This window comes from Antechinus flavipes, chromosome 6 (assembly GCF_016432865.1).
Source record: "Antechinus flavipes isolate AdamAnt ecotype Samford, QLD, Australia chromosome 6, AdamAnt_v2, whole genome shotgun sequence".
NCBI lineage: Eukaryota > Metazoa > Chordata > Mammalia > Dasyuromorphia > Dasyuridae > Antechinus > Antechinus flavipes.
In genome coordinates this window covers 238095744-238239922 of record NC_067403.1, presented here as the reverse complement: position 1 = coordinate 238239922, position 144179 = coordinate 238095744, and the positions used below count along the sequence as shown (strand labels likewise).

The following is a 144179-nucleotide window of genomic DNA, read 5'->3' as shown; positions in this document are numbered from 1 at the left end:
ATGTTTATAGTCACATACACATAATAATATATGAATAATAACTATAATAAAAAACAAGACATAAGCAGATTATTCAATTTGCAAACAAACAAGATAAAAGAAACAACACAGGTAAATAAATTTAGTAATCAAGGAAAATACAAGTAACAAAATGAATTACCTAATCTCTATAGACTATTAAAAGTTCATTAAAAGGGGGTAAAAATTAGAAAGAGAAACATACAGGAATTTTTAAAAATACAACAAACAGATGAACCATTAAGATGCTTGGTTATTGAAAAAATTGAATTTAATTTTTAAAAATCTTATCAAACCCTCTCATTCCTATCCTCCCATATGAGATATGTTTCTCATATCCCCTTCTCTCTGCCCACATATCCACCATCTTAGTACGCATCCTAAACAAGTAGCTCATATTTAGAGTGGCAACATGTATACAAATAAGACAATATGAAGTAATTTCAGAAAAAGGAAAAACTAACACCTGAAGGGATAAAAAAATAATTGGCATTGGATGCAGCACTTTAATTGAACTTAAAACTAAGAATTTTAAGAGATGGAAATGGAGAGGAAGTGGGTTTTAACCTGTGCAAAAACACAAAGATGGAGATGAATGAATATTGTTGGTTGAAAGAATGAAATGAGCAGCAAATATCTTAGTCTTCCCAAGTTTCTCTAGAATTGGGTCTGACTCTCCATCTGAAGCACTAAAAGTTGATAAGAAGCTACCATGAACCATTCAAGGAGGTGGATGGAGTAGACATTTTCAAATGCCTGGGAAAAAAGGCTGGAAAGCAATGTCAGTTTTCCAGGGATGTGGGGGATTGCAGTGCAGAGGGGGTTCTCCAAGTCTTGCCCTGACATCCAGGTGAACCTTGAACTATAAAATTAAGTGAGATGGGGCAGGGCCAAAGGTGAGGGGTGACCCTCTCAAGTCCCCCACATGGTATGGGAAATTACCTAATTAGGACCTTTCAACAGTGAAGTCCACAGGAGCCCCAGCTGTGCAGCTGGCCCTGGGCTGGCAAAGGCTCTTTTAGACTTAAGAGGTCTAAAAGGTCAGTCCTTCCCTGAAAGCAGGTCTGTTCTGTCCCTCCTTCACAATCTCTCCTCCCATCCTTCTCAGCCTGGGGGCCCCCAGAATACCAAGGAAAACAAAATGTGCACGTGAATATAAACATACACACACATAAAAATAGACATATACTAATTTAAGCCATTTTCTTAAGGTTTTTGGCTTGGTATAGGGTAAAAGGCATTGGATTTGCAGTCAGAGAGTCAGAAGAACTAGATTAAAATCCTGCTTTTGGCATTTTCTACCTGTGTGATCTTGGACCTCAATATCTTCAACTTTGAAAAGAAACAGATATAGATCTTCTACCTCTAAATCTGAGACCCTAATTCTGACACTCTTGTGTAACTTTTTACAAAGGATTTTGTCTCAGTTTCCTCATCTAAAAAGTGGGGGTAATAGTATTTCTGCAATCTATTTCTATGAGCCACACATAGGCCCTAGATAGAAGGCTATGATGAAAATCAAATGGGGTATAATATTACAGAGATAGAGCTTTCTGTAACCAACCCATGAAATGGAGTAGAAATGTCAGACAGTCATCGTAGTAGTTTATAGTAATTATCATCATGGTGGTAGCAAGAGTAGTAAAAATAATATTTATGTGGTCAACATGAGAGGACTGTCATCAGGTCCCATCACCAGAATTGACAAGTAAAAGAAAGGAAAAAATGAAGGAAAACCAAAGCTGCCTTCCTGAATCATGAATTTCCATTAGTGGTATCATTAATTGACTGGTTCTTGCTTTTGCTAGGTTATTGGGTTTTCTGAGATAATGATCCTGGGCATAGTGTCAACAGGCTTTCTCTACTCCAAGGCTAGTGGTTTCCTGAGGTCCTTGAAAGAGGTTGGAGCAGAGCTCAGTTTGAATTAAATCACACCAATTTCCATAATTCTTTTCCTCTCTCTTTTAATTCAACTAGCTAACAGTTAATTTAATAGTTTCTCTTGGTTTAAAAAAGAAGTACAAAATAGTTCCTAATTTTTCTTATCAATTTAACAGGGTCTTTTTGCTTATAATCTTGTTACTCTCTTCCTTGATTTTCAAAATTTCTACTTTGGTTTTAAAGTGGGCCATTTTGATTTATTGTTTTTCTACTTTTGTTGGATTTTGGTTTGGGGTTTGTTTGGTAACATTTTCTCAATAATACTTTAAGATTTACCAAGAAAGTTCTGCCCCATTTTACTTTCAGAATACCTCCTTTGGTCCTTTCCTATATTATAGATTTAGACCTGAATAGCATTGTAGAGTGCAAGTGCCTCATTTTATAGATGAGGAAACTGAGATAAGACATGAGAAATAACTTTTCCCCAAACCATAGAAGTAATAAGTAGTAGAACCAGGCAGGTGTCAAACTATGATTTCAAATCTTAAATTTCCCCCCACTTTAAACTTTCTTCCTTCCTAAAAGATCTTCCATTTTCTTACAATAAATCCTTTCTCTGACCCTTGGCACCCTCCACTTCCTATTCCTGGGAGAACATATTCTCCCTGAGGACAGGGACAATCTTATATTTTGATCTTTCTTTCCCCAATGTCTGGCAAAGGATGGAGTACTTCTTTTTTTGGAGGGGGCAGCAGAAGGGAAGTGGTCTGGGTCTATGGTTTCTCATGAGAAGACTCCTTTTACCAGAGCAAACTGACTGACTGATATCTATTCTATAATTTATAGTCTTGGAAATTTTTCTGGAGCATTGAGCAATTAATTGGCTTGTCCATGGCCATACAATTGACATATCTAAACTCAAGCCTTCTTGACTCTCAGCTTGGCTCTCTATTCACTTTTCCTGGTGCTGTGTATATATATTTTAGGTGTTTAATAAATGCTTGCTGAATGGAGTTGAATGAATACATTAAGACTCATGATTTTGTTGCTAATCAGTAATTGTTAGAATTAGGACTGAAACATAGATCTTGCCTTTTAAAAAAAATTTTTTGAGACAATCAGGATTAAGTGACTTGTCCAAGTTCACACAGCTAGTAAGTGTCTGAGGTCACATTTGAACTCAAGATCTCCTGACTTCTGCACCTATTGCACCATCTAGCTGCCCCTTCTGACTTCTTGAAAGATTAACTTTCCACCACAGCATATGTCTTTTCTAGCACTTGGGGTGATAAAAATATGGGGAAAAGGATAGGAAAACTGTAGATTTAAAAAAAGTTTGAAGTTTTCTTGGTCATAACTTAGATCAGGAACCTTCTTCATGCCATGGATTTCTTTAGCAGTGTAGTACAGTCTTGGGACCTTTTCTCAGAATCATGTTTGAAAATGTTTAAAATAAAATACATAAAATTATAATGTGAATCCATTTTGTTTAAATGAAGTTATCAAAATATTTTTAAAATCAAGTTTACAGAATAAGAACCCTTGACTTAGAGCCATGGAAAAAAAGTAGTTCTTAGCCAGAGCCAAGGAAAGTAGGGAAGGAAGGCGATAGAGGGACAAAGAGAAAGACAGATATGTGAGAGAAAGAAAGGAAGGAAGGAAGGAAGGAAGGAAGGAAGGAAGGAAGGAAGAAAGAAAAAAAGAAAGAAAGAAAGAAAGAAAGAAAGAAAGAAAGAAAGAAAGAAAGAAAGAAAGAAAGAAAGAAAGAAAGAAAGAAAGAAAGAAAGAAAGAAGAGGCTGAAGTCCTTCCTAAAATGGCAGCTGGGGCACCAATCAGTAGAGCTGAACCTCGGACAAAGGTCTCTCTGGGATGGCGAGGTGACAGGAAGAAGGAGGACCTCGGAGAAGAAGATCAAATACCTTCAGCCCAGATCCAATGCTAAAGCACAGAGAGAGCTTGCCCCATGGTCACCCAGCTAGTAACAAGAGGCAGGCTTCCACCTAGGTCATACTTACCACACATCCCATAATCTTGCCATCCTACCAGCCTGTTAACCAAACTACCATCTGATTGACGCTAACGATGGAGAATGCTTATGCTGGATTCCAAACTGCTCATTTAGAGTCTTGGGGAGCCTAATCTGGTTGGGAATAATGGGGAATTGGATTCTCACCCCCCAGGGTCAAATATTCCCCATATAAACCTGGGCTCACTTTCCCATGCTATTTGTGGGAAGAACAATCAACACATGGCGTACCCAAGAGAAGAATAGCTTACAGGGAATGTGCATGGCCAAGGTAACCTCTACATTGAGTGACTTCGGGCTTGTCCCCCTCAGCCCAGCTCACCTGCTGCCCCCCCCTAACTTCTCTTCTCAGCAGTGGGACTCTCTGGGCCCATTAGTAAATGCCCACTGCAAAATTGCTCGAGTACAAGATACCATTGCAGGAGAGCTAACCCCTCTCCCTCTCCATGCCCTCTAGGAAAGCCACAAGGGAAAAGGCAAAGAGGGAATTCTTTTTCAAGACCTGAGTTCTTCCTCAGTAACTATCTTCAATCTATTTAACCCTTTGAGGAGGGAGAGAAAGGTGATCTTTCTCTCGTGAAGTGACAACTTAACCTTGATGGACACCCAAGTTTTAAAGAACAGTTGTAAGGAGGGAGAGAAGAACAGGTGAGAGGGGACTTGAGACTTCCAATGTAAGCCCCTTAATCCTTGAGGTTATAACAGGTGATAACACTGAGAGGCAAAATTTGAAGGAAGATCCTCTGACTCCAAATTAACTGTCCCTCAAACTACTGCAAGCTGCCTTCTTATTTTCTAAGGATGAGTCCCTGCCATATGCTGACTCTAAGCATCCTATACTTATCCTTACATTTTTTTGAGCTACTCTTCAAGACTTGTCTCAATTCCATCCCCTTCTCCAGGAAGTCCTCCCAAACTAACCTCATGGGTGTCCAGTCCTCTCCAGCTCAGCACTCTTTGCACAAAGGCAAAGCTCCAGCAAGTAGTCCTGAACTCTGAGGTAGCTTCTGGACTTTATTCCTGCTACAGAATACTAATCAACCTGGATGAAGGAAGAGAGCAGCTGCATAATGGCCTTTATATACTCATGGGGCCAAGAGATAAGCCAGAAGCAGAGCTGCTCCCTCCCTTCTTCCCAATGGCCCCGCAGTCCCAAGCCACCAGCCTTCATGTTCCAGGTGCAAGCTACAATTCTCTCTGTTTATTTCCTCCAATCCCTCCTCCACTAAGGAACACTTTAACAGCTTGGGAGGGAGGGGCAGGTTTCCATGACTAATAGGATCATTGAATATGAAGTGGAAAATCTAAGCCAATCCCTTCATTTTACAGGGAAGGAAACTGAGGACTCCCTTTAAGAGATAGCTCAAGAACCATCTTCTGCCTGAAGTCTTTACTAAGCCTCCAACTGTCAGGATCTTCCCTCTCAAACTACTTGGAATTTAACTACTTAGCCAAGTAGTTAAGGAATTCAGTAAATCAGCAAAAGCTAAAGGTCTAAAGAGATAAAGAGAAGGAGGCATTGAAAAGTAATGGAGAAACCTTCCAGATGAAAAGTACACACTCCCCACCATAGAAAAGACGAGTCTTGAATATCATAATTACATATAAAAGAGTCCAGCTAAACAATGGATGCGGCTTCAGGGCATAGACTGTAGTCCCAGTCATCCCTAGCTTGTCATAAACACAAGATTCCCAAAGGAGTATGGAAGGTGAAAAAAGACTGATCATCCTAAAGGAATATGGAGTGGTTTATGGAGGGAAGGAGAAAGAATATGTTAAAAGAAGAGATGTCTTCTCCTTCTCTTGTCCAAATGGAACAGAGAGCTGAGACTCTGCAAAAAGCAAAAGGAAGAAGCTTTTGTTACTCTTAGTCAATAGTTGATAAACATGTATTAGAGACCTAATGTGTACCAGCATTGTACTAAGTCTCTCATGATATCATTCACCCTCTTACTAGAAGTAAGCTGGTCCTCTTGTCCTCCATTTTAGATTTGGGAAAACTGAGGGCATAAGATTAAGGTGTAGTTCCTCAATAAATTTGAAACCAGGAATAAAGGAATAAATCAATTAATTATGAATCAATGAAATTAAAATGACTCCCCATAAAAAGCAGTTTGCTATATGAAAAAAATTGTGGTAAGTACCCAGTTAAATGATTAGACAGAAATTCCCCTTTCCCTTCTGGGAGTCTTTTGTGAAGCAGATCTACAGAAATTGAAAGACCTCATCTCGTCCCTTCACATCTTCTCTCTGGAGACTCAGTCAGAGTAATACTGTATGTGTCTCCATTTCATAATTTTATAAATCAATTATCAATTCAATATGTCATGGCATCTGCCTTTGGGTTTGCCTCTTGATACAAGTGACCCTTTACTTTTAAAGTGCTGAAATGTGAGTCGCTTTTATGTCCATTAATATATAAATAAAAAACTTGTGTGTTAAGCCTTGTGATGCTAAGTATCTATAAGGGGAGCTGGTGGCTACCCTTGGGGAAAAAAATCACATAATGGCATTCACAGCTCATCTGGATGAAGGCAGTAAGTAAGCAAAAGGAGGAGAGGTCATAAAGCACAAACAAAGCCAATATCAGGAGAGAGTCTGTGACACAAAGATTATGGAACACTACAACTGAGTGGAACTTTGGGAAACAAAATATAGAATTTTGGAGCTGAAAAGGACCTTACAACATTAAATACAAAATGTTAGAAGGGCTATTCTAATCCTATTCCAATTATGTACTCTGGTGTTCTCACTTTACAGATTCAGAGAGAAAAAAGCTGAGGGTCAGAGGAAACATCATTATTATCATCCTATTTATATACCATTTTATTATTTGGAAAGATGGATTTGATGGATTTGACCGATGAAGAAATGGAGTCAGACAGAGGGTAAATGACTTGCTTAAAGTCACACAATCAGTGTCTGAGGTCAGATTTGAACTGATGACATTCTAGAAACTTCAGACAGTTATCAGATTAACATTCTAGCTAGCTTCTTAGGGACATAATGACCAGCTTTTATATGGCTGTACCAATGGGGGAAGGCTGTGGCAGTTTCTATCAGGCTGCACAAGTTTTGATTAGGATCCCAACAAAAAGGGATATATCTTCCTTCCTTGGACCAGTTCACCTAAGTTCAGAAAAGTTAGGTTGGCCCCGTGATGATGAGTTCTTTGGCGAAGATAACTCAAGAAATAAAGAAAATTTTAAAATAATCTTCAATCCTGTGTGACCCCCTATCAATAACAGTTGCAGATTGGGAAGAAAGATGCAGAGGAAACCCATAACCACAATTTTTAACTTACCTAAAAAACATTGTCTTAACTGTTGGTACTCTAAATGCCCAATATCCATTGCATTGACATTGTTACTAGAGGAACTGAATTGTATCAATCTGGATAGACACATTATAAATGAAACCAGATGACTAAAGGAAGTTACAGCTAAGAGGGCTCACAGGTTCTCCTTGGAGAAGTAAATAAGGGAGTTGTCGGTGTTGGTTTTATGATATGTCCAAAGGCAACAAAAAACATCATCGCATGGGATGCTTGGTGATCTCATATTGCAAAGCTCATGATGAATATTTGCAGGGGGACCACCATGAAGATAATTGCTGTGCTCATGTACCACCATCTGTCACAGAAGATGAGAAGGTAGAGAAATTCTATAAGAACCTGATAAGACCTTCCAAGTTAAATCAACATACACTTTAATACTTGGTGGCTTCAATGCAAATATGGGCATTGTGGAAGAGAATGAAAAAGACCTGTTGAAAAATATGATTCAGAACTAAGAAATGAGAGAGGTCAAAGGTTTGAGGATTCTTGAGAAGCCTCCTGCCTGGAGATAATGAATATTTTATCTGAGAAGAAAGTCAGGAATCACTTGGGCATGATGAATACCAAATCACATCACTATAAAATGAGATTGATTATATCCTAACAAATAGGAAATGAGTGGTTACCGATTAGGGATTCAGCAGTCTGTATGTAATCGGATCACGAACTTATTAGTGGAAAAATCAAAGTCAATATCAAACCAGAAGAAAATCAAATGAAATGAGGCATACAATTAAAACAGTTCCAAAGTGACCTATTTTTGGTGCCAAAATTTAGAGAATGGATGAAAGAACAGATATTGACACATAACATGCTTTCAACCACCAAAATAAGGAGACCCAAAGAGCCCAAAAAATGCTTGATTTCTTTGGCAAGCAGAAAATTATAGCAGCCAATGGCAGCACCACCAACTTTTTTTTTTAATCTTGTGAAGGAAGTTGGTAAAAATTTCAAATTTGAACAATTTCACCTCATGAAATAACAGTGGAGACAAAGAAAAAAAGTTTTAATCCTTGATGAAAGACTCAACTAAGCATACTCATTTTAAGAGTATTAAGAATGAAAAGGAAAGGAAGATAACAAATGAAAAACAGAAAAAATCTGGAAAGATTCTTATAAGAAATTGTTTTCAACATTAATGACTGTCAAGCAACTAAATTCAGAATTTAATGGCAGGAATTAAATACTTGAAGATTATCTCAGCTGGATCAAGTATACCACAGGCCATTTACATTGGTAGTGACACAATTTAAATAACAAATATCTCAGAAGAAAACATTCAATGCTCAGGATGGGGATGAAGAATCTCCAATCTTATTACTACCAAAAAAAAAAAAAAAAAAGGGCTACTGAAAAAATATTTATGTCTATTGACCCACCTATCTACTTTTCCAGATAGACCAAAATTTTATGAAAATAAACACATATTGAAAGCATTCTTGAAGAAGATATGAAAAAAGAGAGGCAGATTTTTTACAAACAATACTCTGCAGCAGACTACATCCTTACAGTCATACAATTCACTGAATTATCTAAAGCAAAGATGTCAAAAACATGCATCCTAAAGTCCACATCAAGGTTTCAAGTATTCCTAACTACAGGACCAGATTAAAATGTAATTTGAGAACATTTAACAAAATAAATAAAAAGATAAGAACACAAAAATAATATTAGTCTCAATTAGTAAACATTTATTATTAGCCAGTGCTAAACATTGAAGATATAAAAAAAATCTCATCATTGAAATGCCTAAGTGAAAAAGAAAGTAGCTTTCTTGTGGAGAGCAAGGGAAAACAGATGGACATTCTATATGTTCCACAATTACCCATATAGAGTCAAGGTACCTAGAGGAAGTTCTTAAAATCACGAATGGAGGGTTTACCGGAGAACATGGATGATAGTAAGGATGGATAGGTATAGATCTGCATCATTGCAGAGTGTCCACATCTCTGGGCATCAGCTTGGGATTTTTAATCTCCTCCCTTCTTCATCTCTCCAAAGTATGTTGATTTTTTGTAATGCAATATGCCTCTGAACAAGACTGAAATAAAGTGAGAAGGCTTTCCTTGCCAGATCTCTTGCCAAGGTTCATTAAAATTGCCCCAAACAGAAAATAAAACATTACTGCCTTTAATGCAAACAAGCTTCTGAATTTGCAAAGACTGGTGGGGAACAAAGATGTAACTAACTTCTCTAGTTTATTTGTGGACTTGATCTTCTCCCACTTCTTCAGAAGCTTGACCTGTTATTCAATCTCTTTTTGTCTCTATCTCTCTCTGCCATTGTCTCCTTGTCTGTCTCTGTTTCTGTCTCTCTCTCCCTCCCAATCACTCGATCTCTCCCACTCTCTAGCTAACTCTTAATTTTGGCTTCCACTTAAGTAAATACATCACTTCTTATATATTTCTTCACATTTCCCCAATTCTGAAAAAAATTGTCCCTTGATCCTACTATACCCTCAAGTAGTCATATTATATATTCCTTCCATTTCATGGCTAAAGAATTAGAAAAGAATTATTATTTTTCACTAGAAAAGTGAATTTCTAGAATTATTTTTATTCCTTTACCCAAGAGTCACATCTAGATACCCTGAAATTAGGTTTCTATCACTATTACTAGGCTGAAATGGGTTTTTCCAATGTTCAACACTCATTGTAGACCTTCTACTCTTCTCTCTATATATCCTCTTTAACGTGGTAACCTTGTCAACTCTTATGGGTTAAATGATCATCTTTTTGCAGAAGACTAGAAAATCTATTTTTCCAGGATTAGTCTTTTTCTTGAACTCTAGTTTACATCATTGACTTGTTAAACTGAATGTCTCAGTATTCAACATGTCACTTTTTCAATGCCATGCCAGTGAAACTACTAAGATATTACTTTATAGATGCAGAAAGAATAACGAAATTAATTTCAAAATTAAATTTCAAAAGAAATAAGAGCAAAAATGAAAAAGGATCTTAGCAGCACAATATTTCAAACTTTACTACAAAGTAGTAATCATCAAGAGATAAGTATTAATTAAGAAATCAAGAGGTAGATTAGTGATAGAGAATGGGTACATAATACATAGAAACCAAGTAACCTAGTAAGTAAGCTTACAAACTTAGTAATAACCTAGTTTGCTAACCCTACAGATCCAGCTTTTAATACTATTTAGCAAAAACTACCAGGAAAACTGGAAAGCATTCTGGCAGAAATTAGATCAACATCTCACAACGTATACTAAGATAAACTTCAAATGAATACATGACTTAAATATTAAAGATGACTTCATAAATTAGTGAAACGTAGGAAATTATCTTTCATATCTATAGATAATGGAAAAGTTCATGTCTAATAAGACATAAGATCACAGAAGGCAAAAAAGACAATTTTAATTATATTAAAATTTAAAAGTTTTTAACCTATCTAAAACCACAATCCAATGCAGCTAAAACTAGGGGGGAAATGGATAATATTCGGAAAGAGGGGAATCTTTGTAGCAAATTTTATGGATAAGGGTTTCATTTCCAAGATATAAAAGAAACTGATTTCCATCTGTAAGATAAAATCCATTCCCTAAATGAACAGACAGTATTCAAAGTGAGAGATACAAACCACCAATAACCATATTGGAAAAAATGCTCCAAACAACTAAAAATTAGAGAAATATAAATCAACATAACTCTGCTATATAACAGTAACTCTGATATAAGATTAATGAAGTTGAACAAAAGAAAAATGACAAATATTGGAGGATCTATAAGGGAAAAGTCATTAATATACTGTTGTTGGAATTGTGATTTGCCCTATCCATTATGAAAAGCAATTTGGAACTATGCTCTCCAAATTACTAAAACTATTCATACTTTTTAACTCAGTGAAAGCAGGCTTATATGCCAAAGAAATCAAAGAAAGAGGCAAAGGACTGATGTATACAAAAATAAAGCAGATTCCAAAAGTCTTAATACAATTTTAGATACTAATAGCTGCACTAAGATTTTTAGGATATCCATATCTATAGCAAGTGCTTTTGTGGTCACAATGATATAAAAAATTCCACCAATTGGGAAATAACTGAACAAATTATGGTATATGAATAACATAAAATACTGTTGTGCCATAAGAAAGGAACACAATACTTTTAGAAAAACTGAGAAGACTTGTAGAAAGTGATGAAGAATAAAGTAAGCAGAACCAAAACAATTAACACAATAAGAACAACCTTTTAAAAAATAACTTTGAAAGTTAGAAGAACTCTGATCAACGTAATAGTTTATTAATTCCAAAGGACTAATGATAAAACATGTTACCTATATCTTAAACAGAAAAATAATAGGCTCAAGTTGTAGAATATTATTTATGTTTATGTTTAGACACCTCCATTGTAGGAATTTGTTTTGCTTGACTACACATATTTGTTTCAAGATTTTTTTCCTTGAGAAGGCAGAATAATCAATTTTTGTTCATTGAAAAAAAATTTAGCTTCAAAAAATTTGAGTGGGAAAAAAACACTTAAAATGTTCAAAAGAGAATATATTATATTTCCCCAAAAAATGAACCCTTTTCTAAATTTTCCTATTTCTAATATAAAATCAAGATCCTAGGCCTATCTTGGGTGTGTGTGTGTGTGTGTGTGTGTGTGTGTGTGTGTCTAGAGAACTTTAAATTACTGACAATGCCTGTGGGTAGACAAGCCATTGCTAACCTGAAGAATCTGTGGGTGGGAGAAATTTTTCCTTTCCATGAGAAAATATGCTGTCTCCAGGCAGAACAATAAAAGGCATCTCTTTAACTTACAGGACTAGGTCCCAGAATATCTCAGTCCCAATTTGGTTACTGTGCCATTTGTACTTCTCTCTCCCATTGCATTTAACTCCCATTTTTCTTTCTGTACAACTTTCAACTTTGCCTTTTTCTATTCAATGTAATTACAAAACTATAACTTAGCTTGGGTGAAAAACATAGCTGTGAAGCATATTTTATGAACATAGTCCAGTTATCCCCTTGTGGTCACAAACAATAATACAATTTTGTTGTCTAAGGAAGAAAATGGATCAATTTTTTCAAAACTACTGAGAGTTCCATAATTCTTCCAATCATCCAGTTTTATAGCCATGATTATCCTTATCATTTTCCCTCACCCTGTGTAGCCAATCAGTTCCCAAGTTTTGTCAATCCCACCTTCAAAACATCATTCAAATCTGTCTACTGCATGAGTAGAAAGGGTCAATGTAGAAGGTTCAGCAGGAAGTGGGTCATGCTGAACTAGAACTCCAAAAAAAAAGGAGAATGGATATTTAGATATAGTGATGATAGTGGAACTCATTGTAGCTGATGAAGTCACCAGTTGAGAAAGAGAAGAAAGAATAGAAGAGGGTGGGTAAAATTGTGTGTGAAGTTTGCCACAGGGCATCCACTCAGCAGATTGCAGCCTCCCTTACTTCTTCCTTCCATTCAAGGATACCAGAGGAGCACTCAAGTCAACTATCTGTCATCACTACCATTTGATAAGCCATTTTCTCTTTCCACTAAACATTATTTTAATAATATATTTTTTCTCCAAAGTCCCCTTTGCTACTGTTGCTGATATGCTACAGTCTGCCATGTACCACATCATTACTTTCTGCATGATGCTCATTTTCAATTCTTCATATTAACATTTTCCATACCTCACAGACAACAATGCCAGAAGATTGGTGTTAAAAAAAGATGGATTTATGTGGCAACAAACAATTTAAATTGACAAACTTTCTCTCTCTCTCTCTCTCTCTCTCTCTCTCTCTCTCTCTCTCTCTCTCTCTCTCTGTCTCTCTCTCTCTTTCTTTCTCTCTCTCTCTCTCTCTCTCTCTCTCTCTCTCTCTCTCTCTCTCTCTCTCTCTCTCTCTCTGTATATCCATAATAAAAGGACTCTTGAAGGCCCTGTCCTTAGAGAATATTCAATGTTCTCTGACCACTACATATACACATATAGAATTTGTGATCCTGTTTTTGAAAATGTATACTTCAAAACAGGTGCAGATATTCTATGACTGATTCCTATTGTATTAATATATGCTGAAGAAAAGCCTTTTAATTGATTGCTGAGCAGGAATTTAGTATTTATAAAAAAGTGTCAGAGACACCTTTTTGTCTTCCATTATAGGGGGATGGGTAAGAAGAGTGTTAATCAATTTATACTGGGGAACATGTCACTTTAGCGGATGATATTAAGGGGAATATATTAAATGGAGGCTCAGGAATAATAGAAGATTCCTCAAACTCATTTTGATCTGTAATGAAAGAAAAACCAGCCAAGCTCTAGGGAACTGACCTTCTAGTTGAGTGTAAGTTGGGAGAATGCGCGTCCTATTCTAACCTAAATAAAAAATTGTTGGTTATATCCTCAATCAGTTGCCGCAGAAGTAGTAAACATAGTAAGTTCTTAAGGCTACAGGAGTGAGAGTTGTCTATAGGCTGCGATGATTAGGGTTTTCAGTAGAGGAAAACATCCAGGTAGTTCTTAAAGGATAGACTGAATTTAGATAAGTAGGACAAGAAGGAAGGAGAAATGGGACATTTCAACCCAGGATCAAACCTTCTATGTCTAAAGCAGAGGAAAATCAGAGTACTTAGAAAGAGTGAACTATCAAAACCAGCCTCCCAGGGGTAACTGGGAAGGATAGAAAGGGGAACTCATTTGCCTTGTCCAACAGAGTTTGGATTTTCCAGCCAGACAGCAAAACTCATTATTCAATAAGAAAGTGAAACTGAGTAGTCAGTTTTCTAATAGGAAAGCTGTTCAACAGCAAGATGTGTAAAAAGTCCCTTGACTAAGAAGGCTAGTTCTTTCCATGTTCTTATTGATCTCTAGAAGGTCTGGTCACATGGGAGAAGAAACACTGAAATATGCAGCATGGAAAATGGGAGCTTGATGCTCTGAAACACAAGAATGTTCTCCATCACAGATGCATAGAACAAAACTGAAAGAGACCTCAGTGCAATTCCTTCATTGTTACAGATGAAGAAACTAAAATGGAAAGAACCTGAGTGATTCATCCAAATTGGCAATGAGAGCAGGATTTGAACCCATCAACCCAATGGCCCTCCTAGAACAAGTGCCCGAAACTGTATCTCCTTCTACAGACTCTTAATATCATCTTGCTATTATTGAAAACCAAGAATGCAAGAAATGTGTCTGTATCTGTGTGTGTGTGTGTGTGTGTGTGTGTGTGTGTGTGTGTGTGTGTGGAGAGGGAAAGGAGGGAGAGAAAGGGAGGAAGGGAGAGAAACAGAGAGAGACAGAGACACACACAAAGAGAGACAGAGAGAGACAAAGAGACAGAGAGAGACAGAGACAGAGAGAGACAGAGACATACACAAAGAGAGAGAGACAGAGAGAGACAGAGACAGAGACAGAGAAAGACAGAGGACAGCCAGAATCTAAAGCTGGCCAAGCGAGCCAGTATATGGAAAGGAATAATCATTATTCCTATCTGTTAGACAGATAGGAAGTGATCAGACTAACAAGGGTTTTAAAAATCAAACAGGATTTTCTATTTGATCCTAGAGGGAATAGAGAAGGAAACAAGCACTTAGGAAACGCCTACATATGCCAAGTACTACGCTAAGCACTTTTCAGTTGTTATCCCATTTGATCCTCACAATAACCCTGGGAGGTACTATTGTGATCTCTATTTTACAGAGAGAGGTTTAATGATTTGTGCAGCTTCACACAGGTACTAAGTGCCTGAGGCCAAATTTGAACTCGAGTCTTCCTGACCCCAGACCCAGCAGTCTACCCACTATACTACTTATTTGCCTACAACTGAAGGTTGTTGCTGATTTTCTTACTATGCCATTTGGAAAAGTAGCAATAACTTTACTTTTTACATTAAACTAATTGTATCTTCTGCCTGACTCATCAAAATGAACCCACTGATGGGGGCTCATGCCCTCTAGTTTTAAAAGTGTGGACCCAGAGTCTGTTGAAACTGAGATGGACATCCTCTGAGGGACCAGTGCAGAGAATAAGATGAATGACCACAGACATTATCTCATTTAAGCCCTCCAACCATCCTATGGAGCAGAACTATTATTATATTTTATATCATATTAGGCTGGCACAGTTAGTAACCCAACTCTTCCCATCTCCAAGTCCAAGAAATCTACCCATTGCTCCAAGAGCCCTAGCCTTGTGGCTCCTAGTCCTGAGTAAGAGACAGGTATGAGAGAAGAGCATCTAGGGAGTGCCATGGTGCACAGAGCTCCAGGCTTAGAGTCAGGAAGACTCACTTTCCTGAGTTCAAATCCAGCCTCAGACACTTGTAGCTGTATGTGACTCTGAGCTAGTCACTCAAATCTATTTGCCTCAGTTTCCTCATCTGTAAAATGAGCTGGAGAAGCAAATGGCAAACCACTCCAATATCAATGTCTAGAAAACCCCCAAACTGATCCAAATGAAGGATCAGACGTGGCTAAAAAAAAACCCTCAACAACAAATAAGAGAAAGGCTTTGAAGGTATAAGGCTCGAGTTTAAATCCTTGTGTAACATCAGCTAAATCACTAGCCCTCAGTTTCCTTACATATAAAATAAGAAGATAGAGTGGAAAGCTTTCAAGTTCCATTCTATGAATCCATGAATGTTCACTACAAGCTCCTCTATTTCTGACCTTCTGCTCAGAGAACAGGGGATTTGAGCAGAGAAAGGAAGAGTCCATCTCTACCATTACCTTCTCTAGAGCCAGCGATGGCCAACCCATTGGATGTGGAGAGCACAATTGAGGTCAGTCCTGCCCCACCCCCCAGCACCATATCAGCTCTGATTTTTTCTTAGCCCTTTTTCGGCTGGATTTCAAAAGACAGCATCGCTAATGAGAAACATACAAGTTTCTGAAAGAAAGTTAACTGGGGGGGCAGCAGAGGGAGGGGTGCCCTTCCTTCGGCTCCGTCATTCTTTATTAGAACCACATTGTCCAGAAAGGGGAAAAGCCGTTCTGCTTCTGAACAGAAATCCAGGAGTTCTTTTTCACCCAGAGATCCCTCCAGTACTGTTGCCTGGAACCCCATGAGTAGGAAACTTGGATTTAAATTATAAAAACAAAAATTAAAAAGAAGCTTCTTCAGGTGAAGAGAATTCAGAATGTAAGGTAAAGCAAGGATCATGCAGTCTCCTTCCCTAAGTTACGTTATGATCATTCAAAGAACCTACTGGAAAACAAAGATGAATGTTGCAAAATCCCCCCAAAAAAGTTTGGCCCCAAAGAAGATATATGAGACTTCTCCCCACTTCTTTTCAGAGGTGGGGAGTGGGACGAGTCAAGGGACAAATGGGACGAGTATGGCTATGGAACGTTATATATCAAGTACAATTTTTTCAGTTTATAGATTGGTTTTTCCTGGTTCTTATTTCTCTTTTTTTCTTTTTCTAGCAAAAAAAAAGAAAAAAAGTGTTATAAAAGATGGCTTTCTGGGAGGAAAAGAGATGCAGGGAGGAATTTAGGCAATGTAAGAACAAAAGAAATCAATAACAATCTACTTTTAAAAAGAAGCACCCCCAAGAGACCAGAGTGATTTTTTTTCTAACCTAATATGAAAAATGATTCTAATGCCTGAGCAAGCTTTTCACCTGAACTCAGCAACTTTTTAGGAAACTTTTTGAAGAATCTTGATCACAGAAGAAGGATGCTGGGAAGAATAGCAATTTCAGGCCTGTTCTGGAGCTCAAACACAGGAAAATCTAAGCCCTGAGAAATTAGTTTAAAATCATAGATTTAAAACTGGAACTCATCATAAAGGCCGTCTAGTACAACAGATCTCAAACTTTTTTTGGTCTCAGCACTTCTGTACTTCTTAAAACTTATTGAAGACCTCAAAAGTTCTTGTTTATATGGATTATATCTTCTAATAGTAACTATTTTCAAATTTCAAATTAGAAATTAAAATGTTTTAGTATTTAGTATTGAAACCAATCTCCACAAAAATATATCTGTAAAAAGAGACAAAGAAACTGAGGCAAACAGAAATTAATTAAGAATCATACAACTATTAATGATTGGTGTCATCACATAAATTGAAATCTCTCTGATACCAAGCCCAATTCTATGTTCATTGGGCCACATGGCCCAAATTATTATTATTATTTTAAATAGTAGCATCCTTCAACCAGAAGACTACTATCTCCATATGTTCTAATGATCATTTTCTGTCCTGATTCTCCACCAAAATCCAGATTTGTTAACTTCTCTGTGATCTCCATGTTGTCTTCTTTAGTTATCATTTTGAGCAGCAAGAGCATCTTGGAAAGATCACTGGGCTGACCACCAAGAGACCCGGATTTGAGTCCTCTCTCTGACACTAATCTTCTATATGGACTTCCTTTCTAAAGGGTGGTCCAGATGGTCTCTTATATTCAACCCAGCTCTAACATTTCTTCGAGCTTTAATTTTCTATTCTGAGATCTCTTCCAGTTCTAATACTCTATATTCTAAGGTCCCTTCTCGAACGAACAATTTTAATTTAGGTTGTCTTAAAGTTCCTTCTATTTTTGATATTCTGTTTCCTGAGGTCTTTCAAAGCCACCATTACAACTGCCATATTTTAAAGACTTCCAGTTTGAAATTTCTGACTCCATTTGAAGGGAATAAGCATTTATACATAACCTACTACATGTCCCGCACTGTCTTAGCAATTTTACAAAGATTATCTCTTTCGATCCTTACAACAATGCTGGAAGGTAGGTACTATCATTATCCCCATTTTACAAATAAGGAAACTTAAACAGAAATTAAGTGACTTGGTCAGGATCTCACTATTTGTAAGTATCTGAGGCTGGATTAGAATTCAAGCCTTCTTAATTCAGTCCCAAAGCTCTAAGCACTGTACACGTATCTATCTCATATCTGCCCTACCCCTCCCTTAGAACAGCAAGAATCTCTCATGCTTCTATCCAAATATTGGGCATCTAGATTGTCTAGAAGTAGAACTTTCAAGCACCTTATGGAAGAAAGGTCTTGCAAACAGACATTCCAGGTGAAGAAGGGCACAAGAATGACCAGATGTTCCAGGTTACTGAGGGAATTTTCTAGTAGAGACAGCAGCAGAGACATGGTTTTAAATACTGGGAGTCAGAAACAGAGCTGAAAGGAGAAAAACTGCCTGTCAAGAAAATTGAAAGAAGCCATTGGGAAGTAAAGGTAAGTCAATCCCAAATTTAACATTTATTATTAGGTTGATTCATGTTCCAGATTGCGTCTTATTCTAAGTTTTGTACCTTCCCCATGTCTAGTAGAGTGATATGTATACAGTAGGCACTTAATAAATGTTATTCAGGTCAATTCAACAAGCACTTATTGAACACTTCTAATGTGCTAGACACTCTCAATGCACTTATATTGAGGGAAGTAGAAACAACATAAAGTAATTTTGTGTATATTACACAAAATACACAATATGAATGTGGGTGGCACAGGTAGCAGCACATTCTGATAAACCAGAGAGAATAGCATTAAAGTCAACAGCAGTCTGTGGTCAAAAGAGCTAAATTCAAATTCTGGTTCTATAATCCACTACCTGTGTGACCCTAGGCTACAGTCAACTTCCTTTCCAGATTTAAATTTCACTATGAAGTGAGGAGGGGTTAGACTAGACTATCTCTAAAGTTCTCCCTCAATACCCTATATTGTCCAATAATGGTACAAGTCCTCAAACAAGTAACATGAGGGAAAAGGACGTCTTGAAAACTTAGCAGAACAAATAGAAACCAAGAATGGTGATGGCAACAGGAGCTACTGTGGTCAAGATCATCCTCTGAGAGTCACAGACCTATGCATCTTCATCAACAAAGGGGATCCCTCTGTAAGGGCTGGGCTATCCCCCCTGAGGCTCGTGCTCCCCACACTCACTCCAAGCATCCGGAAGATTGATGAAATATTAAAGATATCAATGTGCAAGATCCACTTCAGACCTTGGGCCTGCGATGGGCCCCTTCTCTGCATCTGGGGAAGAACTGTTTTCAGCAAAAGCAGGACCTTGAACAAAGCAAACTCTGAAACCTCCTTTGGTCACCTTGAAAGCAAAATGTTTTTTTCATTAACATTTTATTTCTCTATCCACCATCCCACCTCCCTCCATAAACCAGGCCTCCAAGCCAGAGCTTCCTTTCTGTCTCTGTCTTCATAATATCCTCAGGCAGCTGGAAGGGAGTGATCTCAGCTATCAGCCACGCAGAGTCCACCAGCACCCCCTCCGGCCCCCTTCTCATAATGAGTTGTTTTCTCCTTCCTTGCCCACTGAGGAATCTCCTGGAGAGTTCCAGGTGGAGAAGCCTCCTTCCCTCCATGGTCTCTCCAACCTCCCAGGATGAAAATATCTATCCCAGAGGAGCTGTCCAAATGGGATGGGTAGACATAGCCACCCATCCCCCCTACCCCAAAATTAGCCTAGGGTGGTGATTGTAGTGTTCTCACTTCCCTTGAGGACAGATCATCATTAAGAATATTGTTTCTTTAAAAGAAAATGTCATTGAGGTCTGAAGCTGGATTTTTATGTACATATAATGGTTAGTTAATCAAACATGTGGTTGTTTTTTTCTTTCTAATGAATAAAGACTAGATCTGTAATTTTTTTATTTATGTTATCTATTTATTATAGTATATTTATTTTTAATTTATATATTTTACTATAATATATATAATATAATATTTTATTATCATTTATTTATTACAGAATTTATTTATATTTTCTATTACAGAACTTATTACAGAATTCCCAGGATGTAGAATGACATCTTGTCTGCAGCTTACAGTCTTAAAGCTATGTCAACCTTGTTCAATCATAATCACTGGTGATAAGACTTGAATCAGTATTTCCTGGCTTCAAGGCCAGCTCTATTCACTACATCACAGTACCCCCTCCTTTTCTTTTTAAACACATCTTTACATAAGGGGCTCAAGACCATGGGTATAAAATCTGTCCCACCAGAGAGCAGCAGATACCAGAAGCAGCAGCGCCTCACGAGCTCTTGGGCAGGACCTTCTCTGATTAGAGATCTGTTTCTTTATAAACTCTGTCTCTGGGGTCAAAGGCAGACAAGGGTATGAATATCCTCAAGTTTGTCCAAAATACAGAAAATATTTCTCTGAGCAGCTCATTTCCATCCTAATCTAAACCAAGGAAAATCTCATTTGTTTCAGCTGCTCTCTCGATCCCGAGCCCCACATTTATAGGTTTGGATACAACTGGTGTTTGATGGCCATATCAATTAGCATAAAACACAGACTTTTTTTTTTAAAGATGAAGCCGACTACAATATGACCTTCAGCAGATGGGTTACATCCATTGACTACTCCCCACTGACAGGAATGGAGAAACTGGGAGATAAGTGGTCACCTAGCAATTTTTCTATACTGGAGCCCTAAGAAATATGAGTTAATGTCTGCATATTGACATAATCTAGGATCACATAAGACAGTATTATAGAATCACAGGTTTAAATCTGAAAAAGCCTTTAGAAGATCTCAATCCAGCTCTTTCATTTTATTGATTTGTTTCATTTTATTTTATTGATGATTATTTTTTATTGATTCCCTGAGTCCCGGGGTAGTGAAACAATGTGTCCAAGGCGACATAACTAATAAGTATCTGAGATGATATTTGAACCCCAGGTCTTCTTATTCTAGATCCAATTGTTTGTCCTTCATTCTTGAAGAGTACCAATGACATCAAGGAGGTGATGTCATGACATTTAAGTGAATTGGATTTTAGTGAGGGAGGGCTGTGCAAAGTCACCTGCCTCACTTTCTAGATCCAATATCCTATCACTGATACCTTTATTGACTCCTTGGAGCATTAATTATACCTTTCCTACATCCAGTATTATCATTATAATCAGTTATTGCTATTGAAGCGATATGGAGTCCTGAAAGGAGCTCTGTGTATGGAATCAAGAAGATATGGATTTGGATTCCATCTCTCACACTTCTTTGAACAAGATCAAGTCACTCAATCACTCTGGACTCAGTTTACTCTTCTGCAAAATAGGGATAAAAATGTATATCATATTCCATAACATAAAGGATCAAATGAAATAAAGTCAGGAGAGTGCTTTGCAAACCTTGAAGGTCTTCATAAATGTCAGCTACTAATTCTGCCCCCAGAAAAGCACACAAATTCCAACCCCCTGCCATTTCTCCTCGACCACACTCCCTCCTGTCTCCTCCGAGCTTCGCCAGTCGGTCTAATGTCAACCCAGCTCATTCCTGAGGGAAGAAGCCACTTCCTGAGGTGGAGCTGGTTTCTTCTTGAGATGCTATCTAGAAGAGCAGCAAGAAATTGCTCAATTCCTAGCTTTCTGAGGCTGCCCTCCCACCCTGATGTTCCCCAATATTCAACAGAGGATGTGGTTTCTAACAAGATTAGTGATGAGCAAAAGGCACTTCCAGCCATCAGACGGGAGCGGCTGCCAGCAAAGACAAGACTAATGACCTCCCTTTTCTCCAGCCAGTACCTCTCTTCCTAATTAGACTACATAGAGTTTCAGCTGAGATAACATCTGCAGATGTGATACATAAAACCACTCAAGGTGGGCTTGGAGAAATGGAGGAAACGGCTGGGCTCAGGGCCAGGCTGGGACAAGATTATGAAGTTGGATGGATGTGGGGATGTTCCCTTCCCACACCTCTTCTCCCTTCCAGCCCTGACATCCTGAGTCCCAGGATCCCTCCCGGTTCTGACCTTCTGTGTTTTCCCAGCTCTAACAGTCTCTGTATGGCATGGGAGACTCTGGCATAAAACCTCTGGCACAGGACCTCCCAGCATGGCGTGCCCTCCTCAGAAAAGGTGCTGGGCTCTATGAGCAAAGCAGAATTAAATTAGCTCAAAGGAAACGTGAGATGCTCAGAGTTGGAGAATCCATCCCAAATGTTCAGGGACTTTTTGTATCCGACCTGCAGCAGAGAGTTCCTAGCTCATATTGGTCTGATCAGCCACAGTCCGACACTTTGTAACTCGACTCTAACACAGTGATGTCTATATTTTGGTCCTCTTTGAGAACAAAGGACAGCAACCAACCAACTATGTTCTAAGGTCTCTCCCAGCTCAGATATTTTATATTCTGAGCTTAGGCAGCCAGGTCAAACAAGGCATAGAGCGTTAAACTTAAGAACATCTGAGTTTGAATCTGCCTCAAACAATTACTAGCTGTGTGAAACCTAGGCATTTAACTCTTATCAGTCTCGGTTCTCTTATTTGTAAAAGGGAGACAATAATAACATCTTCCTTTCAGGGATGTTGGGAAGATCCAATGAGATATTTGCAAATTTTAAAGTGCAATGTTAATAACTAGCTATTATTATTAAGAGTCCCTCCACCCCAGAGATCGTGTTCTAAGGTTCCTCCCAGCTCTGACATTCTATGTTCTATTACTTCATTTGATCTATTGGCAAAACAGATCAACGCTTTATTGCTAGGGTAGTCTTCCCATTTGGTGGGCTTTCCTCTTAATGGAAGTGCTCAGTCGAGTTCTGGACTGATGTTCTGTCAGGGAGACAGTGGTAATGGTGACAATAAAACCTAGTGGGGCCATGTGGTGAAAGAACTGGACAATGAAGCAAAAGAATCTTGGGTGTGAGTCATGCGTAATTGGGAGCAAATCACTCCTGGAGACTCAATCCCCATCTATAAAATGAAAATAACTATGTTATATTATATTTATGTTATATCTATAAAATTATATCTATAATCACCTATTAAAAGAATCTAATTATGCTATATATTATAGTAAAATAATGTTATATTTATATATTATATTATACAATTATAATATAATTATATATTACAGATATAAAATATATCAATAAAATAAATAATATTCTGTTATATTTATATATATCTATAAAATAAATTTATAAAATGAATGTTATTACATCATTTTATATATCATATCCATAAAATACATCTATAAAATGGATATTTTTATTACATCTATAAATTATATTAATAAAATATATCTGTAAAGTGATTTTATTATATGTATTTATATATTATGCCTTTAAAATACATCTATAAAGTGAGTTATCATACTATATTTATATATTTTAACTATAAAATAAATATAATTATATTTATTGTACCCCACTCAGATGGCTATCCTAAGAATTAAATGTGACAGGGTATGCATAATACTTTATAAACCACAATACTCTAAATCAATAGCTCTCTAGAAAATGGACAAAACTTTAACTTTGACAAAATGTCCTTATCTCTTACGAATGTGACAGTTTGTGGCAGAAGATAAGTATGAGATGTTCAAAAAACAAGTAAAAAAATGAATATATAAGATATTCCAAAGTGAAAAAAAATGAGGGTATTAACAACAACAACAATAGTAATAGTATTTATAAAGCCCTTTATAAATATCTCATTTTATTACTTCTACCCTAAGAGATAGATGCTGTTATTATATCTTTTACATATGAGGAAACTGAGGCAGAAGAAGTCATTTAACTGATTTTAAGGCAGTCCTAGCCTCTGCCACCAAAATGGCATTTATCAAAGTATTTCATCTCTCTGGAAATCATTTTCCTCATTAGTGAACTGAAGAAGGAGGCAAAGTCGATAATCTCTAACGTCCAGTTCTAAGCAACGATTCTATTATATGGGGATTATACATCAGAGGGTTTTCAGAGGGTTTTTGTATTTTTTTTCAATGTAAATGGGCATTTATTTAATAGACAAATAGAGATCAAGAGACAAACACTCTCTCCACTCATTTCTCTAACTACAACTTCCTGCATGCCCAGAGTCTTAGGTAGCAAATTCTCTCCATCTGCTCCCTGCACCCACTTCTCAGTCCAGCACAACGAGAGGGAGAAACAGAAATAAGAAGCTCAGCAGCCCCTCCTCTCTGCTGTCCCTGAGCTGCTCCATCAGCATGCTACAGCAACCTGGATCTGCACCAGTTTTAGCTAGTAATTCCACTCCTGATGGGAACTTTTTTTATAGCCCATAGTGTTTATTATACACACCCATAGTATTTAAAGAAAGGCTCACAAAATGTTTTCCTTTGCAACAATCTCATAAGAGAGGTAATGAAAGTATTGTAATCTTCATTCTCTAAATGAGAAAACCAGGACTCACCCCTGGAAAGAATTTCATTGACCGTCCAATCTAACTCTCCCATTTTACAGATGAGGAGGCTGAAGTCCCACGAGAACAGATTACTTTCTTGAAGTCCCATAAGTAGTCATTGAACATCAATTTTACTCTCCCAATTTATAGAGGAGGAGGCTGAGATCCTGAAAGAACAGCTTATTTTTCTGAAATCCCATAAGTAGTCATTGGGGTCATTGGGATGACAGAGTGGATAGAGAATCAGACCTGGGGTCAGGAGGATTCACCTTCCTGAGTTCAAATATATCCTCAGACACTTGCTGTTTAGTTAATTGTGTTTGCCTCAGTTTCCTCATCTGTAAAATGAGCCAGAGAAAGAAATGGCAACGTCTCCAGTACCTTTGCCAAGAAAACCCAAAAGTTAGTCAAGAAGAGTCCAAAATAACTAAACAAGAACAAAACAGTTTTTAGCTGGATTTGAACCCGAATGATAGAAAGGTATCTTTCTAGATACCTAGAATTATAGAAGGATGTGACAAAAGAGGGGGGAAAGAAAGAAAAAAGGGAAAGCAGAGGAAATGCAGAAAGAAAAAAATCATCTCAGAAAATTTTCTTTCAATCCAATACATTTTCTCGAATAAGCAAAAATAAATAGAAAGGAGCACAGTTTTTAGAATTAAAGGACCTGGCTTCAAATATCACCTCTACCCATTTGCTTGGAATTGGGAATGGAAAGCGGGATGATGGCCCTTCATTCCAAGACTCTGATTTAAGTGGAAGAACAAGCCAGCCGATTCAGATCAGCGCTAAGGTCCGGGAAGTAACTCTAAGTGGGGAGGGCGGCCCCTCCGATGCCGCCCCGGGCTGCCTTGTTTCTAACAGTCCAGCTTTCATGACCCACTTTGGGTTCCAAAATAGCATGTTTACAACCTGGCCCAAAGAAAGAGGCAAGGGATTCATTGATTTCCCAGATTTCAGCCTTGGGGGTGGAGGGTGGAGAGAGGGGATATAAGGAGGGAGCAGTGTCACAAAGAACGCTTTAAACAAAATAATGATATTCTGGATTTACATCCCAGATGCAAAATGCTTTCATAGGTAATATATCTCTCCCACTATAGTAATGTTTGCATGTATATGTGTGTGCTGTGCATGTGTGTGCACACATGTGTCACACATGTGTACATACAAATACATATTAATGCATCGACTATGTGTGTTGTGTGTTTGTGTGCACATGCATGTGTGTGCATGTGTGTATTTATGATCACACGTGTGTGTGTGCGCACACATACACAAACACACACACACACACACACACACCTCAGGAGTCAGAGATCCTGCTTTCAAATCCTGATTTTACATTGTCCTATTTATGTGTCCTTGGGTTAAGTCCATTACCCAACTGAGGTTCCTCATTTTCCTCATATGTAAGCATAAGAGGCTATTTCGAGTCTTAACCTTGAGTTCATGAACTTGGGGAGTAGGGATTTTTTAATGTTTTTTTACAACCAATTCCATATTCCATTGGTTTTCTCTGTAATCCTCCAAAATTTATTTTATGCATTTAAAACATTGCTTGAGGACTCCATAGACTTTGCTAGACTGACAGAGGGGCCCTGTATCCACTCAACTCTTCAGCAATGGCCCTGGAATGATACCCACTCTTTAGGTGACTCAGTCAACCGGTGGTGACCCAGTTATTTAAAAGCATTTTTTCCCCAAAAAACTTCCTTTTTTTCTCTCTCTCTGCCACCAACACTGCATTTGCCTGACTGCAGTTGAGGTAATGAACCCCAAACCAACATGAACCACACTAATTTTCTGAAGCCCAAACTGAACTCAAATATTAATTTTGTACTAGCCCTCAAACCAAACTGAAACTGAATGAATGAAAGAAAAGGGATTCCTTACGGACACTCACCAAGCACAAGACACTATGTTAAACACAGAGAGAAATTCAAAAAGTGGAGCTTACCTGCTAATAGAGAAAGATAACACATGGGGAGTGATGGCCTTGGATGGGTGTTTTGGTCAGGGAAGTCATAAAGATGGGGAGGAGAGTCAGAGAAACTGAACAAACTCTTCTTTTTTAGGGTTAATAGTGGAGAAATGGCAGAGATAGAGAAACACAGACAGAAAGACAGAGAAAGAGATACACAGAGACAGAGAAAGTGACAGAGACAGACAGACAAGATGCAGAGACACAGAAACACAGAGAGAAACAGAGACAGATGGACAAACAGAAGAGGCAGAGAAACAAAGAAAGAGAAAAAGAGAAACAGAGAGAGATACACAAACAGAGACAGAGAGTAGAAGACAAGGAGTACTGCCATGGGAGGGAGGATGTCACGTCTAGATAGTTGGTAAAGGCAGTATGAGTAAGAACTGATGAATCACCAAGCAGAAGCACAGGAATCCAAGCTGAGAGCTAGAATAATCCAGTCTAAATTATAATTAAATCTGATTTTTTAAAAAATAAGCTTTATTCCTACCTTTTTTCTATGTTGTAGTCGTTTCTTTATTTAGAACTTCACTCCCCCAGCCTCAAATTAAGCCTCTCCAGAAATAAAGAAAAGTAACAACAGATAAAAATGACTTTGTCTAGAGTGTATCCAACAATATCACCTAACAGTCCCCCCACCTCTCTGCTGACAAGATTGTCCCCCATGTCTAAAGTTGGTTATTTTGATGTCATGGGGGTGATCAGAGGAACTTCTTGATTTTCTGGACTGGAATACTTTCTTTAGAACTGGATATGATCGCTGGCCCTCTCCAGTGAAATATGGACCCAGTCCCTTTGATGAAGGACATTCACAGCAGCTCCTGATCGATCCTTTGATAAAGAGGTTGCAGCAAAGTTGATTGGCAGCTGAGCCAGGAAGTCACTCCCTCGGTAAAGTTATATGTCTCTCTTTGGGACACTTCATCTGGGATTCTGACAGCTGTCATTTGGACTTCTGAAAGAAAGGAAGGGGATTTTTCTCTGCTCCTCACCAGAAGCTCCAGAAGCAACTTGTGCAGGTGATCCTAAGCCTGAAATCCCTGGCTCTTGCTTCCCTTCTGAGTTTCTTTCCCTGACTACCAAACAGCTATTCTGAGAAGTGAAAGTTTCCAGACTGATGAAAGCCTTGGGGGTTTAAGAGTCAAACTATGGTTTCTGAGTCAGTGTTCCTGGCCAATTATAGCTCTTTTTAGAGAAGGTGACTACTAGCAAGATTCCTGATCTTTAAGAGATTAAGGACCCATGCTCACCTGACCAGGAAATCAGTCCTTCCTCAGTTTTTCAGACAGTACAGATCTGAGGTGAATATGGACTGTCGGTCAAGCAATCTCTCAAAGTTGTCTTTATATCTTGGGAGAATATCATAGATGGGATGACATTTTTGGTAATATTAATCAATTAAAAAATAAAGTTTATGAGTCTTTTGTGTCTTAAGAATTTCTTTTGAAAGTGCTCCAAATCACTATTAATCAGGTAAATGCAAATTAAGACAACTCTGAGATACTACTACACACCTATCAGATTGGCTAAGATGACAGGAAAATATTGTAGGGAATGTGGGGAAACTGGGGCACTGATGCATTGTTGACAGAACTGTGAATGGATCCAACCATTCTGGAGGGCAGTTTGGAACTGTGCTCAAAAAGTTATCAAACTGAAAACCCTTTGACCCAGCAGTTTTTCTACTGAGTTTATATCCCAAAGAGATCTTTAAAAATGTGCAAAAATGTTTGTGGTGGCCCTTTTTATAGTGGAAGAAACTGCAAACTGAGTGGATGCCCATCAGTTGGAGAATGGCTGAATAAATTATGGTATATGAATGTTATGGAATATTATTGCTCTGTAAGAAATGACCAGCAGGAGGATTTCAGAGAGGCCTGGAGAGACTTACTGATGCTAAGTGAAATGAGCAGAACCAGGAGATCATTATACACAGCAACAGCAAGACTATATAACCATCAGTCTCTCTGTGGGAACAGAATGGTAACAACATAGCATTCTCACTCTCTCTGTTGTTTTCTAGCATTTTGTTTTCTTTCAGTTTTTTTCTTCCTTCTTTATCCGATTTTTCTTGTGCAACAAGATACTGTATACATATATTGAATTTAACATATATTTCTACTATGTTTAACATGTATTGGATTACCTGCCATCTAGGGGAAGGGAGAGGAAGAAGGAGGGGAAAAGTTGGAACAGAAGATTTTGCAAGGGTCAATATTGAAAAATTGCCCATGCATATGTTTTATAAATAAAAAGCTTTCATTAAAAAAAGAATTTCTTTTGAAGTAGAGGAAAAAAATTTCTATCTGAGACCAATCTACTGGATCCACTGAGTACTTTATCCAGAAGGGACTCTTATTAATCCCTTTTAGGGGGTGCCCTAGATAGGAACTTAAGCTTTGTTGTAGAGTTTGCCCTGGACTCCAAGGATTGGGATATAATGAGCCAAACATGAGAAAAAGCCAGATTCCTCACTTCAGAGTCAAGATCTCCCAGAATTTAAGCGAAATTTAAAGTTTTCCAGACCATGGGTCTCATCTAGTATCTTTATTAAAAAAAAAAAAAAACTAAACTAGAAAAATTATATATTAAACACTCTAAACCAAACCAATCAAATGGCTCTTTCTGTATTTGAGTACCTGAACACAAAAGGTTAAAAATGAAAAGGCAAAAAGTAAAATAGGCAGACAGCAGAAATCTGTCCCATTTGCAAGGAATAGTCCCAAACATAATGACTTAGCTTGCCTCTCCTTGGCCCCCAGCATGGTCCCAAAGGGTGTCTCAGCCTGCTCACCTAGCTGCCTCCTTACCCAGAGCATATCCGATTGCTTCCTCTCACTGAGAAGCAAGGGCTAGGGAAGGGAAAGCCGCCATCCCTCTTGCCTGATTCTGCCCCAAAGCTGTCAGCTACAATCAGGGCCCAAGAGAGAGGCAGAGCAAGGAGCAGGTCAGCAGGAACTGAGGTTCCTTTGGTCTGAAATATTTCTGTAAATGGGGTCTTGGGAGGTGGACGGGAAAGATGTTAGGGAACAGTAAGAAAAAAAAAGATTCTCTGTTTGTGAAATTTATGGAAATAAGGGTTTGCAGGAGTTCTGGGAATGAAGAGAATGATCGCCAGTGCAAGGAAAGAGATTCCCAAGGTCCTTTTTAGCTCCAACATTCTTTGTCCTGTAATTCTGCTCTGATGTCCTAAAGGCAATGTGAGGTTGTGGAAAGATTCCTGGAGAATTAGGCTGATCTGCATACAGAGAGCTGCCTACGGGGCTGAATGTGGATCACAACATAGTATTTTCACTTTTTATGTTATTGTTGTTTGCTTGTTTTTTTCTTTTATTGGTCTTATTTTTCTTATGCAATATGATGAATGTGGAAATACATTTAGAAGAAGTACACATGTTTAACCTATATTAGATTGCTTGCTATTTAGGAAGGAGAATCGGGAGGAGTTGGGAGAAAAATTTAAGATACAAGGGTGAATGTTGAAAATTATCTTTGTATGTATATTGAAAAATAAAAAATGATTACTATAAAAATATATTTTCGTATTCATCATACTGCACAAGAAAAAAATGGTATGATATATGTTTGTAAGGAGTTCTATTTTTACAATAGGGGTGTGTGAGAAAGAGAAGAGTAGATTTTTGTTAAAGTAAAATAAATTTTAATTTAATAAATAAATGAAAAAATGAAAAAAGTCAGGTTATCAAAGGCTTTAAGTGCCTTAAAAAAAGAATTAGGCAGGAAAGTTTGAGCTCAAATTCTAATTTTTATTTACTTTGGGACTTGAGGCAAATTATTTAAATTCTCTAAAATAGGATAATAAAATAGATTCTTCTATAGCTGGGGCTCTAATCTTTTCATATTGAGAACCCCTTTGACAGTCTTTATGAGACTTGTGGATCCTTCCCAAAATTCTGTTTATTTTTTAATTAATAATTGAAGGAAATGCTCAGTTTCAGTTAGGGGTAACAGAAGATAAAGATGTCTTTTTTTTTCCCCCATGAAAGTTCAGCTTGTCCTTAAAATCTATCCACAAACACCTTGAAGGGGTTCATGCACTCCATATTAAGAACCCTTGTTCTGTAGGATTTTGGGCAAGGATTTTAGAGATTACTGAATCCAACCCATTCATTTTATAGATGAAATAGGTGAAGTAAAGAAAGGGGAAGGGACGCACACAAATCACACCTTTAGTGAGTTGCAAAGCCAGGATTCAAGTTCAAGTCTTTGAACCCCAAAAGCTAGACCGCACTGTACTCCCCGGTCTAAGGATCCTTCCAGCTCAATTTTTCTTTGTTCTATGGCTCTGAGACTTTCAAGATTTTGACATTATGTCCTAACGTCCCTTTAAACACTAATAGTCTATGACTCTCCATTCGTTACTGTGATTCTATAAAATATAAAACCAGAAATCATCCCTCCCCATCCTTCATATCCTTCTCTTTCAGGTAGAAAATGTGCCTTGGATGTACTCCTCATTTCTGTCGATGTTTGGGGCTACAAGAATTTTGTTCTTGGGTGGAAATTCTCTGGCTATTTCTCACAAAGCTTTGCATGTGCCTACAGTATGGTGATGTGACTCATTCTGATTCCAGAGGTTGAAAAAGCCCTGTGGAGGGATGGGGTGTTAAAAGTCTGGGAGAATCACAGCTCACTCCCAAGTGGGGCGCCTAGATGGGAGAGGCAGCAGATGCGAGCAGCAATTATGTAGAATTAAAAGATGGAGGTACATGCAGCCTTGGGCAGGGACATTCCTAAACTCCAGCTCTCCATCTGGACCGTGCTGATGGTGATAGCATGGTGACAAGAGGCTCCAACTTCCAGATGGTCTTGAGCAGTCAATATCCTCTAGATCCTGCATCAATGCTGAAAAAGATATAAATAGGGAGAGCTACTTTGGTCCACAGATTGTTCTTGGGTCGTGAATTTGACCTGTGATGATTTTTTTAAATATATATAAAGAATGGAAAGACCTTCATGAAAGGATAATTAGCACATTAATTCCATTGAGGAAAGGCTAGTTAGCATTTCTCTGGTATATGGGTAAATGGCAGCCCCTTGTGTGGGGGTCAGTTCTTTTTAGTATCTTGTTTTGTGAGACTTTTGATTTTAAATAAATGCCTAGGATTTAATAGTGAAATAAGATGGCATAGTAAAAAAAAAAAAAGGGGGGGGGGGGTGGGGGTGGGCTGAAAGTTTTATCAAAGGACCTTGGGTTCAAATCCTGTGGTATATAATAATAACTAATATTTATTTAGTGCTTTAATGTTTAATATGTGACATATTATCTCATATCATCTGTAGTATAATGTGTATGAGATTATTATCCCCACTTTTATAGAGAAAGAGAGAGAGAGAGAGAGAGAGAGAGAGAAAAGAGAGAGAGAGAGAAAAGAGAGAGAGAGAGAAAAGAAAGAGAAAGAGAAAGAAAGAGAGAGAGAGAAAGAAGAGAGAGAGAGAGAGACAGAGACAAGGGAGAGGGGAGAAAGAATGAGACAAAGACACAAAGAAAGTGGAGTTCCTGAAAAAAGTTATGGAGGAAAGCTGGCAACAATGACCCCAAACTTTTGCCTGTAGTCTTCCCATGTGCCTAATGTTCCCATGTGTTGGCCTACAGCATGCTCAGTGCTCCGTCCTGCCCCAGCACCACCATTCCTTTCAGCCCCTGTAGGAACAAACCAGTGGGAGATTGGGTGATTGACACCATCTAAGATGAGACCTGTCATTTTGGCAGCTGTTAACTGCAGGGATGAAGCCGGGGGGAAGATGAAGTTCTGTGGCCTGGAAGGAACAAAAGGCCGTCCCCGGGAGAAGTGCCCTCCCCAGAGCCGAGCCAGCTAGCTCTGGAGCTGCCCGTAAATCATCCTTAGGAACCTCAGGCAGAGCACCGGGCACCTTCTGGACCACCCCCCCCCCCCCGGCCATTCCGTAACGGAGACAGAAGGTGGAGAAGACACAAGGTACCAGAGCTCGACGATTTCATGGCGGATTTAAGGGATAAGTCTTGATTTCAGGAGGCTGGGACAAGGGGCATTCCAAGAGACTAGCACATCACTCTCAGGCCAGCTGCAATGACAGGGCCCATTTCACAGATTATCTGAAGATGCTGGTGGTCCTGAGGAGGGATCCCACACAGGTGGCTCCCTATCCACAGGGAGAGGGCAGCTGTGGCCATTGTTTCATTGGATACATTTTTCTGGGGCAGAATTTGGACTTGGGATTCAAGTCAAAGCCCAGTCCCAATATTTATTAGACTAAAGTCTTCTCTGAATAAAACTATCCCCAGCTCGGAGTAAAGGAGACTTTGCTCCAGGGCACCCACTGGTGGCTTCCTCCCAAGAAGTCTGAGCTTTTTTCCTGCAGCGGCCATAATCTCTGCATGGGATCCTGAGATGCTGAAGAATATACACAACATCCCCAAGATTCCACTGTGGCGCCTTTCCCAGCCCCAGAAATCCCTAATCCCCAAAAGGGGAAGGTCTGATTGCCCCATTCAGCTGCAGCAGAGGTCAGCCCAGCCATCTCCCACCCAAATAATTTTGTTCCACCATTTCCACTCCTAAATAATATCGCGTATTTTCATCTGTATAATGTGAACAATAGTGCTTAATGGTGCTTTCTTCACAAGGGTCTAAAGGGCACTATTGCTTAATATGTAAAATGCTTTGAAAACATAAGTTGTTATTGTTCTCTAAAGATAGTTTTGAGATTTAGGCTTCTTAGGGCAGGGCAGGCTACCCTCCCAATACTTCACCCCACCATTCACCTTCCACAGGCAGCCACCCACCATTTTCTCCATGAATTCTGGGAAGTCTCCTTCTGCTTTCCTAGAGATGGAGGGCAAGAGTGGCAAAAGCTCGGTGTTTGCCCAGTGGCCGGGGATCCCAACACCCAGTCCCTCAAAGTGGGCAAGAACAGCCACACCTGAGAATGAGTGCCCTCTGCAGAGACCCAGGCCTCCACAAAGCCTCCCGCTGCACATGGGGACTGGCTTTCAGCTGTCTGTGGTGTACTGTGGGGTGGTTTAACGAGGGGAATCACCCCCAAATTACCCATTTCAGCTTGTTCAGATCTTCCACAGAAAAGCTTGGATCAACTGGAAAATCCTAACTACAGTTACATTTAAAACCTTCTCACAATCCAAATGTCAACACCAATAGAAACAATATGCTTATTTTCAGACCTCCTGCCAGACTGGATTAATTTCTACAGGCAGAGAGACTGTTTTAGGACCGTAATGTCTCAATTTTACAGATGAAAAAAAGAAAAAACCCAGCTCCCAAATCTTCTCTGCTTTTTCTTTCTTCTTTTCTCTTTTTTCTTTCTTGTTTTTCTGCCTATTTTCTTGTTTTTCCTTTTTATTTTTATTTTTTTTGCTTTTCTGTCTTCCTCTATTTTCCTCCTCTGTCTCTCTTTCCCTTCTCTTTTCTCCTCTTCTCTTTCCTTTCTCTTCTTCTTCCCTTCTTTTTTCTTCTCTCTCTGTCGCTCTCTGTATCTATCTGTCTATTTATCCATCTCTGTCTCAATAAATAGAGTTCACACTCCTGGTCTTCCAACACAAGAACATACATCCATTCTAAGGTAGAGAAGGCTCTTTTTTTCTGCCCAGATCCTCAGAGCACTCTACTCCCTCATGTCTTCTGACCCAAGTAGCCATCTCCCAGGATCCTGTTGCCATGGCACTCTACTCCAGGGGCCCAACCAACTGCTGCCTCTGATCTTAGTCTCCTCCCTGGGTCATTGTCAGTTGTGCTCCAGGAGCATAAGCAGTCTATGTGGCAATGGGCTTTCCCCTCTGCCAGGATTGGACCACAAAGCATGGGAGAGCCAGGATCATGTCATCTTCTCCCAATCTCATGCCATGGGGAGGAGGAGAGGGGGAACTCTTCCTTATTCTTATATATACGTATCCCCTTACACATATACACACACACATACACACTCATATATAATCTCTCACACACGTATACACACATGCATATATATACACATTCTCTCACACTCATACATACACACTCACATACATTCTCTCTCTCTCCCTTTCCCTCTCCCTTTCCCTTTCTCTCTCCCTCTCCCTCTCTTTCACCCTCTTCTCCCCTCCTCTTCCTCTCTCTCTCTCTCTCTCTCTCTCTCTCTCTCTCTCTCTGTCTCTCTGTCTCTGTCTCTCTCTCTCTCTCTTTCTCTCTCTCTCTTTCTCTCTCCCTCCCTTCCTCTCTTTCTCTTCTTTCTCTCTCTCTTTCTCTCTCTCACACACACATCTCTGCTGATCCTAGCCCCTATTGAGTCCACATCACTGATCACTTCTCCTCCATGCACGTCTCCTTCCCTCCTTCTTCCAGTTCTTCTCTTTTCATGGCTCAGTGAGTTCTTGAGCTAAAAGATGAAAGTGTCAAAAGATGAATTGAGGGAAGAAATGGCTTCTAGGCAGGCCCTTTGTGTGGGACCCAGAGATAAGCAGTAGTCTGTGTTTGTGGCTTCCTAGGAGTAGCCTCTGAGTAAAAGGAGCTAGAAAAGCTTTGTAGGCTCTGGCCCAGAATGAGCCACATGGCTGTGTGAGATTAGGTAAGAACCAGTAGAGATGACGGAATTTTGCTGTCCCTATGAGCTGTGGATAGATGCTCCACCATGATTGGTACAATCCCTAATTTGATAAGACTTTAGGTACTTGTTATATGTACCAGGAGGCAGTTAAGTGATACAGTAGATAGAGCAGTACTTCTGGAGTCAGAAAACCTTAGTTCAAATCCAGCCCCAGACCCTTAGTAGCTGGATCACCCTGGGGAATTCAATTCTTGAAAAGGACAGATATCAGGAAAGGGATGTCTTCACTGGCGAGTGACTTGGATTTAAATGAGGTAGGGCTGTGCAGAGTCACCAGCCTCACTCTAGGAGAGAGCTGCCCTGAAATGCAGGGCATTTATTTCCATTTGCATTTATCCCTGCTCACTATGTGCTGCTAAGATCAGTTGTCAATGCAAGACAAAGCTCCAATCACCCCACCTTCGTTTCAGCTCTTCTCGTAGGTTCAGCAGGAGCACAGATCCAGAGCAATGCTTTCCATTTAAAAAGGTTCCAGAGGGAAGCTTATGTTCAGCTCAGGACTGAAAGAAGCCCGAGCTCAGACCCGCTGGGGAACATGAGCAACATGTATGAATGCATCCCAGGTGGCAGAACATTCTTGCAGCCATTTCCCAACAAGCCAAGTAGGGGACCCAAAGCCCAAACCAACCGCAGGGACTACCTGCAAAAGCCCCAAACCAGCAGAACTCAAATATTGGCTTTTGTTTTTAACCAGAACCAGCAGTTAAACCAAAGAGCCCCGAGAATAAACCAGCTCAAACCAAATACCAGTTTCTCTGTTTTCTATATCTATTGAAGCAGAACTAAGCGAGAACATCCATCCCTGAATCAAGCTGATATTCCAGAAGGGAAGGGCCTTCATTTCTACTGATCCTGTGATTTCCAGTGAGACGTGGTTGGAGATGGGGAGAGGGGAGGGAGAGGTGAACAGGGAGCAGAGCCCAGGAGAAAAGTAAAGATCGGACCACCATCTAATGGGATTTTTTCATTTTACAGATGATGAGATACCCAAAGAAGCAGCAACCTCTGTACCCCTGACACACACACATGCACTGCCACACCATCACCTCCAAGGTCCTGAAAGCCAACAAACAAAGTGATTAAGTATTTCTTAAGGACCTATCACATCTGAGAGCCTGGATTGGTGGCTAAGTTTACAAAGATGGGAAATAACAGTGTCTGTCCATAAGAAGCTCACTCTTTAGTGGGAGACTGGTATAAAGGGTTGACCAAACTGCTCCTGTGTATTTGGAGAAGTCCAGAGTAGCTTGGCTGATGGGCTTTTTTTTTTTTTTTATCACAGTATCATCCTTAACTCCTCATTCTCCTTCACCCCTACATATCCGATCAATTGCCAAATATTATTGTGTCTACCTTTATAGTTTCTCTCTGATAGATCTAGATATGAATAGATATGCATACATATATAAACACATATACATGCAGGAAATAGCTATACCTATTTATCATCTTCCAAAATAGAACTTACTTGAAAGTAGATATTGTTTTTCTTTTTCTCTCTAGCCCAGCACTTAACACAATGGTCATCAAATATTACACAATAATCAATTAACTAATCAGTAGATAGGTCCAGCCACATCACCCCATGACTCAGTGAACTCCAGTGGCTCCCTATTACTTCTAGGATCAGTCACAAAATCCTCTGTTTGGTATTGAGAGCTCTTTATAATCCAATTCATCTCCCTCACCTTTCTAATCTTCTTCTACCTTCCTTTCTTCAACATAACTCCAATCCAGTAATAGTGGCCCCCTTGTTATTACCCAAACAAGACATTCCATGTGAACTCAGGGAATTTTCTCTGGCTTTTCCCCATTCCTGGAAGGTTCTCCTTCCTCATCTCTATCTCCTGGCTTCCCTGATTCCAATTAAAATCATGTCTTCCACAACCCCTCTTAATCCCAGTACTTTCCTTCTTTTATTTCTCAGTTGTCCTGTACTTTGCTTATTTTTACATTTTTGTTTGTTTATTGCCTCTAGAATCAAATTGTAAGCTCCTTGAGGATAAACACTACCTTCAGATTCTTTTTATATCTCTGGTGCTTAGCATAGTACCTGGTACACAAGAGGTATTTAATAAATGCTTATTGACTCACTGACTTGATAGATACTGATTGTTTGATTTTTTTTAATTCATAAGTTCAAATATTTGGACTTTAAAGATCTTGTAATTTAGCCTATTTGTTTTATATATGAAGAAAGTTAGGAAACTCAGTTAGTAAAGAGACTTATCCTGAGTTTATAAAAATAGTAAACTTACAGTGTCAGGATTTGATTCCAGACCAGTGATTCCTTTCCACAGCACCATGATTATCTTCCATGTCATGGGATAATATAGAGTAAAGAACCCAGGAATCAGATAGTCTGGAGACCTGACTTTTAGTCCCAACTCTACACTAACTGGAGGACAGCGGACCAAACACTTCATATCCGTAGGTCCTGCTTTTCTTATCAACTAATGAATGGTCAGAGCGTATTACTCTTCTTTGTCCTAGGGGATGCTGTTTGTTGTTGTTTGTCCTTGGTTCTTGAAAAAGTCCAAAGATATCAGAAAAATGATGTCTTGAATCAAAAATGATTTGAGTTAAGTGAGGCAGGGCCATATAGAATCATCCTTCTCAGTCTCTCCTCTGGATTTATTGGAGGCTGGTTGCAAAACGTGGTTCAGGACAACTGCTGATGGCCCTGGATGCAATAGGAGATGCTGGACTTTTTAAGCTAAAGTCTTTCCCAGGTCTGTTTGAGTGATTTAAGTCTAGGTAAAAATGGAAAGAAAAGACGGTCTCATTTGCCTTCACACACACACACACACACACAAAAAAAAAAAAAAAATCAGTCAGGTAGGAGACAATCCTCAGAGTTTTGGGAGGGGAATAGTATTTGATTCCCTGAAAGCTTTGCTTGGCTAGACAGGAGGAAAAGTCAGGCCTTCCTGAGAGGCAGCCCAATATAGTTAGTGGCAAGAACAGTGACATTGGTTATATGTAACCTGGTTTGAGATCCAAATGCTGCTTCTTACTGGTTTTGCGACCTTTTCCTAGGCTTCTGTTTCTTTATCAGTTCAGTGAGAGGGCTGGAAAAAAGGATCTCTAAAATCCCTTCCAGTTCTAAATCTGATGGTATAGATCTGCCTGCAACCACCCTTGTCCAGATGAGGGCAGCACCCTGGCCCCTCAACTTTCTCTGTAAGAATCATCAGGGAAGAAAAGTCTCAGAACAGAAGAGCAAGGTTGGCTGCCAAGAGCCGCCACCAATTCAAGTACACAACAAATGGGGTCCCTTGATAGAAACATTTGCTAGAGATACAGCTGCATCCTTTTCTCATCCCCCACCCTACCCGGAGAGCTTCTCCTTTTCCAACTAGTCACAATCCCTTCCCTCCCCTACAAGGAACTTCCAAAGCAAATGGGGATGGGGGTGGGGTGGAATAGGGCAGGGACCAGGAAACTGGTCTAGCTACTGCTATTAATTCAATGTGACCTTGACCTTACCCAGCTTTAGTATCTTTTTGGAGAACTCCGCAGGGAAAGGATAGTTTGGGACCTCCTTCTGGGAAATTTCATAAAGGGAGATCCAGAATCCAACCTAAGAATACTAATCCACTTTCTTGTGGCCAATTCCTGAGTGGGCCGAGTGTCAGCAGCTTCTGTCCATCATACTTATAAGAGCTGCAGGAAGCAAGTTTCCCCTATTCCCTAAGGAATTTCTTGTCATAAATGAACTGTTTAGTTTTCCTGGGTTTCATTAATCTGATGAGTCCAGGGGGCAGCCTTGAGACCACCGTACACCCGAGACTTTTTTTTTTACCATAACAAGAGGGCCCCTGGAATTATCAGAATATGAGCCACACTTCAATTCAAGTCCATTCCGAAAGAGTGTGAGAGAGAGAGAGAGAGAGAGAGAGAGGAAGGAAGGAAGGAAGGAAGGAAGGAAGGAAGGAAGGAAAGTAGGAAGTAAGGAAGGAAGGAAGGAAGAAAGAAAGAAAGAAAGAAAGAAAGAAAGAAAGAAAAAAGAAAGAAAGAAAGAAAGAAAGAAAGAAAGAAAGAAAGGAAGGAAGGAAGGAAGGAAGGAAGGAAGGAAGGAAGGAAGGAAGGAAGGAAGAAAGAAAGAAAGAAGGGAGGGAGGGAGGGAATGAGGGAGAGAAAAAAAGAAGGAAGAAAAAAAGGAAAAGGAAAAAGAAAAAGAAAAAATCTTTTAAAATAAATAGTGTCTCTCTCTCTCTCTCTCTCTCTCTCTCTCTCTCTCTCTCTCTCTCTCTCTCTCTCTCTCTCTCCCTCCCTCCCTCTCTCTCCCTCTCTCCCTTCTTCTCTCCCTTCCTCCCCTCCCCCTTCTCTTTAAACCCTATCTTGACAACCTCTCTAATTTTCCTGATCCAAGTTGGGAATTGCTTGCAATTAGACATCAAAACTTTGGAGTGACCCTGGCCAAGATCTGTCTCTTCTGCTTTGCTAGGGCTTTGGAGAACAGGCGGGTGTCCTCTTGGCTCCGTCACTTGGCCAAATCTCAGGTTACTATTGTGACAGGTCAGAGGCAGGGCTTTACCTAGAATTCTGTCACAGACCTAGGGACAAGCTTTGATCTCTGGAATGGTTCCATGATGAGTCTCTTTATCCTCCTCCCCCTTAATCCCAGAAGTCTGGGCTGTCTTAATCAACCCACTAACCTGGACTGAGGGAAAGCAAAGGTCACCTTTCCCCAATTGCCACCATTTAGATTTTTCTCTGCCTGCTCTTCCCCCCATTTTCAACCAAGTCCAAGGTACAAATGTCGGCTAAAAGGTTCTGAGTTCTGAGCAAGAACATCCTCCTCCTACTCTCCAACCTTCATTCTAGCCATCCCTCCTACCCCCACTCCTCACCAAGCTCAGCCCACAAATAGCTCACATTCTTCTAAATTAGGATGGCCACTCTCCATTGCTAGAAGACCCAAGTTAAACCTAAAATCTGCATTCTGCCACCCCCCCCCCCATATTATAGGTTTTCTGGGGGCCAGGAATTGGATGTCCTGACTTTATTGGCTTTCTTCAGCTCCCAACTTCTGGGTGCCACTTGAGTTTCCTCATAAGCCATAATAATAATTATGATTAAAAATAACCACTGCCTTGGCTTCCCCTGGCTAACCTGTAATTTGGGGTTGCTGATTTCTGGGGTAAGCTAACAAAGGCAAATAACTCAGTGCTTTGACCTCACAGTTAATCTTCAGAGCAGATGTGGCTTGTGTTACTGAAAGTGATTGAGGGAAACACTACAATATTCCAAGCTGGTCTTGTATCTTCCCCCCCACTAAAACGCATACACAATTTATAATGATGCATTTAATTAATGGTAAATGAGCATGGAATTCTGAGGGCCAACCCATCTGACAGCTACATTAACACCAGATGAGGGGGTGGCAGGGTGTGTTGATATGGCATGGCCCTGGGAACCAAAGTGAATAAAGAGGGAGGGAGGATGGGATTGATGGAGTCCTTCTGGCCCAAATCTCCAGATTTGAAAAGTAAAATAAAGAAAATAAGGATGAAAAGTTTCCAAATGAGTTAGACAGAAATAAAATAAATTAAGTTTCCTTGGTGATTAAAGAGAAAAAGACCAGATTCCCATTGAAATGTGACTTTTCTAACTTCAAGGAAAAGAGGAAGAGTGAATCCTAACTTCTAACTTCAAGGAAAAGAGGAAGTGTGGGCCTGTTTGGTGTGAAAAGGACCCTCTGGGCTCCTGATAAATCTGTCCATTTCAAGGATATCTGGAAGGTCATTTTGAAGAACAGATTTTCTCAAGAAGGGCAAATGCTTTTTTATATGAAATGGCTCTCTGGGAGAAACATAGAAAATGTTCTCATAGGCAATTTAAAAACAAACAAAAATCACTAAAATAATTATATTATTATGTAATACTATATATATATATATATGTATGTATGTATGTATGTATGTATATGATGCAAACAAGCCAAGGAAGAGAGCATCAACAAATATATAGTATTATTCATTTATCAAAATTTAAGAATTAAAAAAGGATTTGAGCTATCATTGAGAAAATAAATCCACTACATCCTACAAATATAATTGATAATAAAATATGCCTCAACAAAGATGGAATTACCAGGATAGAATGCCTTGTACATTATTGGAAATGATCAGCCTATGGCGTATTTTTGCTTAATCGTTTTTCTTTGTCGCAATGGAACGTTCGATCTGGAGACGAGGGCAGTGTGCTGTTTAAAAAAAAAAAAGCATCAGATAAAACTTATTTTTTTTTAAATAAAGAAGCTTCAAAATGGAGGAAGGAGGGGTGACCCCCGAAAAGCTGAAGCTCTCTTCGTCAGCTCGCCCCAAGATAACTGGTGGTCTTTTCCAAAAGGCTGCTGGGCGCCGGCCCGAGGAGAAATGGTCTCCGCTCCCGTCCCTGGAAATAAAGCTCCGACCTTATTGAAAACATTATCTTTTCCATCAATAATACCTTTAGGTTCTTTATTAGCCAACTCCCTGGCCAGGGCTGACATATTTACAGCACGGCAGTAAACTTTATGTATCTGCAACAATATTAAAAGGGCTGGGGGTGAGGGGCGAGAGAAAAGGCGCACGGCCAGTGACCACAGCAAATCATCCGGCCTTCCTTAGCTCGCCCCACTGAAAGCTTAATTGTCCCGGAGCTCGGCCTTCCCGACAGTCCCGCTCCTTCCCACCGCCAAAAAGAATCAGGGCAAAGATGAAAAAAGTCTGTCTGAGGATTGGAAACATAAGAATACGGGGTTTGAAAAAGAGAGGGAAAGAGGGAAACCCAACTGATAGCACCGGCTAAGCTTAGCCAGAAACCTGATCTTTGCGCTGGAATGGTTAACATTTGGGGCAGTTTGGAGAGAATTGCTCCAAGCTGTTTTTGTTTCCAATATAGAGTTTAGGTAAGAAGCGCTGGCCAGGCAGTGCAGGTCAGAGTCACTTTGGGAGCCATTCCCCCATTACGTCCCAACTGACAAAGGTAGGGCCATATTATTATTTTTCCCCTCCTCCCCTTCTTCACTCCATGGGCTGTTAGTTAACGTAAAGAGCTGACTCCCCCAAAATCCTGACCAAGCTGGTTCCTTGATCCTCTCTTCCGTGGTTTGTTTGCATCATTCTGCCAGCCTTCTCTCTCCCTCTCTCCCCCTCTGGTCTCTTTCTTTTTTTTTTTTTTTCCGTCTCTCTTTGCCTCGCTGTCTCTCTGTCTCTCTATTTCTCTGTCTCTCAGTTTCTCTCTGTATCTGTGTCTCTCTCTGTCTCTGTCTCTCTTGTTTATTTGCAGTCTCGTTTATTTGCATTGTCTCTTTAGTTTACTTGCATTGAGTCTCGGTCTCTCTGTCTCTTTTATTTGCTTTAGGACTCTGTGTGTGTGTGTGTGTGTGTGTGTGTGTGTGTGTGTGTGTGTGGTTTATTTGCATTGTTTCTCGTTGTGTGTGTGTGTGTGTGTGTGTGTGTGTGTGTGTGTGTGTGTGGTTTATTTGCATTGTTTCTCGTTTATTTGCACTGGATGTCTCATTTATTTGTATCGGATCTCTCTCGTTTATTTGCATTGGCTCTCTCTCTGTCTCTCTCTCTTTCTGTCTCTCTCTCCTCCACACCCCCATTTCCAACCCAGCCAGCGACCTGAGGACCCCGGATCCCCAATTCCGCTGGGAAGATTCTGGGCGCTTCTTCCCTGGCTCCTTCCTACCAGCCAGTGTGTAGAAAGCGGGGCTGGGCCGCTCTGTCTGCCCGTTTGGTTCAGAGAAGGAAAAGACAAACCCGCTCTAAAAGAAAAGTTTGGCCTTGAAATCGGAAAGGGAAGGGGGAGAGGATTGGGATCTCCCCAGATCTGGGTCGGCTTGGCAGCCTGGGAAAGGATTTGGGGCGCCCCGGGGTGGGGGAGGTGACGCTTGACAAAGCCCTTCCTCGGACTTTGGCAATTAGGCGCACTCGTTTAGTGTGTAGCCGGGTACCCCGAATCCAAAGAGAAGGGTAGCAGGAAATCACCAGCTTCTGAGGACGGATGCTTTTTTCTCCCTGATCCTTTTGAATTAATATGAGAAACCGTCATGTCAGGGCTGGAGCCCGGGCCGGGCTGGCCCCTGGGAGGGAGAAAAAGGGCTTCTCGCTGGGAACGGGCCGCGGGCCGCAGATTGGACTTGGACTTCAGGGCGCTCCTCCCCGCCAGGACCAGGGTTTCCACCAGCCGCCAGGCTGCCACTTTCTCTGCAGTCCCGTGGGGGTTTTTCCCTGGGGTCCGCCTCCATTCATGAATGAAAAGTGCGAAGGCTCATTTCGGGGGTATAAAACCCGCATTTCACTGGAGGTGGGGAATGGTGCAAACGTTTCCGAGCTGGGATTTTTCATCCAAACTAATCCCAGAAAGCGGCATCGAACGCCGACCTTCTTCACTACGGAGCCCTGGTTCAACCCTCAACTGGGCCGCCCCGGTTTTGTTGTTATTGGTGGCGGGGAGCTCTCAGAAACCGTCCCTTTAACGCTGATCCGGAGAGCGCACCCCTCTCCAAAATTTGGGGAGAACGGCGAGAAAGATCTCCCCTCCCCGACCCTATTCCCATGTGCCACCTCGCTTTTGCAGTGGGCTTCTGAAAGTGAAGTCTTTTGTTTCCAAGTGAGTGGGTGCACCCCGGGGTGCACAATCCATTACGACGGGACCCTCGGCGGCGCTGGCTTCTCTAAGGGCCACGGCTAGGGCGAGCCGTCGCTTTTCTGTTTTTATATTGTGACCCAGGAAGGTCCAAAGGCGCGGGCAGGGCAGTGGTCCGCGAGGGGCTTGGGGTTGGAAATTAATACCGCCAAGAGGAGCCTTGCTTAGAATCCAAGGCAGCGGGGCGCGAGTGGGGGGGAAGGCGCCGTGTCAGGAGCCCCAGGGCCCCACGGCCTGGGAATCCCCCCTTTCAATTGCTAATTAATTATATGAAGTTGGAAGGCTCCCTTCACTTCTCTGGGGCTCATTTTCCTCCTCTGTGAAATGACGGACCTGGATTAAAAAGATCTCTAATGTTCCCTGCAGTCCTTTATCCTGCCTGGACTCAACCAGGACAGCGAGGTTCAGGGCTCCCGATGGAGAACTCGCCTTCAAAAACTGCGGTGTCCTTACAGGTTCTGTGTGTGCTGCTCAGTTCCAGGGATGGACCCCAGTGGAGGAAAGAAATAAGGGAAGAAAGAAGGGAAGAAAGAAAGAAAGAAAGAAAGAAAGAAAGAAAGAAAGAAAGAAAGAAAGAAAGAAAGAAAGAAAGAAAGAAAGAAAGAAAGAAAGAAAGAAAGAAAGAAAGAAAAAGAGGAGAGGAGAGGAGAGGGAAAAGGTGAGGAGAAGAAAGGAAAGGAAGGAAATCCAGCACTGTCTCTCCCAGCTCTTCTCGGTCTATTTTCGATTTTAAAATCAAGTTGGAAAAGTTTGGATTTTTGTTTTATCATCCAGGGTACAGCGGTTTCAGAAATGAATTGTGTGTACTGGAGGTGAACCGGTTGGATTTGGGAAGTTTAGGGTTCCGATTTGCACAACTGAGGATGCTGGGGTGAGGAGGATGGGAGAAAATTTCGCCCAGGCCGCAGCGGAGCTCTCTATCCTGGAGGGGAGTTGGGGCGGGAGATGGGGTAGCCCGAGGCTAAAGCTGGAGGGTGGGGGGCCTGGGTGGCTGGAGCCAGTGCGGCGTGGGTCCCAAGGCTAGCTGCGCCGTCTCTGGAGCAGCTCGGTAGTCTGCCCAGCCCCGGGGAGCCGGCGAGCTCCTCCGGGACTCCCTGGGACGCGGAGAAGGCTTTGCTGAAATTAAAAATGGAAATGGATTTTTTAATGAATGTCTCCGTCGGGGGGTGGAAGGACTGCATGCTTTCGTGTGCGCTTTCTGGGACAAAATTTCCTGTGCGGTTTGCCCGGAGAGATCAAAGGGAGCTAATTAACTTTTCTATAAGGTAAACAAAACTTTAACTTAAAATGGCCATCCCCCCGAAGTATGAGAAGCTGGTCTTTTGTGCGACGGAAAGGAGGGAGGGAGGGAGGGCGAGAGACGGGGAGGGAGAGAGAGGAGCAAAAAAAGGAGCCCCCTCGAACTTGGCTTTGCCAGCTCTGCGAGCCTTCCGCTAAAGTACTGGGAACGTGCTAGCCACGGGAGGCGCGACTCGGCGTGGCTGCTTCTCCTGGAATCGCTCTCTCGCTCTAGCTCGTTCTTCTCTTTTCCGCTCAAGTTTTGTGGCTCTGACTGTGTCCCTGTCTCCCAGGTCTTTGTCTCTCAGTCTCCGTCGGTGTCTCTCTCTGTTTCCGTCTCTCTGCGGTATTGTCTCTCATCTCTTGTTCATTCCATCCCCCACCTTTTTTTCCCTGTCATTTCTCTGTCTCGCGCCCGTTTCTTTCTCTCCTCTCCCTTTCTGTCTCTCCATGTGGGTCTCTTTGTCGCTCTAAATCTCTACTCTCTATGTGTCTTTGTATGTCTTCCTGGTGGATTTTTTTCTCTTTCCACCAAAATAATCTTTAAATCAAACGGCTGAAGCTCTGCCAAGTTCAAATCTCTCCTAAGATTAATAGGGCATTGTCCCGTTAATAGAAAATTCATTCTCCCTAAAGCCCCTTTAAGGAAAGCTGGGTGTGTGAGGGGACCCATACAAGAGTGTGGGAAAGTGGAAGTTATGGGTACTCCCAGCCTCCCCTCCACCACCACCTCAAAAGAGCAAAAAAAGGTTCTGTTAGAAATCTTACTCTATTTTCAGTGATCCCAGGTGGTGCTGGGGGGTGGGGGTGGGGATTCAAATGACAGACTTTTGTCTGAACCATCCCTCCAAAGAAACAAAACAAAGAAAAAAGAGAGAGAAGAAGAAGGGAAGGAAGGGAAAAGAGAGACAGAGAGACACACAGAGAGAAAAAAAAAGAAAGAAAAAAGTTGGCTCAAAAGTATTTTCTTCACCCAAATGGAGGACTAACCCCTGGATTTGTTTGGGGTCCTTTCCTTCCAGGTTGTGCTCCTTTGCTCAGGGCCCAAGTAATAAGCAGGAGGAAATGGCCCCTATTAAAGCATTAGACTCTTTGGGGTTTTCCTCCTTCCCAGTCTCTGACCTTGGGTTAGGAGGGGCTTATAGGAAGGCCAGAGCCTGCTCCTTCCCTTTCACAGGCTGGAACAGCTGCAAGAAGCCTCTTTCTGCTTGGAGAACAAAGAAAACTTGGCTCTCAAGAGACAGGATTTGAATCTTACCTAGTTTCTCTTGGCTTCAGCCTCTCAGGGTATAGGACTATACCGGAGGGGAGAGGGGGAGGGAGTGTAGAGGGGACTACTCTGTTCTTCCTTCAGGAAGTCACTCAAGTAGACAGCCTTGAGGATAGAAGGAAGTCAATCCCAAATGGTGTTTTAAAAAAAGAGTTTAAACTGAGTTACATCAATAAATTCATCTCTCTGAGTCTCAATTTCCTCATCTTTCATTCAATAAATTAAGTATCTGCTGTGTGCTGGGAACAGTAAAACATACATAGACATACAAAGGCAAAAACAAAATATATCCTGCTTTTACAAAGTTTATTTTTGATTCAGTGAGAAGATATTGTACCCAGATAAGTAAATACAAAGTGAATGTAAAACAAATACAAAATTATAAGAGAAGTATTAAGAAGTAGGGAATCCAAAGGAGATCCAAGGAAGGAACATTTTCCAGGTAGAGGGGAGAGCCTATGTAAAGAAAAATGTGGCTGTGGGAAGTGGAATGAACTGAATGACTGCAACAGAAAATGTTGGACATGGAGTGGAGCATAATTAGCATTAAAACAGAGATCATAATACCTAGAGTGCCTGTTCTACAGAATTGTTGAGAGATTCAAATAAGATAATGTACTATGTGTGTGTTTACACATATCTGATGTACTATTTACTGTGTGTGTGTGTGTGTGTGTGTGTGTGTGTGTGTGTGTGTGTGTGTAAAGAACTTAGTAAGCATAAGGAACAGCAAGGTAGTACAATGGATAGATTGCTGGACCTGATGATAGGAGAACTTGAGTTCAAATCTAGCCTCAGATACTTACTAGCAGTGTGGTTCTGGGCAAGTCATTTAACCCTGTTTGCCTCCATTTCTTCATCTATAAAATGAGCTAGAGGAGGAAATAGAAACCAGTCCAATCCTTTTGCCAAGAAAATCCAAATAGGACCACAAAGTCAAAAAGCATTAAGTAAGACTGCAACAAGTCAATCAAAACAAGCCTTATTAAAAACAAACAAAAAAAAAATCAGCTTCTAGCTTCTCCTCGTCTTTAGTATCACCCAGGCAAGGCAGAGAGAAGATCTCCTTTCTCCAGACACACCCTTCAGTCTACACAAGCTCATTGAAAATGGGGATTGTGTCCTTTTTTCTGGTTTTCATCCCACTCCCACCCTGCCTAGCTTAGAGTTAAATGTTTATTAAATACTGACGTATTAAATAAACTGAATTGGTTAATTCCAAGTCAAGCTGGAAGAAGGCTAGTCTATCCAAAAAAGATTTGGACTTGGGTCGTCCGACTCCCAGTGCTGTCACTCTTTTCTCTGCTCTACACTGTCTGGATTTGGTAATAGGAGACATAAATTCAAAATCAAGATATGTAGAAATAGTTGTGTGACTGTAGGCAAGTCATTCTCCCCTAGATTCCCATTACCATTGCCCCAGATTACTTTCCTTTTATTCTCTATAAATCTTGTAGGTATGCTGTTATTTACATGTTTTCTCATTAGAAGTAAATTCATTGAGGGCAAAGACTGTCCTTTTGCCTTCTTTTGTATCTTCAACACTAAACATAGTGCCTGGCTCATTAAGTAAGCACATAACAAAAATGATTATTGACTGGCTGGTTGCCTTTCTGAGGTTTAGTTTCCTTAATTATAAAATGAAAATAATACTTATTGTCCTTGCTTCCAAGAATTATTTTGTGATTCCTGAACCTGAAATGAGAACTCATTTTTTTATTATAATGAATTTCACCTGTAGGAAAAAAAATGACACCAAAAGCCAAAAGAATCAAGAATTTCCAAATTAGAAAGGGCCTCAGGGAGCAGCCATCTAGTCCAGCCAAAATAGTAATTCATCTTGCTTCATAACTAACAAGTGGTCATCCTCAAATTGGGGGGGGGGGCTGCTTCTCAGGGCTGCCCACTCACTCCACTTTAGGATAAGACATTTTAGGAAGTTCAATGCAAAATTGGCCTCTCTGCAACCTCTACTTATTGCACCTGGTTCTTCCTTCTGGGACCAAATAGAATAGTACAGGGGGAAATGGACTGGTTTCAAGATCAGAGTATCTCACTTCAGAGCCTGGCTCCATAACTTACTACCTATGTGACTGAGAAAATCACTAAACCAATCATTGTGAATCCCTTAAGAACAGAGCTGTGACTTTTTAGATCCCCAGTGTCTGCCACATGGTAAATGCTTAATAAATCCTCATTATCTAGAATTTATGTAAATAATATATATTTATATACATAAACATATTATATATTCATGTAAAGCATTTATACAAAAACTTAAAGTTACAAATATCTCTTTACAAATATTATTTAATTGCTTTTTAGCTCCTTCTAGACCGATAGCTGTTTCCCACTGCATTTTTTTTGGCAGACAAATAGTGTGATCATCTCCTATTCTAGTTATATGAGATGCCCATGGCTCTTGACCATCCTCAGAGAAAGGAGACAGTCCCCCCTACCCAAGAAGAAGAGGGAACCTCCCATCCACATCCCTCTCAGTTACCGTTTTTTAAAAAAAGCTATTAAGCTACAATTGTCTCTAGCAAATGTATACTTCCTTGGACCAATGGAAAAGGTGAAAGGGGATCAATCCAACTACCTTATTTTACAGATGAGAAAACTGAGGTAAAGTGATTTGTCCAACTGCTAAAATTGGTTTCCAACATTGTGTCTTCTGACACAGTAAGGGTAATATTCAAATCTCAAGCCTCATATTCCTAACTCAATTTTCTTTCCACTGTCCCTTACTGCCTCTTCTCCATGGAGGATACTCTATCCAGTAGTGAAGATTTCCCTCCCCATCCATACTTGGATCCATCCTAGAAGTCCCAGATACTAAAATGAAGTGCCATTTTAAACTAAAGGGAAATATCCTTGAATTTCTGCTCCTCGCTCACAGCCAAAACCTATTCATTTTTAAATTAACCACTGAGAAACGCCATTGTCCCTTGCAGATTCTCCTTCAGGACTCCAGTTAGAGTCTGAGTGGTATTTTCTAATGAATTAACTGCACAGGAGAATTAAGTCTGTTGCAGAGGCAAAAGTATCCATGCTTCCAGGTTCCTGCCTGCCTCTAATTCATTGGTATTTATATCAATAGTCTCTTTGATGGAAGATCTTACTCATGGCAAGTTCATTCTTTAGGTCACTCATTGAAAAATCCGAATATCCAAAGAATAAATGGGATCCTAAGAAATCAAGCTGATATCATCATTGTTTATGTCTAAATCATATGCTCATTTTGACCTTATTTTGGTGATGAGATGTTGGTCTATCTCTAGTTTCTGCCATATTGATTTCCAGTTTTCCATTAGTTTTTGTCAAATAGTGAGTTCTTATTCCAGAAGCTGGAGTAAGAAATCAATCCCAGAAATAACTGCATCAAAATGTTCATCTAACTAGAGTGTCTCTTCCTTCTTGACAAAGTGGGAAAATCTCTTGTTTGGGAATTCCAAGATAGTGATCTTGAACAAGTCACATTTCTTCTTTGAACTCCATTTTCTTCATATGGAAAGCAGAGAAAATAGTAGTTACTGCTCCCAACTCCCAATGTTATTGTGAAATTTGAATGAGATAATCTGGTTTGTAATCCCAGGGTCCTATAAAAAAACATCAGCCATCCTTCTTGCCTTCATAATAGTAAATTGAAAGGCAGCATGACCTTGTGGTTAAGAGTCAATCTAGGAGTCAAAAAGACTTACATGAAAGTCCCACTTCTATCCCATGCTGTTGTGTGATCTGGGCAATCTCCTCTCCCTCGGGTGTGCCGGGGCAACTCTCTAAGAGGCTAAGTGGAGCAGAGGGCACTGATTTCATCAGAACTCACTAACCCAATGATCTCACAGATCTGGCCCCAGAACATAAATAGTAATTCAGTCAAGGTTATTTAGATTTCGCTGCAAAAGATCTCTACGTGCACACGTTGTTTATTGTAGCTAAGCCTTCTAAATGAATGAACATTTCCTATTTGTTGACCAGATGATCATCTGGTTTGCTGGATATTAACTATTACTAAGTCTCCAGTCTGCCTGAAAAACATGTAAGGAGATGGAGAGCCAGTCAAGAGTGAGGGCTAAGAGAGCAGCTTTTGCCTGTTGCCCCATGTGTTCTCCAATATTAATGCCCAACTTCTAAACTGACCCAAATCAGATAATGTACAAAAAAAAAGGTCAGGTGACTTAAAAGTATTATGAAAATGGTGCCTTTTATTATCTTTACCAAGATCCTGGAAATAGTTTGGTCCATTAGGTGTATATAGAGCAGAACCATCGGAGAAGACAGGACATGCTTCCTAAAGCCACTGGCCATATCTCCCTTACCTTATGATCTCTAGATCTGGGATCTGCTTCTGTCTGTATTTCTCTATCTCTACTCAGTGTACATCTCTCTATCTGTCTCTCTCTCACACAAACGTGTATATATATATATATATATATATATATATATATATATATATATATATATTGCCTGATTGAGGCAACTCCTTCTCCGCTGACCCACTGCCTCTCCAGAGCCAAGGATACAAAGACAAAATAGTCCTTTCTGTCAAAGAGTTGTGTGTGCTACTGAAACATTATAATGTCCATACAAATAAGTGAACACAAAATATATGAAAATAATGTGAAATACATCTAAGAGGGAAAAAGCAATGTTAGTGAAGTCAACAAGAATTTGTTAAGTGCTTATTATGTGCAAAGCTATGTGGTAAGAGCTGGAGATCCAGCCACAAGCAAAAGAAAAATAGTCCTTGTTCTTGGGGAGTTTCCATTCTGATGGGGCAAGAGAATACATCAAGGGAAAGTGAAAAGAGACGATGTGGAGGAGGAAAGGTCCCCACAACAAGGAGTGAGAAGTCTAGAAAGTCAAGAGCTAGCCCCAGAAAGGAATAAAAGGGTAAAAATGGCTGACTGGTCAATTCCTTAAAATGGAGGTTATTCTGGGGGAAACTGACCAGGTCAAAGAAGGGACCATGGGACTGGCAGGATCTTTCAGGGCATGGTGAGAAAAATGGGGCATAGAGCATAAAGCTGCACTTTAAAGGAAATGAGCTCCATGATAGGGAGGCAAGGAAGGAGTGTATTCCAAGCGCAGGAGAGGGCCTGTGTAAGGCCACAGAGGTGCTCAGAACACAACAAAGCTCCACCTGACAACAGAACATCTAGAAAATATTTCTAAAAGTGATTATCCCAGTTTTATGGAAAGGGAAACTGAGACAATGAGTTCAGAAACTAAGGCTCAATTTGAACTGAGCAGGTCTGGCTCTGGTGCCTCCAGTAACAGGATGTTCTTGTTCTGGTCCATCATTTCTATAATTGGACCTACGGTCTGAAAGCCAACGTTTATCTATATCTCTCGCTCCTTTCCTGTGACTTCTGTCTATGTTCCCATTGGTGGGTCCTTCCCTTTAGACTCCCAAAGGGAGAAGATGGGAGCATCATCTGAAGCAGAATGACTCAAAGCATCAGGTAAAGGAGTGGTGTTGAATGGAAAAGGCAATTAATTTGTAGTGGGAAGATCTGAGATGTCCCCACCATTTGGCTTCTGTTCATTTGAAGACTAGAATGAGCAACAGGACATTGAAAACTATGGGCTTGGAGACTCCTTGGTTGCCATCGGCGTTTGTTGTGCTAGCATAGAATCATTTCCACTGGTTCTTTCACTGATTGGGCGACTTTGGTTAACTTGATTCCCTTCTCTGAGTTTCCCCCTCTGTGAAATGAGGATGTTAAATGAGGTTCTGATTTTTTTTCTAAATGTTTAACAACCAGCTTTCCAAAGAAAAATGTGCCCAAGGCACTTTTAATTTAAATCTGGATTAACATTTTATGTGTGGCTTAAGTCTATAAAATCAACAAATCAATAAATGAAGTCTTGATTTGTAGCATATGCTGACTTCCAAGGTGTAAATGCTCACACTAAAAATTTAACAACCTACTCTTGGTATGAGCTGGCTTCCTAACACCACAACTTTCAGTTGTAACTTTGCATGTCCCCGAGTCCTTCCCAGTACTACAGTTCTACATCCTCCCAGATTTGAGATTCTAAAATCCTTTCTGGGTCTGACATTCTATATTTTAGGGACCCTCCCAGTTCTAACATTCTGTTCCTAAGGTCTCTTCCAACTCAGTTCAGTACATAAGGTCCTTTTCAGGTCTGAAATATCATGTTTTAAAGTCCTTTTTGCCTCTAGAGTCCTACTAATTGACCCTAAATTTGGCACAACATATCCCTGCTCATTAACCTATAGCTACAGTAACTAAGAGGAACAAAGTCTCAGGGCCAGGCCATTTGGGGAGCATGTGCCCCTGGAACCCCCACCAGGCTCAGCCTGGAGCTCCATTCCCTGTCTTGTAAGCTCAGCCAGCTGTTTCTAATGTGGGGTCCCAGGAAGTACTACACTTCTCCTCCCCCCACACACATACCCAATTAGTGTCTCGTCCTTGACTTGGAGTCTTTGGGAGGAAAGGTGGGAAATCCCAGCTCTAGAAGAGGAGGGTCCCTCGGCTTACTAGTGTCCTTGGAGGCAAAAGTCGGGCATCCCGGATTTCAGCTTCCAGTCCCAAATGGGAACATTTGTTGTGTAGTCAGTTAGAAGATGATGAGTGTTACTGGCAGGAGCATGTGGCTGGAATAGAACAGATGCTACTGTACTGAGGAGGGTACTTCCTTGGGATTTTCCCACACAGGCTGAGAGCAGGGATGTTTCCCTCCCTGACACAACTAATAGCATCCATCCTCGTTGTTGGCGTCCTCAGGATGACTTACTGCAATACATCAATATTTTAAGACTGTGATTTCCTTGTGGTGGGCTCCTGTCCACATGTGCAGATTGCAGCCCCTCTGTGATTTATTTATTAGGTGGTGCTGGAATGCTGCTGTCACTAAAGATTCATCCCTCTGTGGCCAATATGCTGGGGGAGCCTCTCTGAACTTATTTAGATTAGTTTTTGAATGATGGCAGAGTCTGTTACCAAGCTAGTCCTGGAGACTTGCCCAATGGTAGGATCGGTCCAAGCCTATTAGAATTCAGAAGAGCAGAAGATGGGGGGAGAAGGAGGGCGATAAAAAGAAGAGGGATTTCTCTCATTCAATTCAATTCAATTCAGGATCTTAGATTTGGAGCAGGAAGGGAATTTTGAAGCCATTGGACCTACCCAATTGTTTTACAGGTTAGGAAACAGGCTCAGAGAGGCTGACTTGCTCAAGGTCACACAGAGAGTAAGTGTCAGAGGTGAGACTGAACTGCCACTGGAGTCCCTACTCTTCACACGGTGCCATTTTGCAATTCTTTTCAATTCAACAAGCATGTATGAAAGTGCCTACTTTATATATATGTCATTTCCTTCTCCAAGGACACTCTTAGGGAAATACAAAACATATAAAGGTTTTGTTTTTGTTTTTGTTTTTGTCAGAAGCATAATCTTAATGTTACAGGGAACTCCCAGTGGGAAAAACTCCTCTACCACTGCAGATTGGTACCTGCCAAGCAATTTATAATCTTAGAGACTCATCTAGAATCATGAAAACTTAAGTGACTTCTGCAGGGTCACAGGGCCAGTATGTGATAGAGGCAGCGGTTGAGCCCATGTGTCCCTGATTCAGAGGTCAGCCTTCTATTTGGTGCTTTTCTGCAGATGCAAATTAACAAAAGGAAGAGTCTGCTGTTTAATAGAGAGAGGAAAAACATCTTGTAGGAAAGAATACCCAATCTTTGCTTTGAAGGAAGCCAGGGATTCTAAGTAGTAGAATGAAGTGAAAATACACACTGGTATACAGGGGAGACAGGCTGAGCCAAGGCAAGAAATGGAAAGGTGTGGGAGCCCTCCATTTATACTCAGGAAGGTTAGTGTTGTTCATCCATCATTCTCTAAGAGTACCAATGACATCACAAGGGTGATGTCTTCACTTGCTCGTGAATTGGATTGGGTAGGAGTGGGACAGAATCATCAGCCTCACTCTCTCCTCCAGATCAGGAAGGTAATAGTAATAGAAGAAGAAGGAGAAAAAAAGAAGTAAGAGGAGGAGAAGGAGGAGGAAGAGGAGGAGGAAGAAGAGAAAGAGGAAGAGGAGAAAGAAAAGGAGGAGGAAGAAGATGAGAAAAAGAGGAGGAGAAGAAGAAGAAGAAGAAGAAGAAGAAGAAGAAAGAGGAGGAGAAGGAGAAAGAAATGCAGGGAAGGAAGGAAGAGAGAGAGAAAGAAAAGAAAAGAAAAGAAAGAAAGAAAGAAAGAAAAGAAAGGAAGGAAGGAAGGAAGGAAGAAAGAAAGAAAAGAAAAGAAAGAAAGAAAAGAAAAGAGAAAAGAAAGAAAGAAAGAAAAGAAAGAAAGAAAGAAAGAAGAAGAAAGAAAGAAAGAAAGAAAGAAAGAAAGAAAGAAAGAAAGAAAGAAAAGAAAAGAAAAGAAAGAAAAGAAAAGAAAAGAAAGAAAGAAAGAAAGAAAAGAACAAGAAATGGTGGTGGGATGATATGGTGATGATGGGGTGTTAGTAATAATAGTAGTTATAATTATTGATCTTTCCTTTTCAGAGGACTTATGATATCACCAGCATGATAATTTGCAGGTGAACTGGATTTAAAAAAGGTAAAGTTGTACAAAGTCTTCAGCTTCACTCTCTTTTCCTGAGTCACAAGAACCTGAAGAAGGAGAAGGGGAAACTTCTCTCCTCTGCTCCCTTTCATATTTTCTCTCTTATCAGACTAAAGATTAGACAAAGAAGAATATTCAATCCATTCCTTAAGCTCAGAATAGTAGAAAAAGGCCTGCATTTGGATTCTGAGGACACAAGTTCAAATCCAATCTTTTTCACCTACCTACTGACCCTTGGTAAGCAGCTTTTCCTCCCTGGGCCTGTTTTCCCATGTGTAAAATCTCCAAAGTTTTTTCCAGTACAACGTCCTAAATGTAGCTTCTAGCATTGACTGCCAATGTCAGGGCACTCAATAGTGCCCTCAGGGAGCATAACGTGTGAGAGAATTGCTGCCACTGTGTGACTACTGAGGGGTCCCTTCATGCCCAAGCCTCACTGCTAAAAGCCACTGAGTTCTGGATCTGTGCACCACAACGACAGTGTTCTGCATAGGAAAAACAACATTGTGCAGTGGGATCCATAGAGCTGGACCTGAAGTCAGAGCACCTGGATCAAAAGCCTCACTGGCTAAATTCAAGTCTAGGGATACAAATTCAGACTGGCATTATTAGTCTGGTTATACCCATTTCACAGATCATAGAATCATAGATTTTTGAGTTGGAACTCTCTGTTTCTTATCATCTATGTGGTCTGTTCTCACCTCTCCAGGACTGTCTCACACAGAAATGCTCTGGGCTCCTCCCAAGGTCACTGCTGAGTGCAGTAGTGCTGTCCTCCACATTGCATCCCCTCCCCTCCCTAGCCAGCCTTGCAAGAGAGCCAGGGGGTGGGGAGAGGCCAGAGGGCACTTCGGAGCCCGGTGCCAGGTACAAATCCTAATCCTTCAGCTTTTTCCTGCCCGAGGTCCTAAAAAGCCCCAAGGGGAAGAAGAGTGTGATAGGATGAAGAGAACCTCCTTTGTGGGGTTGATGCTCATAAATCCATTAGGGAGTAATTTATAGGAGCTCCCCATAACACCTAATGCCAGTCAGTGTGAGAGGTTAACAGGCGAGGTTAAGGAACTGAGGCTGAAGTAATTTATGAAGGGGCTGGTGGCTTTTATCCTGGTCACAGCTCTGGAGTCCGAGCCTTGTGCTCTGAAAGGCAAAATTAGGCAGGGAGGGAGGGAGGAAAGGCGGGTGAGAGACAGAGACAGAGACAGAGACCCACAGATAGAAATCCAGAAGGGGGTGAGGAAAGAGGAAGAAGGAAGAGGGGGCAAAGAAAATGGCAGTAGGGAAGAGAGAGGAGAAAGATGGAAGCAGGAGAGGGGAGGCAGGAAAAAAGGAGGACCAGAAGAAAGTGGGAGGAGGAGATTAGACAATGGGGGTGGGGGAAGAGACAGAGAGGGAGAGAGGAAAAGAGGGGAAGGGAGAGAAGAGGGGAAGAGGGGAGGGGAGAGAAGAGGGGAGAGGAGAGAGGAGAGAAGAGGAGAAGAAGGGAGCAAAGGGAAGAAAAGAGGAGAGGGGAGAGAAGGGGGAGGTGGAGAAAGAAGAGGAGAAGAGGGGAAGGGAGGGGGGAAATAGGAGAGGGAAAGGGGAAGGAGGAAAGGAGAGGGGAGGAAGGGGAGGGAAAAGAAAAAGAGGGGAAGGAGGGGAGAAGAGGGGAGGGAAGGAGAGGGGAGGAGAAGAGAAGAAATACAGAGAGATTACTATATAGAATGTCAGTTCCTGGAATAGAAAGCAGGATTTTGACTTTTTATCATCTAGCACATTGCTTCAAACATCATTGATACTTAATATTGTCTATTGTTTTGGCTGAAATTGAAGGAGAGAGAGAGAAAAAAAAGGAATTAAGAGACAAAATTATAAGCAAAAGTAATTTGCATTGATTTGCCTTTGTGATCTGTGAAGTTACTCATCTGAGCCTCATGGAACAAGCACAGGAGGTACATCTGACCTGCTCTTATCACTTACATTTTACAGATGAGGCTTAGAAACCTCAGGGAAGTCAAATGACTGTTCGGTTCCACACAGCTAATGAGTGTCTGAGGCAGGACTCCAAAACAAGTTTCTGACTCCCAGTACAGGGGTCCTTCCACCGTTCCAAGCTGACTCAAGAAAATGAGAGGTGAGAGAGATTCACAAGAGCATATACCTGTTTATAGGATCACAGTCGTGGTGCAATGGCAAGGGCCATAGTTTCTGTCCCCCTGGTGCGACAACATCGAAATGATGCTTATCCTGGACCTGGCCTTTCAGCAATGAGAGGAATTCCCAGAGTGGAGATTCACTCTACAGACACATCCACAAATATCCTGTAAATTATAAACTTAGAGTCACCTAAAGTTAGTGACTTATCCAAAGTCACAAAGTCATGAAGTATCAGAGGCAGAACTGAACTAGGTTTTTGATGAGGAATTATTCTACTTTTTCTCTCAGAGTTCAGTAGCTAGGTAGAGCTCACTATATATATGTGTGTGTTCTTTTCATTTGTTATTCAAGATGCTGCAGCTGACAGTCCAGGTTGACCCTCTGCAAAACTGAGGATAGTGACTATATCTTACCCAAAACATAACAGTTTTTAAAACACTTTGCTAATCTGTGAAATGAGGATTTTGAGTCACATGACCTCAAAGAATGTGGGTTTCTTGCAACTATAATAATTTGATTTTATGATTCCCATTCTCTGGGCTTCCATTTCCTCATCTATAAAAAGATTGGGCTACATACCCACCAAGATCTCTTCTAGCTTTGACCCTCTATGCCTCCATAATTTGGACCTTAGTTTTCTTATTGTCAGATGGTCCCTTATGGTTCTAGCTTCCTATTTCTCTGATTTACATTCTTTAAACCAAAACTTTTTTAACTTTAGGTTGTGACTCTCCCTTCCTGAGATGTCAGGGAGGGAGAATGTGATGACCGCATATTTAAAATCAGCCAGAGTCAGGAATTCAGGTTAAGAGAAAAATCTTCAATCTTTATTCTCAGTAGAAGTGAAGAAGGATTGCGATAGCAATATGGGCAGCTGCGACAGGAAGCCAGCTAGCAGAGGGGGATCGGCGGTGAAGGGCAGTGGCAATAGCAATGCGAGCAGTTGTGACAAGACACCAGCCAGCAGTCTCTCTTTCCGCTTCCCTTTCCATTCCCCTGCCTCCACCCACCAAAAACATCATTTCCTATACAACACATCAGGACTTGCACAAAGAGTGGGCGGGGGCCATTCTTTCTCCAAGCATATATATTAATAGAGTATGGTCCAATTGCTATTTCGCCTCATGTGCTTGGGACCTCAGTGCATCAACTCAAGCCTTAGCCCATTACATCTCCCGCTTTCTTTTGTTTTAGAACACAGGTAGTCATGCCATTCCTGACTCCTCGGGGAGGCCAGATGTGCCCCATATAGGGTCATATAACTGAATATGAAGGTTGCCAAATTATGATTTATTATCTGTAAATGTTTGATTTATATATCTCTTTTATATACCTATATACCTGAGTTTTACAAGGGATCACAAGTGGAAAAAGTTTTAGAAGCCCCTTTTGAAGCCCATGTTTCCTGTCTTTAAAACAAGATTGGACTGGGTTCTCCTTTAGCTCTGGGGTCCATAGATTTCCAAGAATATCCAACTTAAGAAACTAACAGTCAAGAAATCTGGAATGATCTCAAGCAGAAGAAGGCACCTGAGTTGAGTTTTGAGGGAAATGGTCCTTTAATAAAGACTTGTAGATTGATTGGAAAAAGTTAAGGATTCTTCTACAAGAATTTGAGGGCTCTGAACAGCTCTAATATTTGAGGACTCTTTTGTAAGTTAACATCTGCCTGATTGATGCCTTTGCTCAAGAAAGCCCACCCAGGTCCTGAAGGCTGCTCACCAGGCTGCAGTTTCAGGCTCGTTGTTCCCCAGATGTCCTCAGCTGTGGCACATTGTTAGGCGATGCCCTCGGGCAGAGACAGGGCCACCAGGATTGCTTCTGTCTACTCTAGCCCCCTGCACAAAAGTCTCCTGGCTATCCTGTTTTCTGTTTCACTTACTTCATTCACACAGCACCCAATAGAGGTCTGTTATAGACCTAATACTGGATCTTCCATGAGTCTTCAAGTCTTGAGATCCAATATGGCCTATTACTGTGGCATCTAGTAAGAAAGGGTAAAAATGAGTGATTTTCTTTTTTAGTCACTTCTTCTTAGAATCCACCCTTGAGTCTCACAGCTTGATCTCTAGCCTTTTCTTCTAGAGGCAGCTGGAGGCCCAATGAATAGAGTGTGGGTTCAGGAGTTAGGAAGACCTGAGTTTAAATATGGCTTCAGATACTTATTAGCTATGTGACCCTGGGCAAGCCATTTCCCCTCAGTTTCCTCAATTGTAACATAGAGATTATAATAGCATCTACCTGAAGGCTTGCTCTAAGGATCAAATGATACAATATTTGCGAAGAGCGGTTAGTACAATGCCTAGCACATAGTAGGTGCTACATATGTTTGTTCCCTGCCTTCTTGCCAGGCTGTTTGACTTTCTGATCAGATCCTCAACATGCAGCCACTTGTATCCCTCCCACATTCTATTCTTCATGTTGTATCTTTTCTTCTGCCTCTTGGTGCAGCTGGCTGGCACAGTGGATAGAGCACTGTCCCTGGAGTTAAGAAGACCTGAGTTCAAATTTGATCCCTGATATTTGGCCCTTAATAGATGTATGATCTATTTATACATATTTATATTTATCTACCTGCCTATACATACATATCTATACCTATTTACATATACATATCAATATCTATATATATCTATATGTATCTATCTGTACCTATCTCTATCTATACATATCTCTATACATATACATATCTATATATTCATATATACATATCTATATATATATATTGTATATATATATACAAACAGGTGTGTTTGTATGTATATTTCTCTTAAGGATGGAGACTATTTTGCTTTTTTGGATTTTATCTATCTAATTCTTCTTTTCCAGAATGTAAAACATTGTTGAAAGTTTGTGTGCCTGATGAGGTAGGAAAATTGCAACATAGGGGGAAGGGAACCAGCCTGGGTATCAAAATAATTGTATTACCTTGAGCATGTCATTGTCCCTTCCCTGGGGCCCAGATTTAAAGAACCATCCAAATCTGAAAGGGACTTTTGTATATTGTCCTTTTTACAGGTTTCATTTATTGATTTATTCTTCATAGCATGAGAATTGAAAAAAAAACCTTAAAAATCATTCAAGAGATTTCTTCTCCTGCTCAATTATATAGATTTAACGAGGTCAAGAGAAAGAATGAGACTTTCCATAAAATAAGGGGGATAATTCTCAATGATCTCAAAGATTTCTTTCAATTCTAACATTCTCTACCTAAGATTTCTTTTAGTTCTAAGTTTCTGTGTTCTAAAGTGTCTCTTTTTAAAGTTCTAGTATCTGTCCCAGCTTTGATATTGCATGTTTCAACGTCCTTTTCTAGCTCTGTGTTCTAAAGAACCTCCCAGCTCTAAACTTCTGTGATTTCTCAAATACATTTGGGTCAAGAGTGGTAGATTTCATCTTTGATCTAGAGCCAAAAGCAACACCAATTTTACAGTTTAGAAACATTCAATTATGTGGTCAGGGTAATGGTGTACATTAAAAGCTATCAAGCAGAAATCTTTATTAACCAGGTCTTAAGGGCTCCAGAAGTGTACTCAAGGTGGCTATTTATAATGATAATCTGGGGGCCTTCAAATCCTGGGTTATCTTCTGAATCCTCCGGAGAAAGATTAATGTTCAATAGATTTTGGATGTTGAGTATATGTAGAGGAAAGGTTGGAATCTAAACCTGTCATTTCTCCAATATAGGGAGGTTTTTTGGTATCAAAACTCTCTTCACAAATGCAAATTTTATAGCTTATAGTCTTAAAGGGCTGCCCAAGGCACTGAGTATTTAAGTTTTTTGCCCAAGGTCATTCAAATCTTGTACCTGGGTCTTTTGAATATCATGTCGTTGTTCAGTTTAAGTCGTGTCTGACCCCACTGGAGAATTTCTTGGCAGAGATACGGAGTGATTTGTTGTTTCTTCCTCCAATAGCTGAGGAAACTGAAACAAGCAGGATTAAGTGACTTGTCCAGGATCATATAGCTGATAAGTGTCTAAAGCCAGATTTGAATGCAGGAAGATGAGTTTTCCTGACTGCAGTCCCAGAAATGTACCACCTACCTAATCTTCTCTCTTTGACTGCCATTAGTTACCTATACCAACTTGTCTCTCATACTTGATTGTATTCTGTCTTTTAAAATTGACCACCATTGAACAGAATGTATGGTAATTCTCTAGGAATCCAAAGACTGATTAAGGTCATCAATCACTCCGCAGAAGAGGAGGATTGCTGTGGTCGAATCCTCTCCCTTTCTCCACCAAAGGGGCGGTAGAGGAATGTTCTACTTCCTATCTCATTTTGGCATTGTCAAATGAGGGTTAATTCAGTCTCAAATGCATCAAATTTTGTGAAGTCCCTTCAGTCCCCTAGAACAGCACAATCCTAGGATTCTGAAATGATCTCTTTTCAGATGTCTGCATGATCTAATAAAGTGAAAGAGCTAGAAACAAGACAGCACAGAAGCAGAAGAAATAAATGCTACAGCCGGAATCTGAGGGCTTGGGTTCAAATCTTGACCTTGTCCCTTGCTAATAGGGTAAATGTCTTTCTCTGGATTCAGTTTCTCCACCTAAAAATGAAAGGATTGGACTAGACAGTAATTAAGATCTTTACCAGTTTAAAATCCATTTGGAATCCCTCTCTTGATAATCTACTACTACAAAAAGCATGGAGAGAAAGAAAGCTTTGGGCCAATTATTTATTCTTCCTATGCTCGTTAAATCTAGGTTACCAAAGTGATCTAAACATAGAATCAGGGCTAATTCATTTCATTTTTTAAAGCATTATTAAGAAGCATGGCAAAGAGGATAGACAGATAGCTGGCACCTAATCAAGGAAGATCTGGAGTAATAGGGTTAAGGAGTCCCCAAGCTGGCTGTGGGATGATGGGCAAATCATTTGATCTCTCTTATTATTCTAGGCAATTTTCTAAGCTGAGGTTACCCTGCACAAGTAGACAACATCCCCATCTGGGAATTCCTTATAATAATGAAATCACAGGTCCAGTCCCTTTCCTTACTCTGCTGAGAAATGAGATTTTATCAGGAGACAATGTATTCACATAAATGGAAACAAAGTAAAAATCATCATAGTTTGGAGGTGGGGTGGGGTGAGAAGCATTCAAATCTGGGGAAACCGGGAAAGATCCCATGGAAAAGATACACTTGAGCTGAGCTTGGAAGGAAGCCAGGGATTCTAAGAGGTGAGACTTGCTGCTGTGCTTAAATTCCAAGGCTTCAAGGGTCTGTGATTTTAACAGGGTGGGTACACCCTCTCCAATCATAACCTCCATATGCCACAGGAGGTGGTTATCCTTGGGTCTCAGTTGCAGTCTTAATGATAGGGTTGGTATTCTGGATTGCAATTTGGAACTACGCCCAAGAAGCTATAAAGCTGTGCATACGCTTTGATCCAGCAATACTACTGCTAGATCTATATGCCAAAGAGATTTTCTAAAAAGGGAAAAGGACTTACTTATACAAAAAATATTTATAGCAGCTCTTTTTGCGGTAGTTAAGAATTGGAAATTGAGGGGATATCCATCAAGTGGTGAATGGTTGAATAAGTTGGGATATATGATTGTGATGAAATATTATTATGCCATAAGAAATGACAAGCCAGATGATTTCAGAAAAACTTATACAAACTGATGCAAAGTGAAGTGAACATAACAAGGAGAGGGTTGTACACAGTAACAGGAATATTGTGTGTTAAAGAAATATGAATGGTTTAGCTATTCTCAGCCTAAAGGACTCATGGTGAAACATTCTGTGCATTTCCAGAGAATGAACAAATATTATCTAACTACTACTAATATTAATTTTTTCTTTCTTTCATTTTTTTGAGTTTTCCTATACAAAATGCAGGACTAATATACAAAAAATAATATACTGATACACAAATTAATATGTTTATTAATTATCAATATAGTAGTAATTATATTATATTATAATATACTAATTATTACTAATATACAAAATGTATTTTGTATATTATATACAATATATAATTATTTTATGTATATAATATATACTGTACTATATGTAGTATAGTTTACTAATATACAAATAACATACAAAAGTTTATGCTAATATACAAAGTTAATATATACTAATTATTAATATTGGTAATTAATATACTAATTACTAATTAGTATAATATACAAAGTTTTATACACAATTGCATAATTATAACCTGCATCAGATTGCTTACCTTCTCAGGGAGGGAGGAGGATAGAGGGGAGGGTGGAATTTGGAACTCAAAACCTAAAAGAAACTTAAAAATTGCTTTAACATGTAATTGAGGAAATAAAATAATATTAATAAATGAGAAAAATAAAATAAATTAAAAGGTTGGACCAAATGTTTTCTGAAGTCCTTTCCAGGTCTAAATCTGTCATCTTAAGATCATGAGTGGTAGTGGACCAAGAAAGAAAATCACCTTGCGCCTACCCTATGTCTCTCTCTCTGAGCTTAGTTAAGCTATTCTACCTTTGAGTTCTTTACAAAGCCTTTTCAGATTGGTAAAATCTTCCAGGATTGGTGTTTCATTAGTATATCCTCTCAAGATCCATGACCATATTTAATGAGTCTTTGAAGGATTTCTAAATGTGGAATCATAATTCCCTTTTCTTCATAACATACCTCTGAGGAGATAGTGGTAGCAGGTGTAGTAGTAGCAGCATCAGCAGCAGTTCTAGTAGTAGGAGTACGAGCAACAGCAGCAGCAGTAGTAACATTAGCACTAGCAGCAGTAGTAGTAGTAATAACACTAGCAGAACTAGCAGTAATAGTAGCAGTAACACCAACAATTGTAGTAGCAGCAGCAATAGCAGTAGTGATGGTGATGATCATGGTGCTGGCAGTAACAGCTAGTATTTCATAGACTTTAAGGTTTGAAAAGTACCTTAAATATATTATCTCATTTGACATATTAACACCATTATACAGATGAAGAAATTGTGATTTGCCCAAGTGTGGGACTCATCATTCAAACCCAGCTCTGCTGACTCTGAGGTTAGCACTCTTTCACTCAACAAAGATGTTCCTACATTATTACTACATTTGCCAATATTCTCATAAAAGCATTTTTTCTTTCTCTGTTCCCATGCTGCCATTTTGTTTCCTTGAATGCTGGAATGAGAGAGAGAGAGAGAGAGAGAGAGAGAGAGAGAGAGAGAGAGAGAGAGAGAGAGAGAGACCCACTACTACCAGCCCCTCATCAGCCTTTCATTTCCTTCAGGCATAAAGCCAGGGTTCCGCCTCCTAACTGTGAGATCAGAGGACAATATCATTTGGGTCAGGATGCTGAAGGTTTCATGGGGTGTAAAGTGCTCAGCTCCCATTAAAACTTGGGAGAGGCAAAGGAAAAGGAGGAGAGGGTCCTGACTAAAAGGCTACAAAGCCTTTTAAAAGATCCAAGATTAGTCCTTATTCTCAGCTAAATCCTGGAACTATTTATCTCTTTTTTTCCCCCTTGAAATTGCAAAGGTTACTCATTTTTAAAATGATGATAATAATAAATGCAAAGACTGATGGTGAGTGCTTAGAAAGTAAAAGGATTTTAAGGCTACAGTCAGACTGGGTACAGAATGGAGTGCAATTCAGTCCAATTCAGTGAAGGGGAACTGAGCTTCATAACACTGGCTGCTAATCAATCAATCGATTTTATTAAGAATCAATCAATTGACAATCATTTATTTGAAGCCTGCTATGTGGTAGACATTATATAATCTACAGAGATAAAAGGACAAAAATAAAACAGTGTCTGACCTCCAGAAGCTTACATTCTACATAAATATGGAAAGAACACATTCGCGATTCATGGAAGGCAGTTTGGGAAGGGAGGACATTCACAGTCAATCGGGGGATCAGGGAAGTCTTTGTGTAGATGGTGGCTCTTAAGCTAAAGCTAGAGCTGAAAATAAGAATAAGCTATTCTATTGAATGGGGAACAACTAATGCACACAACCCACTAATGGGAGTACTTTATAAACAATGAGTTATCGCTGTTATGTTATGTATTGCACTACTATATAATGATACAAAGCAGATTCCTTTGTTCTTGTTCTCAAAGACTCTCCAATCTAGTTGTGGACATTACAGACACTGGAGAAGCTTCAAAAAACCATTGAAGAGTTGTTACAAGGCAGCTTATAAATGATTGTTCTATGAGAATAAATGATACTTGGATTGAGGAGAGTGGTTTGGGGGAGAGGGGGGCTCCTGGAGGAGGTGAAACCAAAAAAAAAAAAAAGAGTAAGATAGATAGAAGAGCAAATACCTTAGGCATCCCTAAAAAGAAACTCAACTGGTCTGTAAACATTCATCAGGGAACTATTTAGGTTCAATTCTAGGAACATAGACTTACATTATATCTATGACATAGTATATATATATATGTAACATATATACAAATATACACATGTGCATATATGTGTATGTATATGATGAAACTCAGAGAAATGAAGCACTTTGTCCACTCTGCCAGCTGAGGTTCAAGTCAATCAAGAAATATGATTTTATAATGTGTCCACTCTGTGCCTTATTCCACTAGGAGAGAAACAATATGTAGTCATATAAATATGTACAAAACAAATTTCCTAAAATAAAGTTAATAAATTACATTCAAAAGATAAGAAAACACTATCAGGAATTCCTTTTCTCAAACAAATATGGTCATCCTCCCTAAACCAAGGGAAGCATAAAACATAAAAACTTTAGAAATAACACTCTATATAATGATGATCAATCAGTCAATAACGAATATTGATTCCAACATTTTCAATAAAATTAATCCAAAAGACTATAGACATGAAAGATCTACAAATTACATATGAGGTGATTTCACAAGTAGGGAAGCACTAACATCTACCACTAAAGGTTCCATGGGAATTGAATTCTGAAAGGATCTTTAAAAGAAATTAAGATTTCTAATATCAGAAAGTGGGAACCTCTGATAGCTGCAGTGGGAGACTCATTAAACTTTAGTGAAAAAGATGCTTATTTTGAAGTTGAGACCTAGGTTCAAGTCAATCTCTTCCACTTATTACCTTTGTGACCTGAAAAAGTCACATAACCTCTGAACCTTCATTTCCTCATCTGTAAGATGGTGGTAGGAATGGTGACCCCGGATCAGATACGATCTAATGTCTGCAAAGTGCTCTGTAAATGCTAAAAAGCTTTGTAAACCATAAAGCACTATATAAATGTCAGCTGTTATTATTATCATCAACTTAATATCACTCCCAGTACTGTGGTTTTAATGCATAAACATAAGAGGGACTGAATATTTCTTCCAGATCTGAAATAGAATTGACTCTGTTTTACTTTTTAACTGGTCAAGGTCTATTTAAAGTGGGGATAACTGATAGTGCCTAGAAGGAACCCATATAAGCACAACAAAATCTCAATAGGAATCTTCACCCTCAATAGTTACCCCGATGGCCACCTAACCCAGTACCTCATTGACTTTCTAAAAATTATTACCTAGATCAGCTGCCCATTCACTAACTGAAGAGGCTTCTTTGCCCTTCCCTGATTTTCAAGTGTTGGTTTTCCAATTTGTAGGGCCTTTATTAAAACCATCAGGCTAATCACACGGAAGGGCCATGTATTTTTTGCGTTCTTCCTCCCTACTGCCAGGCCCAGCCCCAACCAAGAGCCCCCACCCCTTCTTCTGGAATGTAGCCATCAAAACAAACATTAAATGCAAAATGTTTGGCTTGAGTTATTACTTGTGAGGGTGCTGGGAAGAAAATTTATAGCAACATTACTGTGTTTTGCTAGAAATCTCTTAATGCACCAAAGTGGGAAGGTGTGTGTGTTTTTTATTAAAATGTTACACTCAATAAATCTGATCCACTGGGAGGACACAGGTGGCCTTGGCACTCAGCTGAGGCAACTGTCATTTCAAACTTTGGGGCAGGATTTTCTGACTGTCTCTACTCCCACTGATGAAGGTGTCTGTTTCTCTCTCTCTTTCTGTCTCCTTCCCTCTCTCCCCCACCCCCTATATCTGACACAGGCTTAGAAAGCTTTGGAACTGATGTGATCCATTCTTATTACCATCACTCTGATTATGTTTTTCACTTAACTTTTATTCTGCTGACCTTGATCATTCAAGGACCACATGAATTTTTTTCCAAGCTCTAATTAGACACCGGGGGTCTCCTTGTATGTACCTACTTTATGAAGTTTCCCATGGTGCTGGATTCAGTTCCAATTAAGCAACAACCACTGATTAAAGGACAGAATTATACTTGGCAGTGGGAGTGATACAAAATAGATGGAATGGAGTTCTTGCCTTCATAGTGAATCCAGTCCATTAAGGGAACACTTTATTGAAGCTTTGTTTGTATTTGTCCAATTCAAGGAGCTCAGATTTATACAGATTTTTCATATTTCAGAATTCTCATTTTAAAAATTATTTTCATTGATTCTTCTGTTTGTACATCAAATTCTCAAAGTTCTAATTCTGAGAACAGAAATTTTGTGTCACTCTATAACTGACACAATAATGTAAAAGGTGCATGATATTCAGAATAAAATGTAGGTATGTATGAATGGATTGTCGCTATAGTCAGGTATGCCCCCCCCCTTAATCCAATTTTACAATCCAAGTTACATGAAAATTTGGAGTCATACAAATGATGCTAGAAAGTGAACTTCGGTTTTCTAGAAGTATTCAAGAAAGGACTTTTTGAAAGGAATCTGAACAGGCACCTGAAACAGAATTTATTTTCTGAAAATCTCTTTATCCATAGTTTTACGTAGAACCCAGGGTAGAAGTAAGGGCTCTCTGTCTCTTGAGATGACGTTTCGCTTCTTTACATGTCAGACACACACATAATAGATCACACGCATACACATCCTATGTAAACACATGTAGAGCAATCGATCACCAAACATTAACGGGGAAGGGGAGGAAGAGATATTATGAAGAAGAGTCTGATTTCCCGTTTGTCTTATGCAAGCGAAGTTCCTGACACATAGTAGGCCTATTTCTTGTAACATTTTGTTCTCACAGTCGGATGCATGCCATATCTCCCGAAAAATTGTTAGCTTCAGAGAGACTGTCTAGGACAGTGAATGTGTTTTTAAAATGTTGAATTGAACTGAAGGGAAACTGAGGTCTCCTGGGTTTGAAAGAGAAGGACATCAGTCCGGATGAAGTACCGGAGGTTTCTAGGACGCCATTGGCTCCTCTATGGGTTCGGGGTGGGGGACCTGTACTAATCCTGTCTTTGGTTCCCCACTTCCCCCACTTTGTGGTCCTCCCGTATTGTTAGCCCAAATTTCGTTGCTTTTCAAACAAATTAAGTTGACTTTGCACCTCGGGAGATTTCCACTTGATTCAATTCATTTCTGCTCGGTATACGTTCATTAATAAGCGCCACCGCTCCGGGCTTCGGAACTCGCCAAGTGTAACAGATAATGGTGTAACAGATAAATAGCCGGCAGAAGACAGCTGACTAAATGAGAAGCGCGAGTGACGCGTCTTTTGGAAGCGCGTGGCGCTCCGTGGCCGCGAAAGCCGCGGGTGGAAAGAGATAAAAACGCAGGATGTCTCCGAAGCGACGAGGTCCCGCCTCCTACGAAACCGCCACCTCTCGATTCAACAAAAGACCGGGCCACTTTCCCCCGACCCTAGAAACAAGACGAATGGCTAGCTTTCTCTCCCGAAGTCTAGAAACAAGACGAGTGGCTAGCTTTCTCTCCCGAAGATTTAAAATCGAATGGGTTGCCTTGGCAAGGAGAAGAAGAAGAAGGGTTCTTAAACCGAGAGGTGGTGAGGGTGGGCAGAGCGGAGGGTCAAGCTTCTTTTACTTCACTCCTCCCAGAAGCTTTCGCTGGAGCTTAATCGAAGGAGGAAACTCACTTCAAGCCTGTTTGACCGAAGGGCATTTCATCAGCTGGGTGATTTTATAGCAAATGGCGACCTTCGGAAGTTTACGACCCTCGCCCGGGGTCAAGCCTAGAACAGACGCGAGGGCCCCAGCGCGCCTTCATGCAGTCCTCCCGAGTCAGCTACTGCCGTTGGGGCCCTGAGGGAAGGGGAGGCTGCATGGGCTTTTATACTGAAATCATGGGAAATGATGGAAAGCTCGGCCGTCGTGCCTGGATTGTTTCAATCTTCTAAGACGCAATTTCTTTTAGATAAAATTCAGTCATTAGTAATAGAATTCGGAGGGACAGTCGCTGGAGGGGCTGAGAGGAAGGGAGAGAGACAGAGACAGAGAATGAAATCAAGATTACTGTACGGGGGAAAGTCCACGCCGGACGCAAGTACGTCCGCTGGACTTCCCGAAAGTCACCGGGGGACTGCTTTGGGGTCTCAGGTTGCTGGATCTGAGTCCAGAGAAGTTTGGGTCGGCTTTACCCTGAACTACGCTGTTCCCGTTTCCCCCTGCCCCAGCTCAGAACAGGGGATGGGCTGCATGAGTTGGGGATAGGGTCCTCTAGACCGCAGGAGGCGGGCGGCGGCCCCCGGACTTCTCAGTGAAGGCAGACGGAAAGGAAAATCTCCTTTTGCCCCCAGGCCGTCGAGAGGCACAGGCTGGGGCGCAGCCCAGCTTCTCCTTTCTCCCCCGGCTCACCCAGACAGTTATCACCCAGAAGGACTCGCCCTTCTTCCCTTCTTTCCTTCTTTCCAGAGATCTTGCTTGGAGCACAGTTTCCCATCGCTCCCGAGCTCCTTTTCCTTTTGTCTTCCCTTTGTGGATAACCCGAGAAGGGAGTAGCTAGTAAACCGAGACCAAGCGTTGCAGCACCCGGGGCTGAGGCGGGCCCCTGAAATAAGCAGAGAGAAGTCGGGCCAGATGTGGGGGCTCCAGACTCCCAGAGAACGCTGCGGCCTGCATTTGCTTTGATTACGTTATCTTATCGGCCGCTCACTGGGCTTTCAAAGCCGATTCGCTCCGGTAACGGTAACCGGGAAGGCCAAGGAACTAGTCCTTCGGCTGGTAGGCCTCTAGGGGAAAGAAGGAGAGAGTTCGCTTAATCTCGGGGATTTGAGTTTGCGGGCTATTCATGGGGGGCCCGGGGTAGCGTGGGAGGAGGGAGCCCAATCTCCTGCGCCTGCCTAGGGGCGCGAGCGCAACTCGCACTGCAAGGACTTGGTACTGGACCAGGGATGTTGAGAATCAAGCAGAGAGACAGTAAGGCCCAGGAGAGTGGGGAGCGGGCTCCCGCACCCAGATTTCTCCAGGCTTTGGGCTTTCTTTCCTCCACACTATCTAGTTACCATTGATCTTCATCAGAATAAAAGTTTTAAGAACTTCTTATAGAGGACTGGACTGGCTAACCGATATTTTCTTTGTGTCCAGATTTGTAATTTCAAGGGGACGATGGGAATTCCCGAAATGGTCCCTAAAATGCTTTTAGACAAATAATTGATCCCTAATTTATCATTTCTTAGGGTCTTCTGGGTCAAAGAGAAGTTAGTAATATGAGTCCAAGGAAGGATTCAAACCCCACTTTTTCTGCCTTTAAGCATGGCCCGCTGCACACTTTGCCATGCTAACTTTCTGTTGGTGCTCTTTGGGCATCTGGGCGTTATCTTGCTCTTTAATTCCCAGCAGGCTGGGAAGACGGAGTAAAGATGGGCACGGAAAGACAGTTTGGGGGGGGGGGTGGAGAGGCAGAGAGATAGGGCCCAGTGTCTCGGAAATCAAGCCCAAGCATTGAGTATGCTGTTTTCTCTTGGCCTTGCCCAGTCCCTCCCACCACCCCGCATTCACAGCCTCCCACCCCACCCCCAGCTCAATCCTCTCCTAACTGCCCCCAACACCCAGTCACACGCCCCAGGCTGGGCTCGGGTTGCCAGCGACAGGTGCACTATCCCAGACCTTAACCCCATCCTTCCTTTACTCCATCTCCATCCAGAGCGACATCTTCTGCCTGACTGGGGGAGGATAAACTACAGCAAGGGACTCTGGAGCCAAAGACTGGGGTCCAGGCCTCTCTTGGCCTAAGCTAGCCGCCCCCATTATCTTTCATCAGGGAGACCAGCAAAGAACACGAGTCCTTCTTTCTCCCCATATCCCCAGCCTAGAACGATTGGGATCGTGAATAGTAACTTCCTTCTTATCCCAGGGCCCCAGCACTCCCTGGACCCCCTACCCCAGCCACCACCCCCAGTGAGGCTCTGGTTGACTTCAGTGCCCTGGAAGTCATCACCCCTGGGAAGGGCCGTGGGAGCCTTGGGTTCCCTTCCCCCTACCAACTTCAAAGGCTTTTTGGTGGAGTGAGGAGGGCAGAGGGTGAGACAGAAGTCAACTTATTTTTCCTGCCATGCCATGGACCCTGGCGGCTCTCAACAAATAGCCCAGACTAGTAGGAGAGCAAGAATGCTCCGGCTAGCTCAGCCTAGACAGTTCTTCAGATGAAATGAAAAGCAGAGAACCAATAGATTGGGGGTGAGTTGGGGGAACAGCAGTTCTGCGGGTATTTTCCTGCCAATCCCTGCTTTCCTTGTCTTTTTCTTCCAATCTGACTTTTTAAACTCCCAAGTCTTTCCCCATCATTATTCCACTGAAGCAGCACAGAGTAGCCTAAACAATACTACCTGGATTAGGAGTCAGAAAACCTGATTCTCTTCATAAATCTAAATTAAATGTAATTATTTAGATTAGCTTTGACCCAAAGCCTCCTTTCCATTGATGGGAGAAAGGGTTAGGGAATGGTGTTAAGGAAACAGAATTTGGATTATGAAAGTATTCAATTTCAATGTGAAAAGAAGATACAAAACTGAAACCTTAGAAAAGACTCCAAAATACTTAGTCCAAGGAAGGTGGAGTTTAGGAGTTACCTAAAGAAGATGTAAAGAAATCATAGGATGTCAGATTTAGAAAGTCTTTTAAAGGCCATCTAGACCAAACTCTCCCCTTTTTACAGAGGGCTTAAGCAACTTGTCCAAGGCTGCACAGGGAAATTGCAAATCCTTCTTTCTTTCCACAACTGCACCACCCTGTCTCTGAAGGTGGACCATGATTGAAATGTATGTGTAAATGTGTGCAGTGGAAATTCTATCGGTATTATACAGTTGTGGGAATTGTGTCTATGTATATTATATGTATATAAAGTATATATAATATATAGCAGTGGGAACTGTTTATATAGTATATATACTGCATAGCTATAATATACAGTAGTGGGAACTGTGTCTATATTATCTATATCTATGTATGTAATGTATATATACATAGATATAAATAATATATACTAGTGGAAACTGGATCTATATGTATATCATATTGTGTGGGAATTGCATTTGTGTATATATACTCCATAAATGATACACAATAGTGTGTGTGTGTGTGTGTGTGTGTGTGTGTATATATATATATATATATACATATATATAGTATATTCATGTATATATAGTGTACATGTGTATATATACTTCATAAGGAATACATGTGGAAGGTATATGTATATGCATATACACACATGTTATATATTACATATACATTATAGGGATAATTAGGTGGTGCAGTAGATAGGGTCCCAGGCAGTGAATTGGGAATACCTACATTCATATCTGGCCTTGGACATTTACTAGCTGTGTGACCTTGAGCAAGTCACTTAATCCATTTTGCCTCCGTTTTCTTGCCTGAAAAATGAGCTGGAGAAGGAAATGGCAAACCATTTCAGTATCTTTACCAATAAAATCCAAAAGGTGGTCATAAAAAAATCGGACATGACTGAGAAACATCTAAAACAATATACAGCAGTAGAAACTGTTTTTACATGTATATCATAAATGTTGTTCAGGACACTAAGATTCCAAACAAAAGAAAAAACAGGAGGAAAAGATAAAAATCTGATCGTGTTGCTCCTCATAAATCCAGCATTGTGCCCTCTTGTTCGACCTTCCTAAGATCTTCCTGCACACTCACTTCCTTGCCCTGGTCCAACCCCTTCATATTAGAGATGAGGAAAGTAACCACCAATGAAGTTAAGCAGTTTGGCTAACTTCACAGATTTGAACCTGAAGCCCAAAGAGTGGGCTCTACAGCTTGCTCTTTTATCTCAGCCCCTCAAGAAGAGAAGACAAGGTTGAAGGAAAAGGAAGGGGAATCAAATGCCTACTGTGAGCCAAGCACTGGAGCTTTACCGTGTTCCTCTCCCTATTTCTCTTCTCTGGGCTCCCACACTGCTTGCATTTCTCACATCCAGCACCTTTGGGTGTTGAATTATAGCCATCCTTCCAAGCTCACACTAAGAGCCACCTCCTAAGAGAAAATTCCTCTCATCCTGCAGAATGTCTTCCCCTTACAACCTCATATAGCGCTGGGTTTGGCCCAGCTCTGGAAGCACCTTCCGAATCCAGTTGTGTCCAGTGATGTTGCCTTGTGTTTCCCAGTCCCTTCATATTGTCCTTCAGTGCCTAGTAGATTGTGAATTCTTTGAAGGTATTTACTGAACTTTTAATACAAAGTGAGCTCAGAATAATAGGCAATCAATATGTTGAATAAATGAGTGAAGAAACGATTATGTGGGAGGGAAATCTTGGGCAAAGCTCTTAATGATGTCCATCCTAATGCACCAGATTACGTTTATGAAACCAAATATAATAATATACTGATATCAGTCGATTCATTCTCTCTCTCTCTCTCTCTCTCTCTCTCTCTCTCTCTCTCTCTCTCTCTATATATATATATATATATATATATATATATACATATATATACACATACGTGTGTGCATGCTGATATATAAATACATGTGTATATATATATATTTCCCAAGTTACATGTAAAACAGTTTTTACATTTGTTTTTAAATCTTTGAGCTCCAGATTCTTTCCCTTCCTCCCCATCTCATTAAGAAGGCACTATTAGCAATTCCAAACTAGCCAGATGTCGGACATGAGTTGGGGGCTGTGGGGAAGAAGCTTCCCCTCCCCAGATTTGCTGGGTCTCTCTTGGTCCCCCAGAAATTGCCGGACTTGCGCTCCCACGACCAAAGCTGTCTGGGGTGTGGAGATCAGTAAGAGGCCAGATTTGTTAAGAGCAGTGCGGCCCTGACAGCCAGATCAGCAGAGAATCTCCCATCCCCAGCCTGGCAGCGGGCCTCCTTAAAATGCAAGAAAAAAGGAGAGACTTTTCCGAATCATAGTGGAGTGAGAGTGATCCTAAAGCCGTTTGGGGAGGCTGGGCTGGAGCCCACGGCTCAGAAGCAGAAGCAGACGAGGCAGTGGGGGTAGGGTTGTCTCGAGTCAGCCGCGGATGGGAGGGGGTGGTAAAACAGGGCCAGATTATCTTTCCCCTCCCCTGTTTCTCCAGACATAAGGGAGACCTCCAGGATCCTAGCAGCCAAGGAAGAAAGGGCCTACAGCCGTCAATAGGAAGGGAGTGGGGAGCCACGGAAAAGCCAAAACCCGCCTCCGCCTATTCCGGGTTCAGCGCAGGTTTGGAACCGCCGGAGGACATAGGGCAGGAGTGTCGGTATTGGAGCCAGAGCCGGCCTGGCCCGCTTTGACTCTCCCACACCAAAAACAACCGGAAAAGTCTCTGGCAAAATGAACTTGGAGAATGCACGGTCTGGTCAGACAGTGCTCCTCTGGTCTGCTACATTCTCCATCGCCTTACGCACCGAGAACCTTCCCTCGGTGCCAGAACTCATCATGGAGTCAGACAGGCCCACAGCTGCCTAGCCTACTGGGTTCCAACGTGGTCTACGCCCCGTACGCGCCGTCCCACCGCAGTGTTCTGTGGAGAAGGAGAAGGGGCTGGTTTGTTTCTAACCTTCCTCCTCCACCGCCGGGAGCCCTGACTGAGTTCCAGCTCCGTTGACCCTCTTTGCGGGCAAATCAAGCCCCTCTTTGCGCTTCGGGTTCTTCTGTTAAAAAAAGCATTTTCCAAAATCAGAGTGAATCTCTCCCCTCCAGAGCCTCCCCACTGTCCCTAGACTCAAACGTCAGATCCCGTCTTTAAAACGTTGAGCCCTCCTGAAACCTACTAGTGGACCTACCTTTGCAACGAATTCTCCTCCATTACTCGTGGCACAATGCGGTCCGGCCCAAACCACTCTCTCTCTGGTTCTCCCTCGCCGCGCTCCGTCTCCCTTTGCACCCACGCGCCTTTGCACCCACGCGCCTTTGCACGCTGTCCCGCCGTCTCGAATCATTTTCTTCCTCCTCATTTCTGCTTCTGAATCGTGTCCTTGGAAATCATGGCTCAAAGGCCATCTTCTACATGAAACCTTTCCGGATCCCGCCAACGAGCTTTTCCAATCCTCCCTCTACCCACCCCAAATCATTTTGTGTTTGTGTATATATGTGTGTATACACATGCCTTTCTGTGTGGGGGTTTGTCCATATGTTGTCTATTTATTTGGTACATATGCTTTATTATTTATTTGAGGTGTGCATATAAATATATGTCTACATAGAGAGACATATATAAATACATAAATGTCCCACGTAGGGTGGGGCACACACCTGTAGTTACTGCTGCCAAGAAGGCTAAGGCCAGTAGAGTTCTGTCTTTAGGGCCGGGTACTGTCAGTGGAACACTACTAGGAGGCTTAAAGAGAGGGATAGAGGTATAAGGGATAGAGTCTCCACCCTGTCCTCAGGAGGCTCTGAGTTCAAATTTGACTTCAGACATTTGCTAGTTGAGTGACTCTGGGCAAGTCACTGAACCCCAATTCCTCAGTTTCCTCATCTGTAAAATGAGGTGGAGAAGGAAATGGTAAACTAGAATTGGACACAACAAAGATCTCAAATCCTAGCATTTTTCCCTGTTGTCCTTCATTTATGCTCTAAAGACTAATTAGATTCTCAGTTTAACATAGAGATCCACTCCTAGAGACTGTAAGGGGCAGAGGGGAACTAGATGACTCCACAGCTCCCATCCCTAGCCCTTGAGACCTTTCCAGAACATAATTAAGAGAACAAGCATTCAAGGAGAATCAAACATAGTCTAGAAGAGCATTGGTTCTAATCAATTTTACAGATAAAGGAACTGAGGCTCACGGAGGGGAAGCGACTCAATAGAGACTAGACAAGAAGCAGAGCTAGATCTGGAAGCCAGTTTCTCGGACTCCCAAATACTACACGACCCTCCCTTTTAAAGAGTTACTCTGCCAAGCAGCAAGGAAATCTATATTCCCCTCTGGTTCTCTAGACCTACCCTCATTGTGAGATACATTTGATTTCTTAAATCATCTTTTGGCTGTCTCTTCCCTTCTGCCCAATCCAAAAGAGCTCTAGCACTACTACATGTCTTCTTCCTTTTTTTTTTTAAATTTTCTGACTGTTTTGGTCCCCACATCTGGCACCAGATTTAAAAAACAAACTTGCTCATGTGATTTTATCCTATCGTGCCTTGCTAGTTGTATGTCACCTTCCCCACAACTCTGTGGAATAATAGTAGAAATATTAGTATTCTCAGTTTATTGATATAGGAAACAGGTTTAGAGAACTCGCCCAGAGTCACACAGTTAATAAGGCTTAAAGCCAAAATTTGAATCCAGGTGCCAAGTATATTCAACTCAGAAGAAAAAGGTAAAGAAGGGAAGGGAAGGGAAGAAGGAAATTAAAGACAGAAGGGAAGGGAAAGAGGAAAGGAAAGGAAGAGAAGGAAAGGGGGAAGGGAAGGGAACGATAAAATAAGGGAAAGAGGAAAGAGAGAAGGAAAGAAAAGGAAAAGAAAGGGTAGAGAAGGGAAAGGAAAGGAAAAGAAGGAAAGAGAAGGGAAGGAGAAAGAGAAGGGGAAGGGGAAAGGAAGGGAAGGTAAAGGGGGGAATTTCTGTAAGTTAAGAAAGTAGAGAAGAAGAAGATCTGGGTTGAGTGCTAGTTTTCAATAGTCTCTAGCTGTGTGTCTCTCAATTAAGCCCTTTGGTCTCTCTAAGCCTCAGTTGCCTCATCTGGAACACAGGACTTATTCAGGGCCATCGTCAAGGAGTCCTGATTTATATACTGCCCCTGGACCCAGAAAACTCTGGAGGAGAAAGTGAGGCTGATGACTTTGTACAACTCTCCCTTACTTAAATCCAATTCATCTGCATGTCATGGCAGCACCTCTCTGATACCAGGGTCCTCTTCGAGAAGGAAGAACAAACTACAATAACATAGGACTAAAGGTACTTGTACCATCTAACTCCTCAGACTTCTGTGAAGAAAGCAATCTGTAACCATTAAGTTCTACAAACAATGGAACTATGTTCATTGACCCTAAAGAAAGAAACAAATTTTCTGTTTGAAAAAAAAAAAGCCTCACTGTCCCCTTCTTCTAGGCTCTTAGAATACCTACAAGGTCGGATGTAAGGCAGAATGATATAATGAATAGGATACCTACTAGTTCAGGGCACAGGGGAATAGGATTCAAATCCTGCCTTAGAGCTCACACTAGCTTTGTGAGCTTGGGAAAATCTTGTAACCATTTTGTCCCTGAGGGTCATCATCTGTCAAAGGAAGGGTGGAGTTAAATGTTGCCCCAAGGTCCCTTCCAGCTCCAACTCTATGAGACTCTAACTGATGGCAACAGAAAATGTTTTGGAATCTCAGCAGCTGCAAAGGGTGGGCAGAGTTAGCACTCCCCTACCCCTAAGCCTGTATATAGTCCTAGGTGGTGCCCTGAGATGTTGGCAGGGCCCAGAAGCCATCTGGAAACGGGGTAGTGGGATAGGCAGGGGACGTGGACGCAAAGGGACTGCTGAGTCTTTGCTGGACACTGGCACAAGCATGGCTCCGTTACAGAATGGAGATGAATAGAACATGAAATGCAGCATGTCCTGGCTGGAAGTTTCAGTAGAATATAAAGTATCAGTGTTGGAGGGGACTCTGGAACACAGATGCCGGACTAGAAACCCTTTGGGACTTAGAATGTCAGAGCTGGGAGGGACCCAGCCCCTCAGAACTGGGAGAGTCCTTAGGACGGAGGGAGCTACAAACCCAACTCACTCATCTTCAAGTGAGTTTGAGAGGAATGGAAGTGCCCAGAGTCACCCGGCTAGTAAGGAGGAAAGCCAGACCTGAAGCACAAATCTGAGTCCCTCATCTTAAAGTTCAGGAGAGTGGCAGTTTTCTCCCCCCTACTCTCTACAGCTGGCAAGGTGGAGCTGCTTGTTACTGGGGACCGAGCAGGGCCGATGAGACTCCAGAAATAAATCGCAGCTACTCTCACCCCCACCCCCTCTTCATTCCGCAGCCCGTTTTGTGAGACCCGAGCAGCGGGTGGGGGAAGGGAGAGAAGGGGACCATTTCCAGCCCTGGTTGTATAAATAGGCTGCTAATAATAACCTTGGATCTCGGCTCAGGTACCCAAAGGCCAAAAATTTCCTATTCACCACTAGCAAAAGATCTCCGAGCCTCTACCCCTAAGAAGCTTTAGTTGGACTCAGTTTGGGTAGCCCAGATCCAGGCCGAGGTGGTAAAGAGAGGAGAGGGGGAAGTGCCCCCTGGAACTCAAGAAAGGACATTTTATTAAAATTCAATGGATCCTTGCCACCTTTCTGAGATAAATTGGGACCTAAGGGAATACTCTATTTGACTAACGAGGTATTTAGACAATAGAACATGAAATGTGAGTACTAGGGAGGAATTGGAAAACTAGGGTGTCTCTTAAAATAAACAAACAAAAACATTTTGCAGGTGGAGAAATTGAGTCCCAGAGGAGCACAGTGAAACACTGGTTCTGAATAACTAAATTGGAATTAGACATTTCTTCTCTCCATTCTTCCCTGGTTTGGAAGATTTGGATCCACATCTATGGGTCATTAACTCAATTTGCGCAGCCCGAGGGTAGTGGAAGTGAAATCTTCCAACTAAATGGGCTCCCGCCTAGGTTACAATGCCCTCTCCCTTTCTTCCTTTCTCCCCTTCTGCTCAGGTGACACGATTTCTTTTCTCCTCTAAGGTCAAAGCCAGTTGGAGCTGGAAGGAACTTTGGGGCAACATTTAACTCCAGCCAACCTCAGTCCAAAGTGACTAGCCCATAGCTAGTAAATAGACACACAGCTAGTAAATATCTAGGGGAGGATTAGAATCCAAGTTTTCCCGACTCCAAATGCAAATCCAACACAGGGCCTTTTCTGAGTGCTCCTAAGGGAAAAAACCTTCAGAATACAAAATAGCTTGCAAGTTCCCAGGGTGGCAGGATGAGAAAGACCTATTTTCCAGGCCTCCCATCCCCAAAGAATTATTCCCTAGTGGAGAGTTCTTAACTCCTGGCAGACTTAATGATGTGGTGAATATAGGAATTGTTTCATTTGTCTATTTCTATCTTCTGCTTCTACAATAGTGTCTAGCATAGTAGGCACTTAATAAATATTGAGTGTTGGTTAGTTTGTTGGTTTTCCAAGTCATAAGATCAGTAGCTGACATGGACCTTAGAAAACACTTAGTCCAACCCTTTACTTTTACAGATGAGGAAAATGAGGCGCCTGGAGGTGAAGGGCATATAGATAATAAAAATGTCAGGAAAGGACCTGAGATATCATTTAGGCCAACATTCTCACTCTCTTTCTGAGGACCAGGGTAGGAAAGTGACATGCCCAAAGTCATACAGCTAATAAGAGGCAGCTCTAAGCCTTGGACCAGGGTGTCCCAATTCCCAGTCCACAGTTCCTTTCAACAACCCTGGTCTCATTGTGTCCATTTTTTGGCCTCCTTCTCCTGCGGGGAGAAGGTGGTGTAAGAGGACTTCTCAGGGATCCTTAGTCCTCTAACACAGATTGTAAGACCCTTCCTGCTGCACCGTTCCCCACCCCCACCCCCACCAGCTCATAGTCTAAGGAAGGAAGCAAGGGGAAGGAGTTGGATACTCTTGAATACCCTGCCTTGGACCTCCTTCAATTCTAACCATGAAGAAGTTTGAACTCACAGAACTGAGATCATAAAGGCTGCTGATATAATGGACCCCAGATACCATCAAGTTCAATTCTTCCCCTCTCCCATGATAGAGTTGAAACAGATTCTGGAAGATTTATGTCATTTGCCCAAGAAACCAACAGATAAACAAAATAGCAGTTGGAACCCAGATTCTGACTTCTATCCTTTCTACTATAGATTCGAATGCTCATTCTTTTACTCACTGAGTGACACTGGGAAAGTCATCTCCCCCTCCCCTAATATCAGTTTCCTCTGCCAAAAGAAGTTTAAACTTTATAGATGAATGGAAAAGTATTCATTAAGCTCTTTATAGTCTCTGCTCACTCTCTAAGGTCCCTTCCAGCAATGACCCTGTGGCCCCTTGGCCAAACTCTCTGACTCCTAAGGGAACAAGGCTGTGTCTTTGAATGCCAGAGGGAGGGTCCATGCTGTAGATTGGCAGTTCCTAGCCCTAGACTGCTGCTGGTGGAGTTGGGGCCAAGGAATTGTGACTGCAGCTTTTCCAGTCCGGAGGCACATTTCTTTACCTTTCTTGTAGCCAGAATAGTATCAGAAAAATCTTCTTTCTTTCCCAAAATCGGCCCAAGAGCATTCAAATTTGGGGCTCTGCCTCCTCTCCAATTCCAATGACTAAATGGGTTTGTGCTAAAGACAGAATTGTGACGATCTAGGAGATTCCTTGTCTTTGCCATCCAGAATAGCAGATCCAGGAAAACCTCTGGCTCCTTTGTGCTTGAATTCAATGAATGAAGTTCAAGATCTCACTTAGAAACTCTATATCATTTCCAGCCTTAGTGGATCATTTAATACATGAGAATCAACTGGTAGGAAGGACTAGTAACCAACCATAAGGATTTGCCGAGTTTGGGGGGAGAAAGCCCCACAGATTGTTACAGCTGGTAGATCCTCTAGTTCATGGTACCAAAGGTTCCAAGAAAGAAGGGATCCTAAAAGTCATCTTGTCCAATCTCTCTCTACAGGTGCAGAAACAGAAGCCCATAGGGAAATGACTTAGGCAAGTCAGTAAGTGAGCTGAGGATTTGCCAAATCCCAAACAACTGTGGTTTCCATTACTCACATGACTGTGCCCGGGGAAAGCCTAGGCAATACCAATTTCTGGAAGCCTTTAGATACCAGCTTGGGGGTACTACCCCTCTTTGTAGAAGGAGTCGAGACATTCAAGGTTGGTAGAGTTGCTTTGTGGGAGGGAGATAGTAAGGAAGGGGATACGGCCCTCGAAGGAACATCTAGTTGGGCACCCCAACCTCAGTCCAACGGGCCTTGTGGTTTCACTCTGCTGAGGGTGGCTCAGTTCTAGTTTTCTGGATAAAAGAAGATATATATCCTGAGAACCCCGAACTCCTAAACTTGACTGAACCAAAAGCCTAAACCCTAAGCCCGAGGACAGTATCTCTCTTGCAAACCACAGTATCCCAACAGCAACAAAAGTCGAAGATGTGGATCCTAAAGGTAGGGGTCATCCCGATCCCAAAATAGCCAGAAGTGGGAGTCTGACTTTGGCAGTAATTGTAAAGGGGTTAGGGTTTCTAGGGAGTCTCGCGGACTTATTTTTCCTTCGCCCCCCCCCCCAAGCGTGGAAGGATACTTAGGAGCTGGAGATGACCCTCCCCGGCAACATGTGATTTGTTATTGTAAAGAAATAAACGACTTCAAGGATTTCTTTATTTGTCTTTAAAAGGCTACCTCTGAAAAGTTGGGGGAGAGAAAGGACTCCTGTCCCCAGCCAAAAGGTATCTGTACAAAGGTCCCGCGGTCCTCTGGTCAACCTCTTCCACGTATCCTCATTCTTTCGCTAGTGCAATGCCCAACTCTAATTGTTCGTTCATTCCCCCAAGCTTGGGTTTTTACACCCATGCCCTTGCACGAAAACTCTCGTTCCCTCACTTGAAGTTCCTTGCACTTGTAAGGTGGATATATGATTTCCATTCACACACACAAGTATCATTCTCTCTGCAAATAAGCCATGTATAAGGGACTGTGTAAGCTGTCACCAAGCACTCCCCCCAACCCCATCTTCCTCTTACGGATAGACACACTCACCCCCATTCATACATACACCAGATCATACAGAGCCAGAGCCAGGGGTCCCGATCTCTAACTGGCTACTGGACACAGAGGGCTCCGGAGGAGAAGATGAGACTGGTTTCTTTGCCCAGCCCCTCCCCCCACTCAAATCCAATTCCCTTGCACGTCATGACATTCCCTCCCTGATGTCATGGTCCTCTTCCACCCAGAATGAGGCAAACGGCAACACGCATGGCTACTTCTCTCATACAGCCTCTCGTAAATAAAGTGTATTTGTAGGATCTCGAGCCCATTCACACAGAAAGATTAAAAACAATCCCATAGCCTCTCATAAACCCAGAAAAGTGACTGTATACACTCAGCACCCCCATCCCCCACTCCCATTCGAACGCAAACACACAATGAGCTGGTTACCTCTGTGTTTGGCACAATGTCTCTCACGCATGGGAAAAGGGTCTTCTGACCCTTACACACACACACACACACACACACACACACACTTTCTCTCTCTCTCTCTCTCTCTCTCTCTCTCTCTCTCTCTCTCTCTGTCTGTCTCTCTCTCTCTCTGTGTCTCTGTCTCTCTCTCTCTCTCTCTCTCTCTCTCTCTCTCTCTCTGTCTCTCTGTCTCTCTCTCTCTCTCTGTCTCTCTCTCTCTCTGTCTCTCTCTCTCTCTCTCTCTCTCTCTCTCTCTCTCTCTCTCTCTCTCTCTCTCTCTCTCTCTCTCAATCACGCACACTCCCTTCATTCTCTCTCTGGATTCTATGCAATGCATGGGGATGAATTTACACAGTCGAAACCCCTACCCCTACCCACCCCCACTCCATTGTCCAGGACAAACCGACCCCCTTGCACACTCCGTGGCGAGGCCTGCACGCGGGAGGGGCATAGGCATGGGGGCCACACTACCAGCGAGAGTATTTTCCTAGAGGCCCCCCAAATTGCATTTTTACTGGGCTGCAGACTTTGCAGTTCCTCGGCCTTTCTGGCTCTGACTAAGCCACTAGGGTGGGGGTAAAGGCGGGGGAGACGGGGAAGCATTAGGGGGGAAATCCTATTAATAAGCAAAGAATTAAGCAGGTAATAAAAAGAGATTCAAGGAGGAGAAGGCGCTGAAAGCTTTCTGGGGCGGGGAAGTGAGCTTTGCGGCTGGGTTCCAGCAGCCCGAGAGGCGGTTTGGAAATGCAGATGTGACCCCATCTGTATCTGCTCTGGGAGGACGCCTAGTTAGCCGGGTTGCTGTCTGGCGCGGAGGGCGGCCCCTCTCTTTCCCTTCGACTTCTGCTTTTCCCCGCCCTTGTCTTTTCTCCCCCCAAATAGCTCTGTTGGGTTCTAGGATTTAGGGCTGGAAGAGAACTTAAAGATCCACATAGTTCAACGCCTTTATTCGGCAGACAAGAAAACCGAGGCCCAAGGGAGTCAAGAGGCTTTGTCCGTCGTCATATTAGTAGAAAATGGCAAGGCTCAAGTTGGAAGCAGGTCCTGTGGTTCCAGATGTTCCTTTCCAACGTTTTTCTCACATATTCGTTTCTGGGGGTTCTGAGGTGGCCAAAGCAACTCTTCATTTCCAGGGGGGCAAGTCTGGCCCCCACCTCGGAGAGGCACTCCCACCCGCACCCCCTTTCCGTAAGATGCTTCTCTCAGAGCTTGAGGAAACCAGCATCCTAATCATTAGCCTAATCACAGGAGAGCTGAAGATCCGGGGAGAAGATAGAGAGCATCCGAATATCCAAGGCGGGGAGAAGGGGATGTCGTGTTTGGGGATATGTAGTCAAAGTCTTCTGTAGGACAGAAAAAAAAAGTCAGATCCTAGGGTGAGTGTGTCTGTGACTGTGTCTGGGTGTGAGAAAGAGAAAAACAGACAGAGATAGAGACAGACACAAATGCAGAGAGGCAGAGACTGAGAGACAGAAACAAGAGGACAAAGAGACAGAGAGACAGAGATAGTATACAGGAGAAACACATTCATGGTTCATTGTGTTTCGTTGTTTAAGCGCTCTCTATTCGCATCTGTCAGAGTAGTGTTTGTGAAAGTCAGGAGATGCTGGTTCTAGTTCTAATAATAGTTATTTATGAGCTTTAAAATGAGACATTTGACTTTTGGAGACTTGTTCCTCATTAAAGTGGAAGGGGAGGAATGGACTAGCTAAGTCTCTAAGGTGTAGTCCGTCTAGTACTAGTATTCTCTAAGGTCCCTCCAAATTGTATATTTCAGGATCACCTCCAAATGGGAGATTCTGGATTCTCTATTCTAAAATCTCTTTCGTTTCCGACATTTTGCAATCTGTATTCTATGACTAAGATTTGATGTTCTCTGTTCTAAGGTCCCTTCCTCCTCGGGCATTCTGTGCTCTGCGCTTCCAGACTTTTATTACTCTTCCATCCCATAGTTTTAAGTTCTAAGTGATCTTCCCACCTGGACTATTCGGAAGGACGGAATTTCGGCCTGGTACCTCGGGGAGGTGGCTCACCGGTATTAGGCTGGTCCCAAGCGAGGTCCCCTGTCCCACCCCGCCCCGCCTCCAAGCCCAAAGCCGAGGCCTTTGGGCCACAGAGAGGAACTGCCTGGCCCCGGCACAGAAGGGGTTACGGCCCCGGCGCCCCTGGACGCGGGTTTGCGTAATATCTTTATTAGGCAGCACTTCAAGGTAAGCGCGCAATGGAAACCAGATGTGTGGACGCAAGAACCGCAGGAGAGCGAAGACTAAAAATAAGGGCGGGGGGACAGAGCGGTCCGAGAGAGCAGAGGCCGAGGGGGCGGGAGGAGGGCACTGATTAACAATCGGAGGGGAGGCCAGCCGAGGGCAAGGGGAGACCCTCACGGAATTTGCTCTTCCAAGTTAATGGTTTATTCTTTTTAGGAGGGGGGGCAGTGCACTTCCACTCGGCCTCTTCCCGCTCAGTTCTGGGTCCCACCTTGCTCTGTAGGCAGAGTTTCCCTTGGGCCCCTCCCTCCTTCCGCCACCCCTTCGGAGCGGGGCCTCTTTGTGGCTCCCTTCTGGCGGGACTTTTGCCCCCCGGCCTCGGCTGTCCTCGGGCCCGGGCTTATTAGGGATGAGCTATGGAGAGCAAGGAAGCAGTGACGTTTGGCGTCTCCCAGGCGCTGGGCTTCCCGCGGCCCCCACTTCCCCTCCCCCACTCCACCCCACCCCGGGTGTCAGATCGCTAACACGCCTTGGCTGGGGGGTCGGGGGCGGAGAAGAGATAGAAGGCAGAGCTAGGCCTAAAAAAGGCAGTGCGCCTTTTGCTAAAGGGAAGAGAGGGAGGGAGCCGGAGAAAACCGGGCCGTCCTTCCGATTCCCTGCCATCTCGGCTCCAGTTTGTGAGGTGGTGATGGCAGGAATCATAGTCATACGGGATGGGGGGGGGGAGGGGGGAGGCAGGCAGAGAGGAGAGATCCCTTCTCTTTGACCAAAGCTTTACCCGTGGGGAGCGAAAGGGATTGGGAAGGAAGGGGATGTGAGGAAGATTGTGTGTATGTAGTGGAAAGGGGGTGCGGAGAAAAGGCTTCATCGCTGTCTGAAAATAACTGAAGAGGATAGATGGGAGTCCTGCTTTCGAGAAGGAAACAGGATGAGAAAGCCAGGGCAAAGACTAGGAGAAGGGGGAGAAAAGGCTAGGTTCCTGCAGCTGCTCTGCCATTGCCTAGGGCGAAGAAGCCCAAAAGGATGGAGTGAGGCAGGAATCGGAATTTCTTCCTCTCTCTCCTCTTCTTCTTCCTCTTTCCCCTGCTCCTGCCACTTAGCTCCAAACAGTTCCATAATCCATTTCTTCTACCAGGAAAGAGTTGGTAGGTTTTTTCTAATCTGGAAACTATTTCTTCGTGTAACATCCCCCCAAAAAATCTGACTGGGGACCCTCTTGTCACCAAGTGCCCGCGCTCATTGGAGGCCCTTCTCCTCCCCTAATTCACACCCCGCCGCTGGGGAGGGAAGCGAAGGAAGGAAAAAGGAGCCGGGAGGTCGGGGGCTCGAAATCTCTGTCACTGGGCTAGCGGCATCTGTTTAAAAGGAAGGGAAGGAGAAAGGGGGGGAGGAGAGAGAGAGAGAGACAGAGAGACAGAGACAGAGACAGAGACACAGAGAGAGAGAGAGACAGAGACACAGAAAGAGAGAGACAGAGAGAGACAGAGATAGAGAGACAGACAGACAGACAGACAGACAGAGAAAGTCAGAGAGAGACGGAGAGAGACGGAAGGAAGAAAGAAAAAAAGACGGTCCTTATTCTTCAGAATCTGAAGAGGGTTTTAAGGATTTGCTCAGTTTTCCGAAACATCTGAATCACTTTACAGCCCTGTGTTTTCTGTCTGAAGGAAGAGACAGAGAGGGGAGGAGAAAAGGAGAAGGAGAGGGAGAGGGAGAGAGAGGAGAGAGACAGAGAGAGAGGAAGAGAGAGAAAAAGAGAAAGGAGAGAGAAAAGAGAGAGGAGAGAGAGAGAGAGAGAGAGAGAGAGAGAGAGAGAGAGAGAGAGAGAGAGAGAGAGAGAGAGAGAGAGAGAGAGAGACTGAGATTTTAGAGCCGCTCTGGCTGCCTCTCTTCCCTCCCTCCTTCCCTCCCTCCCTTCCCTCCTCCTCTTCTCCCCCCTCCTTTCTCCTCCTCTTTTCCTTTCTCTCCTCCTCCTCTCCTCCTCCTCCCCCCCGCTCGCTCACCTCCCTCTCTAAACGCTAGCCAAGGCCGGCGGCAGAGGCTTCTTGGCCGGCCCCCTCCCCTCGGCTCTGTCCCTCCCACTCCAGGCATGAATGCTGAGACGTGCGTCTCTTACTGTGACTCTCCGGCGGCCGCGATGGACGCCTACTACAGCCCGGTCTCCTCGCAGAGCCGCGAGAACTCGCCTTCCTTTCGGGCATTCCCCGCGGCTGACAAGTTCAGCACTGCGTTCCTGGCGGCCAAGGGCCAGAGCTACGGCGAGGCCAAGTGCCGGGGCCGCTACACCCCGCAGCAGCAGCAGCCGCCGCAGCCCCAGCAGCAGGACGCGGCTGCGCCCCTGGAGAGCAGCGCGGGCCAGGCGCAAAGCGGCGCGGGGCCGCGAGGCTCCTTCAGCAAGTACCCGCCGCCGCAGCCGCCGCAGCCCCAGCCTCCAGCGCATCTCTACCTGCAAAGGGGATCTTGCAAAACGCCCCCGGACAGCGGCCTGAAGCTCCCAGAGGGCGGCGGCGGCCACAACGGGCCCCTGCAGGTCTCCTGCTACGGTGAGTGAATCCGTCCTGCTTCCCGGGGAAGAGCGGGCAGCGGAGAAGGCCGCGGGCCGAGCCCTCGCTCTGCAGCGATCGCAGTCCCGCGCCCCGGGAACGGCCCGGTCCCACGAGTCACGCAACACCGGAAGCCTCGGAAGGGTGGGGCGGGGGAGAAGAGGCAAAATTGAGGGGGAGAGGCGGGGGAGCGCGGGGCTCAGGGCTCGGGCCTGGAGAGCTGGGGCTTCGACGGGGACGAGGAGACGACATCGACAAGCTCGGGCTCCTGGGTTGTGTGCACGTTTCCCTCGCCTTCTCATAGGATGGTGGCCCAATTCCCTGGCCAGGTCACCTCAGCCGAGCCTCTTGGGCGCTCCGGGGGCTCGGCTGAATTAAAAACCTCGGCCGACCTCCAGGCTCCGAGCCGCAGTTCTCCCGGTGGCCCGGGACGGATTTGGAGCTACGAGGGAGAGGGGGGGGGGGGGGCGCGGCACGACTCCAGACTCCAGAATAGGGAGACGCAAAGTTTGTTCTTGGGACCGGGACTTCGAATAATGTGCGGGAGCAAAGGGCTGGCCCGAGGCCGGGGCCAGCTTCCCTCCCGAACTCATCAGGGCTTCCCCAACTGCTCTGTAGATGGGAAGCGTCACAGGTGGGAAAGTCGATGAACCCGGGCGAGGAGACTCTGTTCTCCTTCCCGCCACCATCTCTCCCCACCCCCACACCATTTCTCACTTCTGACCCAACTCCCGTGACTGTTTCTGGGTGTCCCGGAGTGTCTAGGTTCTAGAAGGCTAGGGATCTCTGGATCCGAGTCCTTGCAAGGCTTAGCAGCCAGCATTGGGGGGAGAAGGGGATGGAAGCCTGAGGCAGGGAGGTTACTCTCTGACTTTTCTCCAGCTGAATCCTTGCCCCGTCTGTACTCTTAAAACAGTGCCAGACGGTACCACAAAGAGAAGGGAGCTTCTGAGAGGAAAGCGATGGACACCCCAAGGGTGAGACCCGCTCTGTCCCCAGAAAATTTCCCTCTCCTTTCTTCCAGATCACAATTACCCACATTTTATATGTCCACAGTTCTTCACAGTTTACAAATGGATTTGCTCATAATCGCTCCACGGTGAGGTAAATGTGGAAGGTCCTTAGAACTCAGCTCGGGCTTCGTCGTCTCATTTCTGCTTGGACATACTTTTAGCTGCTTGTATCTTTGAGAAACTCCTTTCTTGTTTGTTTGTGCGAGCCTCGGTTTCATCCGCTATAAGATTTGAACTAGAAGGCTTCTAAGATCTCTTTTTGACTTGCAAGTTTTGAAATTCCATTTCTCAAATGAAGAAATTGAGGCTTAGGGAATCTGTACTGGCTTGTCCAAGGTCAAAGGACTAACAAGTGACTGAGCACGATAGAAATGAAACAGGACTGTAGACTTTCATTCTGGGTGCTCTTTCTTTAACAGGGCCCAACTATATCAGTCACAGAGCACCCTTTAGCCGCAGTGGCTCCCTAGGAACGTCTCTATTTCTTGGGGAGCCCTAATGCGATCCTGTATGGGAGTGTGAGAGAGTACAATTACACAGAACCATCTCCCTCTTCGGGGTGCCTGGAAGTTTAAGGGAAAATTTAATTTTGCCATTTCTTGGATTCCCTCCTGAGTTCGGCCTTCAGTGGCCAAACTTAATTCCAGCCAGAAAGAGACCCATGGTTAGTCCTGGTACAAGAAGTACTCCCAAAGGAGTCACATAAGAGACCTTCAGCTATCGGTTTGCCAGTTGGAGTGATCTCTGAAAGAAGTGAAGGTGAGGAAAGGAGTCATCCAACCCAAGGGCTCAGGGTTATATTCTTTTCTCCTTTGCCAGGGGTTCTTAAGTGTGTGTGTGTGTGTGTGTGTGTGTGTGTGTGTGTGTGTGTGTGTGTTAAACCACTTAAACCACAGTTTGATGAAGTATATGGATTCCCTTCTCAGTTCTGCTTTTAAATGCATAAAATAAAATACATAGCATTACAATGGAAATCCAATTATATTAAAATACTGTTGGGTTTTTTGTTTGTTTGTTTGTTGAGCTCAAATTGATAATATCTACTCTTGATGGTGGGATGGCATAGGCTATGGGTGCACTTGACCTTGAGAGATATTGTTCCTTGCTCAAAAAGGAAAGAATCCAGTCAGATACAGGACCCACATGTCCCCTGACCTATCCTCCCTCCCCAAACGATTTGCTGCTACGTTCCCCGGGGATTTTAGACAGACTGAAATTTGGTCTCTTTTTAAATCTCCCCTGGGTACCTGCAAGTCAGTGTGCATCCATTGTAAACTCAAGCCACCTGCTGATGTAGAAAGCTTCCAGAGAACCTGGCAAAAGCATTCAATTCACGATAGGAACAGGTCATAAGAATGGAGTTAAGTTAGATTGAATTGATTTGGGAGAAATAGTTCTCCCCACTCAACCACTAAAATCCTGTGATCTCCAACCTCTCCAACCTCAATTTCCTCATCTAAAAATGTAAAGTGGGAAAATTAGCCTGCTTTAAGATCTCTCTCAGCTATGAAAATTTATGGATTCTAAGTACAGGGACATCTGTCTACACGAACTCCCATTTACCTATATTTCCAAATTTTATCCTTGATACTCAAGAATATGCACAAATAAGCACATAAACATTTCCACTGATCCCATAGAATTTCCACTGGATTATTGGGACATGCAAGGCTGCAGATTTGGCTCTAAAAACCTCTCCCTGTTTTCACACACTTCTTTGGGGACCAAAGGCCACTCCCCATCCTTACACACACACCATAATCCCTTCTTCCCTCAAACTTCTAGTTCAAAATCTATTGTATTTCTTTGGCTGGTTTTGGCTCAGACTGGGAGATGATGTGTCCCCTCCACGGAGCCTGCATTTCGGAGGGTGCTCAGAGATGTGGTAGCAAATTGCCAGCTATTGTTCAGTTGGAGAGACTGGATCAGGAAAGGGGGATGTGGAGGAAGGGAGATTGCCTTGTAGTTCCTATAGAAATTTTTAAAAATAAAAAACAAAACCTCATCAAAGAGGCCTCCTATGTGGTTTTGTTTATAGGCCAAAGGGGGAAAATCCTTTGGATAGATGAGATCTTTCTTCCTGGCCCCTAACGCTAACCTTTTTCCCTCTGAGAAAATGACCCTGAGACCAGCCCCTTCCTTCTCCACTAGTCCGGGGCTGAAGATGACCTTCAGCTTTGGGTGGGGGAGAGGGGTTGTTTATAAACCAAATTAAGATTCCTATACTTGGTTTCTAGAAACTCCACCACCCTTCCCTGGTTATGCTCGATGGGACCTCCATAGCTGTTTAAAACAAGTGAAGATTAGAAAGACCTCAGACACCATTTCAGGGACCATTTGAAGCACCAGAACACTGGGATTTTCCGTCCTTTGCCGACACTAAGATCTCTCCTTGACTTTTCTTCGTGTCCTCCCCCAAAAAACTAACTTTCGCAAATTCTCAGGCAGAGAAATTATTTATTATCTCTATTATTTAGATTTTAAGCCTGAATTCTGAATAACTGAATAGATAGAATTTTAGAGATGATCCAAAGCAATCTTTTCATTTAGCCAACAAAAGTCTAGAGTCATATAGATAGAAAGCAGCTGGAACCTAGGGTTTGGGTCTCCTATTCCAATGCCCTTCGATCCTTCCTATTAATATTGCTATTCTTGTTTTAATCACTTTTCTCCAGGTACTCAACTCTCAGATCAAAAACATTAGATTAAGAGTCATCTTTGAAAGGCAGAAGGCAGCCAGCTGGTACTGGGCATAAGAAAGCAAAGGAACAGAAAAGATCCAGAGACCTTCATGTGGAAAGGGACTAGAATTGGGGGAGGGCAAGCAGACTTTTCTGGCCCCTGTATTACTTACTCCAACAAGAGAATTGGTATAATTTGGGGATGAGCTTGATAGTCTTCAAAAAGTTTCAACCAGATTGCCCTGAAAAGATCGAAGAAACTTCTAGCTTTCACTTGGAGAAAAGGATTCAATTAAGGAAATGGTGGGCGAAGTGCCTGCTTTCTTTGGACCGCAGTGTCAAGGATATGGACACTACAGAAATTCTACAGGATTTCAGTCACTTGTGGTGGTGGGGATGGGGATGAGGATAGGGGTAAGATTCCTTGTCCTATTAGGAAATCCAAGGGAGCTTAATTTCTTAATTTTCAATCTAGCTAAAAGGAAAATATAAAGAAATCCAGTCCTGGGCCTGGGAGTTTGGACACTGCCTGGACATCTCAGAGGAATGGCCCAAACTGGAGTCCAGCTGTCTGAAGGGAGCTCGACCTTTCAGCCACAGGCCGGAGGGCTCCGGGTTTGATCTTTCCTGGGTGCCGAGCTCCCCAGAGACAGACGTGGGCAAAGGCTGACTTTAGCCAAAACTACTATTCGGCACCTAGGGCTAGTCTCCATTGAAGCCAGAAGCCAGTCCTCCGAGCTCAATAGCTCCATTAGTCTTGCCATTCTCCAATGGGAGCCTAGCCGGAATCCTCACTCCCAGACTCTTCGCCTGCCTTGTTCCCCTTTACCAAAACCAAGTGTGAGCACCTCTGAAGTCCTGTGCCTCCTCTTTTTTCAAGGTCTTTCTCCTGCCTTTCAACCTGAGAGATGGAGTAATTTGGGAAGGACAGCTAGACCCACAGGTCCTGGACTCAGAACACCTGAACCCCAGGCCTGAAAACAGTAGCACTCAGTCTCAGTCTACGATGGGCATGGCTGAGCACCTGGAGCCCCGGGACCTCTAAGTGTCTGGGGGAGAGCTGTCCATTTCTGAGCCCTGCCATATAGGAATATAGTGGTGATCCTAGCAATGCCCTGAGCTTAGGGTATTGAGACCCCACCACCGGGCCCTGGATTTACTGAATGAAACCCCAAGGCAAAGGCCATTGGGCCAAACTGGTGGGGAGATGTCGTGGTGTGTGTGTGTGTGTGTGTGTGTGTCAGAGAAAGAGAGAGAGAAAGAGAGAGAGAGAGAGAGAGAGAGAGAGAGAGAGAGAGAGAGAGAGAGAGAGAGAGAGAGAATGAATCTCCATTCTTTCCTTCTCTTTTGATGGGGGTGGGGAGACTAAGTTTTCGCTTTGATCCAACATTTAAAAACGGATCTGTCAAATCTGATCTCGCCTCCCCTGGCCAGGGGTTAGTTACAACCAAGTCCTAGCGAAGCTTTCCCCCAGGAGCGGGCCGGAAACCCTCAGCACAGAGCCTGTGGAATGAGGGAAATGGGGGGGGGGGGAGGGAGGGAAGGAGGAGAGGCAAAGATTTCTTTTTTCGATCAAATTAGACAGAATGTTTGGGACTGGATTTTGTTCTGCGTTTTTTCCCCTCTGCGGGAACCTCGAGGCTGCGAAACAAAAGTTGGTTCCGGATTGTATCTGATCAGAGGTTCTGGTTGTGTTAAAGAGACAGGCAGAAGAAAAAAAAAAAGAATGTGTTTTAATCACAAAACTCAGAAACAGAGACAGAGAGACACACAGAGAGAAAGATTGTAAACGCAAAGAAACAAAGAGCAAATATGATTCATAAAAGGGAATAGGTACCTGAGAGAAATATAGATTTTCTTTCTCGCAGATTTTTTGAACAGATACCAACGGTCACCACATTTTTTTTTTTTTTGCTTGTTTGATGAGAGACAATATGAATTGTAAGAATCGATATTTCTGAGAGGGAGAGAATGGCAGAGACCAAAAGACATAAGTGACAAAAATATAAATTATAAAATTGCATATGTGTACGACAGAAAGCAGAGGCTAAAAGAGAGAAAAAGAGACAGATAAAAATATGATTTGTAAAATGGAATAAGAGAGAGAGACAGCGTCAAAAAATAGGAGAAAATATAAGAGACAAGCAGGCAAAGTGGAGACAGTGAATGAGAGAAGTGGAAAATGGATTAAGTTTATAAAAGCGAGGTCGAGAGTAGAAATGGATTACGAACGCGAAGTTAGAGAAAGAGAAAAGCAGAAACCCAGACACCTAAAGAGAGGGACCCAGAATGTGGATTGTAACCAGGAACGTCCCGTATGACAGACTCAGTCTGAGAGGCAGAGACAAAGAGAATAAGGTCGTGGGAACAATTGAAAGAGAACGAAGAGACGGGGGTTACGGAAATGTACAATGGAATACGTGAATGAGAGAAACAGAGACTGAGAAATGGAACGGAAAGGCAGAGAGCCAGAGAGACAAAGAGATTGAGACCGAATTCGGATTGGAAGCAGTAATTAATGTAGGAGGTAGAGACCGATCCTGGGAGGATGAAGATGTAAATGGAAACAGGGCTAGACTGATCGATAGACAAAGAAATTGAGGCAGACCAAGAGACTGGAGGCAAACGGCAATTGTTTAAATTTAAAAATTCAAAATAAAAATTAAAAAACCCAGAGACTTGGAATACGCGGTTGAAGCGGTGAGATAGAGAAAGAAAGAGACCCAGAAAAGGTGATGGTGAAAGTCGTGTAGGGGAGAGAGGAAGAAGAGGCGGGACTGTGGGTTGTAAATGTATGCGAGCGAAAGTGAACCGGAGCTTGGCTCTAAACGAGGCAGCCCTGCCCCGAGTACCGGGGAAATCCGAGCGCAGCCCCGAGTACCGGGCCGAGTGCGGCCCCGAGTACCGGGCCGAGTGCGGCCCCGAGTACCGGGGAAATCCGAGCGCGTGGAGAAGATTTCCGTGTTAAGTAGTCCCGCATCTAACTAGCTGTGCGGAGTTCCTCCCAATCCCTCCCCGGCCGGAACGGGCGGAGGACCGAAATAAAAATGAAAATGAATGGGCTCAGAGAGCCGAGCTGCAAGTGGAGGGCAATTGTTTGTAAATCGATTGATCTGCACGTAAACGTATTGGGGTGTCCAGTTAATTGAAGGTGGGGAGAAAGCCAAGGAGGAAAAAGACCTACGGCTTAAAAGGCGGGTTATGTGACCCCTGAAGAGGATCTTACCCCCGGGACCGCATAGACGCGACAGACGGTCCTGGGATCTGTACTTGAAGCGGGTGAGATGGCGCAGTAAACTGCTAAGTGGTTTCCGAGGGCGGATTAAATGGCGGTGAATAACCCGAGGACTTTCCGAGTCTCTCTTATTTTATTTTTGTCCATGAGGAAAACCTGCGTGGCGCCGAATCCCCGCGTGGAGCTGCAAAGTCCGACTTGAGCACACCATCGCTAAGAGCGCTTCCCCATCCCGGAGGATTTGCCCTTCGGGGAGGAAAAAAAAAATCCCAGCTGGTTGCAATTATTTCTAAAATTAAAAAACAAAAGCAAAAGCAAAAAGGCAGGCCAAATATGAGTCCTGGGGTCCTCCGCATGTTGGAATCTCGGGCCTCCCTCTGTCTGGGCGCGCGTGCTCTTTGTTGGGGGGCCCGAAATAGAAAGGAGAAAGCGGCTTTGTGAGCGCGCGCCAGAGCTCTGCCCGGACTGGAACCCCAGAGACGCGCGCGCAGGGAGCATATGGGGAGCGCTGGGGTGCAGGGCCCGAGGTCGCTCCCGCCGCCCGGGGCAGCCCGCTGCCCGCATCTCGTCGGGCACGCGGGCGGCGGCGACTCCCGGAGCTCGGGCCTGGGCCCACGCGCCTCCGCAGAGGCTGCAGGGGATCGGGGGTACACCGGTGAGGATCTGGGGGCCCGACTCTGGGGCTCGGCGCGATTTCCTTGATAGTTGCGAGCCCGGCCCGGGGAAAGCGGCACGGAGAGCTTCAGCCGTGCTCGAATTCTGCCTTCGACGCTTTGATCACTAGTTATGTGATGTTGGGCAAATCACTGACGCCCCTGTGCCTCCATTTCCTTATCTGTAAAATTAAGGGGTTGATTTAAGGGGGTGATTGATCTCTAAGCCTTCTGTTCTATGAATCCTTAGCCTCCATCTCATTTCCACTAGGATAAGTGGAGCCTGTTTTCCCAACCACTCACTCGTCGCAGAACTTGGTGTGTGTGTGTGTGGGAGAGAGAGAGAGAGAGAGAGAGAGAGAGAGAGAGAGAGAGAGAGAGAGAGAGAGAGAGAGAGAGAGAGAGAGAGAGAGAGAGAGAGAGAGAGAGAGAATCTAGGCTTCTGGAGTCCCCAGGGCTACGAATTTCTTCTCTTTTCTAAGCTGCACTCCCCGCAAAAAAAGTTCCAGTCCGACTGAGGTGTTGGGAGGATCTAAAAATCTACTTTCAGGGCTTGGCTGCGGGGTGGAAGGCTTGGTGCCCTTTCCTGAAAGCCGATTCCTTCTAGGCCCTGTGAAGGCAAGGATAGGGTGGGCACCTTTTGCTTTCGGCTTGGGGGATGGCCCCATCAGGCCTTTAACGGGCATATCATTGCCCAAGTTTCTCGAAGCTGTTTTTAGGTTCAGATCCCTGTCCTGTGAGGCTAGGGAGAGGGAGAGTGGTTGATGTTTAAAGGAGAAACTAAGGCAAAGATAAATCTCAACTCTCTCCACCGATCCCAGAGGCCAAGCTGCCAGGGAAGCTGATTGTTCCACAGACTCTGTGAAAGGGACAGATGCCTCAGCAGAGACATAAGGAGAATCACCTACGGGTTGGAACAGTTTCCTTGTGCCAGGAAGAACTTCATGGCCAGGCCACTGGACAGTAACTGGAGTCGCCCCTCCAGACACCCCTAGGAGTGTTACAGAAAGAGGGAGGATAGGATCACATACTCCTTCCTTAACCCCGCTCCATTCCAACCCAACCCCAGTCCCAGAAGCCTCTTCTCTGTCGCCAGAGGCCCAGACTTAGAGGTGGGCCGCAGGCCCCGTTACAGATGTTGCAGCTCTGGGCCTCTCTTAGTTGTGGATGAGCAACCCTACTTCCTCCCGGCCCATTCCAGATGTGCTGCCCTACGCAGCCCCTCCCTTTTTTGTCCTTCTCCCCCCAGGCTAGTTGCAGGTGTACGGAATAGCCCGGGATGGTCCCTGCCAAGCAGCTCTCCCAATGTCCCCCCCTCTGCAAGACAAGCAAAGTTCTGTCCTTCCTTTGTAGGTAACCAGTAGATCTCAGTGGGCCCAGATCCCAGTCGCTTCACCCTTACCTTGCCAAACTTAGCTCATCTTCTGCTTGGCTGCTGGACTGAGGGGAGCCCTGCTGCTGCTGAGACCCTGAGGCTGGGCAGGGGTTATGTGGGTATGAGGAAAGCTACCAAAGGAGAAGAATTCTGCAAGCAGGCTGCTACTTCTCCACCACCCTCATTCCTGCTCCCACTTCTGAACTGACAGAAGAGCTCAGGGGAGAAAAGATAGAGAGAAGCCTGAGTCTTAGTTTCCTCATCTGAAAACGACTATAATCCCTGACTTCCGAGGTCTCTGGCAGCTCGAAACCTATGAGCTTTTGAAGGAAGGAGAGAGGCAGTGGAAAACAAAGCTTTAAAAAGGACCAGAGAGTGTGTTATGGTTTAGTAGCAAGTCCACTATATTGAATTGGAAGTGGAGGGGATATATCATTTACTGGCAAAGAGATCGTAAGTCAGCCATGTCACTTCTCAGACCCTCGGTTTCCTCCTCTGTAAAATAAAGGGATGGGACTAGAAGACCTCTCAGTAAGTCTCTTCCAGCACTAAATCTTATAGACTGAAAAAACCTGGAAGGATTCAGGCTGAGGGCCCAGCATGTATGTTTTCTCACTCAGGTCTCTGGAACCTCTTCTCCAAGGGACTGGATGGAGGTGATGATGCAGCCTGGGGATTCTCTTTCCTTAATAAGAGAGCAGAATTAGGGTTCGGGTCACAAGCTCCCACAGCCTGGCCCCGGGGGAAGCCTAGTTCAGCTGAGCTTCTCTGAATGGCAGTGGAATGCCCTCAGAGGGAGCTGAGGGCTTGGAGACCTCAGAAAATTGGCTTGGTCTCTAGAAAAGAATATGTTTGTGAATCTGGGGCATTCGATCTCATTGGCTTGGGGCTGCAGTTTCAGGCTGGGGCAGTGGGCTCCCAGTCCAACTTGAGAGTCCGGAGATCTGGGCCATTATGTACAGCCTCGCCTAGCTGGGACCAGGACCAGATGGGTACCAGCTCACAGTCAAATAAGGAGTTGGGGAGCTGGCGACTAAGATTTAAAGACAAATTGGGGTACTGAGATCCAGAGTGGAGATAGTGAATATTGAGGGGAAGAATTAAGGTCAAATTCTCATTACTTCCTCCTCCTTGGAGTCTCATTAACTTAGACTTCATCTCTCCAAGATTACCTTGTAATATTCCCTGAATCTTTATTGTGCTTCAGACCAATTGGCCACTTCTCCACTGCCCCCACTAACCACACCTCTACACTCCAAGGCAGGCTTCCTCACAGCCCTGGAATGTCTTCCCTTCCACTCTTTTAGGCAATTGGGGTTAAGTGACTTGCCCAGGGTCACACAGCTAGTGTTAAGTGTCCAAGGCCAGATTTGAACTGAGGAGCTCCTGATTGCAGGACCAGTGGCCTACCCACTAGTAGGTCATCTAACTGCCCCATCCTTCCATTCTTAACTATGGACTCTTAAGTTGGTTCAATTCAATCCCATCAGTGTGTATTAAAGCTCCTACTATGTTTCAGGCAGCTGGGTATATAACATACAAAATGAAACAATCCCTGACCTCACAGAGTTTTCAGTATACCAGGAGTTGGGGAAGGGGAGAAAATTCATAGAGAAGATAACATAGAATGTAAACCTCCAAAGGAAAACAATAACATATGTACAGAGTTATCTGGAGTAGGCCAGTGAGAAGCCCTAAAAGTGGGAAGGACAGGAAAACCTTCCTGCAGCCTTTGGAATGAGCGCTAAATGCAGTGAGGGATTCCAGTAGAAGGTAAGAAAAGGAGAGCATTCCAGACACAGGGAAGAACCCAATGTCACCCCCTCCAGGAAGTCTTCCCTGGATTCCCTGGATTTGTGGGAAATTCACTCTTCCCCTTCCCCTTGACTTCACATTCCATTTTCAACAAATGTTCTTTAGAACCCCACAGTGGGTCAGGTACAATGCTAAAATCTGGGGAGACCTGCCCCCAAAGAGCTTATTTCCCTTTGCAGCAAATATCTAAGAGCCATTCCCTAATCAATATATTCTTAGAAGGTTATAGATTTATAGTATAAGCTCTATAAAAATAATAAATAGGTTAACAAATAAATTAATAAATTCTATGAATGAATATATTATAATAGATTTATAGTATAAATTCTATAAATAAATAAATATAGTATAAACTGCCTCATTTTAAAGTTGAAAAAAATGATCTTAGCTTACATGATCTGTCCAGGGTCATACATAGCTAGTAAATGTATGAGGCAGATGAACTCAGGCCTTCCAATTATCTCCTCCCAACTTTGTTGGGTTCCTTCTAATCTTTTTATTATGAAATGTCATGTTTTCCACATTAACATGTTGGTATCTCCCCCTTACTAGACCCAAATCCATGAGATCAGGGAATCTGTTTTTTTTCCTAAACTTTCTGCCTTGCCATCCACGAGCTAGAATGTAGGTTTTGGACCACAGAGTCCAACCCCCTCCAAGATTTGTAAAGGAAGAAACTGAGTTGCTCACGATCACAGAATTAAATTATGAATTAACACTAAGCAAAAGGGCCATTTCTACCATAGAATATCTTCGACTAGTCACCCATTGGTGCACAGAGCACTGAATGCCTTTAAGATTATAAATTTTAGAGAAAGTGTGGACTTACATTGGTGGGCGGAGTTTTTGCATAAAGTCTCTATTTGTTATTCAGTCATTTCAGTTTTGTCAGACTCTCTGTGACCCATTTTGGGTTTTCTTGGCAAATTTCCTTCTCCAACTCATTTTTACAGATGAGGAAACTGAGGCAAACATGGTTAAGTGACTTGCCCAAGGTCATACAGCTAGTAAGTGTCTGACTCCCAGTCTGGCATTCTATCCACTGAGATACTTAGTTGCTCCATAAAGTCCCTATACTGATGAATCATTGGTCTAGCTGAAAAGAAATCTCCCCTAAAAGAATTGTGATCAGCGTACAGTAGACATTTAATAAATGTTTCTTAGAATGCCAAGGAAATATATTGGTGCAGTATGAATAGGTGTAAGATAACAGGGTCAACCTTAGGGCTGGCAAATAGGGCCAATAATTGTATAAGCTATCCTTACCTTAGAAAAGGATGTAGTGCAGCCTTGAATTAATGAAAGAGGTACCCAAAAAAGTAGGCTGAGGAAGGAGGCTGATGGATAAGGGAGTCCTGAAGCGAGGGATCTATCTATAATAAGGCACATCAGGAATTGCATTTCTATGCTTCCATTATAAGCTTTCATTGGAAATGTGTGTGTGTGTGTGTGTGTGTGTGTGTGTGTGTGTGTGTGTGAGAGAGAGAGAGAGAGAGAGAGAGAGAAAGACAGAGAGACAGAGAGAGACAGAGAGAGAGAGAGAGACAGAGAGAGAGACAAAGACAGAGAGACAAAGACAGAGAGACAGAGACAGAGACAGAGAGACAGAGAAAGAGAGAGACTAAGGGTCAGAGACAGAGTGAGAACAAGAGACACAGAGAGACTGACAGAAAGAGACAGAGACAGAGAAAGACACACAGAGACTGAGACAGAGATTCAGAGAGGCAGCAATACAGAGAGAGAGACAGAGAGATAAAGGGACAGAGAGATAGAGACAGAGAGTCAGAGACAGAGTGAGAGAAAGAGAGACACAGAGAGACTGACAGAAAGGGACAGAGACACAGAGACAGAGAAAGACACACAGAGACAGAGACAGAGAGATTCAGAGAGACAGCAATACAGAGAGAGAGAGAGACAGAGAGAGGGGGATCATAGGTTCATAGTATTTTAGAGCTACAAAGGATCTTAGAATCACCAAATTTCTGAACTGGAAAGGATTTTAGAAGGTCATTCATAGCTAAATTCAATTCCTACTCTTTATCCTGAACAGTTTTTCACCTGTTCTCCTCAGTCCCAGCCTTCCAAGGAGAGGTACCTTCTGGGGCAACTCATTCGATCCATTTTGGGACAGTTCTTTAGGAGAAGAGCCCATGACAGAACCTCAGAACACAGAATGTCAGAGCTGGAAGACTTGGAAAATGGAATCTAGAATGGCAAAGCTGGAAGAGACTTTAGACCAGAGAGAATGGTAGATCTAAGGGAGAACATAACCTAAATCCCATTTTAGATAAGGTCCAGAGAAAGATGTCTTCCTGAAGGAAAGCTCAAGTGTGGCTCAATCTCTTTCTTGTAGACCTTGTAGCCATCTTTTTTCTGTCCCAGGCTGCTCTCTCAGCTTCTAGACACCTAGTTCCCTCTGGCTGTAGTCTTTTCTTCCAAAAAGAAATCTTTCTCCTAAACTAAAATACCAATCAGAGCAAAGTCTCTTCTCTAGAGACAGTTCTGTGTGTGACTGAGGATTAGCATCTGTGAGTTACACAACGAACCCAAAAGATAGAGGTACTTGACGGTGTATAAACGTGCAAAGGTGTGCCTCGGTCTTTGCACTCTGTATCTCTGTCTGTATCTCTGTGTGTCATGTACTAGTCCTAAGTGGTTTCCCTCTGTGGAAGCTCATATCCCGGGTTGGGGGGGCGGGGTGGGGAGGAATCTGTTATTGACTACCCTACTATCTCAGATCATTGAACTTTTCTGGTCCTCCGTTTCCTCATCTGGAAAATGGGGTGACTGGGCTTAGCAGTCCCTAAGGTCCTTTCCAGTTCTAGACCTATAATAGTATGTTTCTTTGATTAAGTGGGTTATTTCAGGGGCAGGGCTTAAAGACTCAGAAAAAATTGCCTCTCTTCATTTCAGGGTCCCAGCTGCCTCCCATAATATGCAGCTCCAGTTTCCCCTCATGCTCATCAGTCCAGCAGAGCTAATGGGCCCATATTTATCCTGGCTCCTTCCTTGCCAGGACTTATCAGAAACAAGGTGAACCTTACCTTGTGGGCATGATAGCTTTGGGCCAACCTCACCAATGACACCCCCCCCTCAGCTAGAGCTGGGAAAAGGGCACAGATTAGAGACTTCTGTGTGGATGAAATAAGCTTCTGGCTGGATTCTGGAGGGGGGGGGTCTGACTGAAGGGAGAAGGGGACATCCCGCTGTCAGCCTCATCGCATATCTGATGCTACATTGAGTTTCGGGTGGGGCAGAAAACATCTAAGAGCTGATGGGATGGGGGGGAAGGAGAAGGGAAGTGGACACATCTTTTCAGGGAAATGTAAGCAAGGGCAATCAATCTCTTAGGAACAAAGGATGACATATTAGAAGAGAGCATTGTTTCTACTCAAGTCATTTGGGGCAAGAAGAAGGGAGATGGAAGAGGCGCCATTTGGTGCCTTTTAGTCAAAGATCTGAGTTCTAATCCTACCTCTGCCATCTCTCACTTATGTGATCTTGGGGTCACCCAATCTCTCTGCATTCATTTCTTCATCTGTAATTTGAGGGGGTTGACTTCAGATCAAGGGTTCTTAACTCCTGATGTCTTGAACCTTTTTTGGTATTCTGGTGAAATGTGTGGCTCCCTTCTCAAGAAAGAAAAAGTTACTAATTAAAGGAAATGCTAAACTTTAATGAGATGAGTAAAAAAATAAAGATGGATATTTTCTACCATCCAAGTTCACAACCCCCCCTGAATCCATTTATGGACTTCAAGTTAAAAGACCTGGAGGATATAACCTTTAGATTCATGAACTAAGGCTCACGCTATTCTCTGGGGTCTCCTTCCCTGTTTGCCCCTCTCCAATTCTTTCCCCAATTCCCATCACAAGAGGGCATCTCTCACACCTCAGGGATATCAACGCCCCATGTCTGGACAGAGAGGCCAGACTTGGCCAGGAAATCTCCCTCGGCAGCTGGAGGAGGATAGGGTCTCTTTGCACCCTCAGGAGCAGGTCCTTGTGCTGTCTCTAAAAAGGACTGGCCAAAGAGATGTCAAGGAATCATGCTGATCAGACATCTCTCTCCCAGGTGGTGTGGTCTGTCAGGGCTCCCTCCCTCCCTGCCCCCAAGATGCAGCTATAACCATGATTTCCAGGATCTCAGGACCTAACTAGGGGTCCCCTTGAGGACTGAAGGTCCCTGGCTCCGCATCACAATGAAATCCCACTCTCGGGTCCTGGACTACCTGAATGGGAATATTTCCAACCAACAGAACCTTTGAAAGTTCCCAAAATCCTCTTTTCTCACAACTCTAGAATGTAGTTCCTGCTCAGAGTCTCATTCCCATTTTGCAGATGAGGAAACTGAGATCCAGAAAGGTCACAGCTGGTACATTTCAGGGTGAATCCTGGCAGATTGCCTAAACCCAAGGGCAGCTTTCTGCCAACAAGCCATTGTTCCTTTCATGAATGCAAGGCAGGCTCTTTTTATTTCCTCCTCTTCCTCCTCATCTCTAGAATGAAGTAAAGTTTTTGTCAGTGAATGGGACCCTACAGCCATCCAAAAACTTCCAGAACTCTCATCAGAATGAGAACATTGAGCACTAGGCTTTCTTTCTCTCTTCTTCTCCTTATAGTTTTCCATAGTCCATATTTCATTCTCACTCCTCTTTTCTCCCCTCTTTCCCCCCTTTTTTCTCTTTCTCTCCTGTTTCTTTCCTTTTCTCTTCCCCCCTCTTCTTCTCCTTCAACAGTTAGCAAGTATTTATTAATTTTCCTGTGTGTCAGGCACTCTGCTAGATATAACGTCTGAAATGAACTCATTCCTGCCTTCAAGGAGTTTGCATTCTAATGGGGAGACAATATATACACATTTAATTATTATATAATATACTTGTGTGTGTGAATGTGTATATATATATATATATATATACACACACACACACACACACACAAATAGTGCCTCAGTACAATGACCTGTCTGAGAAAAATGGTATTAAAGATATCAATGAGAACATATGTGACAACCCTTGCCTCAGTACAATGACCTGTCTGAGAAAAATGGTATTAAAGATGTCATTTAGAACATATGTGACAACCTTCTCCTCTCCTCTTTTGGGATCTCCCCCCGCTCCCTTTATGTTCTAGCCATATTGGACTACTGGCCATTTATGAAATTCTATCTCCTGACTCGGAACCTTAGCACAAACTGTTCCTCATTCTTGACATGATTTCTCTTATTTATGCCCCCCCATATCTGCTTCTTAGAACCCTCAGCTCCAATCAGGATTTAGCTCAGCTACCACCTCCTTCCAAAAGACTTTCTTGATTCTCCCATTTTTAATGCCCATTGTCCATTCCCCATCACTCTGAATTTATAGTTTATGTTACGTGGAGTTGCTCTGTTTACTTCTCTGTGGATGTGCTGCATTCTTCCAGGAGAATATGAGCTCTTTTCTGGCAGGGACTCCCCCTGCAGTGTTTGTATCTCTGGCAACTTGGGCAATATCTGGCACAGAGCAAGTAATTATTAAAAGCTCGTTGATTGGTTGGTCAGTTGATGGACTAGGAAGGAGGTAGGTTGGTCGTGGGTCAGGATCAAGAGAAAAAGAGGTAGATAACCAAATGTAACATTTGTAAAATGGAAGAACACCTTCATTGCCATGGCTGGTAAGTGGTACAGAGGAGGTTACAGATATACATTGAGAGGTGAAGTGTTGGTATTCGTTTATAACTTTTTCCTTGTTGATATTTTATATATTCTTTTTATGTTTTTAAAATTTTTATAACTTTTTATTTTTCCAAATACATGCAAAGATACTTTTCAACATTCACCCTTGCAAAAATGTGTGTTCCATATTTTTCTTCCTCCTTCTCCCCGTCACTGTTCCCCTAGAGAGCAAGTAATCCAATGAAGATTAAATATATAGCATATAACTCCAAAGCAGGATTCCTATAATCTTGTCTCAACTGGCTTCAAACTTTTCTGTTATTAAAACAATCGTTCTTCACTTTGTGCTTGAGATCCTTTCTTTCTCTAATTTGGGGACTTTTAAGCTAGCATTTGGGAACATTTTAAAAATATTTCAGTATTTGATTAATAATATTAAATATCTCACTATGACTTTGGTACAATTTTCCTTTGTAATCTGTTGTAGTTTATATTATGTGTACAAAAACATTATTCTAAGAGTCTAGAAGGTTCACCATATGCCCATCAAACCCACGCAACAACAAAAAACTAAAAATTCTTGTGCTCCTTGCTTCCTATCGCTCTCAGCTTGAAATCCAACTTCTTTCTTGCATTGATCCAACAAACATTTATTAAGCCAATCCTGTGCACAGAGTGCTGGGGCAAGTACGAAGTTTAGAGCTCACAGTCTAATAGGAAGCTAAGACCTGAGTAAATGATAACCTTGAAAGAAGGACTCGTGTTGTGATTCAACATATTCAAGTTATTATTGAGTTATTCAAATACCTGAAATCTCACTCTTTCTTTGGGCCATTTCAACCCTATAAAAATGCAGATACTCTTGGGACCCTGAAACCTCAAAGTTCCTCCCCAATTCTAAATCCATGATCCTATTATCTTTTCCCCTCTCTGAACCTCAGTTTCCTCATTTGTAAAATAAGTGGGTTGGACTAATTGGTCTTTGAGGGCCGTTCTGAACTCTAAGCCTATGATGCTATGATCCAAGATTTTTTCCCACAGTGAGCGGTAACCTTATCTCAGTCTAAGGACCCTCATCCAATGTGATGTTTGTCTAATATCTTTCTATGAACCCTTCAGAAAGGATTATAGGATCATGGAGTTGAAAGAAACACTAGAATCAACTAATGGCCCGCCCCCCACCTCCCTTATAGATGAGACCAGTGAGGATGAGGGAGGTTAATTCAGTTGTCCATTAGCATTAGTGATGGTATTTTTTTTAATTAAAGTTTTTGATTTTCAAAATATATTCATGGATAATATTCAACATTTACCCTTGGCAAACCTTTTGTTCCAAATTTTTCTCCCTCCCTTCCCTCCACTCCCTCTAGGGTATAATCCAATATATGTTAAAACACGTACAATTCTTCTATACGTATTTCCACATTTATCATGCTGCAAAGAAAAATCAGATCAAAAAGAAAAAAAATTAGAAAGAAAATAAAATGCAAGTAAACAACAATAAAAATGAAAATACTATGTTGTGATCCACACACACAATCCTCTCTCTGGGTGCAGATTACTCATGGTATTTGAACCCAGGTTCCCTGACTCCAAAACCAGGTATCATGGGGATGGAAAACAGGTACCTGAGAGAATGAGGAAGAGGGGTTCAGGGAGAGATGAACTTTGAAAGAGCAATGGGAGAAAGACTTTATTGCCAATTGAAATTAGGTGGCCACTTTGGGACAGAATAACGCCATTTCAGGCATCCATCTAATGTCTTCTCTGGAGGCATCTGAAGCTGCAAAGTCTTGCCTGAGCCTCTCAGGTGCAGCTTTTTCTTAAGTCCTGATGACCTTGTGGAAGTCTGGTTCCCGTGGCATCGGGGAGCATCAGCTCTGAAGTAAAAGCATCTACGATCAAGCTTCTGCTACTCATCCTTTCTGGGACTTTGGCCCTATCCCTCCACCTCCATGTATTTCACTTTTCTCAGACATAAAATGAGAGAGTTAATCTCTAAGGTCAAAGTACATTCACAAACCTAGATCCTCCAAAAAAGACAGCATGAAAGGGATTTTGGCCTAGGAATCTGGAGATCTGGGCTCAGAATGTTGGATCTGGCACTATCCATCTGTAAATGACTTAATTTCTTTGGGCTTCAGTTTTCTTATCTATAAAATGGGTATATTAATGCCCCTTGGAGGTCTCAGTTTTCTCATTTGAAATCCAAGAAGTTAAACTAATGAGTTCTGATTCTATGAACTTCTAGTGGTTTCCCAGAATTCACTTCCATAAATTCTAGTTGTGAAACTGCACACTTTCCTTGAACTCCACAATCCATCTCCTGCCTGCTTGCCTTTGCACGAGGAGCTCTCTGTGCCTGGAACACACTCCTGGATCAGTCCTTTAGTATCCTTCACTTCTCATCTCAGCTCAGAAGTCATTTCCCTCCTGAAAGCCTTCCCGGATGCCCACAGTTCTTCAGGTTCTCTCCCCTCTCAAATTATTGTACGAGGCTCTCTCTATTAACATGTTTCCCCCAGTAGAACGCCCTTCTTGAAGGGCAGCTCCTTGAAGGCAGGAGCTGGTGGTGATCATTTAATTTGGTTTGCCTCTTCCCTGCCAGCCCCTGGCACTGTGCCATCCGCTTAGTGGGCCCTTAGTAAATGCTTGTTTAATTAAATTGGAGACTACCTCATCTCAAAGGTCCCTTTGACCTCTCAAGTCATAGAGCCCATCTATTAAAAGCAGCTGAGGGCAGGGGGATTGTTGGCTACTCTCTGACCCTCAGGTCTTTTTTTAGCACTTGGCTATAGGAGGCTCCTCCTCTGCTCTCGGCACCCCCCACTTCTGAGTCACTGCCAAGCTGCCTGCTTCCAGCAGCATAGACTAGAAGGCACCAAATGGAGGGCCTGGGGTGATCGTCCCCCTCCCCAGGATGGCTTTGGTCAGAGGAGGGGGTTCGGAAAAACCGGCTTCCGTGGAAACACCACCAGGTTGCCTTCCCCACATTCCTCACCCTGGGGAGCTTTTAGCTGCCTGGGAGTCTCTCCTCCTGCCGACCCAGAGGAAGACTGGGGATTTTTTGTTTCTTCATTCCCTGCAGCGAATTCCAAGGCCTTTCTTGCCCTGCAACCTGACTCCTTGATCTATCCTTCCTTCAGTTCATTCTTTGGAGCTCCCTGCCAAGAAGAGCTCATGTCAGGGGGATGAAGAGAAGGAAATGCCTCTTGGTCCCCATCATCTTTCTTCCCTCACTCCACTCACACTCCCCACAGAGAATTCTGAAGTCTTCCTTGAAGGGAAAACACCCTTTGTATCCCCGCTGTCCTCGGGCTCCCACCCACCATAGGGTCTCAGCCAAAACTTTCCGGGAGCCACATTGTCTTTTCCCCTCATCTGCAGATCCTGAGAAAGGTGCTAGGTTAACATTAGCTGATTGTAAAATGGCCTCCAGCCCCTGGGGATGGGGAAAGCCAGTTGGCAGCCGACACCTCCCACCCCCAACTTTGGCAACTTGGAGGACTTACCCTTCCATATTCCATATTCCTCATTTTCTTGTCTTCCTTTTACTTCCAATCAAAACTTGTTTGTCCAATGTTTCATCCCCTAGATCTCGGTTCCTTGTAGGTTTAAGACAAAGAAGCTAAGAGTGAAGGGGAACGTGTTTGTCCAACGTTTCATTTCCTGAGATCCCTGCACTGGTAAGGTGACAGCGAGCTGGTTTAGAGCAAAGCGTGAAGAGTGAAGGGAACCTCCTTTAGACCCAGTCTAGTATGAACTTCTCTTTTTCCAAAGGAGGGTAACATTGAGCCCTGACAATATTCGGTGACTAACCCAAGATCTAAGAAGTGAATCCCAATAAGCGCAAGAGACTATACCTGCGAGTTCATTGGGATAGAGAACTTCCAGGTTCTACCATTGCCAGTCAGTGCCTTCTCCGCAACCTGCAGTCTGAGAGGGGTAATTGGGAGTTTAGTGTGAGATGAATTCACAGGAATACATCATCACAGAATTTTTCAATTAGAAAAGACTCGGGGACCATTTAATTCAACCCATACCCAAAAAGAAATCCATACTTCAACATACCTAACAAATGTCCATGCAGCTTCTGCTAGCTGACCTCCAGGAAAAGGGAAATCCCTCACTTTGAGGCAGCCTTCCCTACTTTGGGCAGCTCCAATTGTTAGGAAATCTTTCCTGCTATCGAGCCTCACTTGGTCCTTTTTCAACTTCCACCCAGAGCTACTGGATTTACCCTCTGTGACTAAGCAGTGTATGTCTTCTTGCTCATGACGATGCCAGTGATCTGAGTTTATCTAGTCCCCAGCTTCTTAGACTGTGTTTCCTGACCCCATATGGGTCTGATAACTGAATGTGGGGGTCATAAAATTATGATTTATTATTAGCAAATGTTTGAGTTGTATACTTATTTTATATACCCATATGCCCAGAGTTGAGTAAAAATTTCTTAGGTGACGAGGTGGCGAATGGAAAAAAGTTACCCCCTTACTTATCTTGGTGATCAATTTCCCTATTCACCATTTTTATTCTATTCATCATCCTTGATGGAGAAAGCAGTGAAAGCCCCAGCCCCCTTAGAATCTGCTCCCAATCTTGTCTCTAGGAAAGAGTCTGCCAGGTCCTCCCCTCCTGCTCCTTGAACAACAACTCTGCAGCTGCTGTGACCCCTGTAGGTTCCTGGTCCCCAGGATGAGGAAGCTTCTCTATGGGACTCCAAAGATTCCCTTTGTAGGCAACAGGTCATCCTTTGATGATGACCTTTGGGGGAGACATGCAGCTGCCTTCCTTATCCCTCCCAAGGGGCTCCAAAGCTCTAGATATCGGACCCCTCCATATTGGTATGTTTCTCGCACTCCAGGCCGGGATGACTAAGGCACATTTTTTTAAATAGGGACTTTGGTTTTGTTACCTACTGGTCCAAGCTCCTATCTTTGCTTAGTCCCCATTGATTTTTTGGCCTCTTTGGTTAGAGACAGATTCTGAGAGCAGAGATGCTCTTCTGTGTTCCAAAGGTTTGTCTACCCCTTACACCTACACCTAGTTCTATCTCTTAACAGATATTCCTCATTTGTCTGCAAAAGAGAAATGATTGATGGATCTTGAGCCCCAAAACGGATTGATCCTACCCCCACTTAAGTGACCCTCAAATGGCACTATTTCTGCTTTTCCTAAATCCCACCATTGCAGAATCCACCAATCAGAAAGCAACAATAACAGTCACATGTTAGCTGTGTCCCGGATTGGTTGGGTCATCTTGGATAAATCAATTTTTTTTTCTTGATCCCCCAGTCGTCATGTTCAGAGGCAGAGTCATGTGGAAAATGGCAGGTTGGATTCAGAGAGGGAAAAAAGAGTTGCACATTGATTCAGAAAGGAAAAAAAAGAGTTGCATTAAAATTTAGTAAACGCAGTAAAATTACTTACTAGCTGTTTGACCAAATGAAATCTGAAGCCCCTTCCAGTCTGAATGTCATTCACTCGGAGATCCCTCCCTATTTGATATTCTACGTTCTAAGTTCCCTTTCATCTCTGATATTCTATGTTTTATTTTCTAACATACCTGCCAGCTCTGATGTTCTGCCTACTAAGTTCTCTCCCAGCCCTGATAGTCTGTGTTCTACTTTTTAAGATCCCTCCCAGTTCTGATATCCTACATTCTAAATTCCCTTCCTGCTCTGGCATTCTATGTTTTATGTTGCAAGCATTCTTGCAGCTCTGACAGTCAGTGTTCTGTGTTCCAAAATCCTTCCAAGTTTCAACACTCTATCTTCTAAAGTCCCTTCAATATTCTGTGTTCTAAGGGACTTTCTTGGTTTTACATTTTACGTACAATTTCCTAAAGTCCTTCTTACTCTGACATTTTGTGATCGCATAATTTTTCTAATAATAACTTTAAAGGGGTCATTAAGGAGCAAGGTAGATAATGTATGTAAATTGCTTTGTAAACTTTAAAGGATCATATAATTAACTGCTATTATTACTTTCTATTTTATCAATTATTCTGTTAATCCCAACAGCGTATGACAGATCATTTTTATCTGACACTTCATTTTATCATCTATAAAACAGGCATTGATATCTGAATTACCTTTCTAATAGGATTATTAAGAAAATGATTAAGAAATTAAGAAAAATAAGTGTTTTAGAAAAGTGACTCAGTATTCTATTGTCCCTATAACACAATCACCTATGTTAGAGCTTAAAGGATAAGATAGCAAAACTTCAGAACTCTTGGCTCTTTTTGTTTCTTTGATCCTACATTACTGTGATCTACTTCTCTGGATTGGATTGTTAGAGCGGTATAGTGGGTAAAGCACACCTAGAATCAAGAAAATCTCAGTTCAAATCACTAGCTATGTGACTCTGGAAAAGTCACTTAATCCTGTCTAGCTCTGTTTCCTCAACTGTAAAATGAGCTGGGGGAAGGAAATGGTAAACCATTCCAATATCTGCTAAGAAAACCCCATATGAGGTCACAAAGAGTTGGACCACGACTGAACAATAACTTTTTAGGATTACAGTGAAAAAAAGTACTTTGTGTTCTAAAAAGTACTATGTAAACAATAATGATTATTGTTCCACATTAGGCTCAATTCCTACCTTTTCCCCTCTCCCAAAAATAGACATTCAATTTCTGCCACTTTACCTTCCGAATAGTGTACCCTCCTCTCCTGCTTCCCAGCCAGTTTGGGACAATGGAAAGAACACTGGGTCTAGAATCCTTTGACTCAGTTCACTTCAAATTTGGGTTCTTTATCACCTCTATCACCTGTAGCAAAGCATTTAACATCTTTAGGAATTAGTTTCTTCCTCTGAAGAAAAAAGAAATTGGCCCCCTCAACTCAAAGTCTATGAACCTATGATCTTTAACTCCTGAGTTCCCCAGAATTCATCTTAGGAAAGGGGACAGACCCTTCCAGTCTTAAGCTGAGCCAACAAATCATGGCATGTAGGCTTCCAATATCTATTGGAAACCTAGGGATTCCCTGTGGGAATAGTTCTTTCCCCTGTCCCACAAGAGGATATGAGGATTGGGTAGGAATCAAAGAAAACCATTTTTAATTCCCTGCACTAAGTATATGTGTGCTTCTCCACCTCAGGGAAGCTGAGGTAAATGGAGCCTGAAGTGTCACTGTTACATCCAATCCTTTGGGAGTAATTAAATTCAATATTTATTTAGTCTAAGAGGCTACTGATAAAATCAGGGAAGGCAAAGGAAAAATACTTTGGAATTCCTTTTGAAATAGCTCTTTTTCTTTACATAATCAGCTCCCTCAACCTCTTCATGAGGGTTAGAGTTAAAGAACTAATCAGGAATACTCAATAGAAGCAATATTTTTGTTTCTCTCCCAGAATCCATCCTGTTGCTCACTGACTCTATTATTGTACATTTTTTCACATCTCAGGCTAATTGATAAAAGCTTCATTTAGGGAAGATGCGGGCATTATATCATTAAAATTGTCAAATTTATGGAAAGAGAATTGGCTCTGGGATTTAGAAGACCTGCTGTTGAATTCTGACTCTTATTCTCCATCTGTGTGACCTTAGCAGAAGCATAATTAGGGCAAGACAACTAGGACTTTGCCTCCAGGGGTTATAATATTTAGGAAGCACTGACAATACTTATACTTCTTTTTTTCCAGCAGCATAGAACCAGCTGATGGTAAGAAAAGAACTAGGTGGCAGGATTAATAAAAGTACCAGATTATCCTAGCAAGAAACAATAATAAAAACAGTATCAATAACCACATACACACACACACATACACACACCCCACTACCACAACCACCACCATGAGCTTTTCTAACAGCTGACTCACAATGTCTCAGGGTCTGAATTTTTCTTTAAAATGACTCTTTTAGAGAATGTTTCATGAAGTTTCCCTTGGGCATCAAAACTACTAGTTATGGATTTGTAGCTTCCGTAGATCATTCAATTTTCCCAAGTTTCAGCTTCCTCATCTTCAAAATGAGAGAGCTACATGAAGCTCAAAAATCCTCTGATCTTCTCTGAGATTTGGTTAATGCTATAGCTACATCAGAAACTTCTATGAACTGAAAATGATCCTCCACTTCAGCACATTAATAATATTTGCTCAGATTAGTGGAGGGTTTTTGGAACTATGCCCAAAGGACTATAAAACTGTATATACCCTTTGATCCAGCAGTTCCACTACTGGGTGTGTATCCCAAGGAAGTCATAAAGGAAGGGAAAAGATCCATATGTGCAAAAATGTGTGTAGAGGCTCTTTTTGTGGTAGCAAAGAACTGGAAAATGAGTGGGTGTCCATCAATTAGGGAATGGCTGAAGAAGTTATGGAATATGAAAGTAATGGGATATCATTGTTCTACCAAAAAAAAAAAAAAGATGAACAAGATGCTGTTAGAAAGGCCTGGAAAGATTTATATGAATTGATGCTACGCGAAATAAGTAGAACCAGGAATACATTGTACACAGTAAAGCAAGATTGTGCATTGATCAACAATGGAAGAGCTGGTTCTTCTCAGTAGTTCAATGATTCAAGTTAATTCCAAAAAGCTTTGGATAGAAAACACCATCTGTATCCAGAGAAAGAACTATGGAGACTAAAAGTAAATCAACACATACTATGTTCACTTTTTTTTCTTCTTTTTTTTTTCTTCTCATGTTTTTTCTCTTTTGTTTTGATTTTTCTCTTCCAACATGATTCATAAAGACATGTGTATTTAAAAAATAATATACATGTGTAACCAGAAAAAAAAAACAATATAAAAATGGGGAAGGATTAATGGAGGGCTATGGAGACTACAAAGTAGTTGGCAATGATTTTGAGGTTATTTCGATGAGGATGTACTAAGGGTGATGATGACTTCACTAAAAACAAGAACAAATCTAAAACCAAAACTAAAAACATATATCATTCTAAAATGAATGTGGCTATTATCACTTTAAGTCTTTATAAATTTTGTAATGAATTGGAATTACAGATGTGAAATTCTAAAAACAATTTTAAAACATCCAAATGGGGAGGAGAATACAGTTACAATCTGTATCCAAGTAAGTAAACACAATGTAGTTCCAAGAGGGAGAGAGTGCTAACTGGGAAGGGAAGAGCTCAGAGTCTTGAATAGGAAAGGAAGGGATTCTTCTAGGTAAAGAAGAGAAGGAGGAAGTGCATTCCAGACATGTGGGACAACTAGGGACAACCCTTAAGTGCCTGCTATATGCCAGCTCTGATGTTTAAGTCAAAATTATCTTGGTTTTTAATTATTAAAAAGATTTGATGAAAACCCCAATTTTTAAAAAATCTGATTTTAAAACACTTTTAAAAGAAATCTTTTCCAGAAAGCTGAAGTTCAAGATAGGTCTTGGTTAAGATGGAACATCTGGTCTCTATTTCTCAGGAGGAACATAAAATACTATGCTGTGAAATAGGAAGTTGTGAGCCATCAACAGGAGAGATGATTATTTGATGAGGGGACTGAGACGGGAGTCTCTGTTTGATGATCCTACTTTTATCTAGTGCCAGAGTTAAACCTTAAATTTCAGAATAAGTGGCTTATCTCTTTTCTTAGAGGTAATAGTGAGCCACTAAACCTCCTTGAGATCACATGGTCAAATCTGAGTACCATAGGTATTTTTGACAGCTGTGTGGTTGGAGGATTAGAAAAGGGAAAGATTGGATGTAGAGAAATCAATTATGCCATGATAAGGGTCTAGGAGAGAGATGAGGGCTGAGCTGGAGTCAAGAAAACTCATTTTCCTGAGTTCAAATCTGGCTTCAGCTATTTAACTCACTGTGTGATCCTGGGCAAAACACTTTACCTTGTTTTCCTCAGTTTCCTCATCAACAAAATGAGTTGGAGAAGGAGATGGCAAGCCACTCCAGTATCTATGCCCCCCCAAAAAAACAAAAGGCATCATAGAGAGGCTAACTCAACTGAACAACAGCAAAGGAGAGAGATGAGAACCTGAACTAAAGTCATAAAAACAAGAGCAGAGACATGTGGAAGATGCTATAGACATGGAAATGACCAAATTTGTTAACTGATTGGATATGGGAGTAAAGGAGAGAGTCAAAGACCTTAAATGTGTGAGGGGTTTTGGTTTTTTTTTTTCTGAGACAATTGGGGTTAAGTGACTTGCCCAGGGTCACAGCTAGGAAGTGTGAAGTGTCTAAGGCCAGATTTGAACTTGAGTCCTCCTGACTTCAGAGCTGGTGCTCTATCCACTATACCACCTAGCTGCCCCAGATATGTGTTTTAAGGTTCCTTTTAGCTCTGTCTGCCTCATTAGAACATTAAACTTGTAATCCCAGCACCAAGCACCTAATACAGTGTCTATATACAGTAGATGCTTAATAAATATTTGTTGATTGGTTGCTTGTGAGGTCATTTCTAGCACTGATATTCTATGTGCTGAGGTCCATTCTGGCTCCTTACATTCTTTATTCTATGATTTCTTTTAACACTGATTTTCAGTTTCTGAGGTTACCACTATCCCTGACATTGTATGATCTAAGATTCCAGCTAGCATTAATATTCTATGTACTATGTTTTAAAGTCCCTTCTAGCTCTGATCTCTTTTCAGTTCTGACATTTTATATTTTTAGATCTTTTCTAGATTAGCATTCTACATTCTCAATTCCCTCCCATCTAGGACATCCTATTAGCTCTTGCAGAGAAACTGATGACAATTAAATCAATTTTGTTGTTGAGTCATTTCAGTCGTGACCAATTCTTAGTGACTCCATTGGGGGTTTTCTTGGCAAAGATACTGGAAGGCTTTGGTATTTCCTTCCCCAGCTCATTTTCCAGATGAGGAAACTGAGTCAAGCAGGGGTAAGTGACTTGTACAGGGTCACATAATTAGGAAGTACCTTCCTGACTTCAGATCCAGTACTTTATCTGCTTTGAACCCTAGCTGCAATCGTTAATTAATCGATTACCCAAACAGCTCATTTTTCTTACTCCCTTGCCCTCCCTACAGACTGCAGTGACGTATTATTTCTGTGGCACAGCAAATACTTGGAGCCAGGAAGACTCAGATTTGACATCTATGAATTGGTGTGAAAATAGCACACAGCTCACAGACTTGTTGTGAGCATCAAGTGGGATGCATTTAAGGACTTTGCAACTCTTGGAGAGCTATAGAAATGTGAACAATTATTGAGGCATGCGAGCTACGACAACGACCGAGGACGATGTGTTGGTGCCCCATGGGGAGCACCGAGAGGAGGCGGCAGCTGGGCTGGAGATCAGCTCTGGTTCTTCCTCCTCCCCGCCCCCACCCCCAACTCCTGCCACCTTCCAGGCCCTGTTAGACATTAGGATCCAGCCTCCAAATGTTGGCTCTGAAACGGGATTGTTCTCAGTCATCCCGCAGTCTGGTTTGGGTTAGTGATTTAGGGTTTAAAATAATTCTGAAAACATAAGTACAAATGCTTCTCCCCAGGATTGGATTGTTACTCAGTATTTTATTTATTGCATCTACCAGAAAGTGGAAACCAGCTCGGAACCCTTCTGGGAGAGATTTCTTCTAGTCGGGAAAGAGATTGTGTTTAGAGAGAATGGACAGTTAAAAAAGAGTATCATCCTCTACGGAAAAACATTTTCTCTTCAATGTGTCTTGTAAGTGTATATTTATATGCATGTATTTGGGAATAAATACACACTTATGCACTTATGTATAATTATATACTTTAATATATATATTATATGCTATACATTATATCATATGTATAATATATATTTATATATGTATAAAATTTTGCATATATTTTTAGGAGGAAGCAATTAGGATTAAGTCACTTGGCCAGAGTCACACAGCTAGAAGTATTTGAGGTTGAATTGAAACTGAGGTCCTTCTGATTTCAGGACTGGTGCTCTATCCACTGTGCCATCTCACCACTCCTAATGCACTTTTTGATGTTTATGATTCCCTGATAGACTGTAAGTTTCCTGAGGGGAAGGATCACATCAATTTTTCTCTGTATTTCTAGTACTTTTCATATAGTAAGTGCTCAATATATGGTTTTTGATTGGTTGATTCAAATGAAGTATATATCCATTGGGATGATGACCTTGGAGTTTATGCAATTGAAGTATTTAGAGCTGCAGAGCAGCTTAGAGATCTTGTCAAATCCCTCTCTCTTCCTTTGCCCTCTATAATGGAGACCAACAGGAAGAAAGGAAAGGGGAATTGTCTAAATTCATGTGGCTAGGAAATATCTGGGCTGAGATGTACAACCGGGTTTCCTGACTCAAAATCTATTATTCTTTCCATTATATTATGATTCAGCCAGCCTAGAAGTAATACAACTTTCATCTGTGTGTGTGTCTGTCTGTCTGTCTCTTTGTGTATATGTGTCTGTCTCTATCTCTGCTTCTCTGTGCATCTCTATGTGTCTTTCTCTGTCTCTCTGTCTCCGTCTATCTGTCTCTGTCTCTGTCTGTCTCTATATTCCCGTCTCTTTTCCTCTGTCTCTTTGTTTCTGTCTCTCTGTCTCTGCTTTTGCTCTCTTTGTCTCTTATCTCTTATTCTCTCTGTCTCAGTCTCTGTTTCTCTTTATCTCTCTCTTCTCTCTGTCTCTCTTTCTGTCTCTGTCTCTCTCTGTCTCTATCTCCCCCTCTCTTTTCCTCTGTCTCTTTGTTTCTATCTCTACTCTTGCTCTCTTTGTTTCTATCTCTACTCTTGCTCTCTTTGTCTCTGTCTCTATCTCTGATTCTCTCTGTCTCTTTTTACACACACACACACACACACACACACATACACACACACACACGGTTCTGAAGGCTGGGAGAAGTTTTTTCAGTATACATGCCTGTGAGAATAGTATCTTCATCACCCCCCATCCCCACAAACATCTGCCCAAATCCTGACTTAGACACTTACTAGCTATGTGAACCTACAAGCCACTTAATCTCTGTTTGTTTCAGTTTCCTTATCTGTAAAATGGGCATGATAATTTACCTCCCAGGGTAGCTGTGGGGATAAAATGGGAAAAAAAAAAGTTGTATAGCCCTCTGCAGATCTTTAGAAGTACTTTATGTATGCCAGCTGTTGCTGCTGCTGCTGTCAGAGGGAACAATGCAGACACATTAACTGCCTCCCCAGATACCAAGAGCAGGAGAGCTTTGGAAAGCTTTGTTTTTGTCATTCACTCGTTTTCGATCCTGTCCAACTCTTTGTGATTCCATCTGGGGTTTTCTTGGCAGAGATCCTGAAGTGGTTTGCCATTTCCTTCTCCAGCTCATTTTGTAGATGAAGAAACTGAGGTAGACAGGATTAAGTGGGTTGTCCATGATCATATAGCTAATCACTGTCTGAGGCTAGATTTGAACTCATAAAGATGATTCTTTTTGACTCCAGACCCTGGACTCTATGCTAAGTTGCTAAAGATCTGTGTATGGACAAGGAACAAGGCCAAGGAGACTAGGCTGGTGGAAGGACTATAGAATTCATAGCTTTAGAGTCAGAAGAAATCTTAGAATGGTAAGACTGAGGTCTCAGGGAGCTGAAATGACATAGAGTTCATGGGATCATAGATTTAGAACTGAGAAGGACCTCAGATACCATCGTCAGCCCCTTTGTTTTACCTTTCCACTGGGTCGCCATCTTGTTGACAAGTCATGCCCAAGACTCCATTGTTCTTTCTCTGGATCTGAATACCTTTTTCTTTCATGACCCTTTTGGATCCGTCTTTGATGATGGCATTGCTGAGAATAGCTAGATCATATGATCTTACTGTTACTGTGCACAATGTTCTCCTGGTTCTGTTCATTTCACTCAGATCACTTCATGGAAATCTTTCCAGGTTTTTCTGAAATCATCCTGTTCATCATTTCTTATACCATAATAGTGGTTTTTAAAGCTTTTTATTTACAAAACATATGCATGGGTAATTTTTCAACACTGATCCTTGCAAAACCTTGTGTTCCAAATTTTCCCCTCCTTTCTCCCACCTCCTCCCCTAGACAGCAGGTAATCCAATACATGTTAAATATGTTAAAATATATGTTAAATCCAACATGCACATATATTCATACAGTTATCTTGCTGCACAAGAAAAATTGGATCAAGAAGGAAAAAAAATGAGAAAAAAATGCAAGCAAACAACATGAGAAAGAGGGAAAATTCTAGGTTGTGGTTCACACTCAGTTCCCACAGTCCTTCTTCTGGGTGTGGATGACTGTCTCCATCACAGGATTATTGGAACTGATCTGAATCGAATCATTTGTTGGAAAGAGCCACGTCCATCAGAATTGATCATTGTGTAATCTTGATGTTGCTGTACCACATTAGCATTATATTACATTCATATGCCACAAATTCTTCAGCCATTCCCCAATTGATATACATCCCCTCAATTTTCAATTCTTTGCCACCACAAAATATTTTTGCTATAAATATTTTTGTACACTTGGATCCTTTTCCATTTTTATGATATTTTTGGGACCCAGCCCTATTAAGTGGTATTGCCAGATCAAAGAAAATTGCTCTCCAGAATGGTTGAATCAGTTCATAACTCCACCAACAATGCATTAATGTTCCAATTTTCCCATAACTCCAATATCCATCATTTTCCTTTTCTGCCATATGAGCCAATTTGATAGGTATGAAGCAGTGTCTGAGAATTGTTTTAATTTGCGTTTTTCTAATCAATTATTTAGGACAGTTTTTCATATAACATAGATATCTAATTTCTTCTCCTGAAATCTGCCTGTTTGTCTCTTTTAACCATTTATCAACTGCAGAATAATTTGTATTTTTATAAATTTGACTGGGTTCTCTATGTATTTTAGAAATGAGGCCTTTATCAAAGAGATATTAAGGAAAGGAAAGGGACCCTTATGTGCAAAAATGTTTGTGGCAGCCTTTTTGTAGTAGCCAGAAGCTGGAAATTGAAGGAATGCCCATCAACTGGAGAATGGCTAAATAAGTTGTGGTATATGAATGTTATGGAATATTGTTCTATAAGAAATGACCAGCAGGAAGAATACAGAGAGGCTTGGAGAGACTGGCATGAACTGATGCCGAGTGAAATGAGCAGAACCAGGAGATCATTGTACACTTATACAACAATACTGTATGATGATCAATTCTGATGGACGTGGCTCTCTTCAACAATGAGAGGATCCAAATCAGTTCCAATTTATCTGTAATGAACAGAACCAACTATACCCAGCGAAAGAACACTGGGAAATGAATATGGACCACAACATAACATTTCCACTCTTTCTGTTATTGTTTGCTTGCATTTTTGTTTTTTCTTCTCAGGCTATTTTTACCTTCTTTCTAAATCTGATCTTTCTTGTGACAAGATAACTGTATAAGTATGTATACATATATTGTATTTAACATATACTTTAACATATTTAACATGGGACTACCTGCTATCTAGGGGAGGGGGTGGAGGGAAGGAGGGCAAAAGTTTTTGCAAGGGTCAGTATTGAAAAATTACTCATGCATATGTTTTGTATTTAAAAAGCTATAATAAAAAAAAGAATTGAGGCCTTTTTCAGAAATACTGGTTGTAAAAATTGTTTTCCATGTTTCTGCTTCCCTTCTAGTCTCAATTGCATTGGTTTTGTATGTTCAAAAACTATTTAATTTAATGTAATCAAAATTATCCATTTTATATTTCATAATGTTCTCTATCTCCTGTTTGATCATAAAATTTTCCCTTCTCCATAGATCTAACAAATAAGTATTTCTTATTCCCTTAATTGCTTATGAGAATCACCCTTTATGTCTAAATTGTGTTCTCATTTTGACCTTATTTTGGTACACAGCTCTAAATGTATGAACTCATGTTTCCCTTCTATTGAAGTTTTCAGTGGCTCCCCATTGCTTTGGGCTAGCTCTGATCTCTAGGAAGTATTTTCTTTACAGCTGGTGAAAATCTACCTCTCTTAAAAACTTCGACCCACAAGGCCCAAGTAGAACACTAACATGTCTTTCAAATAGAAGCTCTCCAAATACTTGAAGGGGATCATCACATCTCCCTCTGCCCTTTCCCCCAATAAATCTTGCTTTAATCAGAGTAAAACGTCAGTTTTTTTATTATCTATCGTCCATCATTCTGGTCACCATCTCGGAGTAGTTCCAATTTATCATTTGCCCTTCTGACAATGGGACCTGAAGGAATCCTCACCTCTTTAGGACAAAGCCATTAAGTTCACAAGTCTCTGGCACTAAATGATAAAGAACAGAGAAATTAATCCAGCTGAGGAAGATCAGAATGGAGCCATGAATTCAGCCAAAGGACTCCCTGTGTTACCAGCTAGTAATGAAGAAAAGATTTTGTGAAGTTAATTTATACATAGGATAATTGTGGATTATTCTAGGATTTTCAAAGGGATTTTAGAACCTATAAGGACAGAGGGACCTTGAAACCTAGAAATTCAGAACTAGAAAAAAACCTTAACACACATATCAAAAACTATGATAAATAAGAGGTACATTAGAACCTTAAAAGACAGAGCTAAAAGGGATCCCAATCATAAAATGCAGAATGTAAGAGAAGGAGAGAAAGAGAAGAAGGAGGAAGAGAAAGAGAAAGAGGTAGTACAGGAAGACATTTGTGGCTTAATGCACTGCACTGGCTGCAATCACTTACATTATCAAAGACAACCCAGGCTAGGAGAGGGCAAACTTAAACTCAGTGGGATTTAATCCCATAAATTTAATTCACGTGCCGATGACCCTATCTGTAATCTTGGCTTGGTTTCCTGGGAACCTTGGTGTTCTAAGTAGTCAGAATGGCCCAGGCTGGCAGCTATAGATGAATTCATTGTCCCACACTAGATAGGTTCTGTACTATTCCCCATCCTATGCCAAGTTTTGCCAAAACCTGCATAAGGATTGGAAGGTGCCCAAGTCCAGAAGTATACCATCTAATCCCAGTCCCCATTAGCTCCTTTCTTCAGAGGATGGCTGCTTAGGTCTAGATAAAAGTCTGGATGCCTAAGGAAAAGACATCCTTCTCCTAAGTTTGAGTCCTTCTCATGCGAATAGAGCTAGAGTCCTCAGCTGGTAACTTCAGTGATGGAGCAGGGCTTGTGATTAGATCCAGTATGAAACTTTGTGAAGGTTCTAGATTCAAGAGGAAAAGAATTGGAGTTTGTAAAGCAATAGGATCATGAAAGGATGAGCATTTTCCAAAAGTGGACCAGGTTAACACTAGTCATGGAGCTCACTATTGTATTAGCTCCATCAATTAATCCAATATGAGTCAGCATTCACTGAGCTGCTAGAACTTAGAATATTATTAGATGGCAGAGGAGCTTTAGAACATAGTGTCAGAGCTGGAGCTCTGGGGGACCTTATATCAATGTACATCAGAGTTATGAGGGACTTTAAATCATGGCATGTTAGAACTGGAAGGAACTTAGAATCTGAGTAAGCAGAATGGTTTTGCCTTCTTTTGTGCTAAGCTCAGTGCCTATAGTACATGCTTAAAAATGCTTGTTGATTCTACTCAATTTAACTTTAGAGCATAGAGCACAGAATGTTAGAAATGCAAGGGACTTGGAAACAGGGCATAAGAGGCCAGAATCAGAAGAAACAGGAGAGATTCCCTAGCCCAATCCTTTTAATTTGTAGATAGGCTCGGGGAAATGAGGTGACTTTTAAAAGATTTCACAGCTAGAGGCAGAGCCTGGTCTAGAACTCAGGTCATTGTCTTTGATGTCTCCTTTCCCTTTTTTAAGACTATTTCTCCCTCTCCTGGCTAGTAGTACAGAAGCTACTAGCTGGTTCCCTCTTATTGATGATTAGCATAAAGGCTTTGACCTACTCAAAATTTCTGACTTAGACAAAGCAGCCTGGTGGTCCTCTCATTCTGGGGGCTCGCCATTTTGGTGTCAGATACCAGATGAATAAACTTGAATGCAGCCCAGAACTCTCAAACTCAAGAGATCCAGCAGCTTTTGTCTTATTAGCAAAGTTTATTGGGGTGCTCGCCAACATACACACCTGAATCTGATGCCCCCTTAAAAAAGCTCTATTACTTTTGCTTACTAAACCATAGTCGTTTCAAAATAGCTCCACCTTCTTCTCAGAGAAGCTTCCCTAGTAGAAATAAAATACAGTATATATTTTCTCATTTAACAGTACATGCTACTTAGTTGCCCTCCTCTCTTCCTAGAGGGGAAAATGTGTTTTGTTATCTATCTTTGCAGGACCAAAGTTAATTATCCCATTAAAACTGAAATCAGATGCTTTTTAGACAACGAAGATGTTATTTTCATTTATATTGTTGCAGTCACCATGAACGTGGTTTCCATGGTTCTACTTTTTTTCATTCTGTATCAGTTCATACAAATTTTCCCAGGTTTCTCCAAATTCATTAGATTCATCAATGACACTCCATTATGTTTGGTTTGTCCAAACATTTACTAGTCAGTGAACATCCACTTTGTTTCCACATCCATTTTGCTCCCCCAAAAAGTGCTGCAAAGAAAACTTTGGTATCTGTGGGGGCTTCCCAGGGTCCATCTGCAATAATAGAAATGCCTGGGTCCAAATTTAATGCTTTTTCCACTATATCATACCTGGATCCAAAACATTATGTGTGGGGTGGGGGGAGAGAGAGAGAGGCAGAGATAGATAGAGACAGACAGAAACAGAGAGATAGAGAGAGACACAGAGAATCAGAGACAGAGGAGAGCCATAGAGAGAGACAGAGATAGAGAGACAAAAATAATGCCCAATCTCTGCCCCCCATGTGTTGATAATTTCCCATATTTCCTTAGAGGATTGATAACTGCAAGCTGGGGTGGGGAGGTGGGGGAGTGGGGGGAGGGAGGAAAGGTGGAAGAAGGGAGGGGAGAGGTCAGTGATTATTTATTGGGATTGAAGTGGCTCCTAGTGGTCAGGCTGGGTAACTGCAACCTTGGAGTTTGCCATCCAGTTCCTTTATATAACCTGACTTTGGGAATCAATAATCCCAACGTCATCAGTCAGCAAGCACTGAATAAGCACCGAGTGTGTACCAGGCAAGGAGGGGTAAAAAAGTTTTTGTAGCTTGTCCCCAGCACCTGATCCTCCCTCCCCATTTCTTCTGCTCCTCTTCCTCATTTTTGATTATTTCTACAGTTCTTTGGTCTAGACTAGGGTTCCATATTTCCAAGCTGGTTTATCTTTGATGGTGGTGGGTGTGGTGAGAACGGAGGCACTAGACAGCAGAATGTTTGAGGAAGGGACTATAGCCTACGGTATAATTTGTGTTTTTCCCCCAGCACCTAAGACAGGGTATGAACATTCTGGGGGAAGGGGAGAGGGAGGAAGAGGGGGATTGTTGTTATTTGTCCTTCATTCAGGAAGAGGACACGACATCAGGGAGGCAATGAATGTTGAAAGAATGATGTAGTTTTTAACTGTCTGGGGAATCAGAGTCATGTTTGTTTATTTTTTTAATTCTTAGAGAACAGCTCCTCATTTTTATTCCCGGTTCCCAGCCTCCACTCCTCCCCTTGCCAACTATTAAAAAAATTCTCATTAGCTAAGTTGAAGTTAGAGAGGCTGTGTGATTTGCCCGGAGTCATTTAGCCTGTAGTTATCTTTCAGGGTTCTCCTCCTTGCCTTGCATCTGAATTCAAGGTCCCACCATCCCCACATCTGGGCAAGTCTAGCTTTTATTGGAGATGAGGCACTTTAGGGCTGATACGAAATCCAGCTCTGAACTCTGACCCACTTGTTTACCCATGGGTCACTGGGCTCCTTAGATCTAGAGCCGCAAAGGACCTCAGGAGATATCTAGTCTAACCCCACTATTTTACTTATGAGTAAGCTGAGGCACAGAACAATTTGCATCATCTAGAGCCGCAAAGAACTTCAGGAGCTATCTAGTCTAATCCTACTATTTTACTCATGAGTAAACTGAGGCACAGAACAGTCAAACAACTTACCCAATATTACAGAAGTCATAAGTGGTAGAGCCAGGATTGAAATTGCAAGGTCCTGCGACTGCATGCTAAGTTCAGAGCTCAAACACTAGCTACGGGGCAAGTCTCTGGGGCCCCTATTTCTAACAGACCCTAAATACTTCATTAAGTGGATCCCCAGGCTGGGCTTTGGCAGGAGCCAGAGCTTTAGAGCTGCAGCTGCGGTAGCAAGAGCAGCAGCTGAAGCTACAGGAGACATCCCCTACCTCCCCATCCAAGCACTGAGCCCAGAGCCTTCTGAGGCTTGGGCGAGGCAGAAGTGGGTCTGGTTAGCACCTTCTAAATAGCTTAAAAGTGCAGTGAGATTGCCTATTTCAGTCCCTTGGATCATGACTTCATCTTCTCAGAGCTCCAAGCTTTTTCACTCTGAATCAGGCACATGTGGTTGGCCAGAAGTAGAAAAACTCGTTCCAATCCCTGTTACATATCAGGAAAGAAACCGAGTCCCAGAAAAGTTAACTGATTTGCCCAGGTTACACAGCTGTTAAGTATTGGAGGCAATTCTCAACTACAGGTAGACTTGATTCCAAATCCATCGCTTCTCCCATGCACAAAAGCAAATAACTAGCCCCCACCTGAATGGCTTACAAACTCTAAATAAATGACATTTAGCAATCTTTAGGTTTTTTAATACTACAAACATCTAAAGCTGTTTGAAAGGAGGGACAGTAAGGGCCCAGCTGCATTTATGTAACACCTACTATGTGCCAGGTGTTTTGAAAAATGCTATCTCACATATATTGTAATTTAACATATATTGGTCTACCTGCCATCTGGGGGAGGGGGTGGAGGAAGAAGGGGAAAAGTTGGAACAGAAGTTTTTGCAAGGGTCAGTGTTGAAAAATTATCCAAGCATATGTTTTATATGTAAAAAGTTATAATAAAAAATTAAGAAAAATGTTATCTCAATTGATCCTTACAACAACTTTTAGACATAGATACTATTATTATCTTCTTCAATAACAGTTGAGGAAAATTGAGGCAAAGAGAAGTTGTGACCTACTCAGAATCATATAGCTAATAAGTGTCTAAAGTTGAACTCGGGACATCCTGATCTCTAGTCTGGCACTCTACCCACCGAACTACAAGTTGTTTTATGTTGTTCCAGCCGTGTCCAACTTTTCTTGATGCCATTGGGGATTTTCTTGGCACACAGAAGTCTACCATTTCTTCTCTTGTTCATTTTACAGATGAGGAAACTGAGGCATCTAGAATGAAGTGACTTTTCCAGAGTCACACAGCTAGTAATTGTCTGAGGCCAGATTTGAATTTGGAAGATGAATCTTCCTGACTCTTGGCCTGATGCTCCATCTATTGAACCATCAGCTGCCTCATACGCAGAGCTGATTCTAGGAATAGCAATTATCTCAGGTGGTAGCACAGAAAAATATGTGTGAGTGTGTGTGTGTGAGTGTGTGTGTGTGAGTGTGTGTGTGTGTGTGTGTGTGTGTGTGTGTGTGTGTGTAGAAAGTCAAGAACTACTCAGGTGGTACGTCATTATCATCATTATCACTGGTTTTCATTTCCTGTCTCTGACACTTATTAATGAGATAAATGTAAAGCACTTCACAAATCTTAAAGTACTTAGATGCTGTCAGTTCTTGTTAGTTGCTGCTGCTGCTACTGTTCCTGCTGCTGCTACTACTACCACTACTACTACCCCCACCACTACTACTACTAACTACTACTACTATTACTAATCATTATTACTACTACTACTACCACCCCTGCTGCTACTATTACTGTTACTGCTCCTACTGCTACTACTACCACCACTACTACTACTACTAACTACTACTACTATTACTAATCATTATTACTACTACTACTACCACCCCTGCTGCTACTATTACTGTTACTGCTCCTACTGCTACTACTACCACCACTACTACTACTACTAACTACTACTACTATTACTAATCATTATTACTACTACTACTACCACCCCTGCTGCTACTATTACTGTTACTGCTCCTACTGCTACTACTACCACCACTACTACTACTACTAACTACTACTACTATTACTAATCATTATTACTACTACTACTACCACCCCTGCTGCTACTATTACTGTTACTGCTTCTACTGCTACTACTACTACCACCACTATTACTACTATTACTAATCACCACTACTACCACCATCACCACCACTACTGCTAATACTACTGCTGCTACTTACTACTACAACTACTTGTGTCATCCTGGGCATATCCCATCTCTTCTAAGCTCCAGTTCCCCCATCTGTAAAACAAGGAGATAGGGCCATTTGACCATTAAGGCTCTTTCCCACTCTTCAGTAGGAGCCAAAGAAACCCAGGTCTCCTTGCCCTTTTCATATTCAACTTCATGTTATAATTACTATATTGGGGGGGGGCAGTAACACTGTAGAAAGAGGAAGAGTCAGTGGACCTAAGTTCAAATTGTGCATATATAAGATCTTTCTTCTCCAGTCACTTTGGGGTACAGACTTAAAAAATCTATATTGGGAAGAAATGACATCCAAGCTACCTGATTTCTAGGATTTAAAAATTTTGAGTCTGCCTTATGTCAGCCAACTCCTTTCTCCTCTTTATCTCTTTCTTTGTTGCAATGATTGAAGGAAGCAGGGCTATTTAGCCTGGAAAAGGGAAGGGGAGTGAGGAGGAGTGGACTGGTTTACTATAATTAAAATATTTGAAAAGATGTCTTACAGAGGAGAAATTAGATATTTACCAGAGGGTAAAATCAAGACTGAGGCACAGTGAGAGACCAGCTACATTTATATAGTATACACACACATACACACACATATAATTATATATTTTATAACACCTACTATGTACTAGAGAAATCTTAGAGTATAAGATTTTTAATAGGAGGGAGTATGTTGTACGTGTGTGTGTGTGTGCGTGTGCATGTATGAAGGACTTTGCTGATAAATTCTTAACAACCAGCGAGGGAAGGAGAAAGCAGGGAAATATATGCATAATGTACTTGGAAATATTAATCTGCTTTATTAAACATATTATCCATCACTTTATTAAACAACAAACCGATAAATCAAGCTCCATTTGCAGTATTGGCCTATTTCAAAGGTGTAAATACTCATATCAAAAATTTAATATAGTCTCTCCATCTGAGATGGCTCCAGCACACCCCTGTGTGCATGTGTGCATGTGTGTATTTGTACATATTTTTATGTATATGTTCCCAGTGCCTAGAACAGTGCTTCAGACAGAGTAGTCATTTAATAGTTGTTTGATGAATGGATACGAAGAAGTTCCTAACAAAGTTGAACCTTCTGAAAGTAGACTAGGCTTCTTCATGAGTTGGTGAATTTCCACTCTGTGGAAGTACTTATGGAAAGGATGATAGATGACTACTAGTCCAGGAGAATCAGTCAACAAGCATTTATTAAGTGCCTATTGTATTCCAGGCACTGTGCTAAGGGCTAGAGGGACTCATGTTTCAGGCAGATATTGGATTATATAATCTGAAGTTCTAGTTTTTGAGTTCCTGTGTTGCTATAATGTTAGAGTAAGTTTTCTTAAACTGCTTTCAGGGAACTTGCTTTTTAAAATATTTTGAAAACTGTCTTTTAATATAATTGGCTTCCTTTTCAGTTTTGTGTATTTTATTTTATGCATTTTTAAAGTGTTGTTCCAGCCCTTAGCACAGTTCCTGGCATAGGCTGGTGCTTAATAAATGCCTGTTCTGAGAAGGGTTCTACAGACTTCACCAGGCTGCCTAAGGGTACCCCCCACACACACACACAAAGAGAGACAGAAAGAAGGAGAGATGGAGACAGAGACAAAGAGACAGACAGAGAGAGACCTAGATTGAGACAAACAGAGACAGAGAGACTGAGACATACAGAGGCAGACAGAGATCATAGGTCTTACTTTTAGAGAAAGTGGGATAATAAGAGTTGGAAAAAAGAGCTGAAATCAGACCTGGGATCTCAGCCCTGAATCAGACTCTAATAGAGTGACCCCAGCAAATGGCTGAAATTCCAGACTCCAACAGATAAAATTCTTCTAGGAGAAAGAAAATGAGGTTTTTTTTTTTCCCTAAGATATTTGGAGTTTTAGAAGACAAGAAAGGAAGCTGAAAGGAAAGGACGGTAAGAAAGAATAGATACAAAAGTGGAACCTCATTCTAGAAGTGGGACATCAAGAGCACTAGCCTCAGGAGATTGTCATTAGGATATTAGTCATTAGTAATATTGTCAAGAACATCGGAGCTCATAGTGAGCTGAGGCTGGGAGAAGATTCTAAGGAAACAAAAAAGGCTCATCTAAAAACTATTGGAAGGAAAATAAGAATAATCAAAGAACTAGGTTTGACAGGTTAATGATGATGAAGGGAAGCAGAAATACTCAGCTCGTATTAAGTTTTACTTTTCTCTGACAAGAGGAATGAGTTTTGGAATAGAAAGAAACCAACTGATCCACAAACACCTGTAATCACCTACTACGTGCCAGGCACGTGGTGGGACTACAGCTATAAACGCAGCAGCAATAACGATAGTTGCTACTACTCTCAAAGAGGTTGCATTTCTCGAAGAGAGACATGTATATGTATAAAAGAACAAATGTGTGCAGTTAAAATGAAATTGTTCCATCCCATTTTAGCCTCGATATCTTAACTAGGTAAGGCTGTCTCCATCAATAAATCGTTTATGGATCTTGGACAAAGGAAGGGAGGATATAAGCATTTATTGAGGCACTGGGAACTCACAACAACCCTGGGAGGTGGATGCTATTATTATCTTAGAGTTGAGGAAAATGAGAGAGAGAGATACTAAATGACTTACCCAGAATTACCCAGCCAGAGGATTCGAACTCAGGAAGATGAGTTTTCTTGACCAGGCTAGGTACTTTACCCTCTGTAGCCTCTATTTGCCCCTTATTAATTATAAATCTGCAAACTCATAGGAGTCAACATTTCATTGTCATATATATTAACAGAATTAAATGACAGAAAGTACCAATATAGATAAACAGTGACTTTTGTTTAGTCATTTTTTAACTTTTGGGTGTTTTCTTGACAAAGATACTGGAGTGATTTTCCATTTCCTTCTCTAACACATTGTATAGATGAGGAAACAGGATTGAGTGACTTGACCAGGGTCACACAGCTTGTATCTGAGGCTAGATTTGCATTCAAGATGAATCTTCTGATTTTCTGACTCCTGGGCCCAGGATTCTATCCACTGTGCCACCTAGCTGCTCACCCCAACCCACCCTAAATAGTGACTAACAGATTGTAATAAGTTTAAATCCCTTCCTTTCTACCTTCCTCTTCACTAGCTAGAGAGGGTCAGCAAGGGAGATGGATAGTAAAGTGATCAGGAGTTCCTCTACCATACTGCCCTAGGGAGGCTGGGAACCAAGACCTGGCCTCTGCTTGCTCTCACCAAACAGACTCAGTTCTACCCAATTCGGTCCTGGTCCCTCTGCTGGGCTTTCTATCCCTCCTCCTTGTGGATGGCTCCATGGCACGCACCCACCATTGTCCCCTTCTCATCTTCCTGCTTCCATGCACACTCTCCCATCCATCACCATTCCCTGCTTTTGTTCACAGAAGGCAGTGTACCTGTCCCAAAATCCTTGCTTTGAGAGCCGGGACAAGTACAATGCTGAGATGACTCTTCTTCCTTCTTCTCTGTCTCACTGGTCCCATATCCCCCCCCCCCCCCAAAAAAAAAAACACTGGATAAAAGTCTCTTCAAGGCTAAAGGACACTGGACACCTGGGAATTCTGGGAAAATGTATGTCTGCCCACACATTCCAGCCCACCAACTTTCTATGACCTTTGTTCTTTCAAAGTTTATGATCCCTGGAATGGTCTGAATAGTCTTGGTTCTCAGACTAGTCTCTTGGGTCCTTCCTATGGTAACATTCTAAGTTCTATAACCTCCTATGTTATAACCTCCAGATGGAGGAGAAGTCTCATAGAATCTATGAGACTTGGACTGTAAATTTGGGTTCCCTCAATTTCTAGACCCATCAGGAAGTGCTCCCTTGTTCCAGAGCTTGGCCCATCCCAAGGCCGACTGCAGGGGATGCTGGTTACTGTATATCTAGATTTGTGCTTAGAGATCTCCATGGTCTGACCAGGAAAGTAAGGTCTCCTCCCACGAGGAGAAATAAGCTGTTGCCCCTGGCCCGTTAAGACCTTCCTGGGTCACATTTCTGCTGTCTATTGCATGCAGAACTGGGCTTTTCATTTTGAGTGAGACTGGGTGGGGTTTTTCCCCTTAAGAATAGTTTTTTAAAAATAAAATGATTTGTGCCCAGAGAAGATAAATATCTTTGCTGAAAGCTCCCTGCCAGCTTGCCAACTGCAGTCTGCATCGTGCTGTCAATAAAGGCAGGGCTTGGCAGACCCTTGTGCATCTGTGTGTGTGTGTGTGTGTGTGTGTGTAGCAGCTGCCACATCCCAGAGGGGCTTGCCTGTGCAAGCAACTCTCAAACAAACTCTAAGTTCTTTGTCCACTAAGCCCACCACCTTTTGCTTTTCCCAGATCCAGTCTCCTTTTTCTGAAGGACGCATTAAACCACTGACCATATTATTATATATGTTGTAAATACCTTGTTTGCCTGTCCTGTGGGGCTGTGATCCCCTCTCAGTAGTCTGGAATCCTATTTCCATGGAATTGTTTCAACCCCTCCTCACCCATCTGGATTAGGAGACCAATTCCCTGCCTGCCAGCCCTCCTTAGAAGCATGCTCAATAATTTGTCACTGTGTAATTGCAGGCAAATCCCCTTCTTTGAACCTCAGTTTACTCATCTGGAACAAGGACATAATCATATTCACTTCTTCACTTGCTTGAACAGAACATGTTTGAGAAACCTTAATGTTTTATATAAAAATGGGAGTCATGATTTCTGAGTTTCTAAATGTTTATGCCTTTCTGGTTGAATGTTCCCAAAGACTGAAGCTAGGGAAGCAAAAACAGAGCCCTGAGATGGAAGGACATGAGTTTAAATCCTAGCTCTGCAACTCACTAGTCACATGATATTAGGCAAGTCATTTCCTTCTCTGAACGACAATGGTCTCATCTCTGAAATAGGGATAATAATAGTTTTTTTGTCACAGGGCTGCTGGAGGAGTCAAATGAGACAGTGAATATAAAGTACTAATATGATATAAAGAATATATATTATAAAGAATAATATGGAAAGTAAACCTCAAAGCCATATATAAAAATCAGCTACAATTAACTATAAAATGGGGATAATAATAGCATAGCATAGTATAGTAAAAAGTGGAATATCTAAGAGGTGATGATTAGAGTACCCAGGCTGGAGCAAGAAAGGCTGTCTTCCATGAGTTTGAATTCAGCCTCAGATACATATTAGCTATGTGACCCTGGGCAAGTCACTTAACCCAATTTCCTCCAAAGGAAAAAAAAAAAGAAAGAAAAAATCTTGATTACTCCTGTCCCTGAAGTCTTATTCTTTGGCTTTAGGATGCTGGATAGGAGAATTCTTAAGTGTCTTCTCACCCTGGATTCAATGTGTGGGACTATGCCAACGAGTATAAAACCAGACCCATAACTAGAGCATCGTGACTGGGGCTCTGTCCCAGGGCAACCCAATTTAGAGAGCACAGTGATTTAGCACATGTGTTCCTGGAGCAGTACTTCTGAAATTAATTCCCCCTCCCACTCTACTGAATTGGTCTTAATTCATCCTTGTAATTTTTTTTTTCTTATTATGAGTTACCAAGTTTATTTGAGGAAGAATTCATGTGGCTTGTTCCCGAGGTGATTTGCGCCCCTGCCCTCAGGCCCACCAGCATCTCTAGTCATGTTGCTTGCCAATTATTCCCTGAAGTTTTCAGTGTTCTTTGAGCACTACAGGCCCGATGGGTTTGCCAGCCGTGATCAGAGCTGAGAAATTAAGACAACAGTTGCAGGGGGTAATGGTGTGACTTCAGCCATGGGGCCACGGGGCCATGGGGCCTGTTTTCTATGGTTCCGTGTTTAAAAAAACTCAGGGAAGTTAAACAAGGCTCTGTCCCAATGGCAACAGGACTATTATGAGCAAGCGTCACGTGAAATGGGAGCAGCATAACAGGAGGGAACGTTGTGGTGAGAATCAAAGTGGCAGATTGGAAATGATGCTGGGCTTGGACACAAGAATACTGACTCTTCCATTTAGTTACCTTAGTTGAAGCACTTTACATCTCTGAGACTCAGTTTCTCCATCTGCAGAACAGGAATAGGAATGATTGCACTACCTATTACACAGGGCTTTTTTCAAGGAAAAAATTAATCATTCATTTAATAATGATTTAATTAAAATCATTTGTTACTTAATATACTTAATACTTTAAAATGTTTTAATTAGTAAAAATACAATTTTTTTCTCCCTTCCAATCTATGTCTATTGAAAAAAAGAAAAGAAAAAACAAAACTTTACCTTTTTTGAAGAAAACATTTAATCATTCATTTAGTAATTTTTAAAAATGTACTTGTTTTACTTAGTAAAAATCCATTTTTTTCTCCTTCCTAACCCCTTCCTACGGGGGAAATAAAGAAGAACAAAATTTTACTTTTTTTGAGAAAATATTTAATCATTCATGTAAAAATCCATTTTTTCTCCCTTCCAAACCATCCCTACCTGAAGAAAAAATAAAAAGAAAAACAAAACTTTACTTTTTTTTAGTAAATATTTAATCATTCATTTAATAATCTTTAAAAAATATATTTGTTTTAATTCGTAAAATCCATTTTTTCCTCCCTTCTAAGCCATCTCTACGGGAAAAAAGAAAGAAAAACAAAATGGTCCCTTTTTTGAGATAAATCATCCATTTAATAATCTTTTAAAAAATGTATTTGTTTTAATTAGTAAAAATTCATTTTTTTCTCTCTTCCATGATATACCTACTGGAAAAAAAGGAAAAAAATAAAACTTTCCTTTTTTCAAGGAAAACATTTAACCATTCACTTAATAATCTTTTAAAAATGTATTTGTTTTAATTAGTAAAAATCCACTTTTCCTCCTTCCCAACCTATTTCAACTAGGAAAAAAAAAAAAGAAAAACAAAACTTTTCAACTTCCGTTTTAAAGCAACTGTTATTGTTTTGTTATTTTGTTGAAACGGAAAATACAAAGACAGAAAAACACAGAGCAAGACAGAGAGGAAGAGATGGGGGGGAGAGATGGGAAGGGAGAGGGAAGGAGACATGGAGTGAGAGAGAAAGGAAGGGAGAGAGAGGAAGGGAGGGAGGAAGTGAGAGGGAGGAGAAAGTTCCTTCCCTCAAGGGACTTAACATTCAATCTGGAGAAACAGATTTTATACATTTGAGTAAATAGGAAGTACATACAAAGTAAACACTTTGTAAACACTGAAGGCAACAATTACCTCCAAAGTGGCCATCTCTGGGGCTGAGGATTCATTGTATCATCATCTCTCTGGAGCTCTGAAGTAGCAAAGGTGGATTATGGAACCTCAGAAGACCCAGGTCACTAGAATCACTTCCCCTCCCTGAGTCTCTTATTTGACTTATTTCTGAGGCTCAGTTTCCCCGTCTGTAAAATGAAGAAGGGTTGGAACGGCTGAACTCTAAGGTCCTTCCCAGCTGTACTTCTCTGATCCCGTGATCCATCTGTAAAACGAGGGAGTCAGCTAGGTGATTTCTCATGTTCCAGTTCTTGCAATCCCTGACTGGAACCATGCCCCACTTGATGGGGATGGCAGCGGGCCAGAGTCCACCAGCTGTGTCCAAATGAAGCCAGATGTGACAGAATGTCAATTAGCCCTGGGAAAATGCACAGGATGTCTGTCAACCCAGCACTGTCAATGGGAAGCTCCTCAATTTGCACCTGAGGATCCCTGGCTGGCAGAGGAACCAGGGAATGGGCGCTGTTTTCAATTAGGAAACATGACCCACTGTGAGGAAAACCAAAATATCTTTCTGATAATGAGCAAGACTTGGGAGAGCCGCAAGAAGGATGGCAACGTTGGTCCCCTCAGCAATTGTTAATCTCTGCCCGGGGATAGGGTCCATGCAGCTGGCTTTGAGGTGGGACAGAAGAAAAGCATTAGACTTTCTTACCATCATCCCACCCAAAAAATGGCCACAGGGAGCCAGGAAGTGAGAAGAAATCCCAGGCAACACTAGAAGGCTGACCATTCAAAAAGTCCTGGCTGCAGCAAAAACATCCTTGCTCTCTGTGCCTCAGCTTAACCACCTGAAAACGGAGACAGTATGCATGGGTCAACCCCTAAATACTGAAGTAACTTCAGGAACTGAGGAAGGCTATGTTCCTTCATGGCATGGACTCCTCTAAACATAGAATCATGGCTTTGAGCTGGAAGGGTCCTCAGAAGTCACCTGGTCCAACACTTTCGATTTTCCTGAGGAGGAAACTGAGGCACAGTTTCCAAGGTCACAGAACTAGGATTTGAAACCAGATCCTCTGAATTCAAATACAACAGTCTTTGCACTGTACAACCAGGCTAAGGAAGGGTCATGGGGATGAGATACCCTGAGCCTCAGGGAATGGGAAGTTACTTCTTCTCTGGCCTCTTCCCTCTGTCAGTCTTCACATGATTAGAGCCATGACTTAGTTCTCAAATCCTGGGTGACTAGTCTGGATCACTGGATTTCTCTGTGCCTCAGTTTCTCCACCTGATAATGGGATAATACCACTGGCAGTAGTTAAGTCAAGTTTGTTGGGAGCCTACAAGTTCTAAATAAAAGCATTATGTTATTATCATGATTGGCCTCTTGGCTACCCGCTTAACTGAACTTCTTTTTCTCCCTTTCTTCTTTTTCTTCCTCTCTGCCTTCTCCCTCAGCCAAAGAAAGTTCCTTGGGAGAAACTGAGATAGCACCCAACTCTGACCCAGTGGGAATGGACAGCAACTACCTCGGCGTGAAGGAGGCTGGGGTGAAGGGTTCCCAGGACAGGGCCGGCACAGACCTGCCCAGCCCCATGGAGAAGGCCGACTCGGAAAGCAACAAGGGAAAAAAGCGACGGAACCGTACCACCTTTACCAGCTACCAACTGGAGGAACTGGAGAAGGTCTTCCAGAAGACCCATTACCCAGATGTCTATGCCCGAGAGCAGCTGGCCATGAGGACGGACCTCACCGAGGCTCGGGTGCAGGTCAGTCTGGTGTGGGGTGGGGGGCCTAGGGGAAAGGGGTTCTCTCAGGCTCATAATTCAACCTTGGCAGGTCAAGAAATTGATCCTATACACCTGATGTGTATGTGATATGGGCAGTGGAAGGAAGGAGAGAAAAAGGCATGAGCTTTTCCTTTAAGGGTCTCACACTGGTGGGTTAGACAAGAAAAATATTTATAAACAACCAAGAAACACAAAGACTGAAGGGGCCATCTTAGACCCAAAGAATGAAAGCCATTCCTTCCCTCAAGGAGTTTACATTTTACTAGTATTGGTCATGTGCTAGAGAGGAAAGATCACTGGGTTGGAAGTCGAGAGGCCTGGGTCCCAAACCAGACTCTGCCATCAATGAATTAACAAATGAGTCAATGAATGAGTGAATGCACAAATGAATGAATAAATGAATAAATCACTTATTATCCGTCCAGCTCTGTCCTAAACACCAGGGATACAAAATCAGAAGTCATGATAGTCCCCCGATGTTGAGGGGAAGAAGAGGGACCGGGAAGTTACCCCCAAATGATCCAGGGAAAATCAATTTACATTTGTGTCAGTTTGCCCATCAGCTTAATAGTCTGTATTGGGGTCCTCAAACTTTTTAAGTAGGGGCCCAGTTCACTGTCCCTCAGACTGTTGGAGGGCCGGACTATAGTAAAAACAAAAATTTTGTTTTGTGGGCCTTTAAATAAAGAAACTTCATAGCCCTGAGGGGGATAAATATCCTCAGCTGCCGCATCTGGCCCATGGGACTTAGTTTGAGGACCCCTGGTCTGTATGCATCAGTACACACACACACACATACACACATATGTGTAAAATTCCATTTCTGTCTCTCTCTGCCTCTCTCTGCATGTATCTATCTCTTTGTGTCTGTGTGTCTTTGTGTATCTATCTCTCTATGTGTATGTCTCTCTGTCTCTTTCTGTGTGTGTGTCTCTATCTCTGTGTCTCACTGTCTCTCTCTCTCCATATATACACACATATATAAATAAATATGCACATATATGTATATAGACATGTTTATACATATAAAACATAATATGTATGTGTGTATAAACACACACACACATGCTATCTCTAAGATATAAGACAGAAAATGGATGTTTTTCTCTACCTTGAATGCCCACACGAATTCTGCCCCATGTGCACTCTGGGGACTCTCCTGCCGGGGACCCTGGGTACCTGGAGCCAAGCTGAGGAGGTCAGAGGGAGAGGGCGGGGGTGGGGGGCCTTTCCCTAGGAGGGAGCCTGGCTCTTGGCTGGGCTCCAGGTACTGGAGGGGCCTCTGCTGTGCCTGTCTAGGATTCCGATCTGCGCAGCTGGTGTCTGAAGACAATAAGACTTCCCCATCCCTGGCCCACCCCGCCCCGGCCCCAGATGGGCTGTGGTTAGCGTGAGCTTTGCCAAGGCAGTTGGTGCCTTGCACGGCTCAGCCCCCCAGAGAGGCCTGTGTTGAGTGAGCCTGTGCTTGGGGCTGGGGTTCAGAGGCGTGGTGGTCCCGAAGCTCAGGATTTCAGAACTTCGGCAGCTTCGGGACGCTAGCGTTGATGAAGACCAGACGCTTAGAATCCTTAAGATCCTAGATTCTAGAATAGAGACTTTGGGGAATCCACACGGCTCCAAAGCTCGAGGACTCCAGAATGGAGCCCCAGAATGGGGCTGGAAAGGTGGAGGGGATCTGAAAGCCAGGGGCTTGTGTTTCAGGGTGGTGTAGGTGAGGGAGTGGGAAGTAGGGATGGGAAGCTAGATTTTGGAAGCCACAGGACTGAAAAATCTGGCAGGATCTAGAGCTTGGGAATTCAGACTCTAATCAATCAATCAATAAGGATTTGTTAAAGCAGTGTGTGCCAGATACTCCTTCCCACTGGGAGATCCTTCCAATCCCCAACCCTATCCCTGCTCCCTCCATTACAGTATGAGCTGAGGTTAGGTTTAGAACCAGAGAATGTCAAGAGTTCAAAGGGAGCTTAGAACCTAGTCTGAGCTGGGAATGGCCTTAGAACACAAAAAAGCAGAGCTGGATGAAAACTTAGAACAGAATGTGAGAGCTAGGGGGAACATAAGACACGGGACATAGAATGGAGGAGCCAGATGGAATCAGAACAGTCATCCCTCTCCCTCTATTTAACACACACACACTCAACACCTGTGTTTTTCTACATTACATTTAACACTGATGAACCTCTTTCCTTCTTTTCCCACAGATATCTTTATCTCCGTTAATCCCATTCATCCTCCTTCCAACACATTCATATCCTTCTCCATCACACCCATGTCTCCTTTATTCCTTCTCTTCATATTTTACTTCCTCTTCTCATCTCACCCCTTTAGATCCTCTCCTCTCTTCCTTGACCACTTGTCTTCTCCTCGTCTTCTTTCTCCTCCTCCTCTTCTTCTTCTTCCTCCCTACTGCCTTCTGCCCCACATAGCTTAAAAAAACCCCTTTACCAACGTCCCTTTATCAGTTTCTAAGATCTGTTTGTTGGGGAACCCTGGTCCCCCAGCCCCTTCCCAGGCATCAGCCATATCCAATCCTCTCCCATGAAGGGCCTGAGACTCAAGCAAAAGCAAGGGAACTTGCAAAAAGGAAAGCTTCAGAAGCTGCTCAGCATTTTCCTCCTTGTCTCTTTCTTCCAAAAAGGAAAAAAAAAAAAGCAGCAATATATCTTGAAGCCTCTCATCCCCCTCCTCACCAAGCCCCCCTCACCTCCCCTCAGCTTCCCCCACATAAAACCCTGGGAGGCTGAGGCAGGAGGAGCGGAAAGACTGAGCTAAGCCTGCAGGAAATTAAACATGAAATGAAAACAAGCTTTGGCCATCCACTCTCTCATCCTGCCCTCCACCCCCCATTCCAGGCCACTGATAAAACGGGATCCAGTTTCATTGGGAGATGAAGCTGGCTCTGTGCTCTGGGCCCCGAGGGGTGGGAGGCAGGCTGAGGGACAGGCCTGGGATGTTCAGCGCCTGGAAGAGGCAGGGGGTGGGACAAGATGGCACCGAGGTCCCAGGGAAGCCTGGTGAGCAGGGTCAGGGGAAGCCCAGGGGAGAAGGAGCCATCCACGGCAGAGTGGTAACATATTCTGCTTGGTCCCAGAGAGCAAGGTTATGAACAATGTGGAAAACTTATAAATAATCATATTTAGACTGGATGGGGGGGGTAGGGGACTGGACTTCCTAAGGCTGAGGGTTATTTCCAAAGTGGAATGAGCTGTCTTGGAGTCAGAGAGATCTCCTTTTGTGGAAGTCTTTAAACAGAAGGTGGAGGACCAATTGCAGCCATGCTGCCGTGGGGTACAGACTTGATCCCCTTCCTACCCTGAGGTTGTGATTAAGGACTGGTCCTAATTCTGGCTCTCCCCAGCCAGCCCTGCGATCTTGGACACATCATCTTATCTCACAGAGTTGGCGTAAGGATCAAGTGAGCCAGAAGAGGACAATGCACTTCTTACTAGGATCCCCATATTACCGATGGAGAAACTGAGACTCGGGCAAATGATGCCTTTTGTATCTCAGCGCCACCTGAGCATAAGCTCTGCTTCTCCTTGCCTCTACTACTCCCCCCCATCCCAAACCCTTTCCTCTATTTCATCCCTCCTGCCTTTGTTCCCTTAGGCAGTGTCTCCCCAATTTAAAGCAATCTGAGGTTATCTTTTTAATCAGTTCCAGTTAGATGTGAAGCATTTTGAAGCTTTCTCACTTTCTGCCACTTGCCTGGAAGCTCCTTCCAACCCCAGGGCAGAATTAGCCACTGAGTCTCAGGGCTGGCTGTGGGAATGGCAGGATTGAACGGTCATCTTGTCCAACGTCCTCCTTTCCCCAATGACCTGAATCTTGTCCAGAAGCAGAAGGCGACTTACCCCAAGGACGAGCAGAACACGTTCTAAAAGTCCGTCCTCTGACCCCACATTCAGAGTCCTTCCCGCTCCGACAAGTGCCTCATCTGGAACAGCCCCCATCTGAGTTCTGAGTTCCTTCTACAACATCCAGAAATATCGACTTGAAGCTTCCGGTGACAGGAAGCTCCCTCCCTCCCATTACAGCTCATTCCACTGCCAGACAGCTTGACTGGTTGGGCCATCCAGAGAGCTTCACTGCCCCTGTGACTTCTATCCATTGGTTTTAGTTTTGCTTGTTCCATCCCCAGATGATGATGATGATGATGATATAATGATGATATATGGGCAGCGTCATATCATCATCAACAACAAAACAAGCACACGGTAGCAGACGTAAGAACTCAAAAGTTTATAAAGGATTCTACATGTCATTTCACTTCATCTTCACCACACTCTTTGGGGTAATGGCTATTATCCCCATTTAACAGGAGAGAAAACTGAGTCCCAGTGAAGTAAGTGATTTGCCAGTCACACAGCTAGTGTCTGTAGTAGAATTTGAACAGAAATCTTCCTTGAGTTATCCCCTGCTCTCTAGTAAACTGATCAAATCCAAACTCAAATGCTTTGAAGGATTAGGGAATTGGGAGCCAAAGGGGATCCTGAGTAGGGCCCTCAGACCCTAATCCCTAGGGACCCCATCTCTATCCCACTGTGCTTCTCTCCTCAGGTCTGGTTCCAGAACCGACGGGCCAAGTGGAGGAAGCGGGAGAGGTTTGGGCAGATCCAGCAGGTTCGCACTCACTTCTCTACAGCCTATGAGCTACCCCTCCTTACCAGAGCTGAGAACTACGCCCAGGTGAGTGCTGCAGCCCAGTCCCAGCTCCAGGCCCCTCCCTCTAAGATGGGGCATCAAGCATGGGACGGCGAGGACCAGGGCCCTGTCATCCTTTCTCCCCTGACCCCCCATCTGCCATCCTCTGCAACAGAGAACCATGAACGTTGCTCCTTCCATCGTGCTAAGTTCTCCGAGATCCATCTCCAGGAGCACGGAGGAGAATGGAAAATTGCCGTTATTGGCAAAGGGAGCGGCTGGGCTCGAAAATCAGGCTCCCGGCAAATTGATGCTCCTCCCCAAAGGGAAGTCAGTGCGGGAGCTTTGGGGGCCTCGGGCCGGAACCGGCTGGGCTCTGGGGAAGGAAAGCGCCATCTCTCCCTTTTCCTTGTTCTGACTTGGTCACCTTCGGGGACGCGCAGAGCAGCCTGACTCGGCCACCTCGGAGAGGAAGGCCCTCTTTCTGGCCTCCTCTCCCGTCCCCCCTTGCAGCCCCCGACCAGCTGTATCTGTGTTGGCTGAAGTGGGAGTTTGGGCCGAGCCGGGCTCCGTAAGGCTGAGGGATGGTGGCCTTCCCACCCCCGGAGGCCGCCGAGAGGACTGGTTCCCAGGGAGGGGGGCTTCTGGGAGCCTGGCCCCCCAACCTGGCCTACATTTTCCAGAGCCCCCAGGCTCCCGGCCCAGATGCTGGGCCGGCTCCCTGCAAAGCTGGGAGGTCAGCAGTCTGCCTCTGGTGCCTGCAAGCTCCCCGCGCTGGGCCCCTTCGCCCTTCCTGGCCTTCCTTGCCTTAGCCGCTTCTCCCCTATCCCCTAGTTGCAGAAGACACTGGTCTCAGCGGGTCCTCCGCCCGCAGCAGCGAGTGGGACGGCACCGGGGAGGCTGGTTTTGTGGCAATGATTTTGGATGCTACCTGCCGTCCCATAGTCTCCGTTACCCCAAATCTCTGTCCCTCTGTGTGTGTCCATCTGCCTCCCGGTCTCTCTCCGTGTGTCTGTCTTTCGGTCTCTCTCATTCTCTCCCTCCCTCCCTTCTTCCCTCCCCATTATGACAAAGGTAACGAAGCTGTTCCGGATCCCCGGGGCGCTTCCATTCCCCTCCCCCTCCCTCCTCCTCCCCTCCCCCTCGCCCCTCCCCCCGGGCCTGGGGAGCCCGCCCGTGACTTCTCCGCTTGGCTCTTCCTAGATCCAGAACCCGTCTTGGATCGGTAACAACGGAGCGGCTTCTCCGGTGCCGGCCTGCGTGGTCCCCTGCGACCCGGTGCCCACGTGCATGTCCCCCCACGCGCACCCCCCTGGCGCCAGCGCTGGCGTCTCTGACTTCCTAAGTGTCTCGGGGGCCGGCAGCCACGTGGGCCAGACACACATGGGCGGCTTGTTCGGGGCCACGGGCCTCGGCCCCGGCCTCAACGCCTACGAGCTCAACAGTGAACCCGACCGGAAGACCTCGAGCATCGCGGCCTTGCGGATGAAGGCCAAAGAGCACAGCGCCGCCATTTCTTGGGCCACATGACAGGGCCCCTCCCGCTCCCCCTTCCCCCTCCCCCCCGCCTCGGGGCGCTGGCCGAGCCCCCGGGCCCCAGGCGCGCCGCCCGTTCGACTCTCCGCGCTGCCCGAGGCCCCGGGAGCCAGGGGAGTTTCAGGAAGGTGGGCGAGCGCCCTGAGCTGCCCGAGGGCGGGACTTCCTGCCGGGCCCGGAAGCAGCCCCGGCCTCCCCCGCGCTCGGAGGCTCTTGTCCCACCACAGTAGAAAAAGTCCTGTTGTCAAGTTCCGAAGCCATTGGAAATGGAGAGCCCCTCTCCACGGCCTGAGCCCCCAGCCCCTCCGAGCAGACTCCCGTCCGTCCCGGCCCAGCGGTGGAGGCCCTTCCTCTCTGGGCTCCATCTTGCCCCAAGTGTAAGGGCCTTCTTTTCCCGGCCTCTCCCCCGGGATGGCTCCCGGGCTCCCCCGGACACCATTGCCCCCCCGGACACCTCCCCTCCTCGCCCTGAAGCCGCCCGAGGGCCTGCCTCGGAACCCTGGGCTCCCTGCCTCTCTGCTGCCGTCCCGTTTGCCGGAGCCCAGACTGGGTACTAGGGTCCCTTCAGCTGGATGCCCCCTGGGGAGGAGGGGTGGGCCTTGGGGGGGCGGGAGGGAGGGTAAGGGATCGCAAGAAGAGCCAGCCTCAGGACCGGTGGGTCAGGGAGGAGGGGAGGCTGGGAGGGAGGCGCCCCAGGAGACGGTCTGGCCAAAGGGCAAAGAGGGCTGGACTCCTCAGGTCACTGATCCAGAAGGAAGGGACCTCGGGAAGAGAGAGCTGGGGGCGGGGCGGGGGGGGTCCCCAGAGCAGGAACCGGGGCTGGTCCTGAGAGCAGCCGAAACGGGAGGTGAGCCCTGGAGAACGCGCCAGAGGGAAGCTCACTTCCCGAGCTGCCTCATCCCACAAGTTTGGGAGAAGGAGGGACAGAGCCCCCTAACTGGGGGGCAGTTAGCTGACCCCAGATAAAAAAAGTATCTTCATAAGGGCCCTTCCTATTAGACCTTTCAAGAAAGTCCTTCTCCCCCTGCTTTTCTTGGGTGGAAAGAATCCCCAACCCTTTAGCCTTTCCTTAGGGCTTCCATAGAAGGAAACCAGTGTTTCTGTTTGAAGAGATGGCTCCTGACTTGGGCCCCGGCTCTCTGGGCAGCACCACCTGGCCAGGGGCTCGATCCTATGCAGGGACCCCTGGGGGCTGGACCCAGTGACTGCTTGTTTCTAAGAGTGGTTCCCTTAGAGTGGAAATAGCCCATTATCCTCAAGGCCTGCCAGCCTACTTGACCAGTTCCAGTCCCCACCAAAATCTGCAGCTCTGGCTGCACTAACTAGTGAGTCGTGTCCACCACGCTGCTTCCCCTAACTTGAATCCCAAACCCTTATCCCATTGGACTGGAGTCCACCCGTCTTTCTTTCTTTTTAATTGAAGCCAACAGACATTTCCTAGTGCCCCTTCAGTATAAGACACCTACAGGAAGGGACCCCAGGCGGGCGCCCATTCTAACTCACTGGTTTTTCCAGATGAGGAAACCATCCCCGGGAGGTGAGGCCACTTGCCCCCCCACACCGATAGAGATTCTCAAGTTGAATCTGAAGCCACATTCTCATCCTCCAGAGCCAATATTCTGTCCAAGGGTAAGGCTTGATGGAGGAAAAGGGGCTGGTGAAAATCAGGGTGTTGTAAGGAGAACAATGTACCATTATTATGACCCAGAGGAGAGCGAGATCAGTGCAAAGGAGAAATGGGGGCAAAGTGATGCGAGGTATTTGAGAAAGTTGACATCACATTCATGGGTGGGAGTGAGGAGTTGGGCGGACTAGGTTTTCTGAAGGAGTTAGCGTCAAAGTTGGATTTGGAAGGGAGGGATCAGATGGAGGTGAAGGTAGGGGAAGCAGAAGAGGGCTGAATGGCCGGGGGAACAGTTTTCCAGTTTGGCTGGAATATAGCATATATGGGGGGATAGTTTGGAATAAAGGCTCTTTGGGGAAGCTGAGCCCCTCTTGCCCTTTGGGGTACTGATCCCTGCCTCAGTGGTAGATGCTGAAATGTTGCCCCTCTCCTTGACCAGTCTCCTGGGTTCTCAGATGAGGATCAGCAATGGCTCTGAGGCAGAAGAATCACAGAGAGAGGCAGTTCTGATTCCGATCTCACCCACGGATCATATTCATTGAAAAGCCCCACAAATACTAGCCAGTCCCCTTCACTTCCCACTCCCTCCAGCTTCAGAGTAGTAGGTCAGCTGCTTTGAGGTTCAGCTCCTCACACATAGGACCCTAGATCAAGTTTGAAGGCACCTAGAATCCATTTCTCCATCCCTTTTTACAGATGAGAAAACAGGTCCATGGGAGGAAATTGAGATTTGGCTAAGGTGATCAAAGGTGAAATTAGAATTTAGACCTTCTGATTCCAAATCTAACACTCATGCTACCTCTGCAAAACTCACCAGAACCCAAGCAAGAGAAAGAGAGATTCCTCCTGATCCTTCCATGAGGAGAATATGTGCCTGAGGATCTTTATGAATCCTCAGTAAGGTGTAGAGGTTCATCCAAGATTACTCCCAAAAGGCAACACTGAGACAGGATCTCCATTCTCACCATTTTTTGCTTAGTTATCTCATATAGAGATGCCTATTTGCTGAGGGGTCCCGAGAAATAAGTCAGAAAATGAGAGTTTAAGAAAAAGGTTTAGCTTAGTCCAGAATAGGAACTGAGGAATAAGGAAAAAAGGAAGTCCCAACTCAACCAAAATGGCTTCCCCAGTAAGAAACAAGGGGTGTTAGGAGTCTTCAAGTCTCATCTCTACATGATAGGGTTCCCCTAGAACCAACCCTGTCTCCAAGTCCAAATTTAAAATTAGTGGGAGCTGTTTCCATACAGAATGAACCTCTTTGAGAAGGGGTAAATTCCCCATCTGTCAGGGTGGAAAACTGGGGGGATATTTTAGAACAAGTTCTCGTTCAGGCCTGAGTTGGCCTAGAAAACCTATCAAGTCCCTTCCAAAAGTGATTCCAACAGGGCCAGATCAGGGAAATAGGCTGTCATCTTTTTTCTGGCCCAGCTGAGGGGTGAGAATCCAGAAGGAAAGCAATAGGGAGGTGGGAAGAATAGCAAAGGCTGATTTCAGTGACCTCCTGGAGATGACTGCTTTCATTTTGTCTTTGTTCTGAAGGCTGGGAAATATATTTTCCAGTTTCCTGGGATCCCAGATCTAGACATATAGGTATGGGAGGGACAGGGAGAATGAATGGTGAGATATGACTTTATCAATAATCTCCACAGCTAATTTATACACTCACCATGGCAGGGCAGTGACTCTGACTCTGTCCATCAGTTCATCAAGGCTATTCAGTAGTCTATTCCCACAAAGACATGGCCACAGAGATTGGAGGAAGGGATTAGAAGCCCCCAAAGACTTTACTCTTCCCTCTGCAGCCTTCACACTCTACAATCAGAACAGTCAAATCATCCCAGCTTGGGGATAATGGCTTGGAAAAGGAGATTCTGTGACTCACTGTGGCCCATTAGTTTGGGTATTTTAAAAATATATGGGCTGGTCAATGGGGACACTCCCTCCACTGGGCAGGGCCCAACATCTCCATGGTGTC

General features: G+C 42.9%; 1 protein-coding gene and 1 long non-coding RNA gene across 4 annotated transcripts; one reads left to right on the top strand and one right to left on the bottom strand.

Moving 5' to 3' along the window:
- Positions 1-86449: 86449 nt before the first annotated feature.
- On the top strand, positions 86450-140678 carry ALX4 (ALX homeobox 4). Its single transcript, XM_051966192.1, has 4 exons — positions 86450-86903; positions 134069-134379; positions 138961-139089; positions 140248-140678. Exons 1-4 carry the CDS (start codon positions 86450-86452, stop codon positions 140572-140574), a joined length of 1221 nt encoding a protein of 406 aa, XP_051822152.1. The 3' UTR covers positions 140575-140678.
- LOC127541106 (uncharacterized) lies at positions 104671-108945 on the bottom strand. Of its 3 annotated transcripts, none has more exons than XR_007948366.1 (5): positions 108761-108945; positions 107402-107683; positions 107194-107266; positions 106843-106935; positions 104671-106494 (listed from the first exon to the last, which is right to left on the bottom strand). It is a non-coding gene; the product is annotated as an uncharacterized LOC127541106 (long non-coding RNA). The 3 variants fall into 3 exon arrangements; XR_007948367.1 differs by having other exon boundaries at positions 104671-105210; XR_007948368.1 differs by lacking the exon at positions 107402-107683.
- Positions 140679-144179: the final 3501 nt, after the last annotated feature.

What these genes read in the sequence shown, in the direction of transcription:
- ALX4 (XM_051966192.1), top strand. Translation starts at nt 86,450, where the DNA reads ATGAATGCTGAGACGTGCGTCTCTTACTGTGACTCTCCGGCGGCCGCG. An exon ending in CCTGCAGGTCTCCTGCTACG is followed by an intron (nt 86,904 to 134,068) that starts GTGAGTGAATCC and finishes CTTCTCCCTCAG; the next exon opens with CCAAAGAAAGTTCCTTGGGA. An exon ending in TCACCGAGGCTCGGGTGCAG is followed by an intron (nt 134,380 to 138,960) that starts GTCAGTCTGGTG and finishes TTCTCTCCTCAG; the next exon opens with GTCTGGTTCCAGAACCGACG.